This window comes from Oryza brachyantha, chromosome 2 (genome assembly GCF_000231095.2).
Source record: "Oryza brachyantha chromosome 2, ObraRS2, whole genome shotgun sequence".
NCBI classification, from domain to species: domain Eukaryota; kingdom Viridiplantae; phylum Streptophyta; class Magnoliopsida; order Poales; family Poaceae; genus Oryza; species Oryza brachyantha.
In genome coordinates, this window is record NC_023164.2 from 12,978,515 (window position 1) to 13,103,830 (window position 125,316).

Consider the following 125,316-nt stretch of genomic DNA (forward strand, 5'->3'; position numbering starts at 1 on the left):
TTTTCCACACGCACGCTTTCCGAGCTGCTAACCGGTGTATTTTTTGAGAAAAATCCCTATAAGAAAGTTGTTTTAAAAAATCATATTAATATATTTTATATTTTTTAATAATTAATTAATCATATACTAATCTATTACTACGTTTTACGCACCGGATAAGTTAACTTACACCCCTCCCTTACCAAACTCATATATATATACTAATACGTGCACCCCCTTAGTATAGTATAAGCTATTCTACACCCCCACCCTCTCTCCCAAGGCTCAAAAACTATCCCCACCTCATTTAAAGGCTGGTCAAAGGGTTAACCCCGTGGGTCAACCTCTTTATGAGCTTCCCCTCATATCTATCTAAGCTTACCTCTCGTCGCACAGGAATTGTGCAGTAACACGACGACTAATTTGCAGTAACAACGTCAAAACATATCCATGAGGGACCTACTTTTTTAGAACAATTTTTTTCAAACAATATGGTATAAAAGTTCTTAAAAAAATAATATATGAGGTGAGAGATAAAATTGTTTAAAGTTCAAAATCTTAAGAAATATCTATAAGTGCAGTAATGATGCGTCTTCTATGTCGTAATACGGCTATGTTGCTACAAAATACGTGTATTGTTACTGCTTAATTATAGTAACGCCGTGATAGAAGTACTGTAATATCGCGATATACGTGCAGTAACGTGTGTGTTGTACAGTTGCAGTAACGTTGTGATAGAAATACAGTAACATCAAGATAGAAGTACAGTAACATCATGACTGTATATTGTTGCTACAGTACTGCTAATGCATATGAGAGAGCTAAAAATATTGTATTTCCAATCTTTAGAGAGCAATATATCATGTGTTTTATATTATTTTTCAAAACCGTTTTCACCACATTGGTTAAAAAATATGATTTAGAAAACTAGATCCGTCATGACTATATTTTGACGTTGTTACTATATTTTATAAGGCATGTTACTGTATTTTTCCTTCGTGTTACTGCGTTTTAGATAGACGGGAGTTGGCAAAGGTAGGGTGTGGAGAATGGTCAAATGACGGCTTTGACCGGTGGGATTTAGCTTAGACCAGGCTAGAAGAGGGGTTTTGGGCATTTGGAAGGGGTGGAAGAGGGTTTGGGCCTTATGAGGGGAGGGGGCAAAAATAGCATATGTGTATATATATATATATATATAAGAAATGAATCAGAGTCATTCTCCTGGTGTTTTCTAAAACTTCGAAATCCGCACAGAACGCTTAGATCAAATGATTGTGTTCCTTGGGATGAAACCATTATAGATGGATTCAAATTCTAGATTTAATATGAGAGCTCGCATTTACTTACCAATTAGATGATATATAACAAGATCTCAAGACTTCAGGGATAACTTCACCAATCTCAAAATAGTGTTTATAGGTGTCTCTTTCTATATTGTGTTTAAGAAAATGAAAAAAGAAAACCTCATAAACTTCCGAGGGCTTTACCTTGACGTCCAACCTTTATTATTGGTCAAGAGACTACGGATTGGCAGAACTTTATAGAATAAGGTATCGAACGAAAATCAGTTGTACTAAGGATATCCCACCAGAATTTGTCATTCGTCAAGAGAGTGCACAGTGAACGTGTGTGCATGCTACAAGTAACCCCGAGTGCACTAGCGGTGTGCAAAATCTCGTCTGCTGCTTGATTGGCCCTGGTCTAATCCAATTTAGGTTTTGAATTCACTTATTAAACCCGTAAATGGTATGTTTTATTAAAAAATCTATATAAAAAATACTTATAACAGCTTCAAGAACAAGATTTATATTAGTTAATTTAGTAATTTATAATCCTAAGTAACTATAAAAAATTAATTAATTCTTGAACCCTAAAATCGTGGATAGAGTAGTGCTTGGAAAAATTTGCTCGGTGGGCAAGAAAAGTGGAGCGAGACGGAGGAGATCGGGAAATTTAACTATTTGTCACCGTTACAAACACCTACTCCTGAGATGCTATTATTAGCTTTTATCATAATTTTTGCAAGAGAAGGTGTGTTAATTTTTTTGCCAACTCTGCACACGTGGCAGCTAGAACACATGTAAGCTTGAAAAGCATGGGCGAAATGTCTCTTTTGCCCCTAGCACTATCTTATGTTTCATATATACAAAACCAATTACTTGGATACTTTATAGCAATATATACATGACAAAATAAACATATATGCATACAGTAGCAACTCTTTAATCCATGAATAAATAACAATCACCAATTTTCTTGATTCAAAAGTTTACCATACACATATATATACATAATAACTAGGGCCGTGTTTGGCCATGCTGAGTTAGATATCTAACTCTCTTTTTTCATCGTGTGCACGTTTCCCAAACTACTAAACAGTGTATTTTTTTACGAAAATTTTTTATAGGAAAGTTGTTTTAAAAAATCATATTAATCTATTTTATTTTTTTAATAATTAATAATTAATTAATCATGTAATTATCTATTACTACGTTTTCCGCGCCGGATAACTAACCCATCTTTCCCTCCAAACGAACGCAGCCTAGGTCTCAACCCATATTTAAAAAATAAAAAAATAGTGATTGTTAATTATTTATGGATTAAAGAGTTGCTACTGTACACATATATATGTTCATTTTATCAGGTATGTATTACTGTAAAAATATCCAAATAATTAGTTTTATATCTTATGAAATCCAAGATAGTGCTAGGGGCAAAAGAGACATTACGCGTCATCCCAAGCTGCCACATATGCATAATTGGCATAAAATCTCTTACTCGTGGCAAATAATGAGAATGAAATCTTATAGTGCCAACTCAGGAGGAGGTGTTTTTAACGGTGGCAAATACTTAAATTTTCCGAGGAGAAAAGAAGGCGGGAGGCGAGAGTTTTGAAGAGGGGAGGCGCATTCCCCAGCCGTGTCGCCACGCGTCGTGGGGCCCCGAGACTAAATGCGGACCCCCTGACTGACACCGCGGGGCCCATGCGGCAGGCACCGCGGGATGGGCTGCGCGTCCTCGGTACTGCGACCGCGAGGCCTGTTCCAACAACTTACCTCGTCCCGAATCTTTTAAACACTTAAATAAAATATTAAATATGTATGAACATTAAAACTAATTACACGGTCATGGGAGCACTGTTCCAAAAACTTCTCTAAAAACCTCACCTTGAATCTTTAAACACTTAAATAAAACATTAAATATGTATAAACATTAAAACTAATTACACGATTATAGAAGAAATCGTTAGACGAATCTTTTAAGCCTAATTAGAATGTGATTAGCCATAAGTGCTACAGTAACCAACATGTGCTAATGACGAATTAACTAGACTCAAAAGATTCGTCTCACGGTTTTCACACGAAATCTAAAATTTGTTATATAATTAGAATATGTTTAATACTTAAAATGTATATCAAAAACTTAATATGATGATTTTGCAAACTAAACAAGGCTCTTTCACTGACTTTGGCTCGTCGGGTTCTTTTTTTTAAGAAAGAGATAAAAGATTTAGTTGTAAAAAAGGTGAGTTGCAAATAATATATATTTCTGTGTTTATGGTTTCCAAAAAATACTGCAAAATAAAGTAAATTAAAAATCAAATTTTGTCTTGGAAGAAAGCCTTTGCCCGTGAGAAGCGAACCAGATACGTCCTCAAATATTACACACGGGCAGTCATGTTACACGGAACAGGGCACACCGAACGTGTGACAGTAGACATAGCATACGTGTTGCCCTCACGTACGTACGGGAGTGCGAGTAGTGTTTCCTTCGCGTGTTGTATTCTATTGAAGATTGTTTTTATGAAAGATTATATATTTTATAGTATCTATTTAATGGTGTAAAAGGAGAAATTTCCTACTACAAAGATAAGAATTTATTTCAGAAAGGTAAGATAATGAACTTTCACATATAAATCTTTTATAAAACTAAAGAACGCAGTAATAATGTTACTATTCTCTTCATATTTTATTTTTAACCTATATGGCATATATCTATACAAAGCCACAAGAAAACGAAAAGGATCTTATTTTTAAAACCTAATTTATTTGCTTCTAAAAAAATGTTCTACATTAATCTCTTACCTTACTAAAACTTAATACAATAATTAATAAAAAAATAAGATCTTTATAAAGCAAACAACACGAGAAAAAATAATAAAGTCTCAGTAAGGACGGGTACTATGCATTTTGCGTATAGCGCTAAAGCGGCGCGATACGTGCCCATACTCTGGTGCTAGCTAGGACTGTGATCGAATAAATGACCGGTCAGAATTAGAACGGGGTTAGTTGGAACACTCCATATTCTGAGCCGGGCAACGCACATAAATGGTACTGGTACAGTAACCACCGTGTTCTTTTTGCGAGAGATCGGCTGGTGAAATTGCACTGTTCATCGTTACTGGACGAAGCGGACAAATTGTCCATCGTGATCTACTGTTGGATGTGGTACGCGTCAACTGTTCGCTTTCTCCCCTCTCCCCTGCCCGATGATGGATGGATACATGCTCGCCATCGTCGCCGATCTCCATCGCGTAAATTAATGTTTCTTTTCTCTTCTCAACTTTTACTTTCTTGTTGGTCTAAAAAAAAAGAAACTTTCACTTTCTTGTTTTATTCACGTACAACTTATATTTAATTAATAATGTGTTACAAAACTAACTCACTGGTACCCAACAGCTTATTTATCACGGGTCAAAACCTTATCTATAACGGATATTAGTTCGGTTACATACAGAAGTTTACTCCGATGAACACCGCTACATATGACATATCTATAATGAGCCGTTACGGAAATGCCTACAACAGGTCATAAGTATGGTCATATATAATTACAAACGTTACGAAAATATCATTCATAACGTGTCATAATTACAAATAGTTATGGATAAAGTTTTACAATTTTTATTTTTAAAATACTAAATGCCCCATTTTACAATTTTTATTTTTATAAATATTAAAATGTCCCAAAATAATATTTTAAATTTTAGCCTATATAACCATGGTTAGCACCATCTATCTATATATATATATGTGTGTGTGTCTTAAAAAATATTCATATATATACGCAATTGAGTATTCAAACCTACGACCTCCACCTCAACATAAACAACACCCTAACCATCGCACTAATGTCATGCATTGTACTCATTGTACACCTTTCCTACGGTGTGGACAAACAATCGATCTACAAACAAAAGTAGCGTATTTTCTATGGTTTAAACAATCAATCTATAAACAATTTTTATTTACGAATAAAGTTTTACAATTTTTATTTTTAAAATACTAAATGCCCCATTTTACAATTTTTTATTTTTATAAATATTAAAATGTCCCAAAATAATATTTTAAATTTTAGCCTATATAACCATGGTTAGCACCACATATATATATATATATATATATATATATATATATATATATATATATATATATATATATATATATATATATATATATATATATATATATATATACTAACCATGGTTATATAGGTTAAAAAAATATTCATATATATACGCAATTGAGTATTCAAACCCACGACCTCCACCTCAACATAAACAACACCCTAACCATCGCACTAATGTCATGCATTGTACTCATTATACACCTTTCCTACGGTTATACACCTTTCCTACGGTGTGGACAAACAATCGATCTACAAACAAAAGTAGCGTATTTTATGTGGTTTAAACAATCAATCTATAAACAAATATAAATAGGGTGTTATCTCATCTTTGGTAGCCTAAACCTGGGTAACACGTGTTTCTTAGATACAATCGATATTTGCTTCCCACTTACCATCCATATACTTACTACTGATATATAACGTCGACAATATATATCTGGATTGTTTAGCCCATATGTAACACTTCAGATATCCATATACCCAGTCTACTAAACAAGGCACACAACAAAAATCAACTCGTTTAAAATCTAACAGAGCCTCGTACATGACAGAAAGTTCATAAATATAATTGATGACACATGTATTTAAAATGTGGTATCATAAACAAGTTCAAAAAAATAACTCAAATAACCATGATAATCTAATCATAAATAATCATATCGTTAGAAAACTACGTACAAGTCAGCGGTGTCCATCAACGAAACCATTGGCCCGAACCGTTGAAATGAAGGCCGTGGCAACGAACGTACGTTTGAGTGGTCCAGGAGCCCTTTGTGTGGCCGTATGTCGAACACGTATGTACGCACACCATGGTACATGCATTTCTTGATCACTGTTGCATCGAAATATAACACGTGCTTTCTCCGTCCCATAAAATCCAATCTAATATTGAACATGACATTTTAGTATTATGAATCTAGATATATCTCTATCCAGATTCGTCATTCTGGCATGTGTCATATTTAATACTAAATGGATATCCTGCTCGCGTGTTGCTGAGGAAGAACTGTGTGATAATATAGTCGGGGGCGGAACCAGAAAAGTTTAAAGAGTAGGGCTAAGCTAACGTAGCATTAGCTGTTTTTAAAATTTATATGTTAATTTTGTATAATTTTAAAAAAATTATGCACCTAGGCCTAGGGCTCCAGCCATGATTGCTCTAGACCTAATACCGCTCGTGAAGATAGTAGATATGAATTCTAACAAAATTCTTACCTACTATACAATTTTTTTCATGTGTTTATATATTTTCGTGCTTTTATCAATTATCCATAGGTTATAAACGGTTGGTTTGTATGGTGTGCTTTTTGGGGGAAGAGTGCAATTTGCACTCTTGATGAATTATCCAAAGGCTAAAAACAATTGAGGTGATATGGAGAGATGCAATTTACACCCTTGATGTATCATCCTAAAGCTAAAAACAATTGAGATGATGTGACTTAATTTACACCATTGATGTGTCTGAAAACAATTGAGGTGATATGGCTTAATGATTGAAGAGAGAAAGCGATTAGACTTATTTTTTTATGTGTCATATCTAATATTATATATTTTTTTAAGATAGAGAGCACCTGCTATTACGGCATGTTCAATGGATCTATCTCAAGCCATGTCAATAGAAAAATTTCTCATATAATGGTTAGTCTTTCAAGCTGACTTTTCATAATTATAGGCTAATTAATTCTTCATTCATATTTCATTTGATGAGCATCTTTGATTAGAGTCAGCACACGTACAAAGCAGATTTTCTGATTGTCTCCTCGTTTTATGCGCCAAGAGTCGATGTTTTGCTGACTCTATACAAACAATCACTTTTCACTTTTCTATCCACTCTCTTTCATGTCATCGAGCATACGGATAGCAACGAGAACTATTTGTACGTGCCCTTAGACCCACACATACATTTCGGCCTTTGCATATCTCGTATATAGCTAGGTAGGAAGTTAATACAAAACCTGCATTAAAACAAGGGAATTTCAGGACATGCATGCATACGGGTCAAGTGCCCCGCGGTTTTGAAGCTCCATCAAACCTCGATCTGATCTGCGGCCGATATCAAAAGACGCATGGGCAGCAGCCACGTGACGTGCTAGCTGCGGAATACAGCGCTGATCATGCCACGTGTCACGCTCTAAGCAAAGGACGTTGTGATGTGCATAGGACCCAGACTGGCAGGCATGTGCATGTCCGGGGACCGGCCGGCCGTCACGCATGCCTGCCTGCCTGCCTGTGTGTCTTCATGAATTGACATCAGTGGCCCGTAGTCATTTTAGAAGTAATTTGTACTTTCTCTCTCAATTTCGGAGTATGTGTTTTTCGATCTTTTACTAGCATTGGACGATACAATTTTAGTTAGTTCTTGATAGATCATTTACTTACTTCTAAAATGACTAGTTAATAAGGTTGCAGCAATTTCGTCCATGGCCGGGTTGATCACCAGCTAGCGGTTAGTGCGTCACTTCTGCAGCTCCAGCACTAATCCATGCCATGCATTCATGTTTGCCACTCCACCGTAGGACTGGACGGCTAATTACTCACTTGTACATGCATGCCTACACTACATGGTGACACGCCACTAACCGGCCACTTAATTAAGATTGATGCATGATTACCTTCTGTATCATTAGGAACACGTACGCGAATCTAGACCCGCTTTATCCATTGTCCCCGTTGCATTATGCCCATCCATGCATAATATAAATTTGAAGGGGTAATATCATCATTTTTATTTGATTTTTATTATAAAAAACAAAATTACAAATACTGCGAATCAAGTAATTAATAAAGCAAAAATACATTTTTTCTACTGGTATTATAATACTATCAGTAAAATGCACCGGAGAGTTGCCCCATCCATCTACATCTACATGATCAGGGAGTTTTCTTCACTTTCTTCCCACTAATTGTGATTTTGAATTTTGTATACTTATAGTTTCTTTAAGTAATTAGATCCATGCATATTCCAATTTTCAATTAGGATAATGCTGCCATGCATCTCAGCATGCATGTAACTAAGATAAACACGAATATACGCAGATCCATCTAATCGTTTTTATAATAATATAGTTTAATCAAATCCATTAATTATGTCCTTTTCCGTAATCCAAATCCATCTCTTGCCATTGCATGATATCATGCAAATTAATCCACGCATGCATGGAGGACTATACGCATTATATTAAAGCTTCGATCGTATCGATCTATTCCCCCAAACCAAACAAGAAAAAAAAAAACATCCCTAATACCCTATTTTTGTACAGTAGTCAAGTCATACAAGAATTCCGACACAAAAGTTGTCAAATGTTTTGCTTAACAACCAAGTGACCTCAAAACCTTTTCACAAGTACAAAAGCCACACTCACATATACACATTTGTACCAACCTAGTTGGCAATGACTTGGACAGGAAAGGTCCCATGTGCCGTATACCTAATTAATTACCCTAAAAAAAACAAACGTAGGATCATTAATTTATCTTCTTCAAAGAGCCTTACCTAATGATGCTATAGCTTTAGAGCAAGTACAATAGTTTAGCCAACTACTAGCTCCAATTCATCTATAGTCAATCTAATAGTCAATGCATACAATAGTTAGCTACAAAACATCAATACATGGCCCCACATGTCATGCATACATTTTGTCTTGAAGCCCGTGTGCAGCTGGCTACAAATTAGTAGCCCACCTCTCTTTTCTCTCCCCTCTTATCTCTTTAAAATATGCTTATAGTTGGCTTATAGCTTACTATTATACCTGCTCTTAGAGCAAGTTTAATACTATAGCTAACTACTAGCTCCAAATCATCTTTAATCAATATAATAGTCAATTCGTAGAGTAGTTACCTATAAAACAACTACAAAACATATACTACGCTATTAATGTCTGGTTCCACTTATCATGCATATATTGTGTCTCAGAGTCCGTGCTGTAGCTGGCTACATATATATGTCATACTCTGGTAGTACAGTATATCGCTACTTAAAAAAAGTGCCGTACGTCTTGATAAGAGGGACGTGACAAAAGGCGATCAGGGGAAACCCAATAATGCTTGTCTCTCTCTCTCTCTCTCTCTGATTAATCTGAAGCTACCTTAATTACTCTCGTAACCACTACTTCACTGACTCCTCTCCCTATATATTAGATATTCAGCTCCCTTGACCGGTTGATCGTTTGGTTAATTTGGTCCCATGTCACTTTCGCAATGCAAGTGCCACAAGTAACAGCAACGTACGTGAAGATCAGCTAGAGCTTCGGAAGAATTAAGTACAGTTAAGTTGTCAGTTAATTGAGTTGCAATAGCTAATGCTCGATTAGTGCTAACTTGTTTTAGTTTTTTCTCTTCTGCAGGTACTGTACATGGTTTGTGAAGATAATATATAAGTGTAGAATTGTGTTGCATCTTTTGATTCAATCGGGAGCCATTTTACGTGGTTCTCCTGGTATTATTTATATTATTTTTCTATTATCGGTAGAAATTAATGTTATGACTTATGAGCCGTCCAACTAATTAATATATATGACTGTAAATAAATCCCAGAGTTAAATTAAGCAGGGTATATATAGCATTAATTTGCACGGTACGCCGTACTTCCTCGATCCTGAAGAGATATGATGATTGATGAACTATATCATACCGAATGATTTTTATCCATCGTACAACGTACTACCTCACTTTTTTATTAAACATAGTTGACTTTTCACTTAATATTTTATTATTTGTTTCATTTAAAAATGTATATAATTGTTAATTATTTTATTATGATACTTTTTAACCTGACTTATTATTTTACATATTTGCAGGAGCAGATCTAATGTGGGGGCTGTGGAAGCTCTAACACCCTACACACTAGATCCCTTTAGAAAATAGGGGAGAGAGGAGGGGAAAGAAAAGAGAAGACTGGAGGGAAAAGATAGTAACCAGTCTTAATCTTTAAATTCTAAATCCGCCTCTGCATATTTGTATATTCTACTGTCAGTGGCGTTAAATATTAAAACCGGAGAGTATAGTTGATTAATTAGCTTCTGGCTAATCACTCATGTGATCAATCAGTGACCAGAACAAGTTGCTCGATCGATCGCACACAGCAGTTGGAGATGGGAGTTGTTTAAACAAACAGGGTTAAGGCAAAGTGGTGGTTGCATGCTGATGAGGCATATATATTGCATCACATGATCCGTATATCCAATTGAATTAAGTACAAGACTTGAACGAGAGCTACTTGGAATTGCACACACGTGGGAGCTACAGACATATCCAAACCGACGGCCTAGCTAGCTTACGCTAATCCTACTGTTTGCTTCAACTAGTAGCATATATATAGGCCACGTTCGGCTAAGGAGGTAGGTTAGTTATCCGACACCAAAAATATAGTAATAGATTAGTACATGATTAATTAATTATTAATTATTAAAAATATAAAAATAGATTAATATGTTTTTTAAACCAACTTTTCAATAGAAAATTTTCACAAAAATACACCGTTTAGTAGTTCGGAAAGTACGTGCGCAAAAAACGAAAGGGTTTAGATAACTTGTATGTTGGGTCTGCCGAACGCGACCATAGTGATGTAATCAGCCTCAGGGCCAGGGTTGCCATGTCAGATGTACGCTGAGTTGGAGGTCTGACAAGAAAATAGGCTAAAAATCTATAACTAGCAACATCACGAGTCCTAAAAGGTTTTGAGGAAGAGTGAGGTGAGCCACGTATTGATAATATAGTATGTATATATGATTAATAGACTACATATTATATGAATGAGCTATTTGATTGGTTTTTGGTGATATGGCTATAAATGGAGTCAAATTGGCTCTATATTAGCTTTGCTCTAAAAATAACTAGGTGGTGTTTAAGATATCTAAGATTTTAGGATTTTTGTGGTGTCTGGTTGAGGTATAAATGACTAAACTAATATAGATTAAAAATCAACAGGTTAAGAAAGTTTTACATAGAAACTATTAGTACGAAATAAATCGTTCAGTAGTTTGAAAAACTAACAAAAGAACATTAATCCCTCGTGGGTAAAGAGAGGCAGTGTAGCTGGCTTTAAATTTTAACCAAACTATACCACACAAATATAATTATACAATATTTTCTGGGGTTTTCATTGACTACGGAGATAGATTGTGGTGGGTCTAGAAAAATTATAAGTGATGATTATTGTGCAAACTAGCTATCGTGTTAGCTATGGACAATGACTGTAGCTAGCAATTAGTTTTAATCCTGTGCTTGCTCTAATTCAAATATAATAGAACGACTTTTTAGTTTTAGAATGTCAATTTTTACAGTTTATTTTATTGATGCTAAATTAAATTGCAAGTAAACTGTGATATATACAATCCTGTTTTTTAATGCGTTGAGATTGTCTGAAGGAATGCGTAAAGAGTGCTGGACAAAATTAAATGGACGACCTAATTAAATTAATAAGTGGCCATATTAGTTTGGAGAAATGCCCTGATCAGTGGGAACTGCACTGAAGATGAACAATTAGTGCCAACCAAATTAAGTCGTTGTCTAGCTCCAATATTATGCATCCATGGTTGGAAGCTTTTTGTCGTCCATCGATCACGCACCGATCGAAGATGCTTCTCGATCGTCTTGCATATGCATATACTCCCTCCTAAATGTTTGACGCCATTGATTTTTTATATGTATTTATCTTACTCAAATTATTTTTAAAATATATAAAGTTATATATACACAAAAGTATATTTAACAATAAATAAAATGATATAAAAATAATTAGTAATTATGTAATTTTTTTAAATAAGATAGATGGTCAAACATGTATTAAAATGTTAATAACGTAAAATATTTAGAGATGGAGGGAGTATATGTTTAATTTGATTACGACAAACAAAGGTAGCTTGCCAGTGATATCAAAGTGCCAACCACCTCTCCGATCGTTCTGATCTCATGCTGTTGCTATATTATATATCCATGCAAATTAATTAATTAGTGCTGCATGACATGGCAATCCTATAATTCGTCTCGATCAAGTGTTCGATCGATGTGGGGAATATGCTATCAAACGCCGAGCGGAAATTCGCCTCATGTTTTTTTTTAAATTTAATTCTAGATTTTGGATTTTCGTTGACACGTTTTTTGAGCTCGTAATGATGGTGCCATGAATTAGACAACGGCAGATCATTAATTTGTTGGTTGTGTAGAAAATTTCTCTATATAAAATTCTCTTGGAATAATTTCTCAACACAAAATTTTAAAATCTAGATTAGTTAATTAATTTATTTATATCCCAAATAACTTTCACAAATCATATAGTAATTCAGAAAAAAAATCGTAAATCACATGCATGGATAGGATGGAGTTGGGTGCATGATGAGGTGATCATCTCCATTACTGATCAAGTCTTCTACCTTTGTTAGCCAGTGCATGCAAGGTCCAGGCTACCGCTGAGCTGATAGATGTGGCACTCTAGCCAAACACAAGAGATCATTATCTGCGTGCCAATTGCCACATGCATCAAGTGACAACGTGTGGCACGTTGGTGCTCTTTTGCGTCATCCTAAGTTAATTTTGACATTTAATTTCGCCATCTACGGATATTAGGAGTAAATTTTATAAAACTAATTTTGTTCTTATTTACCGTTAAACTACATGTGTAGATATTTATCTATACTACTTTAAATGTCTCTAGTGATGGTAGTAGTAAATCTGCCACCCTATTATTTTCTACGATTCTTTTGCAAATTAGTCTATAATATTTCTTGATATTATAGAATAGTCCATATTTGGTTCTAACAAAGTGATATTAATATAGTATAACATTTTGTGATATAATATATATAAATATAGTAAAGCATGGATATTTTGCTAGTATCACAAAATAATATATTCACTGTAACTATTAACGAAAAAGTAGCTGTCGGTTAGCAACCGAAATCAGAAGACCATGTATATGGAGAGCTATAGCTAGCAAAAATAGTAATGGAGTTCAAAAGCTGCTAACTACTGCATCCATTCTAAAATATAAGCATATATAAATTGATTAGTATGGATTAAGATTGAGAATAAAATATTATCATGTCTTTTAATAAATAAGGAATAGATGATGGTGAAACGGTTGATGGAGGTTAAATAGGAAGAAATCTTAAAAGAAAATTATCCCTCTGATAAAAAAATATTTATCGCTTAGGATTATATTTGGTCAAACTTATAAAATTCCGATAAACAGTTTTGGGTTAAAAATAAATTTATAAAATATAATATATTTATGATATAATGATACTATTTTTTTTAGAATCTATGTATATCATTTATTTTGTATTTAAACTAAGTATTTAAGAAATAATTGCTTGTTGAATTTTTATAAGTTTAATCAAATCTTGCCGTAAACAATAAATATTTTTGACTGGAGGGAGCCATCGATAGACAAGTAGTCCTATGAATACTACCAAAAATATTTATATTTCAGTATAAAATTTAAGTAACAAAAATACTTATTTGAAACGGAGGAAATACTACACTCGCTTATTTCTTCAATATTCAAATCAATGCCCAAATTATTTACACGTCGATATAACTCCAGCCTTAGTTAATTTGTGACCAGATCAAATTATCAAAAGGTGGGGGTGTTTTGGACGATGCCCTACTGGAGGCGTCGAGAGCGACGCTGCAGCTGGTAACAGGAAGGTATGCCGTCGCCGCGGCGAGCGAGGTTCCAAAAGCAAGCGGCGGCTGATTGGTTGGTGCATGAATGATATAAACCAAATCAAACATCAAGGGCCCTGCACTTGTCTAGCTACGTCCTACCCCGGCACCACACTTGCTCATGTAAATTAAGGTGCCACACTTTATTATGCTCACAGCCATGAAAACTGGCCTAATTAAAGTTTATCACCCTATTTTTTCTGTTTCTATTTTTGTTTATAAACCACAATTTAAACTTTTAATCTTAAATTTTAGGGTTATTACTTATAGTTTTTTTATCGCTAAGAACATATATATAAAATTTTATTCACAAACTATTTTTCGTTTGTAAATATATTGTTTTTTCTTTCAGAAAAGCCAAATGACCACCTCATGTATATATCAGGAAAAACTACATATCATGTTGATCAAAACCATAATAGAATATTGTTTAAATGTTGTTTGTTCGGGCTTTTTTTATTTGGAGATGAAAATAACCGACTCAATAACCATATATATTAGGATGTGGCTGCCCAGTGCATATGGACTAAGGCTGCGTTCCTCTCCAGGGAGGAGGGCTAGTTATTCAACAAGGAAAAAATAGTAACGGAGGGGGAAGATGTTAGTTATCTAGCACGGAAAAATAGTAATAGATTAGTACATGATTAATTAATTATTTAAAAAATATCAATTAGATTAATATGATTTTTAAACAAATTTTCTATAGTTTTTTTAAAAAACACACCATTTAGCAGTTCTAAAAGTGGGTACGTGGTACCAGTGAGGGTTAAGGTAGCTAATCCATGGGTCAAACGCGGCCTAATCAGTCTTAATTAGCTACCATGCCAACAAAAGTGTAACCTTTTTCTCCCGCGGCCACGCGTTTTCCTGCTAGCCTTGCTAACCTAGCCACATGGCCCACATCTTGTATCCGAATATAAGTAGTATTTTCAAGTAACAATTACACATAGTTACATCTAATTCATCTGTAGATTACATCTAGGGCATAGATAAGTTATATCTAGAATCATGAAAAAAAAGATCCCCTCCCCTCTAAATATATTCCAAATCATGCAAAAAGACATAAGAATAAAACAAAACATGTGGTGCCGTAAAATTATCGAATCTATATCCATCACTTTGCATCCAAGGGTTATATCTTCTATCTATAGATTTAGTACATCCATCAAATTATTTAAATTTCTTTTGGTTCTTAAGATCCTCTAGCAACGCAATTACTTCCAACACCATGAAGAGTTACTTTTTTTCCTTTGTTGTTATTGAACTTTAATAGTACTCTGAAAAATTACTTCATATAGAGTTACTTCATGTTAACTAATTTGACTTTTTTTAAGCAATGGTTCCATATGCATATCAGTTATATATCAACATACGCAGCCATGCATTCCATAGATCAACTATTGCCTGTTAATTAACTAATTTGATTGTTGTTTGTAGCATTAATGGTTCCATCGGAGGAACAGCTTCTAATTAATCCCCTCACCATTTTCAATTTGCGATTACCTATCATACGTTCATGCATTATCGGAGCAGAATCACCTGCTAGCTAGGGTTTGCTACAAAGAGCATTCACAATACAACTCCATATAATTAAATAAGTTATCATATATGATAAAAGATATGTGTAAGTGAGTTAATGAATAAAGAGAAGTAAATCATATCTTACATAAGATATGGTTTCTACACCACACTTAAGACATGATAAGAGATTATTAACATTAAATTTAATTTACATGTGAATTAGAACGTACTGTTTGTATTGTAAGAGTTGTATCTAGTACTAATTTTTTATGCCGTGGATGGTATAGAAACCATAACTAGTTTTTTTACAGGAGGATTGCTCTAATCCATAAGGGCACGTACGAAGAGCTCTCATTGTCGTCTCTATCGTTGCATACTCGCTGATATGGAAAAGAGAGAAGATAGAGAGAGAAAAGTGGTTGTTTTGTATGAAGTCAGCAAGACATCGACTCTTGACACATAAAACGAGGAGACAACTAGAAAATCTGCTTTGTACGTGTGCTGACTCTAATGAGAGACGCTGATCAGATGGAATATGAACGGAGAATTAATTAGTCTGTAATTATAAAGAGTCGGCTTGAAAGACTGTCCTTTGTACGAGGAGTTTTTTCTGCTGACGTGACTTGGGATAGAGTTCATAATAGACTCTACCATTGAACATGCCCTAAAAGCTAGATTAATTGAGTCATTTATTGCTACTCTTCTCTTTACACATGGAATGCTCGCAATGTGTCGATGACCACAGATACATACCGCGTGCTGGCCGGGCAAGCTACAACGAGAGGCTATGTTATGCTTGCCAAATGCGATATGATATATGTGGACTTATTTACCGGTGAATTGGGCCAGCAAGACACATTTATTTTGTTGATCCTTTATGGTGCAAATGGTAGGAATTCTTTCAAAATGGCCGGGGCAATATAATTGTTTGCTTTCTAATTTTTCTGTATTTTTCTGTGAAGTTTCGGTTTTAATTAATTCTTCACCTATATATATATATATATATATATATATATATATATATATATATATATATATGATATATGTGTATTCTAGATTTTTATGTCGCCATCGCCGTCCTTAGCCGCAGCTTCCGCTCGCTCAGGCGGCAGCGAGACGGAGATGGCGAAGCTAGGATCACCCAGCCTTAGTAAAACTTTCTAGGCTAAGCTATTCTACACCCTATCTTTCCAAGGTCTTTTATAGCCCATCCCACCTCTCATCCTTCTCCCAAAGCCTAAAGAACACCCCTATCTTATTTAAAGATTGGTCAAATGGTTAACCTCATAGATTAACCCTTTATGGGCTTGACCCTTATGTCTATCTAAGCTCATCTCTTGTCTCACAGGAATTATGCAGTAACACGACAATAAAAATGCAATAACACGACGACTAATTTGCAGTAACAACGTCGAAACATACCTATAAGGGATCTAATTTTTTAAAACAATTTTTTTCAAATAATATGGTATAAAAGTTCTTAAAAAATAATATATGAGGTGAGATAAAGTTGTTTAAAGTTCGAAATCTTAAGAAATATCTATAAGTGCAGTAACGATACACCTTCTATACAGTAATAACGCTATGTTGCTATAAAATATGTGTATCGTTACTGTACGACTGTAATAACGTCGTGATAGAAGTGCAGTAACATCACGATATACATGCAGTAATATGTGTGTGGCACAATTAAAGTAACGTTGTGATAGAAATACAGTAACATCCCAGTAGAAGTACAGTAACATCATGACAGTATATTGTTGCTGGAATACAACTAATGCATGTGGGAAAGCTAAAATATTGTATTTCTAATCTTTAGAGAGCAATATCTCATGTGTTTTATATTATTTTCTAAAACTGTTTTCACCACGTTGGTTAAAAAAATATGATTTAGAAAACTAGATCCGTCATGACTATATTTTGACGTTGTTACTGCATTTTATAAGACATGTTACTGTATTTTTACCTTCGTGTTACTGTACTTTTCAGATAAGGGAGTTAATAAAGGTGGGGTATGGAGAAAGGTCAAAGGATGGGTTTGACTGACAGGAGAGTGCTTTGACCAGCTTAGAAGAGGGGTTTGGGCCATTTGGAAGAGGGTGGGGGAGGGTTTGGGCCATTTGGAAGAGGGTGGGGGAGGGTTTGGGCCTTATGAGAAAAGGGGCATAAAATAGCTTATTCTAGAGTATACATATTAGTTACACTATATATATATACATCGATCAATTGATAAATTTAGATATGGGTAAAAGTTTTATATTAAAACGGAGAGGTAGCAGCTTTGTTCAACTATTGTTGGCTTGTTGAACCAATTGGCGTGCGGTTTGAGAAGATGGTGGCTTGGATTAGGCTGGCAAGCAAGCTACATGATGCATATGTACATTGTTACATGTGCGTTTCCAAGGGGGAAAAAAGAATCTATACGTATAATACTAAGCAAGGAGACTGCAAGATATAACCGCTTTTCTAATACAGATAATCTTGGTAATTATTCAAGCCTTAAATTTACCCATCGAAGTTCTGATTGCGAGGATATTCTGCTTAATTTTCAAGGGATAAAAAAAATGGACAGTTGTTAGTACACGTGAGAAGAGATCTGCCACTGCCAAACTTTTTTTGGGCCGAATAGGCTAAAATCGGCACAAGATGGGCCGGGCCGATAACCAAGCCCGGCCCAACAGCACTAAAACCCTAGCCCGTGGAGGGACCTATATAAGCCGCGACTAACGGGAGAGACGGCAGAGCAGCCGGCGGCGCCGCAGCAGGTAGGTCAGGAGGAGAAGGAGAGGGGAGCCGCCGCCGCCGCCGCCGCCGCCATGGGTAAGCCGCCTCCTTCCTCGGCCACCGTCTCCTCGAGCGCGTCTTCCCCCGTCTCCTCGTCGGCCGCTGACTGGCTCGTGGTGCGTTCCTCGCAGGTATCTCGCGTGACTCCATGCACAAGCGCCGCTCCACGGGCGGCAAGCAGAAGGCCTGGCGCAAGAAGCGAAAGTGAGTGGCCGATCCCATCCCTTCTCTCTCGTTCGTCTAGGGCTTCTGGTGGCGGCGGGTGGTTTTAGATTAGATCGAGTCGCTTTGTTCGAGTATATGATCTGGTGGACTCGAGGGCACAGCTTTCGTTAGGTTTGGATCTTAATGCGTTCTGGTAGAAAACCATCGACCTGTATAGATGATTGTAGTAGTATCATAAAAACATAGAATTTTCTAGTTTGGATTATTGTAGTGCGCTTTGAGTTTCTTGAACCTTTCCTAGTTTGCTGAATCTGAATCTGGAGCATTATCTGACATCTTGGTACTGTTTTATGTTATTTTATTGGCCATGTTACTTCAAGACTTGATGCTGGCTGTGTGATTGGAGGATGTAGCTAAACTTCCTTTCGATCTGTTAGTTTTGAATTCCTTCTCGTTTTTGCCATGAAGGTATGAGCTAGGTAGGCAGCCTGCCAACACCAAGCTGTCAAGCAACAAGACAGTGAGGAGGGTGCGTGTTCGTGGAGGTAATGTGAAGTGGAGGGCCCTCCGTTTGGATACCGGCAACTACTCGTGGGGAAGTGAGGCCGTCACCCGCAAGACCCGTGTCCTTGATGTGGTCTACAATGCATCAAACAATGAGCTTGTCAGGACGCAGACCCTTGTAAAGAGCGCTATTGTGCAAGTTGATGCTGCCCCCTTCAAGCAGTGGTACCTTACCCACTATGGAGTTGATATTGGTAGAAAGAAGAAGGCTCCTGCAGCCAAGAAGGATGCTGAGGTATTGTTTTTATTCAGTTCTATATATATTGATGTAAATGGTATCATAGATTCTTATACACACTTAAGCATAGTATAACTTTCTTGTGCATAACGAAGGTTATATGTAGTTCTTGAATTGGGATATTTATGCTTTTGACTGTGCACTTGTATCTGTTGTATTATGGTTCCTTGTGTATTACAAGAATGTATTTTCTACTAACTCTATAGTAGCATATTATCTTACTTAAATATTCTTCCACATTCACTTGGTAAAAAACGTAAAATCTGATGCTTAAGGGTAAGTAATTCGTGGGCTAGATGTTGCATTTGTTTTTGCCCCGAAATAGGTAATTTTTAATTTGTTTGCTTGATGTATTGCAGGTCGCAAAGAATTTGTTAATGTTAAAAGGAATTAACATCACCAAAACTTTGCATTCCTATATGTTATGTAACTCTGGGAGTAGCTCTTAGATTTACCAAAGTGTTTCAGACTTGTGGTTGTTCCTGTTTAACAGATTGACTCAATGTAGATTGCCTATGTGCTATCATATCATTTGATCATTTATTGTTGAATTTACAGGGCCAAGATGCTGAAGCTACCACAGAGGAAGCCAAGAAAAGCAACCATGTTATCAGGAAGATTGAGAAGCGCCAAGAGGGACGCACACTTGACCCACACATTGAAGAACAATTTAGCAGTGGGAGGTTGCTGGCCTGCATTTCTTCCCGCCCTGGGCAGTGCGGCCGAGCAGATGGGTAAGATTCCAACATGTCATCTTCATTTGCCGCCCACAAAATTGCAGACTTATCAATCTGAATGAACATAAAAAAAACTTTTAAGGGCATGGTCCTTCCATTTGTGCGTGGAAGCTTTATTGTTTTCGAAGAATTTTTTCCTAGATGTCATAACTCAAAAAAAAAGATATTGTAGTTCTGTTGTTGGCTCTTACCGTATTTCCTGGTATGCAGGGGCTTATGCACTTATGTGAGCTTATTATTGTAGATTTCCTGGTTTGCAGGGACACTATTGCTGATCTATTTTTGATTTTTATGATTCCTTGTCACAGCTATATCCTTGAGGGCAAGGAGCTGGAGTTCTACATGAAGAAGCTCCAGAGGAAAAAGGGCAAGGGTGCCGCGGCTTAGATCAACAAGTCTTTCTTTGTTGCTGGTTCTACACTGAAAGAACTACCTTTTTTGTTCCCAGAGAGCTACTATGTTATCTTTGCAGACGCATAGCTGTTTTTTTCTGTTTATTAATCAACTTTAGCATGATGACATGAGAATGGCTTATGTGCTCGGGATGTTATTAAGTTAAAAATGTACTTCTGCCTCGTTCATAATTTTGGTATTATCGCATTAACGTGGTCTACTTATTATGTTTGATTGGATTACTTTCTGTCGCCCGGGAGTTGCCCCTACTTCACAAATTACGTGTTTAAGGGTTCTGGAAGTTCTGGTTGACTAACGTACTATCTAATGTGTAAAAACGTTCCATTATTATACTTGGAAAACCTGCAGGAAACCGCTGGTGGAATTGGAATTGCTGGGGGTGATTGTATGGCTTTTTGGGAAAAGCCATATTTATTACAAATGAATAATAATTGTTAATAAAACTTTTCTACGTGTATTTTTAGCGATAGAAGAAAATAAACTTTGGTAAAAAATAAAAAAAGTAAGGGTCCTTTCAATCATAAGAATGAAAAAAACAGAGTAATAGAGAAAACATATCAGGAGGAAATACATAATAGGATTCAGAAAAAAAACGTTAACCGAAACTTGTATGGGAAGAGATATTCTTTTGGGCTTTGCAGGAAATATTTCTATAGGAATGAAATTCTTTAAAATTCCTACAAATTTTCTTTTGAATCAAAGGGGCCTAAATTTATAAGCATAACATAGGGTAACATAGGGTGATTGAATACACTGGTGACTGCTTCCCTTGTAAGCTATATTTAGAGTTAGGGTTGTCCACACTAGGCCCTGTTTAGTTTGTAAAAAGTTTTTTAAAAACCATATCGAAGTATTTTTGAATATCTAAATAGAGCATTAAATATATATAAACATTAAAATTAATTACACAGCTATTAGGAAAATTGAGTCGAATCTTTTGAGCTTTAATTAGTACGTAATTAGCCATAAGTGCTACCGTAACTCATATGTGCTAATAACAGATTAATTAGGCTCAAAAGATTCGTCTCGCAATTTTTTGGTAGAATATATAATTTGTTTTGTAATTAGACTATGTTAATACTTCAAATATGTGATGTTTTTTATAAAAATTTTTTTTGCAAACTAAACGGGCCTTAAGATGATTGAAAATTGCAAAGATTTCGGTCACCTCAACTGAAATCTGGTTGAATATATATGTGAAATCTAGAGCTTGGATACAACAATAAAATCACTATTAGTCATAATTTCTATATTCTACTATTGGATACAATATTTAATTCTACTACTAGCGTGGATGCGGAAAAAAAGTGATCTAAATCATTCCACTACCATTAGAAACCACCTTAAAATAGCACTTCTATTTAGGGGGTCTTACCCACCCACATCTTTTAAGTTAGTGACGCTTTCTGCCTTCGGCTATTTTGATTTTCAATATATACACGCATTAATCAAAAACAAAATTCGTCCTCTCGCTGCGGTGCTTTAATTGATTTCAACAAAATGAAACAGGCTTCTGTAACGTTTCCCCGTGTACTGGTGAGTTGTGACAGGTCGCTTGAGTTTCTCTGTTTTGTGAGAACTGTGCGTTTATGTACCATCAGTTGCCAATGCTCTTTTCAACAAGAGCAGCAGCACCACCACCACCACCAACAACAACAACAACAACAACAACAATAATAATAATAATGCACTGTTTATCTTTGGCATCGCGGCAACACCCTCAAAGACGGTAAATAGTATACTACAAGGCAAAGCGAACCACCCAGGGCCAACAATGACTCCGACTAAACTGGTACAAACAATTATGACAACACAGACTAGCCCTAGAATCCTTTTGGTAAGTAGTGTACACGGATAACTCGCCTCCGAAGAAGAGGCGGATGGATGTGCACAGCACGACAGGCTTGCATCAAACTCTCATTGAGCTACATATGCTACATATGCTACAAACTCTCACCTTATTTACACAGCCGGTGGTGTAAGCGTGTCAGCGGTCGAACGGGAACTCAGTGTCGTCCTCCCTCACCTTGAACGGCTCTCGGTGGCGACTGGAGCAGTACAGGTTCCACATCTTGTAGTAAGCACGTTCGAGGTTGCGTACCTGCAATCAAGATTCAGGACTTTCAATCCAGACACAAGAAATGTAATGCGTGACTGACATTTGAGGCAAGAACTTACCCATCTGGCCGTATCAAATAGTGGGCAAGTCATACGAACTTCCTTCAGCTTATTAGTCAAAGCTTGAAGCTTTCCCGGATTTACAGCGAGGTCTACCGCCCTATCTTCGTACTCTTTCATACTAAAAGAACCAAAAGGAAAAGGGCAGAGTTTAGTATGACATAGTCAACTGAAATTTTAGTGGTTGTTTAGTTCCCAAAATTTTTTTCCAAAAACATCACATCAAATATTTAGACATCTAAATAAAGCATTAAATATATATAAATATTAAAACTAATTATACAGTTATGGAGAAAATAGTAAGACGAATCTTTTGAGTCTAATTAGGACGTGATTAGCCATAAGTGCTACAGTAACCAACATGTGGTAATGCCGGATTAATTAGACTCAAAAGATTCGTCTCGTGGTTTCCAGGCGAAATCTGAAATTTGTTTTATAATTAGACTAAGTTTAATACTTTAAATGTGTGTTTAAAGTTTTAATGTGATGTTTTTGCAAAATTTTTTTGCAAACTAAACAACTCTTTAGTAGTAGTTGGTTTTTTTTCATCTGTACTTGCCTGCTGACAACCATCTCTTCCCCTAGCCCAGTGGCTAAGCATAGGGAACCAGCTACTCTGGTTGCCATTTTCTCAAGTGGAAGTGTGATCATTGGTAAGCCAGCCCACAATATGTCAGTCCCAGTAGTGTGCGCATTGCAGAGAGGGCTATAACCCAAAATAAATCACACAAGAGCATGCAATAAGAACATTATATGTTTTGTTTATGCAATGAACGAAAAATGAAATTATTGGTAGAAAATGCATACGTGTCCAGGAAAAGGTCTGCCAATGAGCTGCGCCTAATATGCTCATTTTTCATAGCAACATCAGTGAAGATGATCTGGTCTGGTCTGACTCCTCTCGCAGCGGCATCTGCAAAGTCATTTCTCCATAGGATTCAGCACCATAAACCAAAACTCTAGCCTTTCTTTTTCAGGTGGAATTAGCAGTCGAAAAGTGAAAAGTAAAGAGTTCAAGTATATACACTTACGTGCTCTTATTCTAGTTTCACCTGCTGCTGGGAACCTTAAAAGCCATAAGGCGCTGTTCGGAACACGTTTGAGAACATTGCACCTTCATAATTAGGAATAAGGGATACAGATTAGTCAGATGACCATAGTACTGGTTCGTGGGAGCTTCTGCAGGAATCATATAGAGAGCAGAAAAAAGAAAGGTATGATGTACACAGTGAACAGTTACCATGTATCAAATATTTCTGGATCCATCTTATAAAGCTGATTAAAGCATGCAAAGATGAACTTATCCTCAGGTAACCCATAATCTGTTCTTTTATGTGGGCATATAGGGTCAAGACAATCACGATTTTTCTGGCAGAAAGATGCAAGAGTCAGAAAATCAAAGATGATATGAATGAGAAGGGTAAAAGATATTATAACATGGCATAGGAACCTGTTTGTAGTCATTGACAAAATAACAATGAGGCAGATGGACGAGCTTCTCAGAATATATATGTGCATAGCAAGTTGGTGAAACAAACTGCAGGGTCATTTATAACTTGTAAGAAACCACATCCAATCTAAAACCACTTAACAATGTCTAGTCAGTAGTCACTCCTATCATACCTCGTCTGTAACTAGGTAGTCTATGTATGCAGCACCTGTTGTGCCAGGGAACCCCATGTATGAAACCTGGACAGGGGCCGGTTGCAGTGCAAAAATTTCATTCCTAGCACCCTGTTTAAATCATGAGCATAAATTTAAGTAGTAAATAGCAATGCAAAAGATCCTAGTATAATTTGATGCAAGTCGGCTTTCAGAAAACAAACCAAACTAATTCATACTCCTTTCTAAGGATACAACAAAATGATGCTTATATTTGTTGGCACAAGTCCTTACTTTACAAATAATTATATAGAAAGGCTGTTAAAGCCTATGTGATGTGTAATTTTCCACCACAATACTTAGTTAAATATTCAAAGGGGCCCATTATGGTAAAGGAATACCCAAAAAGAATCAAAGTGTGTGCAATAAGAAGAGATATATGTTCATAAAAGCATAAGTATTGTGTATTACCTTTGTGTAACCATTGAGGTTTATTAATATTTGTATTTTGTCCTGATTAATGATTCTGGCAATCATATCAGAGGTCATGGCAGACACATCCACAAAATGCTCGGCCTCAGACTGAATACGCTGCCTCCACTCAGTACCATCATTTTGGCTCAGCGCATAGCAAAAGACCTGTCACACCCAAACATGAGTTGTACATGAGATTGCAGCAGAAACATATCAACAACATGCTAGAAAGAGAGAAGGTGAAACAACCTCAATATTGTCACGATCATGCATTCCAAAGACTGAACCCATGAGATGGGAGAGGGGATGATTCCCAAAATCACTACTCACATATCTGAAATATTAACAAGGGAATCCCAATTACTGCACTGCTCAGGAATCTTCCTGAAGCAAGACAATCGAGAATTTCAATACATACCCAACCCTTAGTCGACAGTGTTTACCCTCTGCTTTGACTGGAACAGGAGGTGGATGCACAAAGGGTGGCAATCCAAAACGCGAAGCAATCAAGGAACAATGAGCAGCATATTTACGGCTGGCAAGTAAAAATATAATTAATAAGAATAATTAACAAGAATATTTATTAATGATGTAAAGAACAGAACGGTATAGGCCCACACCTTATCTCTAATGCAAGCATGGGATCAATGGGATATGCGATGGCATGGAAAGGTTGCACACTTGGAAGTACTGACATCTACAGGTAAACACATGAAATATGTAAGTTGTGGGAAAAGGTAACTAACTCGGCTTAAAAATTGAACCTGATTGTTATTTCTAAAAGTTCACCTTTATTTGCTTTCTGATAATTTCTTCAACATCACAAAACATGGAATTCCTGTTTTCCCAATCACACACGCACTGTAGCAACAAAAAAAAAAGGTTACAGACAACAGCAATGGAAGTCATTGACATTAAACAACATTGAGACTACGGCCGAATTAATAGCAGATGGAAAGCTGAGCAGAAATTCCAGATAAGAACTTAAAAATCTCTTATGAATGGTCTGCAATGTGATTGTCAAGAGAACATGTTCTTTGCATCAATAAATTTTATCGAGCATAACTTATAACTGCTGAACGACAATCAACAAGTTTGTACTAATTTGCACATTATACCATGTTCCAAACTTAGTGCAGTGAAAAACTAGTCCTGTTAAGACAAGGTACTTCGTGCTTTTTCTGTCCATTTATTACGAAACAACAAAATTACTAGGTTTAAGATAAGTGATGAATGTTCCCATACAATCCCTCTGGTCACAGGTGAGTGATGTTTTGTTTTGGACATCAACAAGGTGATATGCACCCGACTCTGCAGTTATTACTCTACAAATGTTTCTTTTTTGTATGGGTGCATTCGGTTGGGGGGAGTACAGTCAACGATACGCACATATATATTTCTGGCCAGTTTTCCCTTTATACAAGATCAAATCTTTTATCACATATGGGTAAGTATAATAAAACTTTCAATTATGATGATTACACCACCACAACATAGAAGTGATTACCTGTAAAGTATGCAAAAGGTTGCAGGTTGCTTCAGGAAAATCAGGACGCAAACGAAGAGCCTGTTTGTAGCTAACTATAGCTGTTTCAACATGTCCACTGCAGAAAAGGTACACCCCACAGTTTATGATTGTATACTAATACCAAACAGAAATGAGGAAACTAAAAGAGGTACAGTTCACATTGTTGGATAAGTCTCTACAGTTTGTACCTGTCTTTATAAGCTGAGGCTAAGTTGGCATGGGCTTCTGCCATGGTTGGCCTGATTGTTGCAGCTTGAATGTAATCCTGAATTGCTTCGTTAACTCTACCGATCTCCTTGAATGTATTCCCTCTATTAACTAGTGCATCAGCTGCTGTAGGATCTACCCGAAGTACTTCAGTATAGCATGTGATAGCATCAGCATAGTTTCCCTGGTGCACGTACAAAGTGAACATTTAGGATCGACATGTGGATACGGATTGCTGTTCAAGAAGCTATTCAATTTGTTTCTTGAAAGATTTTATCACAAGTGAGGTGGAGGAAAAGGAAACAGCAAGCTAGAACCTGTTGCTTGTATATCACAGCCAAGTTGTTAAGAGGAGAAGATAACCCAGATGTCACAGATATTGCTGCTTTGTAAAATGAAGCAGCCGCACTTATCAGGTTCCTGCAGGATATTTTGGTATTAATTAGCCTACTAACATCATTTATCAGTTAAATAAAAGATTTCCCTTAAACCTTATTATTGGATACAAGGAATTGAAGATTCTCACCACTCCATATAAATATTTCCTAGGTTAGTAAGAGCTTGTGGATGGTTTGCTTGCAGTGCAAGGCATGACTGCATAAAGAAAAGTAAGTCACAGACTGCGGTGGAAACAACAAGTACAAAAAAGGCAAGAAATCATACTCTGTAGCAGCTAATTGCTTCTTCCACTCTTCCAGCATCTTTAAGTGCATTACCCTAGAGAGAAAAAGGCTTGCCATTCAACTATTTATTATTTACAAACAATTATCAACAGCTTGTGGTCAGGTGGCTTACCATGTTATTGTATGCTTCAACAAACTGTGGATCGTAGACTATAGCTTGATTGTAACAACGAATTGCCATATCAAGCTGGCCTTGCTCATAGTAAATGGTAGCAAGATTACCTGCATGAAAATGTCCCCCCTACCTTTGTATTACGAGGTATACTAAGGCTCTACTTTGAAGGTAAAGAAACGACCATTCTCTTGTAAGCTTGTTGGTATCTCACCCATGATGAATATCTAAATAAATGGACTCGAAGGGGTAATATTCAATTAGTACTTACATGTCTTTCGAAGAACTTAAGAGGTCTACAATTGTTTTATAAAAAGAAAACAATGGTACACAGAAAAGATTAAAGAAGGTTCAGTAAACTACAAAGATAAGAATTATGAATCTCACCGTAAGCCATTGCATAGTCAGGACGTGCCTGCACTGCACGCTGATATGATATAATGGCTTCTTGAGACATTCCCATGGCCTGGAAAAGCAAATTTATATATATAAAGATCCATATTTGCTTTAAATCCCCCCAAACTATTGCAGGCTATCTGGCAAGATGCTTGTACCCTAACTCACGATATAAACTTTACCTTATAAACATTCCCTTGATTGAGATATGCATCAGCAAAAGATGGCTTAAGTTTAACAGCTTCCTGAAAATCCAAGGTAAGCATGGCCTCAGGGAAATCAAACACTTGTCATTTGCCGCCATCTTGGCAGATGATATATAAGGTATAAAACAAAGAAGGCTTTGTATAAACTTCAATACCATAATAGCCTAGCACCATGTCATGATACTTCATCCAAAAACATAGGTGACTCTTACTTTTCACAGATTATAATATTCCGTGCAAGACTATTTTATCAGATTCAGTAAGGCAAATAATCAAACTTGTGTGAGTAATTTATTTGGAACATACATAATTAGCTCACTTATGTGCAGTAACTCATTAAGAGGCCACAAAATACATATTTAGATGTGTCACATTCACACCGTTCCTGTTATCGTTATCCATGGGAAATCATTAAAGAACCTCCAGCCAACATATGTATTACTTGTTTTATTAAAATAAAAGAAAAGGGGCATGGGCTGAGCTGAGACACATGGGGGCCACTGGCCATGCATGACTAGCAGGGCAGCCAGCAATCAATGTGGCATTCAAAGGAGAAATCTAGGTGTTTCACTATATGTGACCACGCGACAGAAGTGGGGTGGAAAGAAGGCAAAATTAGCAAAAGGATCTTTCTCCTTTGGTTGTGATGCTGAGTTAAAATGCTTTAACTATGAAATTGTGCTAGTTATGGTGTTCAACCAGTAGCAGGGAAGAAGATTATTCATGGATAATGGACAGGTGGGAGGTTAATGAAGAGGAAGGGTTTCCTCAAAATACTCCACTCATATGTGTTCGAAGACTCCAAGAGCTAACAAGGCACTGCAATGTGCGCTAAGACAGACCAGACGAATATCAATGAATAAGAAACTAGAAAAAGAAAAGCACAGCAACAAAAAAATATGTAGTTCCACAATGGCACAATCTGACAAATCATACCAAAAGTACATCTTGTATAAAGCAACAAAGTAAGAGATTAGCTCGAGTTGTTTGATCTAGAAAATTTTAGATAATCGCATCATTTTGATCATGTGAAAAACCAACAGCCTAAATGCATAGAGCAATTCTGGTTACAGAATGTACAGACTATTGGGTATTGCATATCAAAAAAACTCCTAGCTATTTAAACAGAAAAATCCTTTGGGATCTAAGAAGCATTTTGCAAAATGGTGTCATCAAGCTTGAATGCTGCAAAAAAAAAGCGTGAGAATTCAAACATATCCAGTAATGGCATTTACCTTATAATATAGTAAAGCTTTATCCAGATCGCCTGCCTCCATGAATAGGCCAGCAAGATTCGACCATGCAATTGCAAACTGTGGATCTATACGTAGTGCTTCAATATAACAATTGTATGCCTACAAGTACAATGAATTAATATGTCAAATAACAGCATATTCGAGCAATGCATGCATGAGGGCAAGATTCTTGCTAGAAGTTATCAATCATACAAATAAAAAGCCTAAGTAGAATATAAAAATGTTCAGCGTCATCCTTGTGACAGTTTGAAACATATGTATTTGGCCAATCAACATAAAAGGAAACATGTTTATATACAATACTCAATTGATAAGATAGTATGGTAACAAAATTTATGTACATACGGGGTGAAAAAGCAGAATGGAAAAGAGCATATCAGTGCATACAAATAATGGGGGATAGTGTAAAGTCAAAATACAAAGAGTGTACACGAAATTAATAGCTAAAAGTATCCAGAACTAAATCCCACCTCCTGAATAAAACCTTGGGCCTTCATCAGATTACCAAGATTGCTGTGCGCATCAACCTAAATCAATGACAAATAGGCATCAGTTTAAAGAAGAAAAAAAATCCTACCAAAAATTTTAGAAATACACACCAATCGAGGGTTGATTGCAAGTGCTTGTCTACAGCATTGAGCTGCCTCATTCAATCTCCCTTTCCGTGTATATGCACTAGCAAGATTTGACCAAGCATCGCAGAAGTTTGGCCTCAGCTAAAACATTCAACCAAAAAATAGGTGAAAAGTTCAGATACATATCAAGACAAGAAAAGATAAACAAGACAAACCACATGGACTAAATAAAACATGTTTTTCAAGTACTTATTTCCAATGGGACCAAGGATAAGACCACAGTCCTGGATGTTTCGTCAGAATATATAAGATCTCACAAGAAAATGGCAACAATTACCAAAAATACAGGTACGGAAACCACAATCCTGAAACTATATGAGCAGAAAATGAAGAGTTGGTCGTTGTTGCAAATTAAATTGATGAAGTTTGAAATAATTAAGGTGGCAATTTCAAACCAAAATTTACAGGTTAAGTTTTTAAAAAATGTAAGTTTTACACATTGCAATGGACACTGGAATCATATCAACAGAAGGTGCCAACTCAATTCTCTATCAATCATTTTAATATATGGTATTGCAAGACCATGCCCAACAATTTGACAATGGTGTGACAGACATCAAAGCAACGAAAAGCAATTTATAAAAACACACTTGAACCAGATTCTGTGAATTTCAATAATAACTTAGGATGAAAAAAGAAACAAATAACAAGAACAAAATAAGGAAATGTAATGCACAGCAGAAGCAACCTGAATGGCCGTTAGATAGTAACGGATTGCAAGATCAACATCACCTTTCTCCTGCATAGCAAAAAATACCGCGTCTATTTTAGAATTCAGTATGGACTTTAAAACAATAATACTCATTGGCAAATGAGATTTTTTTCCATGATTTGTGTCACCAACTACCTTCCATGCATTGGCCATGTTGCCATAGCACTCTGCAAAGTTTGGATCAATTGCAAGAGCCTCCTCATTCTTTGCAATACACATATCATAATTGCGTATCTGCAAAAGACAATGAATAGCAAGTTTGTAATAAAATATGTGCGAAAGGCAAAAATATATGCATCAAATGGCATCGAGTATTCAAGTCAATATTTACCTGATAATAAATAGCTCCAAGAAGAAGCAAGTTATCAGTCCGTCGTGGACTCTTCTCATAAACGATGTTACCATGCTCTAATGCCTCTCTATACTTTCCAGACCGGTAATTCTGATGAGCAAGTGCCAAATGGCGTTCTACATCAACAGCTGAAATAACCCGATGAAAACTTGATTAGACCTAGCATGTGATATCAATATAAATAAAGCCAGAGAAAATGAAATTCCTTAAGATTTTTCATTGCACAATTATATTTCATTCCAACAAAGGATTTTTCATGTATACTTCTACTGTAAAAAACTTTCGGCTTTGGAAAACATTAGGCTGTGAACAGATGATGAAAGTCGACTCATCTAGCAGAAGGAGAAAACCATATTGTAGGCCAGAAGGCAATTTCAGGGATGAGTACACGACATGTGAAACACATTTGTAATAGGATAATGCAAGAACCAACAGGCATTGACTGAGATACTATTTACACATTTATATATCTTCACATGCAATTCCAAGTGATGATTTTTAGTCTTTACCAATTTAAACCAGTTAGAATGGATTTTTCTCAATATGGATAAAGAAAATAAGTTAAGGTATAGCTTTCTAACATTACAGACAGTAGTGGCAGGGATGCCACAGAGACCAAAGGAGACAGAGTCACAGCGCTGCATTCAGTGGAGGTGGGGTAAAGCCATATGGGAGAAGATGGAGTTGATGGAGTATTAGGAGATGGGCTAGATTGTTCATTTCAAACAAAAACTGACAGCATTCTTCTTTCTAACAGTAACAATCTCATGAACCAATGGCATGGGTGGCATAAGAAGCCAAGACAATTTCATCCAGTGACACATTGACACTTAAGGAATCGAAAGTTTTCAATACCATATAAGGGAACTTTGAATCACATATAAAGAAATTTCTCTTTCAGAAAAAGCATAAGATAATTCACTTCAAGTAACCATTGGACGTTCTTCAAGTACCATGTCTCTGCATGCCACACCCTTGATCAAACTGTTTGCAGCTTGTAAATGTCAAACATACACCATCTTAGTAACTATCAAATATACTAAGTTGCACCCAAACAAGTTGCTAGCAGTGGACTACTGGACTAATTCAAAATTGCTAGCAGTGGACTAATTCAAAATTGCTAGCAGTGGACTAATTCAACCAGAGTTAGCAACGAAGATGGGACTTCTTCGCTTCTTGATTATGTACAACTCCTAAACTCATTAATACCACAAAATGGGTAAAGCTGTCAATAGATAAGATGGAGTTTGTCAACAAAACACTCCACTTATTGTGTGAGATGTGTTTTATCTTCAGACAGCCAAACTGAACTTTGAACATTTCTCATGCAATAAATGAAAACAACAACAAGACGATAGATGTTTTGAAGTCCTTCGACTTAAAAAGTATAAAGGAAACTTCTAAATAAATTTGTTTATATGCATCCTAATGTGAGGACAAAATCCTCTGCAAAAAATTATGAAATATGAACCTTTAGGTATGCTCATAGTGCATTAAAATGAACCACTAAACCACCGTTCACTTGGAAAGGAAAGAAACGAAAAGAAAGAAAACTCCTCTTGTTTCCCATGAGTGCACTTCCCAAACCGCTAAAACAGTATTTTTTTATTTTTTATTTTTTTGCAAAATTTTATATGTTGCTTTAAAAACTCATATTAATCCATTTTCAAGTTTGCTTAATTTATCATTCAATAATGAGATACCTCGTCTTCTTCACTCACCCTAAATCAAGTACTCAGAGATCACTGAATAATCCCATGTATCAATTCAATAAATCTTACCACCCAGTAACTTGATCTGATTATGCCATGTGTAACAAAAATCCAAATGTTCAAACAGACATAGAAGCTTAGCAACCCAAACAGTAATAATCAGAATCTGGGGCACTTTTGCTTGTCTTACTTAGGCACATCGCCCGTACAGATCAAGACATCACTACCTTATAGTAAGTAGTAATTCAACTGCTCACTGCTCATCCATATCCAGAACCAGAAAAAGATCACATCCACGTCCATTTCCCAACAGGTATTAGGCTGACGCAGAACACCATCGAGAATAGAAGGTTCACCAAAGGGCTGAAACATACAAAAAGGTGTACCATTTCTAACCTAGAATAAACCACCTAGAACCCATTTTTGTCCACTTGTTACAGCCGAAAATAGATGGTCTGCAAGTTGCAATATTTAATCTAAAAAAGCCAAAACTACATATGCTTCCACTAATTAACAGATCACGGAAGTAAAGAATCCCCCCAACTCCATCGGGATCCATTTTTCCCCAAAAAAGGAGTAGACGCCTCTCCCAAATCTAATCACATACTACGTAGTACTATTCGCAGCCCACTCACAGAAATAAAAGAAAAAATAATTATATTAGTAGAAAAAACCAAGAACATAAGCTTAATAGAAAGGAATAAAATTTTTAACAAAAAAAAATCCCCTTACCCCCAAGCTGCTTTGGCTTGGGCTCGGGCTGGGCCTGGGCCCTGGCGTCGATCGGCGCGGGCGGCAGCAGGAACGAGGCGGGCGACGGGGCCCCCGTCGGCTCCTCGAGCTCGGCGGCGCGGACGAACCCTAGCCAGTCGGCGGCGCCCCCGAGCACCACCGGCGCCGCCGCGGCGCCCGGCTGCTGCGGCCGCGGTTGGCCGGGCTGCAGCGAGAGCATCTCCGCCTCCCTAGGGAGCCGCCGGTCGGCCGGCCAGATCGCCGGGCGGGAGCAGATCGCGGGGGGGGGGGGGGGGGGGAGAGGAGGGGGATTGCTTCCAGCGCCTTCGAGAGGTTGGGGAAGAGAGAGAGAGAGCGCAGTAATTGCCGCCGCGTTGGGAATCGGGAATGGAAAAGAAAAAACGGAAGCTGCTCTGCGGGACGGAGAGCGCAGGTGTGTGTGTATATAATAATAAATTAATAATCATATACGGAGGCCGCTACGGATATATATACTCCTCTGCAGTCCCGCGACGGAAAAGAAATCCCCTTTCAAAGAAATTTGTCAGTTTCCAGCTTTTTTAAGTAAGGGCATGACTGCATGAGCAAGGCTTCATCGTGGAGCCCGGTTTGACGGAGCTGGACGAGTCTTCTCTCGCTTACTGTTCAAGGTAACGATAACTGATATATATAAATCCATAAACTCTTTGGTGCGGGTAACTAATATTAAGTTAGAGTTATGTGGAACAGAGAGAAGAAAAAACGTAAGTATCTTTTATAGTATGATGGATGATTTGTAGAGGATGTAGGTGGTTAAAGAAAACAAAAGTGGTCAACGGTGATGGTGAAATAATGTTGCCCCAACTAAAGAAGGGAAAAGAGGAGGTGAAAGAAGACATTAAGCCGCTATGGAGATGGTGTAGGTGATGGTTATGCACCTTACTTGGCATTGTATCTTTTCTAGCTCTGGTGATTGCTGACTAGCGAACGACGTTGCCTCAAGCCAAATCTAGAGAACGAAGAGGTGACAGAGGCTACATCTAGAGCAACGAGACGTCATGGGAAAGAACAACCGACCAGTGGGTGTTGCCGAAGCAGCCTCACTACCGCCATCAATAGATTCAACGACCACTTGGTCGTCGTCGTCACTATTGTGATGGTGCTGGGATGAATAGTGTCTCTGGGGTATTACTAGTATTTCTTGATCAGATTGGAGAAAAGAGAGATGATGTGTCACTCGATCAAATAGGAGAGATAGGAAATGGGGAGAGTGTTTTTTTTGGTGGTGTGCGCGCCTAGGTTACAAGAGATGGTGAAAGTATTTTTTTTAATGAGCCCGCCTAGGTTATTTGCGAGATAAACTCAGGAGCTTTGTAGATGGCTTCACGTACTTTTGACTATGTGGTTAGAACCAAAAATCATTATGCATTGATTATACCCTAATAGGTCTAGGGATGTTTTCAAATCTAACTTGCCACTTAACCGTGGAAGACAGATCAGGAAAACTCACAGCACATGATTAATTACACATGAGCTACTTAAACTTTAAAAAATGGATTTATTTAATTTTTAGAGAAAGATTGTATAGGAAGCATTACTAAAATACGTGTGGTTTAGCAGGCTGGGAAATGTGCTCCCATAATGCGAGAAAGTAGCTAAGCCAATAAGGTCATCCATACGGGGCCTTAGATACATCATTATTTATATTTTATGGGAGCAATTGCAAATCTGACTCTACTTTGAACACGAACTGCAGATTTGATCCTACCTTTTTAGCTTTGTAGATTTGACCTTCTTATTTAAAAACGAAGCAGTTGAGTGACCATGCTCCGTGAAAGCCATTTAACACCATTAAATAAAGGACGACATGACCGATTTGTCCTTGCTTTTTTGACCCTATTGTATATTAACTTATAGGAAATAAGTGTAAATATTTATTAAGAAAGATTGGAATAAACTTAGAACTATATTTGATAGATTGATGCTAGTTTGATATATATAATTTCAAATTTGATAAATTTGAATTTAAATTTATATAATTCGAAATTTGATATTTATTTGATAGATTTGAGGTTAGTTTGAGATATATAATTCTAAATTCAATAAATTTGACATGTAAGTTAATATACTTCAAAAATTTGAATTTTTTTTGATACATTTGAGGTTAATTTGATATATATAATTTCAAATTCGATAATTTCAACTTAAATTAATAAAATTCGAAATTATTGATTTGAAATAGCTGAATGTAATAGGTACGTCGCTCGTGTAAGCTAGCACGGTGGCTGGCGATCACCGATTCACCGGCCATACATTTCGTTTTGCAGAATCGCAGCTGCTGTTGATGAGGGAATTTGATTAAACGCTACACGATCGATCGATCGATCGAGCGATCGATGGATCTCATGCAGGTTCTTCGTCACCGCCAATGCCGCCGTGAGCGCTTGCAGCGTCGTCGTCATCCTCGTGCCGACGGCTGCTCGCCGCGAGGTTCAAACCGGCCGGCGATGAGAGCCGACCTGACACGGTCGCAGAAGACCGACACCTGCTCGTAGATCGCCATCCAACCGGCGTGGCTGTTCCCGTTCTTCCCCAGCTCCGCTATGGCGCCCGCCGCCGTGACGACGTCAGTGAGCACCATGCCGAGCACTTGCATGCATCTCTCCCGCACTGCCCGTTATGGCCGGGCCGGCCACTGCGGTGCCGCCTCCTCCCTGCCCGCTGTGGCCGGTGTCGCTTCCCCCACTGCCGACGGCCGCCGGCGCCGTCGCCTCCCTCCACAGCGTCACCTCCACTGCCCGACGATACCGCCGGCTCCCCCACGCGCCGCCTCCATCCACGCGTCGGCTCCCCCACACTGCGCCCGCCGACGCCCACCCGACGACGCCACCGGGTTGGCTCGGTGCCGCTCCTCCCTCGGGCCCGCTCGGCGCCGCCTCCTCAGTCCTCCCTCGGGCTCGCTCCTCTCAGATCTGAGACTGAGGCAGTGTGTTGAGAGATAGATGAAAAATATGTCTTGAGGGCATAATAGTCCATTCATATTTCGAATTTATTTTTTTAATTCATTTACCCTGGCTGGTTCGCTTGCCAAATTTGCAAAATTGAAAAAGAAAGGTCAGATCCATAATTAGCCTCAAATTAGGTCAGATATGCAATTGTCTCTTATTTATATTATAACAAAGATTGTATTGGAGTAAATTCGAAGGAATTTTGACGTATTTCAAATCTTAGGGTCCGTTCCTATATGCGTTTTTGGAACATAGGATTTGGGCATATTCAAATTCTATGGATTGATATATATACCAATTCCATAGGAATTTTTACCATGAGTTCAAACCTCATTTTATTTTACATCATGTAACAGGTCTAATACATGTTCTCTCTCTTTTGCCATAACTCCATCAAATTCCTATGAACCGACCAAACATAGCATGTGTTTAAATTACTTTTTTTTCAAATTCCTATGGAATTTGTCATGCATGACATTCCAGCCATGTGCTTTTTATATTATTGTATTTTTTTTCCAAACCTTGCATTCAAAGAAGTCCTAAGTTTATGATGATGTGTGGGTAGTATTGTGATTGATTTTTTAAAAAAATTGTTGTATAAATGCATTTTTAGATAAATATGATATTTTGCTTTGTTACTAAAATAAGGTTAGACGGTATATGCTATCCAACTATCATAACTCTCTCAATATTTTATACTTCCACTGTACAACAATATACAATATAGTGGTTGCAAAAAATATTTGATGCTTTGAGGAATATTTAGTAAAGTTTTGAAACTTTGACCATTGGTTTTTAATAAGGTAATAACATCCTTTACGTTTGAGATATTATGATAGTACTTTCCTAAGTAAATGTACACATACCACTTTTTAAAAAACTACAGATTTAAGAAACTATTGCTGATCAAACTTTTAGAAACTTGTCCAATCCTTAAACTAAACATAAATATTTATTATTAGGAGTAGCTAAAAACGGCCGCAACAAAACAACATTATCAAAATGCACTATCCATAGATAATTCCGATGAAAACTTTAGCCACAAACATTAAAGTGGGGTCTTAACGGCCGGTGTATGCTCATATTCTCATAGTTTACTTATGGGTTTATTAGTACTGACGCCACATCTGTCCGATCTAACATATTGAATAGACACGAAGGTCTGAGAGTCTCTGTGTCGCTCTAGGACATAAATTCTTAGAAGGGGTGCAGACGTGCCAGTCAATTTGATCCTATAACTACTAAGATGAGTAAAACAAGTCGATCGGCTATCGAGCCGATGGGTATTTTAGGACCTAGCCGACCCAATGTTGATGTAACATCGCTTAGCTGATAGGTTGAACAATCGGTTGTTGAAGGCTTGGATCGGCTGAACGTCCAATACGAATAGACTTGAATAATTAAATAAACAATGCATTCTTTGCTATGATCGGCTATATCCAACTTACATGTAATCCTTATAAGTTGATGCAACAACTAAGTATTTGCGAACTTAAATTAAGTCGATTGGTGTAGAAGCAATATAGTAAGGCAATCGACTACTCTTTTGATATAAATACAATGAGTATGTAGGCTGACAAGGATCATTGGTTATAACCAACTAATGATCGATCAAGATCTATAAAATATCTAACTTAGCTTAATGGGAACAATCTTAGAAGATCGGATCGAACATAGATAGTTCAAGATTACACTAGCAATGTCAGGCAAGATACTAAACATATCGAGATCACTTATTAAGCCCATGAGCCGATGACTGATAAATTATCGGCTGGAACTCCCTTTAAACAGTAAGCACGATACATCGACCTGATATAAGTTATTCGATAAACGCAATCTAATAGATCGGACCGAACCGAGACATTACTAGATTGAAGATGTTAAACAACAAATATCAAGCCAACATAAATTACTCAAAGTGATCAACCATATTAACATTAAGTTGAAATCGATACGGTAACTAACAACCGTACAACCAGATCAGAAATTGGACCAAACCGAGAGTCCGAGATAGTTCTAATCTAGCCGATACGATTGTCGGGGTCAGAGATGAAGTCCTAGAGAGAGCCTAGAGGGGGGTGAATAGGTGTCCTGAAAAATCTTTCAAATCACAGCGGTCAGTACAGGGGCCAGACCGTCCGGTCGGCACTCTCGGGTTGGGTCGAGAGCTCTGGCCGGACCGTCCTGGTTAGAACACCGGACCGTCCGGTAGTGAAAAAATGCAGACTTGATAGTCTACCTTTTCGGTGATATTCCTGGGAACGTGATGTGATTATGTGTGTAATAAAATAGCAGAAAGATCGCAGAAACAAACAGAACACAAAATCATAAGAACAAAGACACGAGAGATTTATCCCGAAGTTCGGATCTTTCAATCCTACTCTCCGTTGAGGCGCTCCTGCGAGCGGGATCTCTCTCGATCCTTTCCCTTTCTTGGCTTCCTCCCACAAGGCCAACACGGGTCTCCGAATTCACAACTAGGGACTAGCAACCACTTCGTCGACCACCAAGGTCAAGATCAAGGCGGCTTGCCTAGCCCTAGATTGCAATTCGCTCTACCCTACAGCCTTCTATGAGAAAGCACAAGAATCCACTATCAATCTTACCTATTCCCTTACGGAAGTTAGGCACCAACCTTCACAACTTGCTCCCGGGAGATCCACACGAATCAGAGGCTCGCGGGCGACGCCTATCCATCTAGGAGATGGATCTCCAAGAGTAATAGGCCACCTTGACTCCACATGCATCCATCAACGCCCGAGAATGAACACTCTATCACTCACTAACCTTAACACTCTCTCTAAGACATGATCCAACGATTAATTTCTCTAGGAGGTGTATTGGGTTAGTGGGGAGGCTTGAGAGGTGATAAACTTGCCCTAGCCACCAGAAAACTCGAATAGAAAGTCTCACCAATGGCTAGATCTCAAGAGCTCCTTTTATAGGCTGGCAGACGTCACTTAGCCGTTGGAAAAAAAACCTAACCGAACTGTCCGGCTAGGGGGGCCGGACCGTCCGGCCGACACTTAACTCACTCACTCAGAGCAGGGGCCAGACCAAGGTCCGGACCGTCCTGCCACCAGACTGTCCGGCTTGGGGCCGGACCGTCCACACACTCGACTTGAGCAGGGGCCGGACCAAGGACCGGATCGTCCTGTCACCGGACCAAGGACCGGACCGTCCTGTCCCTGCTTCAGGAAAAACAGCATAGGCTACAACTGGACATAAACTTACTCCACTCAGCTTAGGCTTACTCCAGGATGCATGTAGAGATTCCAGTGACCCTTCTTAGTAGTACGGAGTTCCTACGACTCAAAAAGAAAAAAATAAAATACGCCTTCGAGCGCCTTCGTCTTCATAGAGCCATCGCTTCAAGTCACACATGCTCTAAGTTTGATCAAGTAATCCTTCAATCAAAATGATCTCTCATCTTCTCTGCAATCATAACTCATTAACGCACATATGCTTGGCTAGCATTGTCATTAATCATCCAAAACTTCGTTTAGGGGCTAGATGCACTTTCAATCTCCCCCTTTTTGGTGATTGATAACAATACTAGTCAACACATGACAATAAAACATCATACATGCAGAGATGCAATAAATCTAGCTCCCCCTAGATGTGTGCTACCTTCAACAAGCAATTATGCATGAAACTTGAATTTTTCTAACGTAAGGCATACGAGTTCATGCAACGAACACATAACACATAGCAAGGAAATTAAATGCGAGCTAGCCTACAGTCAATACATCCCAACAACACAAAAGTTCAGAACATAGGATAAAAGAGGGCCGGACTGTCCGGCTTCAGGGCGGACGGTCTGGCCGACATAGACTCAGAATCATTTTGACCCCTCTCAATTCTGCAACTTCTCCTCCTTTGGCATCAATACACCAGAAAAGGGAGCAAGCAGGGGAATGAGATGGTCAATCCTCATCTGACGGGACAATCTCAGTGGCGCCAGAGGCGATGCTCGCAGTGTTGTCCTGTCTGAATCCCATCACTCTCAGTGGCCTCCGCCTCTACATCTACTTCTGGCTGAGCTGTTTCTTCCATCTGAGGTGCACCGAACACAAACTCCTGCTGAGTAGAGTGGCCACCTAAAACCTGAGGCTCTGGGGCCGCCTGCTCTGGCAGCTGTTCTGCATGCTGCTCTGGCTCCCCCTCTGCATGTGCGTCTCCCTCCTCATCGTCTGCTGCCTCGCCCTCATCAGACTCGGCCTCCTCTGAGGACTCCGCTGCAGGCACCTCGGACTCCTCGTCGTCCTCCTCAACATACTCCTCCTCCTCGGTGTCGACATCACTATCAACAGGAGCAGGGCGAGAAGAGGATGCGCCGACATCACGGACGATGGTACGGGCAGCCTCATAGGCAGCAAAGGGATCCTCGTAGGCCTCATCCTCGGACTCAGAGGGAATCTCATGCCCAGACTCACGCAGAAGCTAATTGATTTTTCTTTCGTTAGATTTTACTTTCACTGCTGTCTTCTTGCAGATCCCAAAGATAACAGAGAGCGTTTTCTTGAAAGGAGAAAGCGATCCTGAAGATGAGCGCTCAGGGATCTGCGAAGAGGAGGGGCGAGCTGAGGTACTGGACTTTCCTTTCGCTTTGTTGGCTTTGGAGAGAATGGGCTTGTAACTACGGTGAGCACAGTCAGCTACAAAACGCAGACTCAACATGTATTTTCTAAACACAAAAGGAAAATTATTAAATCTCGCATAATAAATAGAATTAATCTGTCATCTCATAGTCTATACGATTTCTTCTTGAACTCAGATTCTCCTGGATAAACTTTTGATTGGCTGATTGCACTATTTCATTAACCAAATCCACTAAGAAATCTTACAAATTTTGGTGTTAACAATTAACCACAATTAAAATTTAAATTATGAGTTTAATTTGAGTTTTGGGGGGTTATGGGGTTATCTTAGTCTATTTTCCATCATTTAGCTTTTTAATCATGAAACAGTACATATAAAAAAGGTTTTATCCATATTTTTTTTACTTTGCTCAATTTCTACACCTTATCATAGCTATTTGGGCAGTGTATACACATAGTCATTATAGCATTGGCTGTTGTTGCAAATCATTACTAGTTGGACATGTATAGTTAGGATAGTAGTAATGCCACATTTTTTTTCAATAATGGAATTTGGCATTTGCTTTATAAAAACTATAGCAAATTATTACAGTGAATGAAAGACAAATGATCATAAATTACAAATTGAAAGCTTGGTTGAACGAGAAAACTAATTGTCTCTATATTCCTCTAACTAGTAATTAGAGCTCCAAAACGAAAGGTTGATACTACGTCGATTGAATTCTGCTCCCATCACCGCTAGCAAATGACGTCGAATAAAAGCAAAAGATTCCATTGGAGACTAGCCAAGTTGTACATCAGTCATATGTCAAGATAAGTCACCACTATTTCCATTAAATCCAATCCATGGGTACATCGCCATGATCCCTCCAACATGACGACTATAAGAAGGTCGTAACATTTAAAAGTGTCATTGTCACTAGGTTTTCACCTAGAGAGGGGAGATTTTGCGACATCGTCTTACAGACGATGTGTGCCACGAACAGGCATCACCAATGTCCCTCCTAAAATTGTGACGATGTCTCCAATCAGCGGTGACCAAGAACGGAAATCGTTGAACACATCTGGGAGCAACAACTGACCGTGATTACAAAACAACACCACCACTAACGCTCCAAAGCCCCCAGGTCCTTCTCCGAGCAATCGTGCCCTGAGTCAAAGGAAAATAGAAGAAGCCAACACCTATTACCACGACTGGGGATCATGTCACTCTCGATGAAGCAATGGCCACTCCACATCGTGGAATGACACTGACAACCATCGTTGGGCGCACGGCCATAGCCAGTGGGCTTGGGTGACACAGGCAATATGCTTGCTGATGTCCTTGCCTGGGCGTTCATGGCGTCGCTGCATGCAGCCACTTCGTAGCCCCCCGCAGTCACGTGACCTTTTTGATGGGGTCGAGGAACTCCAACGCCTAGTTGCCTGGCGTTTTGTGTGATGGCAACTGAGACCGACACTGTCCTCGGTTGCGAACACCCCACCGCCATCGTTCTCGGTCACCACTCGTGGCGGCAAGACTAAGATTGTTGTGCCGCCTCAGAGTAAAGTGGTTTAGTGGTCCCCATCGATGAATCTAGAGCACACCACGCCAATGCCGCAATCTCAACCTCGCACAAGAACTAATATGTTCATTTGGTCTTTAAGATGTTCTTAATAGTTTTGTACTTTTGGTTGACCCCGCAAAGGGGCCCTTGTGATCCACCTCACATTGCTAAGGTAGGTTTTCTTATTTCTACGAACAATGTGAATAGGTCCAAAGGCAGGTTTCATTGGATGATGGTTAGTGAGAGGTGGGCAAGTTTGCTTTAGGGGCAAAACGGTTTTACTATCAACAAGCAAAATGTATTACACGAGCGGTGTTGGCTCTAGATGTCTTCTCTAACTTATTTTAGGACAAATAAGATTGGACAAAAATAATCTTATGTTAGGATTGGCGTGAGTAATTAGCACTACACACCGCTAGATACTCGACGTCTCGACGATCGTTTGACACGCAGGAGTTCCAAAAAGACATTCATGCGAATTTAATAGGAGCTCATTCATTTTAGGTGGGAATAGAAAATATCGTGCGTTCCAAATTAAGTAGGGTCTTGCTGTAAACTATGTCAGTGCAATTATAATATCTTAACTATTGACTCCATTTCATAACATAAAACTTTCTAACATTGTAATATATGCTAATGAATATATAAAATATATGTTGATTAATAAATAAATCTAGGCAGAATGTTTTGCAATATGAAACAAAAGGAGTACTGTAATTCATAAATACAACTATACACCAATAACAGGACTGCGCGTACGTGGAAGGTGACAGTAACTCTTCGTAAGTAAGAAGGCATTCCTTCATCCCTACATAGCTATAAATCACAGCTCAAATAACAACAATTTCAAAGATCAAAGGTGATATGCATATCTGCAGCACCAAACGTGGTCGACATCATTAGAACCTTATCCCTTGGAAATAAAGGCTCAGTGCCATGCATCTTTTTCTTCTTGTTATTATTATTCTGATCATGAAGTATCAAAATAGTTTTAATTGGTTAGGCGGTTGAGCACTACAACCCACGCTCCATCGTTTCGTTTTTTATTATACTTAGAAGCCAAAATTTAAATTTTTAAATTTAAATTTAGAGTTAATTTTGTTTTTTTTATCATAGCTTTTTTTAGTCTTGGTTTTTATAAAAAAGTTTTACTCGTAAACTATTTTTCGTTTACAAATATACCGTTTGACTTTTTCCTTCGACAAACGAAAAGATACCTGTTAACCTCTTTTCCTACGAGAGTGAGACACATTACAAATGGAGAAAGCGACAGAGAGTTAAGTAGATCCGTTAAGCACTGCTCCAGCCATCAATGGAGTCTCCTGGATGTACTTTGGAGCCGACAATTCAAGAGCCAGCCAGCCAAGTAGCCAACCGTGAATCTGTCTGTGATCGATGGAATGGAAGAAGAATTAATGAATCATCATCCTCCAAGTCTAGTCTAGCCAGACACACCAAACCTGAGGTTAGCTTGATCGGATCCAATGTGCATGTAGACGCCTGCTGCCGCTGTATGGCTTTTGCAACCACATGAACTGACAAGATAACTTATAATACTCCATCCGTTTTATAAAGTAAGATGTTTGATTTTTTTTCTGGTAATATTTGACCATGTCTTATTTAAAAATTATGAAAATTTTATTTATTTTGCTGGTGACTTATTTTATTATCAAAGGAACTTTAAGCACGACTTGTCATTTTTTATATTTTTTATATTTGTATTAAATTTTTGAATAAGACGAATGATTAAACATTGTTAAAAAAAGTCAAGCATCTTATATTACGAAACAAAGAGATATTATTGTTTTTTCTTTACATAGGATTGAGATATTACGTTGTTAGTTTAGCTTAACAGTAAAAAATTGTCGGGGCAAAATCCATATTGCAGGTGAGATAGCATCTTTGTAAAATCTTTGTAAATGGGTGAGATCATACGGCTATATTTTTACGGAATTCCTTATATTGTGTTTGTACCACTTGCCTCATTGAAACTTTGGAGTTTTATGTGGTTCGTTTATAAATTAAGTTGCATCCTTACGAAACCTTGCAAAAACTTCAACCGTAGATGTTTTCTTTGATTTAAATTGTTCAACTTTTTTAACGTATCAAATATCTCTTAAACTTAAATATTTCTCAGGATAATCAAGTTACAGCAGAAGCGCCGCAGAAGATCTTTGGTAGCTCCAGTAAAGACAGCTGGAGCGACGACTATGAGCCCTGCATTCCTTGCCGTCTTCAGTCAACTCCACCACATGTATGTCTCCACGTTTATTATTCTACTAGAGACAATTTTTCTCTCGCCAAAATTAATTATACCGAATCGTCTAATTTCGAGTAAATCAGTGTGATCTAATTCGACGACTAGATTGCTAAGAATGTGTTCATTCCTTCAGAAAAAGCAAGTGCCGCTCTCTTGCATGAAAGAATAGCATTTTTTTTTCTTTCTTTTTTACATGAGAACGAGGGTGCACTCGCTGCAAATCTACGGAGCTGTGGGTGTATCATAGGTGTCATATCTTATGAGCGTGTTGAGAAGTAATGAAAAACAAAATTATGCAAATATTGCCCATTCATTGGTTAGTGTTTAACGGATAATAAAGTGGTGTTTGAGATAGCTGGGTCCTGATTCTCTTATAGTAAACGACTCCGGCCGCGTTCTTCACCCCTGCTGTTAACCCAGATTCCCTCGTTTTCTACGCGCACGCTTCCCGAACTGTTAAACAACGTGTGTTTTTTAAAAATTTTCTATAGAAAAGTTACTTTAAAAATCATATTAATCTATTTTATATTTTTATAACTAATAATTAATTAGTCAAGTATTAATCTATTACTATATTTTTCACAACGAATAACTTATCCTCAACCGAACGCAACCTTCCACCTTCATCAAAAAAAACTCCCTCCTTTTAATACAGCCTAAGAATGGAACCAAACGAAACAGAAATCTTGAAGACCTTTCTTTTTTATTTCTTTATTCTAAAATAATTTTATCCAAAAAGAAGATAAAATTATTCGGAGAGTAGCTGCTAGCTGACAAGGTGATCCACATAATCATATCCTAACGGAGCCAGACCTACGATAGTTATGGCTGGAGTCCTGGACATAGGTCCATAATCCATTTAAAATTATATAAAATTATCATATAAAGTTTAAAATTAGTTAATACTCCGTTTGTTCAGCCTGACTCTTTAAACTCTTTTCCGCCTGTCATACACCAACACCAGCCATGCCCGGCCCAAAAGCAAGTTTGCTGAAAGCCAGACACGTGCATGCAACTTCGCTGGACGCAGGGCCCCGTGCACCATTCGCTACTGGGCATGCAATGCAATTGCCACCCCACATGGCTTGATACGTACACAATGGACCGATGGACCTCATCATCGCGTATTTAGGCTGTGTCGAAGGACGAGAGGTTTTGCGAATTTTTTTTATAGCTCGATAACTGTAGGAGCGATGAAATTAATTATTACAAAGTTGAAAAAAACTATTTTGAAAATATGAAAAGAACTTTATATATGAATATCTTTTTTTAAAACGTATTGGTTAGAAATATGTGTACGTAAAAATCGAGTAAAACATTCAAAATAAACGGGCTCCAACAACAGCCTTATTAGCTTGTTTGTGTCTTGTCAAACACATAGATAGCTATTGGTACCATGCAATGCACAATTGATTTTAAAAAATCAGCACTACAAAAACCATCATAGTTGATGGCCCTATAGGCTATAGGTGTCAATTTCTATAGAATCGGTATATATGGAGTATTTTTCTCTTATATGGGATAAATAAAATAAAAACCGACATCAATGATATACATGCATCTTTTTTATTAAAAAAACACACACATAGAAATGGTTTTTAAAGCCAACATTTTTCTCTCAGCAGTCATGCACTCCATCACCCTTTTCTCCTCTTATCGTCTTCACCGTCGTCTCATTTACCTTTCCTCCATTATCCTCTCCCGATGCACGTAATGCAGCTGCCACCATCGCCCCATGCCTTCTCCTTGCTCCTCACCAGTAGGGCTATAGTTGCCCCCACACTCTCTTCTTTCTCGTTCTTTCCCTTGACCGGCTCCTCCCCGTCGCTCCCTATTTTCCAATAGGATGAGGTGGTTGGATCGGTGGTAGTGACAACCGCTTGTTTCCCTAGTGCGGCCATGCAAGGGTTGATGGCGAGTACAACGGCGATAATGATGGCCATTGGTTCCCTACGTGCGGCCACAGAAATGACCCGGCTAGTTAGGGGGTTCCTCCAGTGCTAGTGCTATCAGGGGTAGTGTATGACTACCACACCACTCTCATCTTTTTGGGATTTTCATTTGTGTCTATGTTAATTGTGATCTAGTATTAACTTATGGATAAACAATCAAAATTTTATGTGTTTCAAATTCATGCAAATAACATAATCCCATGACCCATAAACCCTACATCAGTTCAACTTGAGCCGGCTATTTTTATTGATGGTGAATATCACTATAGGTGCCGGTTGCAGAATTGGCACCAATGACTTGGATCATTGTGACACTTGCTGGATTGGGAAACTGACACTTATGATAGATTTCTAACTGGTAAGTAACTAAGTGAGTTTCTACACTAGTGAAATTTAATTATAACTTACTTTCTAATACTATGTATGTTTTATTCATAAATTACATTTGGTTTGCTTAGTTTTTTTAAACTATGTCTTTCATGATTTCTCAGCGTCTTGAACATGCATTTACGTCTTTATGCATGTACACATGCATGCCTAAAAGTTGTTAACACGCTGAGCATAATTCCAAAAGCGTATCAAACTAAACTGTCCATCGGCCATCAGCTGTATGATATGAAGAAAAGAGACGTGAGAAAGTAGAAAAACCGTTATTATCCGTGCCAACTACTCATAGTAAATTCTTTAATATTTATTTAAGAAAATTTTATTGTATACGTGAAAAAACTAAAAATAATAAATATTTTATTTTATTTATTAACGAACAAATCACATTTAAGTACGACGTATCGTATAGAAAGACCTCGATTTATAATGGGAGGATAAGAAACTTAAATCAAAGGGAGAAAAAGGTGAGCAGTAGGCATCGTCAAAGATATCGTAGGCCCACCTGATATATGGCCCCGTCCGTATCACGCAACTGCACAAGCGTTGAACGGTGGACACCTGTGCATAGCTCGCTTCTCTGTTGCAGGATCAGGCCACCTCACAATAGAGATACCGTACTATCTCTAAACATTTTAAAAAATAACTTTATTAATGATGTAGCTCTTAGCAAGTAGTTCATAATACAAATAATCATACAAATTATTCTCACTTAATATTAAAATATATGTAAGAGACCATCTCTTGATTAAGAGATAGCGTTTATCCCTTCAATTAAAAAATTGTATAGTACATTTATAGATACCCATGGAAGATGGTCTCAGGATTCGGATCAGGTGCGGTCCTTATATTGACTGCAAGTTTAGCAGTAGCCAATCTAGATGGTTCCTAAGAGATTAAACGGATGGCTCTCACCAGACCCCAATGAACTATTAATGTTGTCTTGTTCCTTTAACCCTCTTTTTTCTTCATGTTAAGTGAACAATTTTATTTTTTTAACTTATGTATTTTATTTAGTAAATAAAAATATACATATCATGAGTATTCCTCGACATCGAAGATCAAACTGCATGCACCAGCAGTTTTATAAAGAGGGTCATTGAAGATGACCAAATTAACCTAAGCTCAACACTTTTGCACAACACTTTTGCAACAAAGGATTTTAGAAGATAAAAAAAAGCAATCAGGTCCTTTGCTGCTTCTCCGCCTGGACTAAGATACCTATGGCGATGACGAGTCGTAACAAGTTTAATATGAGTTATACCACTTCATAAATATACAAGTTTAATTAAACCTTGTATAAAGTTGAAATTCAACCTTGTATATTTATGAAGTGGTATAACTCATATTAAACTTGTTACGACTCGTCATCGCCATAGGTATCTTAGTCCAGGCGGAGAAGCAGCAAAGAACCTGATTGCTTTTTTTTTGGATCTTCTAAAATCATTTGTTGCAAAAGTCTCGAGCTTAGGTTAATTTGGTCATCTTCAATGGACCTCTTTGCAAAACTGCTGGTGCATGCAGTTTAATCCTCGGTGTCGAGGGATACTCATGACATGTGTATTTTTGTTTACTAAATAAAATGCATGAGTTTTAAAAAAAATGTTCCCTTAACATGAAGAAGAAAGAGGGTTAAAGGAACAAGACAACATTAATAGCTCGTTCGGGTCTGGTGTGAGCCAGCCGTTTGATCTCTTAGGAACCATTCAGATTGGCTACTGCTAAACTTGCAGTCAATATAGGACAACACCTGATCCGAATTCGTGGTCTCAGGTCTGGTAGGATGATCAGATAGAAAATGCGATGGAATGGTGAGAGGGACACTTGTCGCTCGCGGGCAGTGGCAAGCCGGCAAGGGCCTTCTTCCGTTACCAGGACTGAAAATTATAAGAGCATCCTCACCGGTGACGGATTTAGTCAACGAAATTAGAAGGTTTGAGCAAGTTAGATAGAGTTTTACCCCCTTTTCTATTGATATTTGCTATAAAATTTTAAGAGGTTTTTATAGAGGCTCTAAATACTTTAACTGGAGCAGTGAGGGCTCAAACCCCATCGCCCCTACGTTAAATTTGCCTGATCACCACTTCATCCGTGGAAGTACGGAACATGATTAAATCCTATTGTTCTATTTTTTAACATTCTTTTGTTTAATCATTCTTCCTATCTATGATTTTTATGGAAATATAAACTAATATAAGTCATACTTAAAGTTTATTTAAGTTTTTATTATGGAAATATGCAAAATCATTTAGTCATATTTAAAGTCTCCTTAGCAATAAATCAAATCACAATAAAATAGTATATCTGTTTCACAACGAAAGAATTTATAACATTGACTAGATTTAAATAGACACTAATGAATATAGACATGCATACAAATAATATATCTTAATTAATAGATAAATCTAGACATAGCTAAAAAGTCTTACTTATGAAACGAGAGTAATCAATAATTATATAAAACTTTTGAATAAAATAAATGGTCAATCGTACCCTTAAAAGTTGTAGATGTCAAATAAAAAAGACGAAGAAACTCATGCTATGATACTAGATTGAATATAGGTCGCGTTCGTTGCCCCCTCTAAGTTAACTTATCCTCTCATTTTCCACGCGCATGTTTACCGAGCTGCTAAACGGTGTATTTGTTGCAAAAAAATTCTATAGGAAGTTGTTTTAAAAAATCATATTAATCTACTTTATACTTTTTTAATAATTAATTAATCATGTACTAATCTATTACTATTTTTTCCATGGTAAGGATAAGTTAACTTACACCTCCATTCCGAACGCGGCCATAGTCATATAGATGATTCGAATTTGTTTTGTCATAACACCATAATGCCTTTCTTTTAAAAGGTAATGCTTGAACTCCAACTATTAAATGTTACCTCGTCCCATAATATTAAAAAATGGCATATAAATACATAGAAAAATACTTTATAATTTGGCACTGAGATAGGAATTAAGTAGGTGTGGCACCTAGGTTTGAACACGGATAGGTAGGTTGTTCAATGACTTAGGCCGTGTCCGGTAGAAGGGGTGGGGTGGGTTAGTTATTCGGCGAGAAAATATGTAGTAATAGATTACTACATGATTAATTATTTATTAATTATTAAAAAAAATATAAAATAGATTAATATGATTTTTTAAAACAACTTTCGTATAGAAATTTTTTTTAAAAAATACATCGTTTAGCGGTTCGGGAAGCGTACGGGCGAAAAACGAGGGTGGTTAGATAATTTGTTCTCCTAGCCAAACGCGGTCTTACTGTGGGCCTGTTTGGGGGAGCTTCTCCTAATTACAGTTTTTTTTCCAAAAATTGCTTCTCTTAGAAGCTGCCACCAAACGATCCACAACCTCTAAGAATTTATAGTTACAGATTCTGAAAAATGAACTAAGAATCCAGAATCTGGAGAAGCTTAAGTTTCAGAGCTTTTCCACATTCTTAGAAGCTGGGTACCAAACAGCTGCTTCTTAGAATTTATAAGCTCCCTAAACAGGCCCTTTGTCTACTAAGACTAAGTTTGAGATGAACATATAGAGAGAACGGTCATAGTTTCTCATGAGCACAGTTTCTGAACTACTAATGGTATATTTTTCTTAAAAAATATAGAAAAGTTGTTTTAAAAATTTATATTAATTTTTTATGTTTAAAATAATTAATACTAATTAATATTATGCTAATGGCTTATCTTGTTTTGCTACTTAGTTTGAAAAAAATTCCTAAGGGTGAGTTTGAGAGTAAGGGAAGAAAAAGAAGTACTACTGTAATGTTACGCAAAATGATCTATTCTATTAGTGAATCTGTGAATCAAAGATTAAGTATTAGTTATTACAAACTTGAAAGTGGACCAATATGATTTTTAACGCACCTTTTATATATAATTTCTCAAAAACACACCATTTAATGGTTTAATGGTTTGAGAAACATGCTCACAGCAAATGAGAAGATCCATCACCAAAGAATGGCGTCTAAGCAAACGCTTGGCTGCATAACACCATGATGTCAACGGGATAAGCATTTCTAGCACTTTTCATATATTTATAGGACTACTTATAATATCAATTCTTTCTATTTTTTTAATGTTATCCCAACGCACCCTTCCACCATCGTACATTCATCATTTATTAAGTAGTCCTATAGTCTTTTTTCTCATCAATTTTAATCCATACTAAACAAACAAAAAATGCTTATATTTAAAACGGATGGAGTAGTTCTATAGGTTCTGCTGGTTGATCCAGGTTACTGTTGATGCGGTGGAAAAACGACCAAAATAGTTACGACATCCTTTTACGAATACACTGATAGATGAACTATACAAATTATATATAGAGAGATATAATAAATATTCCATGAACCAGGGAAAACACTAATGGTCAGAAGTTATGGGCGCATGAGTTCACGCATGAGAGTTTAAATTCTCAGTGCCCATGATTCCACGAATATTGTACACACGAGTGAAATTTCAACAGCGCTTTGCTGCTAGCCTACATCTCATTGGACATGATTTACCTTCAGAATTCAACCACACCAAATTTTGATAATGTAACAAACAAATACTTGAAAACACTGTCAAAATTAGTCAAAATTTAGTTAAGACTTTACACCGAACGTATCGAATATTATCAGATTTGGATAACATTAAAGATTAAAGTTTTTGTCCTCTTCATTGGTGTAAAAAAGTATTCCGTACTCCTCAAATCTCTAATGAATTTAAAAGCACAGTAATTGTCCGTCCATACTACTGTAACCTATCATGCAGAGGAGTAGTGCTGAAAATTGTAAACTCCTATCCGTCTGATATAAAAAGCTAAACTTCCAATAAAACCAACCATCACCCCCCTGTTAGAGCATCCGTAACAGCTTTGAAATTTTGATATTTTGGTCCTTTTGAAAAACTTATTTTATAAATAGACCCCTGAAAAAATTTATTGCACAAATGGACCGCCATCGTTGTATAGGACGACGCCAACGTCATTGGTGCCGTTCTCCTAACACACGAATTTTCATTTGGCGCCGTCGTTGTATGCAATAAGTTTTTATGGGTCTATTTGTAAAATAAGTTTTTCAAAAGAACCAAAATGTGAAAATTGCAGCCTAACAGCTCATCTAAATTTGGTCATCTATATCTTCATTTGGATGATCATCTAGATCAGTTTCATCATTCATATCTCTTTGTACTCCATCAGATCATCCATATATCACATCCTCTATATCTATTTGGAGGATGAAGAGAGATCATCCAAATATAAATGTTATCTCTCCTAATATGGATGACATACAAAAATAGATGATAGAATAGCCGTTCCGTTGGAGCTCAATTTGTAGTCTTCATCTTTTATTTTTAAGATAGAGGATAGGATAGATGAGCCGCTAGGGATGCTCTTAGTGATTAGTTGTGGCTAATCTTGATTCTTCCCAAAATTAAGCTATTTTGCACATGCTGTATTTGGAGTTGCATATTACATGCTTTCATCAGTTCGCCATTACATGAATGAAAACAGTTGCATCCCATATCTTGCTACAACGACATTCAAAGGGACTTTCTTCAGTTTGTGTAGTTGTTAATTAGCTTGCTACTTGCTATATGACTTGTGTGTGGAATATTAGTATAAACTTATTTTTCTATCAAATGATTGATTGGAATTGTGAGGTTATTGGCTTATTGCACCGTCCTTACTTGTGGCAAATGTAACTGAAGCTCTTTCTGGCCCGGTGTGGGTAAATAAAGTTCGGTTACCACCTACAACCAGCTTATTATATCCTGCGTCTTAAAAATACTTCATTGTAAACATTTTGATATTAGCAAATTAATCCAATCCAAGTTTCCCTAATCCATTGTCTCCTAATTTATAATGTTAGCGTCCAATTACAAACTTCCAAAATTCAGATTCAAATACCAATTCCCATATCACAAATTCCAGAGTCCAAATTTCAGGTTTGAATTCAAAATTTCAAACTCAAACCGATTTCCTTTTTCCTCTCCTTTCTTTTCTTTTTCTCTTTTCTTTTCTCTCTTTCTTCTCGTTTCCTCTCTATCGGCAGCTCTCTCTGGTTCTTCTTCTTCCTCTCTCTCTCCACACCGAGGCACAGACGCCGGCGCTGCATGGACGCCACCACGCCACAGCTGCTGCTACCGCACGTCGCTGCCGCCGCACGACGCCTTAACTCCCCCGCGCCAGCCGCTGCCGTCGCTGCCGCCGCACGTCGCGCCGGCTGCGCCGCGCACGTCGCAATAACTCCACCATCGCGCCACCGCAGCACCGTCGACGTGCATGTCGTGTCGCCGTCGCGTCGCCGCTGCACCGCCCTCTCCACGCCGTAGCTCGCACACGCCACCGTGGACCCGGCCGGCACCTCTCGCCATCGGGAGCGCCTATAAAAAGGGGAGAGCAGCGACCTCCCGTCGCTGCGCCCTCACCTCGCCTTGCCTCTCCCTCCGCTCCGCTCTGCTGTGCCCCGCCGACCGCCGGGAGCTGGCCATCGCCAAGCCAGCTGCGCCGCCACCGGTCAGTATTTTTTTTTCCCCTTCTCTATTCTCCCGAACGCCTCCTCCCCTCTGTATCTCCTTCTCTGTCCTCCTGCCCGTGGGCTGGTAAGCCAGCCGGGGTGGGCCAGCTGGGCTGTTGCTCGCCTTACTGTTCCCGCTCCATGTGCAACCATAAAAATTAGCAAGTCTGCTTTGTCTCCCTACAAACCAAACTGCAGTAGTACGTTAGCCACTGCTTTGAGTATAGAAAAATCCAGCTAATTACTTTCTCTCTTCTAAAAATATTATTCCTGGAAATTAGCTACTCCTTGAATTAAATTAGGAATTTCCTCCCTTTTAACCCTTGTTTTAGTTCCAATCAATCTAGCAATTTTTTTCCGTGAAGCTTAGAGCTAAACTAGTTTAAATCTTTCGCCTCCGGGACCAAAACCGTATCCATAATTTCTCGGCCACATTAATTCTGGACTTGCGAGATACTTCGGCCAGCTGAAAAATTCTCATTATTCACTTGACCACCCTGAGACCTATATTTATGTCATGACTATCAACCCACCGTTTTATCAGATTTCGTAGCCGCGAACGAATCGGGCGAGGGGCCAAATTCGCAGGACTTCGAGCAAGGCAAGTCATCACCCCCATTGAACATGTTGTACCTATATTGCGAAAATGTTTTCTTTACTTAAAATTGCATACAGAACAAGTGGAGACACACTTTAATTAGATACAACATGTCATATGTTTGATTACCATAAAACCATTGTCGCCTCATGTTGCAATTATAATCTAGTCAATTGATGACATTGCTTAGCCATGCTATTAGCTGCATTTTATTCAATATTACACTTTTGAAATATTTATGATGATGTTGAGACATTACTCAGTGGGAGTAATTGCATGATGGCGGATGGAGACATGAGCGCCACCCGACTAGGTTGTGAATGAGTTGTTAAGATAAAAACTGTTTTCGATCGAGTGGAATGGTGAGAATATGGGTGGTTCTAGGAAATGGTTAGCCCGCCCTGATCAGTTAAGGACCGAGCCATGCAACTATACATGAAACGACCACCGTACAACCGTATTTCTCGAATGGATATAGACCTAGCTTAGTAAATAATCAAGCGGAGGCGGTGCTCAAGCCGTGATGGTTCTTATGAGTGTGCAAGTAGGCAGGAAGCCTATTGCACAGGGGATGACCGGGTAGGTCAGTCCCAGTGAGTTGCGATGTGTTGTGTTGTGGTTATTGGTTTACTCCTCCCTTGGGAACACCAGAACTCCCCTCACTACTAGTAAAGGACGTCTAGAGTGCAATGGGGACTAAAGTTCATGGAGCGGGCACTGCCAAAGTAAGGTTATCGAAAAGCTTTGCCATGACTGTCTCATGTGTTGGGACGAAGCTCATGTGTTGGGTAGTCGTGGAGCACGGGGAAAGTGTACAACCACTGCAGTGTGTTTAAATCTATTTGAATAGCCGCGCTCTCGGATATGAGCACCGGGACATGGCATACACATGGCTAGACTCATAAAACCCAAAAGATGAGTATGGGATGAAAATGAAAATGTTATATGTGTGTCTAGGTGATTCACTCCTTGAGTTGCAAGTGGTTGAATTACCTAGAAGATGGCATGGATGCCATGAGGGAAAACCATCAGTGGATGGCTGACAGAACCTTCATGACTATTTAATTATACTCATGGTATAGAAATTGATGCTAAAAAATAGGTCTTGTGAAAACTATTTGTGAAAACTGCTTTTATGCAAAAGAACCCTATAAGCCTCCTTATTATAACCATGCATGTGCATATTTCCGTGGTGACTTGTTGAGTACTCCATACTAACCCCTGTTTTGCTCACTATCAGTGTTTGAGGAAGACTCAGTTGCAGACCCTTACGAGTGCTTCGAGGACCTCCCTAAAGGAGAAGACGCGTAGTGGTGCCTTGCCTTCCAGTTGTCGCCTGTGGTGTATCGCCGCTTAGATGCTGCTACTTTTATCGCTTCTGTTTAATTATTGTCCTTTAGCTTCAGACTCTTTATCTGGCCAAGTGCCTGGTTGTAATAAGTCCTGTGAGGCACTGTTGTATGAACTACTGATGCTATGACTCGATATCATGTGTACCATCTACATGATTCAGGGAATAGTATAATTAAGCACGAGGTAATCCCGATACCTGAGATCGGGGTTCCACACATTTTCATATATACTTATACAAAACTAAAATAACTAGAAATCTAGAATACCTTTCACCTTTTCAAATCCCAATGTATTTGTCTCTTAACTTTTTAAATCTCAATACGTTTGTCTTCTGCTTTACTAAAATCCAATGCAATAATTGCTCAGAAATAAAGTCTACTACCTCCATCTAAAAAAAAAATTCATTTTTAGCTTTTTTTTCCTTGTAAAGACATCATTTTAAGTAATTATTGCACTAGAGTTTCGTAGAGTAGGATACGAATACATTGGGATTTCATAAAGTATAGGACATATGCATTAAGGATTTGGAAAAATATAGAACAAATGCATGGGGTTTGAAAAAAAAGAGATATTTTAGTCTTTGTAGCTTTATATATGTATATGTGAAATATGTTAAAAATAAAGTCTTTTAGATATGGGAGTAAAAGTCTATACCAGATCAAAATACCGTGGCTATCAACATTTTTTTACTTAATTTTACAACATGGCAGACACAAGCATAAGGCATGATGGTCAAACAAATAGGCGTTATGGTCCACAAACAGTAGTGGGCTGCGGGGCGGTAAGAGATATATGGGCTCTCTGCTGCATGATGCATTGCATCTGTCCATGCCTTTTGCCTTTAGGATAGTCTCGGTCCTGGTGTCATTTACATTTAATTGCATGGGCAATTTTTGAATGCTAACTTGTTTTGATGAGTACCGTTGATTCTTACGTTATTTTAATGTCAAACCAAATCCATTAGATAAATTATAAAATTATCTTTTCATGTATATGTGGATCATTAAAAATGGAGTTCATATGCATCCTGGATGTCTGTTTTACTGCAAGCTAGTACGAGAGACTGAGGAAACTCGAACTCGAGTTAATCTAGACCTCTTGCTTTACTTGGACGTCCTTGATGTCTTCCCAACTCCAGAACTCTCTTCAAGTACTTCATGATCCTCCCTAATGTTTCTAAGCATGATAACGTCATTAGGTAGTAATATATTCTCAAAACTATGAAAAAAGTACTTAGAAATGAGCTCACACATAAATTCAATTGGCAGGCGTGGGCTCTAGTGAGTGGACCTTGGATAATAACTTGAGAAGTATTATATGTATGTGTATCCAAAGGAGTAATGTCATCATCCTCCTTCCACTCTTGAAGAGGAGTCATCCTCGACTTAAGCTAGTCTTCTTCTCCTAACTATGACGTCTTTAAATCTGAAATGTTAAATGTGGGGCTAACCCCAAACTCTAGGACAAATCAAGTTTATTATCATTGATCTCAACTATAGAAATCTATCTTTTCTCAAGTGAAACCACATTAAGAATGTGTTTGGTTCGTGAACGAGGTAGGATGAGTTGGATCCATCCCTGGATTGCGAGATGGGTTGATCCCATTTTTCTGTTTGGTTAGAGGGATGTGATGTGATGTGATGAGATGGATGTGAGATGTCTAGTTGTGATTATCTTTCTATAATAAGTTGGTGATGTTACCTCTCATCTCTCAAATAAATTTATGAGGTATTAGGATTACTGTGTGAATAACCTAGAGTAACTTTTATGTATATTTATACAAGTAATATATTTAAAATAAATTTAATAAATGGAATGGATATTTCACAATTAATAAATGGAATAGACAATTACGTGTAAATCTTTTGTGTATTCCTTAAAAAAAATATATCACAACCAATCAGCCCCTAGGATGAGTTGAGGAGGGATGGGTTGGACCCGGATCTAAGAGGCCCTCTGCATGTTCCAACCCATCCCACCCATTCCCAAACCAAACGAGATTTGAAATGAGTTGACTCATTCCCAACCAATTCCATCTTTGAAACTAAACACACTCTAAATCACCGGATGAAGCTTAACTGTCTTTCCACCTTTACTACCCATGAAGTTTATACTGACTTTACTGAGCATTAGTTTCATATTAATGTACTAGTAGACAATACAATCGTTCTAATGGATATATAGGCCGTGTTTGGCGGAGAGGGTATAAGTTAACTTATCGCTCGCATGGAAAACATAGTAATCGATTAGTACATGATTAATTAATTATTAAAAAAATAAAATAGATTAATATGATTTTTTAAAACAACTTTCCATAAAATTCTTTTATAAAAAATATATTGTTTAGTAGTTTGGAAAGTGTGTGCGCCGAAAATGAGAGAGGCTTAGTTAACTTATGCCCATGGCCGCGGGCCGAACACGACCATAGTACAGTTGTGACACATTGTTTAATGAGCTCGAAAACTTTGTAAGTGACACATTGTTTAAAGAACTCAAACAAAATGCTTAGAATTCACTGTTTAAGTGCTGCAGGGAGAGTGGAAGTAATTTTTTAGCATACGGGTGTAGGTACATCTGTTGCTTGCATGACATCTAAATAGTCATAAAAAATTATGAAAAAATTTAACAAGGTAGTTTCATATGAGTTATATCACTCCACTAACATGCAAGTTTAAATTCAACTTTTACGAGTTGTATCAAAAATAACAAAAAAACAATTATGAATATGTGTATACTTAGTTTCAGTTTTGTTTGTTTCTTTTGCTATAACTTGTATAAGTTGAATTTAAACTTGCTTATTTGTGGAGTGATATAAATCATATTAATCTATCTTATCAAATTTTTTTTATATTTTTTAATGACTATTTACATGACATGTAAACATAAAAAATATACCTACACCCTTATTTTTCCACAGGAATAGTGCACTTCATTGAACTCTTCCTTTTCTTTTCCTTTTCCTTGAGCACGTGCTGAGTCGGATGCCAGCCGGCGCAGCGGCACAACCACAACGGCACGCTCCTCACCGTCACCACCTCAGAATTCAAATTCCCCCTCCTCCCTGACCCCGCTGCTCGAACCTGAACCTACCCAATCCAGCCATGAGGTCCCTCTTCTCCTCGAAGTTCTCCCGCGCGCCGGCCTCCCCTCCGCCGCACGCCGCCGCGGGCGGAGAGGCCCCCGCCCCGACGCCCTCGTCGCACGGCCGCCACCGCCGCTTCCCCAAGGAGAACGTGGACCCGTCCTCCTCCCCCTCCCCCTCCCCCGCCCCGGCGCCGTACGACCACTCCCCGTACCGCTCCCCCTCGGGCAAGCCCCTCGCCGCCAAGAACCGCAGCCTCCCGCCGCGGCCCCCACTCAAGCGCAAGCTCCTCGACGTCTCCGCCGTCCCCGCGCCCGACAGCGCGCCCGCCGCCTGCGATTCCGGCGTCCAGGTTGGTGGAGCGCTAACTAGGGTTTGGGGTTTGGGATTGGTGGCACGGAGAGTAACCCTCGCTAGATCTGGTGTGATGCTTTTTTTTTTCTTTTGTGTTGATGGCAGGTTGTGGTGAGGGTGCGTCCGCCGAGTCGGGCGGAGGAGGAGGATGAGGGCGCCGCGAAGGAGGTGTGCGTGCGGAAGACCGGTCCCGGGTCCGTCGAGATACAGGGGCAAGGGTTCACCTTCGATTCGGTCGCTGACGAGGCCTCCACGCAGGTACGAGGTTCTACGATTTTAGTTCCGAATTCCAATGTTGTGTTTGAATTGGCTGGTATGTTCCAATTTCTACGTTCGTAGTTGTTTGATTTACTGCATTTCTGCTGATTCGATTGCTTATGAAGGCCTACTGAGTTTTACTCTGTTGTGAATCATTTGATTTGGTTGTATGATTTAGGGGACAGTGTTAGTGGATCCATACATTCTATAGGATTTTCTTTATTCGGGCCTTTTGTAAATTTACCAGATTGTGATGTTTAGGTTGATTTGTTACTCATATCTCTGATTCTCTGTATAATTGTTCGTTTGCTGTGGTGCGGTGCATAGTTACCTGAGTTTGATTGTGGTATTGTATTTGCAGGAGGATATCTTCCAGCTTGTTGGTCAACCGCTAGTCGAAAATTGTTTAGCTGGCTTCAACAGCTCAATTTTTGCATATGGACAGGTAACTGAGGCTTCAGCCATATCTCATTTCTCTGCTCCATTTTTGGTTTCTGTAAAGAAAGTTGACTAACACACTCTCATTTCTATTTTGTAATTAAAAAGACTGGCAGTGGGAAAACTTACACGATGTGGGGGCCATTGTCAGCCTTGTCCGATGATACAGCCAGCAGAGAGAGGGGGCTAACTCCTCGTGTTTTTGAACTATTGTTTTCACGCATTAAAGAAGTATGCCACGATTTGCTATTTAACTTTTTTTTTTCTTATTGAATTAAAGGTTCTCATATGCTGTTCAATTTCAGGAGCAGGCTAAACACTCAAATAAGCAACTTGCGTACCATTGCTGCTGCTCTTTCCTTGAGGCAAGTGCTATTTAAGCCTCTAAAATCACAACTGTTGTGATTCTTACTTTTGATAGAAATCCTGAGTTATTTTGTCTATGTATGCAGATCTACAATGAACAAATTACTGATTTGTTGGACCCCATGCAAAGAAATCTACAGGTGAAATGAAGTTTCAGAATTTAATTAAAAGAAGCCCTAGGCTTGTTCTGATATGTCCTGTACATTTTCAGATCAGAGAAGATGTTGGTACTTCTTCTGTTTATGTTGAGTCATTGACAAAGGAATTCGTGTTCACGATAAAGGATGTTACTCAATTGCTAGAAAAGGTAAACTGTTGGTCTTGGCATCTAAAGCCTTATCATCAATGCTTATTTGCTCTTTAACGGAAGTTGTATTTACTATTCAGATGTGACTATTGATATAGATGCTCTAACCATATAAGAATAATATGCTATTTCATAGTCTATGTCATTCTAAGATTGTTTTTTTTTCAGTAGCAGTTAAGCAAAGCTGATCCTAAATATAATTTTAGACTATGAAAGGATAAGAAACAATACATATAATCTGCTTTTGCATATTTTGTTAATTTTCTGTGCCAGTATCTTTAATATTGGTTCTTCCCTATGGCCTGACAATTTCCATCTCTTTCATGGATAATTCAATTTTATTTATTAATGATGACAGGGTTTGGCAAACCGAAGAACCGAGGCTACTACTGCAAATGCAGAAAGCTCGCGCTCACACTGTGTTTTTACTTGTTTTATTAAGTCAGAATCCAAGGTATTATCTGATTCATAATTGAATTGACACTCCAAATTTGATCCCTCATCCCTAACCTTTCACTAGCCTTTCAAGGACATGCTTGCCACTTTTATTATTATATTAGTGAGAAACATGTGTTTTCTAGGAGTTTCATTGTTTCCTTTGTTTTTTACACAATAGGTTGCTTTCTTTTCTCTGTGCTAACATTTTCTCTTTGCTTATTGCCCTTGCCTCAATAGTGTTGTTGTCTTTGGTTTCTTCACAATAGGTTGCTTTCTTTTCTCCGAACTGACATATATTCTCTTTGCAGTAGCTATTTCCTTGCCTCAGTCATTCCCTTTTTCCTACAAAAGGCAAGGTTTAACTGAACTATAGGTGGCTACTTGTAGTTGTAATTTTTTGGAGGCATTACCGTGACGGCATTTCCTTGATCCCTGATAACGAAGTTGCATTGATGATGGCCACTCTAGGACGTCCCTATAAAGTTTAAGTAATCTGCTATTTCATATGTTTTGCTGGCTTGCTGGAAATACATTAGAGTTAGCTTTTTTGTATATGGTGGACGTTCCTTGAAAAAATGGTGGCATTAACTTTTGGTCATCTGCTGTTCATGTCTGCATGTTACGCTATCTCTGTAAAATGCAATGAGGCGTGATGTATATATAGGAGGATCTTCGAACACGTTCAGTGTTATATGACCATTAATTACTTTGATGCTAATTTCAATTCAGATGTTTCCAATAACCTATGTTTCATCTCGATCTTATAGTTCTTCAACTTTGTTACTGTTGACAGAACATAGAGGACGGATCAAACTTTACAAGAACAAGTAGGATCAACTTGGTTGATCTTGCTGGATCAGAACGGCAAAAACTCACAAACGCGGCTGGCGACCGCTTAAAAGAAGCCGGGAACATAAACCGTTCACTCTCACAATTGGGGTATGGTTTGTTTAACAAATAAAGAATGTGTTGAAAACTTAATTGAACTATTGACCCTTTTTATAGCATATTTGGATTTATAGTTGGCTTTACTGATTTATAAAAATTGCTATCATAATTTTATATAGCTGTTTTACGTTGCACCATTGATTTCAGTGTACCTAATAATCAACGGTCATCAGAGAATTGGTCAGGAGTGAGTCTCTAAATGCATATGAAGCATTTGTGTCTTTTAATATTTAAAATTCATATATAAATAGTACTACATAAAACTGTTAGTATCTCAATTGTTACTCTCATTGGTGAGAGGATGACACTCAAACTTAGGGCAATTTTCTGTTTACTTATCGCCAAATGTCATGCCCTCCCGTGGGAGGGTTGGATACATATTTATAGCTGCCTACTAGTCTAAAAGATGCTGTCCTAGAGCATCTCAACAACCTGTCGTAGAGCATCCTAACCACCTGTCCTAGAGCATCCTAACAACCTGTCCTAGATGCTGTCCTAGTAACTGAAAGCTGAAAAGGGTAGGACACCACAAGACCAAGACCACACAACCCAAGACTTATTCCTTCATTCTCCCCCTAAGTCTTGTGCGTCGTCTTGTGGGAAAGTTGAGCCATCCCGATCCGGGAGCAAAGCTCAAGGAACCTGATCCTCCCAAGGGGCTTGGTAAGCAGATCCGCAAGCTGGTCCTTGGTGTTGATGTAGCTCGCCTTGATGCTTCCTTCCTCCAAGCAGCCTCGGATGAAGTGGTACCTCACCCAGATGTGCTTGCTCCGTTCGTGAAAAACGGGATTCCTTGCCAGGGCCAGAGCGGACTTGCTGTCCACCCTAGGCTCCACCGCTCCAGTGTCTCTGCCGAGGAGATCACCGAGCAGTCGAGCAAGCCAGAGTGCCTGGGTCGAAGCAGTGGAGGCCGCTATGTACTCGGCCTCGCAGCTGGATAGGGCCACCACCTGCTGCTTGACCGACTGCCAGCTAACGAGGCACTTGCCGAGGAAGAAGAGAATCCCGCTCATGCTCTTGCTAGTGTCGATGTCGCTGGTGTGGTCGCTGTCGGTATACCCAATGAACTGTGCCTTTCCAGGGCACCTCAGGTAGTAGAGGCCGTGGTCGAGAGTCCCCGCAACGTAGCGGATGATCCTCTTCACAGCCTGCTGGTGCTCCGTCGTCGGCCGCTGCATGAACTGACTAACGTTGCTGATGGAGAACGCCAAGTCCGGCCGTGTGTGGGTAAGATAGCGAAGGCTCCCCACAAGACGCCGGTACTGCGTAGCGTCTACCTCCTCCGCCGTGCTGTCCCGGCTCAGCTTCAGCCTCTCCATCGGGGTGAGGGCTGGGTTGCAATCGTTGAGCCTAGCTAGCTCAACGACGCGCTTGGCGTAGGCAGTATGACGAAGTGTGATCCCGGAGTCATCTTGGTGCACCTCGATCCCCAGATAGGAGAGGGGCCCCAAGTCTCTCATCTGGAAAGTGGCCTTCATGTCTTCCTTGAACGTTGCCACCTCCGTATCCTTGGTGCCGGTGATCACCAAGTCATCAACATAAACACCCACCAGTAGGGTATTTCCTCTATTTCCCCGCCAGTAGATAGCCGGCTCGTGTGGGCTTGGCTCGAAGCCCATCCTCTTCGAGCGTGGAATCCAACTTGGCATTCCACGCCCTCGGTGCCTGCCGCAGGCCGTACAAAGCCTTGTGCAGGTGTAGCACCTTGCCCTCCTTGCCGGGGATCGCAAAACCCGGCGGCTGGTGCACGTAAACCTCCTCCTTCAAGTCGCCGTTGAGGAACGCCGACTTGACGTCCATGTGATGGACGCGCCAGCCTTCCTGAGCTGCCAGCGCAAGGAGTCGCACGGATTCCATCCGTGCCACGGGGGCGAAGGCATCGTCGAAGTCGATCCCCTCCTGCTGCACGAAACCACGTGCCACCAAGCGAGCCTTGTGCTTGACGATGGCTCCGGTTTCATCCTCTTTAGCTTGAACACCCACTTAAGGGAGATCGCACGATGACCATGAGGGAGGTCAGAAGCTCCCAGGTGCGGTTCTCCTTAACCGCGTCCAATTCCGCCTTCGTCGCGGCGCGTCATGCCGCGTGTCTCTCGGCCTCTGCGAAGGACCGAGGCTCGCCGTCGTCGCACGCAAGGTGCAACTGTTCCTCCAGGTCATGAGGCACCAGTCCCGGCACCGGCTGATCGCCGAGGAGGTCCTCCATCGTACGGTACCGCAAGGGCTCTCCATCATGGTAGGCGTCGATGCGCTCCTCATCATGTGAGAGCGGAGTAGCGAACTGCACTGGGCTGCGCTCGACGTGAGCTGGTGTTGGTGTAGACGTGCCCTGAGGGGTGGCTGTTGGCGCTGGAGTGCGTGGGGTCGCCGGCTGTGGTGGTGTCGGCGAAGAGCTCGGCGCAGCCGAAGTCATGGCTCGAGAGCGTGGCGCTGTCGAAGTGGCGGGTGCCGGAGTTGATGGAGACTCAGAGGCTGGGGTAGGCACGCTCGGTGAAGGGGAGCTGCCCACTCCCCCAGCTTCCTTGAAGTGGATGTACTCGACAGTGAAGTCGTCGTACGTCGGAGTAGAGCAGTTGTCCACCGTCTTGTCCCATGTCCATCCTCGCCCTTCGTCGAACACCACGTCGCGCACCGTGCGCACACGCTGTGTCTCCGGGTCGAGGATGTGGTAGGTCTTCGAGCCCTCCGTGTAGCCGATGAACACTCTTGGGGTGCTCCTGTCGTCGAGCTTGCCGATGTGGCCAAGCTCCTTGGCGAACGCGAGGCAGCTGAAGACTCGCAGGTGGGAGACCGATGGCTTGCGCCCATGCCAAGCCTTGTACGGCGTCCTGCCATCGAGAGCCTTGGTGGGTGAGCGGTTGAGGATGTAGATGGCTGTCACCACCGCCTCCCCCCAGAAGAGAGCCGGCATCCCTCTCTGCTTGAGGAGGGCTCGAGCCATCCCCACAACTGTCTGGTTGCACCGCTCAACGACGCCGTTCTGCTGCGGGCTGTACGGCGCGGAGTAGTGGCGGTGAATACCTTCATCGGCACAGTATGACGCGAATTCAGCCGCCGTGAATTCACCGCCATTGTCGGTGTGCAGGACGCGCAACTTGCGGCCGCACTCCGCCTCCGCAGTAGCCTGCGTGCGCCTGATGGCGTCCGCAGCCTCTCCCTTGCTACCGAGGACTGTCACCCACATGTAGCGGGAGAGGTCGTCGACGAGCAGCAAGAAGAAGCGTCGTCCTCCTGGTGTGGCTGGAGTCGCCGGGCCACACAAATCCTCGTGCACGAGCTCGAGCCGTTCCTTGGCTCGGAAGCTCGTCTGATGGGGAAAGGGGAGTCGCCTCTGCTTCGTCAATACGCAGACGTCGCAGAACTGCTCCACGTGGTCAAGGCATGGCATGCCTCGCACCATCTCCTTGGTACTGAGCCGCTTCAGGGCCTCGAAGTGGAGATGGCCGAAGCGCTCATGCCACTGCCACGCCTCGTCGTCCCGGCGGGCGGCGAGGCACACAGGTTGTGCTACCTGCACGTTGAGGATGTAGAGTCGGTTGTTGCCTCTGGTTACCTTGACAAGGAGGCGACCACGGCGCTCCTTGATCTTGCGCCGATCCCAAATCCTCATGACTCCGTTCTTGATCACCACGCATGAGCCTTCCTCTTCTTCCAGCTGTCCAATGCTGATTATGGAGTTCCTCAGCGCGGGGATGTAGTAGACTCCGGTGAGCAGCCTGTGCTCGCCGGACTTGGTGGTGAGGATGACGAAGCCGGTGCCCTTGATATCCACGCTAGAGGCATCCCCAAACGTGACGAAGCCTCGGACGCTGGGATCAAGCTCGGTGAAGAACTCCCGTCGGCCGGTCATGTGATGGGTGGCCCCGGTGTCGAGGACCCACCCATCAGTCTTGTCGTTGTTGGAGCCGTCGCCAAGAAGGGCGCGTGCCTTCGGCTCTTCTAGGTGGAGGAAAGCCGATGCGGCCGGTGCCGCTGGAGATAGCTCGATGCTTGCGTGTGCCAGGAGCAGGGCCGGTTCTTCCTCCTCCACTTGTGCGGTGTTGGCCTGGCCTTGTCGTGGTTGTCGGCAGTCCTTGGCCCCGTGGCCAGACTTGCCACAGTTGCGGCAGGCGTCGTCTTGCGTCGACCTGCGGTTGCCGGTGGTGCCGCCCTGGACGCCTCCGCGGGCTCCACCCCGGATGCGTCCTCGTAGCCTGACCTGGACGCCTCCTCACCCCTTGCGCAGATTGCCGCGCTTGCGGCCGCCTACCGAGGAGGACTCCCCTTTTTTCCCATCACCCTGGTAGGCCTCCCACTGCTCCCGAGTGAGATGGAGCTTCCCGCCAATGGTGATGGGCCCAGAGAGGGGCTGTGGCTCATCGCCGTCGACGACCTTGAGGCGACGAATCGCCTCCTCGATCGTCAACATGGAAAGGTCCAGCAGAGACTCGATGGAGCGGGCGATCTACTTGTACTTCTCTGGGATGCAGCGGAAGAGCTTCTCGACAGCTCTCTCCTCGTTGTAGGTGTCATCGCCGTACTGCACCATCTTCTGCAACAGAGTTGAGACGGAGGGCAAAATCATCGATGTCCTCACCTGGCTTTAATGCCAGGTTCTCCCACTCCTTGCGGAGTGCTTGCAACGTGCTCTTGCGGGCGCGGTCGCTGCCGATGCGTGCCGCAGCGATGGCGTCCCAGACCTCCTTGGCAGTCCGCTTTTGCGAAAGCGAGAACTGCATCTCGGACGGAACTGCAGCGATGAGGGCATCCCGTGCCCGTCGGTCTTCATCGTAGTCAACGCGCGATACCGAACTGCCTCCCATATGTGCCGCACCTGGAGCCTCACCCTCATCAACGCGGCCCACTCGATGTAGTTGGTCTTGGTGAGGGTAGACCACCCACCACTGGGACCGAAGTCCCTGACCACCGCTTGGATGCCGTGGTAGCCATGGCGCCGGTCAGGGGAGGGAGAGTCGCGCTGCCTGTGAGGGCCGCGCTCTCCGTAGACCCGGCTGCCGTCACCGAGAGTGCCGTCGCCGCGCGCGTGCTCTGAGATGCCACCGGCACGCCTGCGCCCGTCTGGGCTACCGTTGCCGCGTGCGCCCCCGCCTGGAGCGCCATCGGCGGGCGCACGGCCCCCTGGACCGACGCCGCCGTGGCGTTGGGCTGCTGCGCACCGTGCTGTCCGCTCCCGCGCCCTTCCTCTTGCCAGCTCCTCAAGGTCCCTGTCGGCGGTGATGTCGCCGGCAATGGAGCCGTTGATGCTGCCGCGCAAGGTCTCAACCTCAGCCTCCGCCGCACGTGCTGCATCTTCCGCCTCCTTTGCTTTCGCCTCCGCCCTGATCGCCGCCAACTCCGCTGCCGCCAGCCTTGCTGCCCTTGCTGCTGCTGCTGCGGTCTGTGCCGCTGCTCGCCTGCGCTCTTGCGCTGCAGCGAGCTCGGCGTCCTGCTGATGCCGTGTGCTCGAGGCGCCCGAACGCCGAGACTGTCCGTCGGACATGGCGCGCCTCCGGGGAGCTGCTGCATGGAGAAGGCAAATGGAAAGGGGAAGGAGGAGCAGCCGGTGTTGCTGCTGCTGCTGGTGGTGGCTGAGTGCTCACTCGAGCTTGGGAAGGGGAGGAGCAAGAGATGTTCAACCTACAGGAAAGTGTGGCTCTGATACCAGATGTTAGTATCTCAATTGTTACTCTCATTGGTGAGAGGATAACACTCAAACTTGGGCAATTTTCTATTTACTAATCGCCAAATGTCATGCCCTCCCGTGGGAGGGTTGGATACATATTTATAGCTGCCTACTAGTTTAAAAGATGTTGTCCTAAAACATCTCAACAACCTGTCGTAGAGCATCCTAACCACCTGTCCTAGATGTTGTCCTAATAACTGAAAGCTGAAAAAACAAGGGTAGGACACCACAAGACCAAGACCAAACAGCTCAAGACTTATTCCTTCAAAAACAAATGAAGAATATTGCATTAATTACACAAGTACAGTCAATTTCCTGTTTTATTGTGATTTTTCAGAATGTCTTTTGTACATCCTGGTATACAATGCATTTGGAAACAACAACGTATTGAATACCGAACAAATTAGTAAACTTGAGACAAATACCGAGGGATTTCTTCATGGATATATCATGCTGATTTGACATAGATTAGATGTGGGTGCATTAGATGATCCTTTATGTTTCTCATGTATGTGATTGCAAAATAAATATTTTCTTCAGAACTAACAAACACAGACATTTAGTCATCTGTATTTTTGAATTACTCCATTGTGTCATAAATATTTGATGTTTATGATATGATTCGGTCAAACTTATGAAAATTTGACATTAATTGTATTTTGAAACAAGTTTATAAAATCTGTTCATGATATTATTATAGTTTTTTTCAAGGCAAATCTGAGTATACCATTTTTTTTTGCTTTTATAAAGTAAGCATTTGAGAAGTGATTGATAGTAAAAGCTTGAACGTTTGACAACATCTTATGCTAAAAGTCAAATTTATGATTGAAAAGAGTAAGATTCACTAATTTTTTTACTACTAATTGTTGTTGCTGCAGAAACCTGATTAATATACTAGCGGGGGTATCTCAGTCTGGAAAACAAAGACATCATATTCCTTATCGAGATTCCAAGTTGACCTTTCTTTTGCAAGAATCGCTTGGTGGTAATGCTAAGCTTGCAATGATTTGTGCGATTTCACCATCACAAAAGTACTGTTTGAGACTATCACAAGATATTTTCTTTTGCCATTCTTGTTTCTTCATGTGCTAATAACTTGTTGTTTCTTCTGCAGCTGTAAGAGTGAAACACTAAGCACCCTAAGATTTGCTCACCGTGCAAAAGATATAAAAAACAATGCTGTTGTCAATGAACAAAGAGAAGATGACGTGAATGTTCTTCGTGAGCAAATCAGGCAGCTGAAGGTATTATTGAAATTCTTTACTTTTTGGTAATCATGATTTTCAATTAACGGCCTCTATCCTTATTGCAGGAGGAGCTTCACCGTGCGAGATCAAATGGGAGCGTGCCAGGAAGCAATGGCAGCCCTTCCACTGGTTGGAATGCTCAAAATAGCTTGCTTTTGAAAATGAGCTTGAGTCGTCCTACAACATTCCCCACCATCAAAGATGATAGTGATGAGGAGATGGAGATTGATGACAACGATATTGAGAAGCCTTCTAATCTAGAGAACAAGTCATTATCTTCTCATGGGGATGTCGAAGAAAACAGATGCAAGTCAGACTTGGCAGCAAGCATTCAGAAGGGCCTTCAAGTCATTGAAAGCCATCGAAATAGTGTTGCTTGGAGGAGATCATCATTAGGTTTTAACACTAGACTTATGGATGCTCATCTTTCAGTTCCAATTTGCAAAGTTGATGTGGCTATTCAAACCGACCCTGAAGAATCTGAACCAAGACAAAACACTATGGCTCTAATTCCTAGCAGTCAGGCTGAAGCAACTATGGATGAAAACAGAGGAATCTCTGGTTGCCTAGATCTACAATTAATAGCAGTTGATGGAGCAATACCCTCTAATGATCTAAAGCAACAGGAGCAAGTATTTAAAGTAAGTTACTATGCAAATGTATGTACCATTTATCTGCAATATGAGCATGAGGAACTTATGCGTAGGATTGTTTTATTTCTATAGGCCGTGGAGAAGGTCCTCGCTGGAGCCATCAGGCGAGAGATGTTACGTGATGAACAGTGTGCAAAGCAAGCCTCTGAAATTCAACAGCTAAAACGTTTGGTTGGTGCCTTTCCCTTCCTATCAGATTTCAGAATCTGTATTCATCCATCTGATGTGTTTTCTGTGCGCAGGTGCAACAATATAAACATGAACGAGAATGCAATGCTGTAATTGCACAGATACGAGATGAAAAAATTGCAAGACTTGAAACACTTGTGGATGGAATTTTGCCAACTGAAGAACTTATGCATGCAGAGTATCTCTCTCTTCAAGATGAACACAAGGTCTTCTATTTTTCTGTTTATTTTTCCTATGTTACCAAATATTCACTGGTTTCTTTTAAATTGAGCAAGCTATATTCTTAAACATGTTCCTCTTGAATCAACAAAAATAGATTCTCAATCAGAAATATGAGAACCATCCTGAAGTTTTGAGTGCTAAAATCGAGCTTGAAAGAATCCAAGAAGAATTGGAGAGGTACAGAAACTTCAAGGATGAGAAGAAAATTTTACAGGAGGAGATCCAACACTTAAAAAATTAGTTGCATTACATGCTGTCATCATCAATGGCATTGGGTAGGCCTCCGGTTAAACTGTTGCAGGCAACTAATACTGTCTCAGATCGTCCAACCATTTCAGCTTTGGAAGAAGCTGGCGAGGATAGCCACAGCATTGTTGAGGATGCTGAGAGTAGATGGCTTACTCTTACAGAAGAGCTTAGAGTTGAGCTTGAGAAAAGTAGATCTCTCACTGACCGTCTGCAGCTTGAAGTGGAATCAGAAAAGAGATGCTCAGAGGAATTAAAGGGAGCATTGGAAATGGCAATGCAGGGGCATGCTAGAATCTTAGAACAGTACTGTGAATTACAGGAAAAACATGCATCCTTGCTCTCAATGTGTCGCACAATCAATGATGGTATCGAAGATGTGAAAAAGCAAGCAGCAAAAGCTGGTGTGCGAGGGGCTGAATCTAGGTTCATCAATTCCCTTGCCAGAGAAGTATCAATCCTAAGAGCTGAGCGAGAGAAGGAGCGTCGGTTTTGGATGGATGAAAATAAAGGCCTTCAGCAACAACTAAGTGATACTGCTGAAGCTGTGCAGGCTGCTGGTGAGCTTCTTGTACGATTAAATGATGCTGAGGAAGCTGCATCACTTGCGCAGGTACCATTTTCTGCTTTGTATACCTGCATCTGCATTCAATATACATTACAGTAGGATGCTTGGAACCTGGTATGTAGTTATCGTATACATGTTCAATCCTAGAATTTACAAAGCTGTTAACGTGCTGAATTCCTTGATCCTGAATAATGGCATCACTTGATTTGAAAAGCCAATGTGATGTTTGCATTGCCACTCCAACCCAATTAAAACCGAACACCTAATTCTTCCCTTGATATGTTATTTTATGGTTCCATGCCTTCACTTTATGTGTCCAAACGGAATTATGTTCAAATCTTCTGTGAGGCTACTATCCATTTCATGCATCTTAATTTCCAAGTAGGAAGTAGTATAAGACTGTTTTTCTTTTGCATTTTGTGAATTGCACTGTTTTTATTTTAAATCTGAACCTTTTTACGTAACTTAAACTAAGAACATAATTTTCCTTTGCTGCAGAAGCGGGCCGAGTTGGCAGAGCAGGAGATGAATAAGGCCTTTGAAGAAATCAACAACTTGAAAAGGAATCATGACCAAGAAGTTCTTGTGCTAAACCAGCAGCTCGTTGAATCAAAACTGCCCACCAACGTTGTACAGTCACCTGAGCCTAGTGAAAGCGGCCCTGCTAGATACGACACCGGTGGGAGCTTCGGCGATGAGCAATGGCGAGAGGAGTTCAAACCCTTCCAGTCGGTTGAGGTCTCCAAAAGCAGTGATCCCAGCTCATGGTTCTATGGGTACGATAAATGCAACATTTGACAAGGCATTCTGGAACCATTTGTATTTATTTGTTTTAGATTCTTTCACCTTGAAAGGTAATATGTTGTACACCGTGCCATTATTAGAGGAAAAGAATTTTCCCAACATTGGCTTACCATATACCAAAACGCAGCTCCCCTCGCTGCCTAATGCTGTCATTCAGCAGCACTCTCATAAGTTGTATGTTGTGTCGAAAACTCAAACTCAAGGTGTATGTGTTTAGATGGACTGACGGAGCATGTAAAAAGGGCATCCTTATTTTTGGCAGCTGGTTTGTTTTGCGTGTCTCTTTGTTACTCCTCTGGTCATAAATATTTGATGCTTAAGACAAGATTTAATCAAAGTTTGGAAGCTCTAACCATTGGTTTTACATTAGAGCAAGTATCTAAAATTTGTTAGGGTTATGATATTATGACATCACTCTTCAAGACAACTTTCATATCATTTTTCTAAGCTTTTCTGAAATTATTGATGAAATGTTTTAAAAAATAACTAAATATTTTCCTAAGTGCCAATTATTTATGACCAGGAATAGAGCAATTTATCGTTACTCATTAGAACAAATTTTTCATATGGCCTTGCAATTATGTGACCCAAATCTTGTGAAATGTATATGTAGCCGGTACTTACTGCGTGGTGCGTCATCAAATGCAGAAAAAACATTATTGTGCTATTTTCTCATGGATTATTTTGGGCATGATTTCGAACCTCTTAAACGGCATGTTTCATGAAAAAAAATCTATACAAAAGTTCCTTATTTGACCTTTTAAAAATATTTTTTAAAATTTTTTGTAGCAATTAATTCAATAGTTTCTATCCCCAATTTAGATAATCTAAGGCCGCGTTCGGCTAGAGGCGGGAAGAGGATAAGTTATACAGCATCAAAAACGTAGTAATAGATTAGTACATGATTAATTAATTATTAATTATTAAAAAAATATAAAATAGATTAATATATATTTTAAAACAACTTTCCTATAGAAAATTTTCACATAAACTATACCGTTTAGCAGTTCGGGAAACGTACGCGCAAAAAACAAGAGCGGTTAGATATCTAAGCTGGGATGCCGAACGAGGCCTAAGTCTGTTTTGTTATCTTAGCTAGCGATGTCGTTAAACTTTAGAGCTTTTACAAATTTATCACTAGTTTTTTTTCTATATTATAATGATATCACTACAACAACAGTTTTGGTGCTATTTTTATAACTTTCTAGTGACGGTTTTGTAATAACGATGCAAACCAATAACAAATTTGCAGTAGTATATTTAACTCTCCCTTAATAGAGATTGAAAAAAGAAAACTACCTAAGTTCGATTTGTCAACTATGTTGCTCAAGTTCTGTACGTTGTATATCTGTAACTGCAGTTAACTTGGAAAGTCCAGCCCAAGATTTATTGGGCTTTGACTGACCTAGAATCCTAGTAGATGGGTAGATGACTAGACGTGTTGAAACATTTGGGTACCTTAACTATTGGAAGAATCCAAATGACATCCCTCGACCGTAGAAGTACAGAACATTTCCTAACTTTTAGGCCCCGTTTAGTCTTCAGAAATTTTCACCCAAAAACATCACATCAAATCTTTAGACACCTAAATAGAGTATTAAACATAGATAAATCGAAAAACTAATTGCACAGTTATGTGAGAAATCGTGAGACGAATCTTTTGAGCCTAATTAGTACATGATTAGCCATAAGTGCTACAGTAACCCACATGTGTTAATGACGGATTAATTAGGCTCAACAGATTCATCTCGCGGTTTCCATGCCAACCGTGAAATTCGTTTTTTCATTCTTGTCCAAAAACTCCTTTCAACATCTGATCAAACATCTGATGTGACACGCGAAAAATTTTATTTCACCACTAAACACCCCCTTAATACTGGTGCAAATCAAGTCCCTATCCTACACGACATCCACATGATGATTACATGGCATTCTGGCCAGCAAAAGATAAAAATAAATTAAATACATATAATTCCCACATGTAAGAGGATCTGTAGAGTATTTAGAAGGGTTGAAGGAAGAAAGAGAGCCAGTTTGTCCTGTCTTTACACACTGAGCACTCTTTCTCTTATCGAAAAGGCTAATTAGCGAACGTTCGCGTGAACGGCTCCACGTGCGAACAGACCCAAAACATGTATTTTTTACTTTATATGTATAAAGTTTTTTACTTTATGGTATAAAGTTTATAGGTATAAATTTATATGTATAAAGATTTTTCTATATTAAGTTTATATCAATAATATTTATATCCTTTTGTGTTTATACGTATGTATATGTATATGTGTATAAATATATATATAAATAAGTTTGCATGTATAAAGTTTACATGTCTAAAGTTTATAGGTATACAGTTTATATGTCAAAAATGTGTGTGTATATATATAACACCCTGCCTCCAAAATCCGCATTAGTCCGCTATAACTTTCGTTCTCGCTTCGTGTAAGCTCTGACTTTCGTCCTCGCTGAGACAAAATCCGCATTAGTCCGCTATGACTTTCGTCCTCGCTTCATGTAAGCTCTGACTTTCGTTCTCGTTTTGTCAAAATCCGCATTAGTCCGCTATGACTTTTGTCCTCGCTTCGTGTAAGCTCTGACTTTCGTCCATGTTTCGTGTAAAAGAGTTAACCCGGGGATACCATGTCGCTTCGTGTAAAAGGGTTAACCCAGCGAGACAAAATCCGTATTAGTCCACTCTGACTTTCATCCTTGCTTCGTGTTGGTTAACCTAGGGATACCATGTCACTTCGTGTAAAAGGGTTAACCCGGGATACTAAACCACCACTACACTTCTGGGCCACATTCGCATGGTATGCTGGGCCACGACTACACTTCTGGGCATCCTCGCTTCATGTTGGTTAACCCGGGGATACCATGTCACTTTGTGTAAAAGGTTTAACCCGGGAATACTAAACCACCACTACACTTCTGGGCCACGTTCGCATGATATCCTGAGCCACGACTACACTTCTGGGCCGTTCGCATGGTATCTCGCTTACACTTTTGTCCTCGCTTCGTGTAAAAGGGTTAATCTGAGAATATCATGGTTAGAGCACCAAGACTTATAAACAGTTTCTCACCCTCCTAAACTTTCAAGGTGATACTAAACCATCACTACACTAAACTTTCAAGATGATACTAAACCATCACTACACTTTCACTTCTAGGCCATATGGGTCAAACACACACTACTAACAGGCTTCAAACGGTTTGAAGTGTTACATTATATATATAAAGTTACATGGTGATACTAAACCATCACTACACTTTCACTTCTAGATCATATGGATCAAACACACACTATTAACATGCTTCAAACGGTTTGAAGTGTTACCAAATATATATATAAAGTTTACATGTATAAATTTTATATCTAAAGTTTGTATGCTAAAGATATATACGTGGATCCAAACGGGATATACCACCAGTCACCACCCTTGCCCTGCCGTCGCGCGGGCGCGAAGATGCAGACGCAGGAGCCGACCGTCCACCCGCCCACCGGCGAGGCGGTGGGAGGAGGCGGCGTCTCTTCGGCTACCGGCGATTGGCGAGCGAGTGATACTGCCGCGGGCGCTCGGTGCCGCGAGGAAGAGAGGAGGAGAGGGGGCTTGCGGGGCAAGGCTGGTGCAGCTCAGGTGCTCGACGGAATGCCGGACACGGGTGCAGGCGCGCGCTCTGTGCCGCTTGGATTCGCGAGCGCGTACATACGGTGATGTGGGTTCGCGATACTCGGTTTGACTGGCTCGCTGCTGCGATGGCATGGCCGCATGACAAAGGCAGAAGCAGAGCACTGTGGCTGCCATGGGGATGATTTGCTCCAGATAGGCACCTTCCGCTTTCGCGTGTCACAGGAGCAGACGGCCATGCACGAAGCCAGGCAAATGGGTAGCTGCAGCCAGTGAGCCAGTGATCGAGTGGATGACTCGATGTGCCAAACCGTGCAGGTTGTCTTAGCATGGTTATTGGTCCTGTGCATTGCACTCAGGGAGCTCAGCTACACGGTTTATACTGCTGACAAAGTGGCACACGGATGGATCACAAGGGCTGTTTTACTTTTCATCTTCTGATGCCAAATGGATACGACTATCCCTCCATTCCATCGTCTGCATCTTCCTGTCGAGACCTCAGATGGGAAATTCATCGATTGTTGCCTGTCTTCTCTTCCAAATGTGCCTACTTACCTGAGCCAGTGTTCATCAGTTCATGAATCAGATCGCTTGTGTTTTTTCGCAGAAATGTGCCTACTTACCTGGGTGTTCATCAGTTTACGAATCAGTCTGACAAGTGACAACCCCATCAAATCAAATGGTATGATGCAGAAGCACATATTTCATCAAGGCAGATCAGGAATCCTGTCACAAGTTTCACACCCCATATCTGCACAGCAAGCAAGCCTTGTTCTGGCCCATGAACTCATCAAGTCTTCAACCAAAGGCTATATAAATACAAGGTCCCAAGGTACCCAAACACCTGTGAAAATCCACCTTTTTTTTTCCTCCCAAAATCAAAAACGACAAGGCACGGCAAGAAACCAAGAACTCCTCCGTCCGCACGCGTACGTACGGGCTCAGCTCGGAGGCCCCGACCATGGCAGACCGGCTTCGCCTCGACATGGAGATAAGGGAGAAGATCAAGGTCAGGCGTGAAGCGGGACGCTTCAGCGTGGGGAGCTCCAACTCCAACTCCTCCACCTGCTCCTCCAATCAAGCCGCCGCCGCCGACGTTGCAAGAAACCAAGAACCCCTCTGCCCGCCGGCTCTGCGAAGCGAGGAATTCTTCCACCACGGATGGGAGGGCACCGCCGTCGACGCCGCCATGGAGCCTGAAGAGCTAGCGGAGAGGATGGAGTCCAGGCGTCACTTGCAACGCGGCTACAGTGGCTTGTTGGGTTCGCCGTCCTCCTCACCGCTGCCATTGCCGCCAAGATTGTGGAGTTCCGCGCCCACCTCTCCCCGGACGACGCCATGGAGCTCGCTCCATGACCCGCCGGCCGCTCGTGCTGCCGGAACGTCGAGCTCGTCGCCCAGGGACAATGGCCCATCAAGAACTGCAGCCGCCGATGAAGCCAGGTCGAAGCAGCACCCTGCGAAGGGCCCTACGAGGTCTGACTACGTCGCGATGATGCGGACGGCATTGGCCAAGTTCCAAGACGATGCTTCCGCCGAAGATGGCGAGGCGACGGCGGCGGCGTCGGCGGTGATGGAGCAGGCCATGACCGGCCTCATGGACCTCACGTACCGTAAAGCGAAGCCCCCGGAGCTGCCTTACGAGTTCGCTACGAGATGGCCTATTCCTGTTGATGATGTAAGTCTCTGAATTGTTGGGATCTTTTTTGTTGAAAAAGAAAATCTTGATCGAGGCTTCCAACCCTGTTCATGTTCTTGTCTTATATGGGGTTTGGACCTGTTTCATTGTTCTGTTTCCTGTTTATTGTTCCTTCTATTAGTAGGATGAGAAATTTTCCAAGGAAATCAATTGCATTTCTTTTTTGCATGCATTTTGTTTGTTTCTGTGCAAGTACTGCCTGCTGATTGATTCTTTCCCCGTGGTGTGTTGTGTAGCGTGGCTGCCTTCAACACAGTTCTGCATCGTGATCACCAGTGGAAAAAGTTTCGTGCTATTTATGACTAATGAAAAATCCCCTTTACTTGAGTTGAGCATTGTTAGTATCTGAGTGAATTTCCTTGCATGTTCTTGAGTTCAGTTGTATGTGCAAGTTCAATGGCAACTCGCGTGGCTGTTGCATTCAATCAAATCGATCGACCCATTTCTGCTTCTTCATCATGGACGATAGTCGCATGAAATTAAAATCTTTGATCCAACTCTTACCCACCTTACTAATCCTACAATTTTGTGTTCCTAGGATGAGGTGCTTCAAGCACGAATAATGAGTGATCCTGTTATCTTGGCTTCTGGATATGTAAGTGACAAGTTCACCCCTTTTCTGTTCTTACCCAAATGGTTTTCTGTATAATTATCTGCTAGGTGTTTTCAGTTTTGTTTTTTTTATAGCTAATGTTTTTTCTGAAAAGGTAAGTTTGTTAGAAACCAGCAAATGATGGATCATGAATTGACCAAACATTGATTGCTTGTACTAGTACAGTTGATGCACTGGATGGCAGTAACTTGAGTCCTTGTTTAAATATTGTTATTAGTATACAAATCAGTGATGAGCCATAACACTTGCCAAACACTAAAATGTAAAAGGCATCATCTTATAGATTTTTCTTGAGTTGCATCATCCGATATACTTTTCTGATCTTTCAAAGTATACAAAAATATTGACTGCTGCAAATAAATGCTAAAGTTAACCTTCTACTGGTTCTGTTAAAATTAGCATCCACTTCCTCTGCATAGTAGTTTGAATTTTCCTTGCAGCTTAGGTCTGTGTGATGAGCCGTAAGTCCATCTTATGATATGACTAGAATGGATTGTGATCCTCAAGGGTAGAACACAGGACAAATCAAGAATTTTTCCCTTCTTTTATTTCATTTCAATTTATGCTGTGCCCTTTTTCACCTTTTCCCTTTGTCTTAATGCCATATCTTATATTCATCAAATAGCGTTCAAGTGTAGCTTCTATATTACTCTGTACAAAATTACGAGTATTTTGTAATTTAGCCTTGTATTATTTTATATGTTGATTGGTACAAACTATAAATCAGCATGTGCTGTTTTTCTGAAGTTAACTATTGTGATTATGTTATGGGAATCCACCATCATTTAGATTAACCCAGTAACCATATTTTGATCGTTTGGTTGCAGTCTGTTGATCAATCATACCACAACTACCAAAAACAGCACAGTCCACGGACAAACACAATTACTGATCACTCCTCGCCTCACACTCTCTCTATTCCAAACCATCTTCTCCACGACATGATTTCTGCATGGTGCCTTGACCACTGGGATCTTTCTCCACCTATCACCCCTGATGAAGGCTCCGTTCCAATGGACTCTACAGAGAAACACATTGAACGCATCCTGGAGAAGTTCTCAGGAAATTATGCATCACAAATAGAGGCTCTGAATCAGATCCAGGAACTGTCCAAAACCACCAAAGGAGTGCAACCTTGCCTTGCCAAATTTCCGGACCTGATCCCAGTGCTGATAAATCTTAGGAAGAAATATAAATCGAGTTGGACACGAGATCTTGAGGAAGCGAGGCTCACAGTAATCCTTAATCTGACATTGCACAGGCAAAACAGGGAGATCCTAGCTGGACGGAGTGAATTACCAGGTGCTCTAAAGATAATCGCTCAGAAGGCATACAGTCTTGGTAGGCCAGCATCATCCCTGGCGAAGGTAGCTTCTGTTGTTGCTATCCTGTCAGAATTTTGCGTGTTCAGGAAAAGAATGCTTGATACTGGTGGAATGAAAATGCTTCGAGATATGCTCAAGATGAAGGATACTGTAGTGATAACGGAGGTTGCCACTGCGATCCTTGCACTCTGCACAGACTATGAAAGCAAGCTATCAGCCCAAGTTTATAATGTGCCTGAGATGCTGCTGAAATGCCACTTGTTCACTGATGAGATCCTGCGTCTGCTTGATTGTGTCCCGAGATCCCCTTATGTCTTCAAGAAAATCTGTAATCAGGCTTTGCAATTGGTGAATATCATCATGGCTGATCATGCATTTGGGCCGGTGACCTCTAAGGGCATCCACTCAGCAATTTCCTTGGTCTACGACATTGTTGAGAGGGATGTGGGTAAGATGAAGGTGCTGAAGAACATGGAGGATTTCAAGGAGCGGTTGCGTCAGCTGTCATCAGATAGAATGCCGATGCAGACAATGTTCCAGGTGGAGAGCATAATCAGTACTCTGTCAGAGGTGTTCCCTGCTACTACGGTGTAAAGGCAAAGCCAAGAACCCAGTGGAAGCTACCTTTATTCTCATGGATAGCTTGAATCTTATGCGCTTCTTCTGTAGATATGTCAGAAGGCTCAAGATTTTTGTTCTGCTCGCTCAATTTTTCAGAGAAGTTTGAATTTATTGATTGTGTAGTAATGTGATGAATCACACAAACAGTTCAAGGCACAGATAGATGACTTGGTTTCAGTGCCTGTTGGAGATTGTAAGAATTGATTGGTATTAGTAATTGACCGAATATTCTTGTGATTCTGTGCAGTATCATATTAGTCCTGTATGAAGAGAAAAAATCTTTTATCTTTTCTCTAATGTTACAGTTGGTATATAATCTTTTTCTTTGCGGGGACAATTGGTATATAATCAGTTGCTAATTACATTGTTTGGAACAAAGTTTCTTATGAAACATCTTCTATGTGCATCAAACTTGGGAGTTCAATGCAACAGCAGAGGACCCGGAGAAGGTGGTAAATCATTTGTAGTCCTGTAAAAGATTTTGTACAAGACGCAGCGAAAGTCAAGAAGGCAGAGCATGATTGCAGGATGATAGGACTTGGAGCCCAGATGGAGCAGGATGAACCCTATCCAACTTCAATCCCATCCATCGCCCTACCTTGCCCGTCTCTCCCGTAGAGGATGATTGTGGCATAGCTATGGGGTACACATAACACATACAACAGTTTGATCGTTTGTTTGTATCTGTTTAGCCAAGTGTTTGGTAGCTTGAACGAGAGATACAGTCGATGAGATATTTTATTTGGTTTGTTGCATATGCTATATGCATGGTACCTATATTTTTCGGGCAACGCTTCGGCGTATATTATACTTGTAGTATAATACTACCAATAGAATTAATCTTGTCCATTGATTTAAAAGAGTATTTTCGTACTTTGATTAATATTATATTTGTATTTATTATTTTTTATTACATTATGCACTGATAAAAAAAGCCCAGCAAGACCCACTTACTATAAAAAAAAGACGATATTGTTCTCTCAGAATTCTACTACACCTAGAATTATTGGTAGTATAATTTAATCACAACCGTTCAATAAAATTAGATCAGTGGTTTAGATTAAATTATATTACAAGTAATATGCACCGGGTCGGCTTCATATTTTTTTGGTGGTGATGAAGAATTTACGAAGAAAAATTACTACAATACCGACGAGTTATATTTTTCCACTCCCTACATTCATAAAAACCAAATAGAAAACTGTATCCTAAGTAAAACAAGTTTTTTTTTGTTCAGAAAATTAGTGGAACAGAAAAAGATGAAGGGGAAAAATTGAGAGCCGACAACTGAGCGCGGGTCTAGCGCCGCCCATGCCGTTGACAAAGATAAAGATCAGGCTGAGTTTGCTAGTAGGGAGGCCTAACACTGTTGTGATCGATGCAGCTGGAAAAAATGAAAAAGAAAAAATCGCATGTCACCACCGCTCGTATTTCTGCATCGATATATCTCCCATTGCATCATCAAGCTCTGGCGCCGCCTCCCTCGATTCACCACCGCTCGACTCGGTTCGTACCCAAGAGACAAGACAAGAAAGGCCAATCCAGGAAATAGACAGGAGGAGGAAAGGGATAGGTAGACCTCTTGTACGTCAGATGCGGCTCCGCTAATCACACACTGCTGCTGCCGCTAATCACATACCCATCATTAATTAATTATTTACAACAATAATATAATTTTTTTCTAATAATAACATTCTACTACACTACTACACGTTTTAACAATGTACACTACTACACATTCTAACAATTTACAGTATTAACTTGTCTGAACTATTAGATCAGGGGCATTGGACGCTAACATACATGTTTAAGGTACACTAATAGCTAGACTACGTGTGTGTCTATTTATAAGCCAGTGCAATCGCTCCTAAGGACATACACAACAGTGAGACAATGACTGTCTATATATATTCACGTCAGATTAATCATCATGTAGGCATCAATAACTCAAGAAAAACTTGGACGCTGTCTCTTCGTTCGTCCATTGCTCGGGCACGTGCTCCCAATCTGCATGCAATCATTGTTAGAGAAAAAAATTCATACACTCGTTGCATGCAACAAATACAAAACAAAAAAAATATGATGTAGTAAATATGGTTGAGACAGCTAAATGGATATGACAACCCATTATATAACTTATCTATTTAGCTGTCTATATATATATGGGCTATTGCATAACTGATCCTATTTTGAAAGCCAACTACGTATTTGACCTTATTTTTTTCACTTTATAAATTTAACCCCTTTTTCAAAAATGAAGACGCCGACTGACCCTAGTCCGTTAAACTCACTTAACGGTGTTAAATGAGACATGAATAGATATTTTTATCCTTGCATATTTGACCCTACTTGTAAATGGTTATTTCACATATGGCCCAATTTTGTACATATATACTTTGTAACAATTAATGTATTTGTAATATTTGATTTATTTATGTTTACTGTTTGAGACAAATTTATTTGATATTTAGTGAAGTTTGATTAAATTGAGAAATGTACTAAAATTTGAACTAAATTCACTTCAAATCTAAATTAATTTAAATAAAATTTTGATATGGTTTTGACTACTTTTTAACAAAATTTTGATGGCACATTGCCCAAAATTACCAAACTGCATACAGTGATATAAATATATAAAAATGTTTACGTAAAAATAGCACATAATCATCTACAAAATACACAAGGCCACAGTGCGCCGGCGGGCGTGTGCGTATCAGTGGAAGCGCCCAGTGCGCCAGACCGCCGACGTCCCATTGCTGGCCGGTCAGGAGCTGGAGCAGCACCGCGCCGAACATGTAGACGTCGTTCTCCGTGCGGGCGTCGAGGCGGTCGTCGTCGTCGCCATCGTGGAGGAAGGTCGACGAGCACGTTGCGTGGACGCACGCGGCCGTGCGCGTGCAGGTGCGCCAGCTCGCGAGCCGCGCCGGCGGCGACCGCGGCGCGCTCTGGCCACGATGGCAGCGGCTTGTGCGGTGGCCCAGCGCCGTACATTGGTGCATCGATTTTTATTTTATATATATATATATATATATAATAATAATAAATAACAGTTGTCTACACGGCTGGACATGTCCTGATAAATCGACACTTGGTTTTTCCGTCGTTGATCAGGATTTAACGATGCTTATTGAAGTTGCTACATAGATAGTGCCGCTGGTTAGGATTAGCTGGTATTACCTCTATTTCCACATCGTAAGGTATAGTAGTATTTCTTACATTCGTATTAATGCTAATATATATATATATATATATAATATTTATTATCTATAAATAAATATATGTATGGCTTACTGGAGTATAATATAGAACAAAAAAATATTTAATAGAGTAATGTATAGATAGGATGAAATACTACGTAATCTATAAGTATATTGGTGTATCGACCCACGTGCTAGAGGAGCCCTTATTGTCTTTTTCGGGCCCGTTTGACACAGCTCTAGCTCCCAACTCTTACTTAACTGGAGCCGGAGTTGTGTCAAACGGTATAGATTCTAATTTTTTTGGAACGGAGTTGACGGAGCTGCTCCTAAAAAATGAACTACAGGGGTAGAGCTGAGTTTTTGCTGCTCCACAGCTCCACTCCATGCCAAAAGACCCACTACCCTTTATTATTTTATTGTAATTACTTGAATCTGCCTCTCATGCTACTATATATTATTAGTAAATATTTATATTGTGTGTTAACTATCATATAGTATTTTATAACCATATAGTTATGTTGTTGAAGTTCAAAAGAAAAATAATCAGTATTTAATTACATTAAAGAAACATAATTCAATCATGGTTTAATCATGACTACACATAACCCGTAAAGTTATTATTGTCAATTTACTTCGTATTCTCTTTTAGGAGTTCTGGAGCAGACCAAGCTAACCAAACAGTTTTGAACTGTTCTCCGGCTCCCACAAGAACAGCTCTCACTGGAGTTAGAGTTTAGAGCTACGATCTGGAGTTTAGAGCTCTACCAAACGGGCCCTTCCTCTGTCGAAAAATTTATAACCGTGCCATTATAATTTTACAAAGTTAGAAATATACCACTGGTATCTCAGTGACACGTAGAGCCTACATAAGTCAATGCCACGTGGGCCAGGATGACATATCTACGATTTCGCAAAATTATAATGGCATCTTTGCAATTTCCCTTTTTATTTATTTTTCATTGTTCTCTTTAGAAATCCACCATGGCAGGGGGCTAAAAAATAGCGCCACGGCGGATCCACCCTTAAGTATAACGGTATTTTAGATTGGATTGATGAAAGAATTAATGCAAGAGCCAAGAGGTCTGAGTTCTAATTAGCATGGAGTCTTAGCTAGAATTTTAGTTTGGCCCACAATGCTAAATACACATCTAAGGTCATGATAATATACTGATTAATCAACAGTAAAGATACTTCTTGTTAACGTGTAAGTTCCGGTAATTGTCCAATTAATATAGGTATAGATAGATTGATCGAACGAACGTGTGCGAAAGAGTATTTTCGTTTTGCTACTAAATTCCTTGTTTCTCAACTTAGGTACGTCACTTTGATTTGTTTCTATTTTTGAATTTAAAACTAAACTTCAACTGACTTTATTTATATATCTAAACCTTTTAGCCACGCCATACTAAGCATTATGGAAAAATAGTGCTACCATGCTAAGTTCTCTTGGCATGTTAGTGTTTACCTTTTAGCCACGCCATACTAAGCATTATGAAAAAATAATGCTACCATGATAAGTCCTCTTGGCATGTTAGTGTTTGTGACCATGTCAATTAAACTGGTGTGGCAAGGATGGTACTAGTTTGGCTCATTATTACCGTGACAACCGTCTACTTCTTCACATTCACCAAGCAACATATGCAGTTATTTATAGATAGAAAAATCATGGTATGCATTTTCATGTATTAAGCTAAGGCATTGCACATGGCTAAATAATGTTGTCACGCCAATTTCTCATGGCTTGGGAGTATTATCCAGTTATACCAAACATGGTAATTTGACTAAATGGTTCATATATAAAAATAAAATTTAATGTAATTTAGTTTTAAAATTAAAAATAAAAAAATAAAAATCGGTTACTATATAGGTCGATTACTCAGGGGTGATTGTTTGGCTTATTAGAGAAAAACCAAACGACATATTTGCAAATAAAAAATAAGTTATGAGTAAAACTTTTATAAATATGTTCTTAACGATTTAAAAATAAAGACAAAAAAAACTACAATAAAAAAGCCTAAAATCTACTGCAAATCTAAAGTTAAAAATTCAGCATTTTGCTTATAAGTATAAAAGCGAAAAGACATGGCGGGGAATTTGATTGGGACCAATGGCTGTACTAGACATCCATGACCTGTCAATGTACTGAAAATAGCGTATTACCTCACTGTGGTTGTGCCTAATTTAGAAGTGTGGCCAGATTACCATATATGAACCTGCATCAATGTTTGTGGTTAGGTGGGCTATCAGTCAAGTCAAGCCTAACACGGTGGTCACTTATTTGGTTGGGTGCATGCGGGCAACACTGCACAGGTGGTTGTACAGTAACATCGATATGATCCCACACGACTAAATTTGTGGACACCGGTGTGTGGGCTACAAATTATGATGATTATTTGCCATCCTATATGTGGAGTAAGAAAGATAATTTAATTAGCGCGTACCTCTCCTCCTATCATTGTTGAGGTGACAATTACTTACTCTATTAGGGGTTGCGGCATAATTTCTTTTCTTAAAATGATTGAAACTGATCAAGCCAACAGTACGTCTGTACCGACCGATGTGATACTCGTACATAAGTGTAGCTAACTTTCTTTTTCTATTTCATAAGATAAAACATGCATGCAAGTATATACTAAGTACTCCTTCCGTTTCAGAATATAAGACTTTCTAGCCTTATCTAGATTTATATATATGTTAATTAATCTAAACACACACAAGTCTCTATCCTACTACCAAGTGTAGCTACTTCCTTTACGTCTAAGGTGCAGAAACACCTTTATACATATTTCTTTTCTCTTCTAACAGAAAGTACAAACTCTATACATGTAGTTGTATCATTCACATAAGATTTAATAATATCTATACTTTCTGTTGGGTGAGAGCAGAAACAGTTATGAAAATGTTTTTTATCATACACGTGCAGGGAGTAGCTACACCTAGTAGTAGAATCTAAATTTTCTTTTAATAGTGTCTATACTTTCTGTTGGGTGGGAGCAAATGTTTTTTACCTTAGACGTGAAGGGAGTAGCTACACCTGGTGATAGGATAGAGGCTTCATATATATATATATATATATATGTAATCATCAATTGATAAATTTAGGCAAGACTAGAAAGTCTCACAATATGAAACGGAGGTAGTAGCATATTTTTTTATAAATTTATTTTATTTTAAATTCTTTATCAAAATGTTATACATAGTATGTACTAAGATAATTTAAATGAAAAAGTGGTTATAATTCTTTATGTGTCCGTGGTAATTTTGAAAGGAGGAAGTAGTATTGTATATCTCACATTCAGTGCCTCGCATGTCAATCGTGAGCAGCATAAAATGGCATGACAGCGTGCAGTCGATCATAGAGGTGAGTTGTCACCTCGCCTGCTTCTTGTGGCCGTGCTGCCTCCGTCGATCAGCTTCTATATAACGAGACGCGATGCCACGCGACGTGCCGCGTGGATTAGCGGAATAGATAAAATGAAAGCTCAGCCAACCCTCCTATAGCACCTCCATCGCAGGGTGCTTAGTGAGATTACCCGTGTTTACTCTAGCTTGGTTCGTATCAAGCAGCCAGGCCTAGCTAGTCCTGACTGGCACATGCAAGATGTTGTTTGGTTTAGGTATGTGTGAAGACAGGCTCGTTGAAGCAGGTGTTTGGTTAACTGCACACGTACATGACTTGTTCTAGCTGCCATCAACTAACTCAAAGAGAAGGTGTTCCATTTCATGGATACAATAATAGTCAGATCCTGCAATGCTTGGATGAGGTTACCACAAATCTGCATAAAAACATTTTTATGCCATTGTCAAACCAACAATATTTGCATCCGAGTAAGAAACCAAACCAAAAAATTGATCAGATAACTTGAGATTAACTTTAAGACGTGAACACCATAATACACAATGCGCATTCTTTTATTTTCACAAGATCCAACCCTCAAACCATCCAAACTTTTTACTAGATTAAGATCCGAACCAATAATAACTGAATCACAAACAAGACAAAAGAGATAACCACATAGAGAGGGAGCGAAGAGGAATAAATCCATGAATACCACTTGACGAGGGGAAATCACCAAGTCAAAGAGAAGAGAGGGAGATGAGCGCAGGAGCCAGGTGAGAGAAAATGGAGGGAAAGCTGCTTTCTCCTCAGCCAGGCGCGACGTCTTTTTTATATACTTTTTTGCACACGTCTAGCTATACCCGTTGGACTAGACAGACAACCAAATACTGGTGAGCTGTATTTGATAAGCCTGGCTAAGGCTATAGCACCCTACCAAATACGCCCTTAGTTTCTAGGATTACAACACACAGCACATGGCAGCTAACTGCAACCACGTGCTGTCTGGCCAGCTTGTGTTGGGTCATGTGCCGTGTGCTCCATAATTTAAAACCAAAACTGAAACAGGTCCTGCGAATTAATTTAATATGTAATGATCGATGATGATGTCTCACTTTGAGCTGCCATCGGCCCCGTTTACTCCGAAAATTCTTTCCAAAATATATTAGGTCGAATTTTTAGAACATAGATGATACATTAAATATAGATAAAATAAAAAAAATTAATTATACAGTTATGAGAGAAATTGTGAGACAAATCTTTAAGCCTAATTAGTCCATAATTAACTATATTACGGTAACCCATATATGCTAATGACGAATTAATTAGACTTAAAAGATTTATCTCGCGGTTTTTAGGTGAGCCATAAAACTTTTTTCTTTCATGTGTTTAAACATCTTCCAACATAATTTTTTTTTTATTTTTCGGACTAAACACCTCCTAAAATGATGCTTCACAAATGGTGTCAGAATTGCATGGATAAGTACAAGATAGCTCCATAGCGCTCTACGACGGCGTCGCTTCTTCCTTCCGGCCGGCCGGCCACCATGTCGTCGTCGTCGGCGGCGGCGGCGCCAGCGCCAGCCCACGCCGTGTTCTTCCCGTTCCCGGTGCAGGGCCACGTCGCTCTGGCGCTGCACCTGGCTAAGCTCCTCCACGCCAGGGACGGCGTCCGCGTCACCTTCGTCCACTCCGAGCGCAACCGCCGCCGCGTGCTCCGCTCGCGCGGCGCCACCGCGCTCGACGGCGCCCCGGGGTTCCGCTTCGCCGCCGTTCCCGACGGCCTGCCGTTAGACGGGGACGCCGACGCTCCCCCCGGCATGCTCCCCCTGCTCGTCGCCATAAGGTCAACCGTGCCGCACTTCAAGAACGTGCTCGACGACGCCGCCGCCTCCGGTGACCCGGCCACCTGCGTCGTCTCCGACATGGACCACATCTTGCTCGCCGCCAGGGACATGGGCCTTCCGACGGTGGTGCCCTGGGTGCCCAGCGCCTGCGGCCTCCTGTCGTCCCTGCACTACCAGCAGCTCATCGACCGAGGCCTTCTTCCTCTCAAAGGTGTGGCAAGAAAGTAGAAACACGATTTTTCTCTGTCCATTGATGCATCTTGCTAAGTGTTCGTCCGTTGTCCATGACCATGAGCAGATGCTGAGCAGCTGAGCAATGGCCACCTCGACAGCACGGTGGTCGACTGGGTGCCGGGGTTGCCGGCGGACATGCGCCTGCGCGACTTCGGCAGCTTCATCCGCACGACGGACCCCGACGACGCCGTGCTTGCCATGTACGTGTCCTACATGGAGTGCCTCCGGACCACGCCGTCCGCCGTCGTCCTCAACACGTTCGACGAGCTGGAAGGCGAGGTCGTCGCCGCCCTGTCGCGCCTCCTGCCGCCGGTCTACACGGTCGGGCCGATCCCGCGGCTCGCCGCCGCGCACGTCGCCGGACGCGGCCCGGTCGACGCGCTGGGGGCGAGCCTCTGGCCGGAGGACAGCCGCTGCCTCGAGTGGCTCCGGGGCAAGCCGCCTCGCTCCGTCCTGTACGTCAACTTCGGCAGCATCGTCGTCGTGACGAGGGAGCAGCTAGTGGAGCTCGCGTGGGGCCTCGCCGCAAGCGGCCACCAGTTTCTCTGGGTGATTCGAGACGACCAAGCCAAGAACGGCGGCGGCGGCGACCCAGCCGACATGTTCCCGCCGGAGTTCGCGGAGGCGGCCGCCAAGGGCCGGTGCTACCTGACGAGGTGGTGCCCCCAGGAGGCGGTGCTCCAGCACGACGCCATCGGGGCGTTCCTGACGCACTGCGGGTGGAACTCCATGCTCGACGGCATCTGCAACGGCGTGCCGATGCTGTGCTACCCGCTCGGCGCGGACCAGGAGACGAACTGCCGGTACGCTCGCACGGAGTGGCGCATCGGCGCGGAGGTCGGCGAGAGCATAGAGCGGGAAGCGGTGGCGAGGATGGTGAGGGAGGTGATGGGAGAAGATCGTGGGAAGGAGATGAGGCGGCGCGCCATGGAGTGGAAGGAGAAGGTGGCCATGGCGGTAGCACCTGGTGGTAGTTCATGGGTCAACTTGGAAAAGTTGGTCAAGGAGATGTTTCTCTCCACAGATTAATATTAATATATGCATCATATGTGTTTAGTACTACATTGTTGCGAGATTTATAAGCCCTCACCACTTCTATGTCATTGGATTGATCGGGGCGAGTGTTTTACGAGAAAAGACGAATGCTATATTTATAAACAAAAAATAATTTATGAATAAAAAGAAAATCTTGATCGAGGCTTGTTCTGGCCCATATCTGCACAGCAAGCAACTAGCAAGCAAGCCTTGTTCTGGCCCATGAACTCATCAAGTCTTCAACCAAAGGCTATATAAATACAAGGTCCCAAGGTACCCAAACACCTGTGAAAATCCACCTTTTTTTTTCCTCCCAAAATCAAAAACGACAAGGCACGGCAAGAAACCAAGAACTCCTCCGTCCGCACGCGTACGTACGGGCTCAGCTCGGAGGCCCCGACCATGGCAGACCGGCTTCGCCTCGACATGGAGATAAGGGAGAAGATCAAGGTCAGGCGTGAAGCGGGACGCTTCAGCGTGGGGAGCTCCAACTCCAACTCCTCCACCTGCTCCTCCAATCAAGCCGCCGCCGCCGACGTTGCAAGAAACCAAGAACCCCTCTGCCCGCCGGCTCTGCGAAGCGAGGAATTCTTCCACCACGGATGGGAGGGCACCGCCGTCGACGCCGCCATGGAGCCTGAAGAGCTAGCGGAGAGGATGGAGTCCAGGCGTCACTTGCAACGCGGCTACAGTGGCTTGTTGGGTTCGCCGTCCTCCTCACCGCTGCCATTGCCGCCAAGATTGTGGAGTTCCGCGCCCACCTCTCCCCGGACGACGCCATGGAGCTCGCTCCATGACCCGCCGGCCGCTCGTGCTGCCGGAACGTCGAGCTCGTCGCCCAGGGACAATGGCCCATCAAGAACTGCAGCCGCCGATGAAGCCAGGTCGAAGCAGCACCCTGCGAAGGGCCCTACGAGGTCTGACTACGTCGCGATGATGCGGACGGCATTGGCCAAGTTCCAAGACGATGCTTCCGCCGAAGATGGCGAGGCGACGGCGGCGGCGTCGGCGGTGATGGAGCAGGCCATGACCGGCCTCATGGACCTCACGTACCGTAAAGCGAAGCCCCCGGAGCTGCCTTACGAGTTCGCTACGAGATGGCCTATTCCTGTTGATGATGTAAGTCTCTGAATTGTTGGGATCTTTTTTGTTGAAAAAGAAAATCTTGATCGAGGCTTCCAACCCTGTTCATGTTCTTGTCTTATATGGGGTTTGGACCTGTTTCATTGTTCTGTTTCCTGTTTATTGTTCCTTCTATTAGTAGGATGAGAAATTTTCCAAGGAAATCAATTGCATTTCTTTTTTGCATGCATTTTGTTTGTTTCTGTGCAAGTACTGCCTGCTGATTGATTCTTTCCCCGTGGTGTGTTGTGTAGCGTGGCTGCCTTCAACACAGTTCTGCATCGTGATCACCAGTGGAAAAAGTTTCGTGCTATTTATGACTAATGAAAAATCCCCTTTACTTGAGTTGAGCATTGTTAGTATCTGAGTGAATTTCCTTGCATGTTCTTGAGTTCAGTTGTATGTGCAAGTTCAATGGCAACTCGCGTGGCTGTTGCATTCAATCAAATCGATCGACCCATTTCTGCTTCTTCATCATGGACGATAGTCGCATGAAATTAAAATCTTTGATCCAACTCTTACCCACCTTACTAATCCTACAATTTTGTGTTCCTAGGATGAGGTGCTTCAAGCACGAATAATGAGTGATCCTGTTATCTTGGCTTCTGGATATGTAAGTGACAAGTTCACCCCTTTTCTGTTCTTACCCAAATGGTTTTCTGTATAATTATCTGCTAGGTGTTTTCAGTTTTGTTTTTTTTATAGCTAATGTTTTTTCTGAAAAGGTAAGTTTGTTAGAAACCAGCAAATGATGGATCATGAATTGACCAAACATTGATTGCTTGTACTAGTACAGTTGATGCACTGGATGGCAGTAACTTGAGTCCTTGTTTAAATATTGTTATTAGTATACAAATCAGTGATGAGCCATAACACTTGCCAAACACTAAAATGTAAAAGGCATCATCTTATAGATTTTTCTTGAGTTGCATCATCCGATATACTTTTCTGATCTTTCAAAGTATACAAAAATATTGACTGCTGCAAATAAATGCTAAAGTTAACCTTCTACTGGTTCTGTTAAAATTAGCATCCACTTCCTCTGCATAGTAGTTTGAATTTTCCTTGCAGCTTAGGTCTGTGTGATGAGCCGTAAGTCCATCTTATGATATGACTAGAATGGATTGTGATCCTCAAGGGTAGAACACAGGACAAATCAAGAATTTTTCCCTTCTTTTATTTCATTTCAATTTATGCTGTGCCCTTTTTCACCTTTTCCCTTTGTCTTAATGCCATATCTTATATTCATCAAATAGCGTTCAAGTGTAGCTTCTATATTACTCTGTACAAAATTACGAGTATTTTGTAATTTAGCCTTGTATTATTTTATATGTTGATTGGTACAAACTATAAATCAGCATGTGCTGTTTTTCTGAAGTTAACTATTGTGATTATGTTATGGGAATCCACCATCATTTAGATTAACCCAGTAACCATATTTTGATCGTTTGGTTGCAGTCTGTTGATCAATCATACCACAACTACCAAAAACAGCACAGTCCACGGACAAACACAATTACTGATCACTCCTCGCCTCACACTCTCTCTATTCCAAACCATCTTCTCCACGACATGATTTCTGCATGGTGCCTTGACCACTGGGATCTTTCTCCACCTATCACCCCTGATGAAGGCTCCGTTCCAATGGACTCTACAGAGAAACACATTGAACGCATCCTGGAGAAGTTCTCAGGAAATTATGCATCACAAATAGAGGCTCTGAATCAGATCCAGGAACTGTCCAAAACCACCAAAGGAGTGCAACCTTGCCTTGCCAAATTTCCGGACCTGATCCCAGTGCTGATAAATCTTAGGAAGAAATATAAATCGAGTTGGACACGAGATCTTGAGGAAGCGAGGCTCACAGTAATCCTTAATCTGACATTGCACAGGCAAAACAGGGAGATCCTAGCTGGACGGAGTGAATTACCAGGTGCTCTAAAGATAATCGCTCAGAAGGCATACAGTCTTGGTAGGCCAGCATCATCCCTGGCGAAGGTAGCTTCTGTTGTTGCTATCCTGTCAGAATTTTGCGTGTTCAGGAAAAGAATGCTTGATACTGGTGGAATGAAAATGCTTCGAGATATGCTCAAGATGAAGGATACTGTAGTGATAACGGAGGCTGCCACTGCGATCCTTGCACTCTGCACAGACTATGAAAGCAAGCTATCAGCCCAAGTTTATAATGTGCCTGAGATGCTGCTGAAATGCCACTTGTTCACTGATGAGATCCTGCGTCTGCTTGATTGTGTCCCGAGATCCCCTTATGTCTTCAAGAAAATCTGTAATCAGGCTTTGCAATTGGTGAATATCATCATGGCTGATCATGCATTTGGGCCGGTGACCTCTAAGGGCATCCACTCAGCAATTTCCTTGGTCTACGACATTGTTGAGAGGGATGTGGGTAAGATGAAGGTGCTGAAGAACATGGAGGATTTCAAGGAGCGGTTGCGTCAGCTGTCATCAGATAGAATGCTGATGCAGACAATGTTCCAGGTGGAGAGCATAATCAGTACTCTGTCAGAGGTGTTCCCTGCTACTACGGTGTAAAGGCAAAGCCAAGAACCCAGTGGAAGCTACCTTTATTCTCATGGATAGCTTGAATCTTATGCGCTTCTTCTGTAGATATGTCAGAAGGCTCAAGATTTTTGTTCTGCTCGCTCAATTTTTCAGAGAAGTTTGAATTTATTGATTGTGTAGTAATGTGATGAATCACACAAACAGTTCAAGGCACAGATAGATGACTTGGTTTCAGTGCCTGTTGGAGATTGTAAGAATTGATTGGTATTAGTAATTGACCGAATATTCTTGTGATTCTGTGCAGTATCATATTAGTCCTGTATGAAGAGAAAAAATCTTTTATCTTTTCTCTAATGTTACAGTTGGTATATAATCTTTTTCTTTGCGGGGACAATTGGTATATAATCAGTTGCTAATTACATTGTTTGGAACAAAGTTTCTTATGAAACATCTTCTATGTGCATCAAACTTGGGAGTTCAATGCAACAGCAGAGGACCCGGAGAAGGTGGTAAATCATTTGTAGTCCTGTAAAAGATTTTGTACAAGACGCAGCGAAAGTCAAGAAGGCAGAGCATGATTGCAGGATGATAGGACTTGGAGCCCAGATGGAGCAGGATGAACCCTATCCAACTTCAATCCCATCCATCGCCCTACCTTGCCCGTCTCTCCCGTAGAGGATGATTGTGGCATAGCTATGGGGTACACATAACACATACAACAGTTTGATCGTTTGTTTGTATCTGTTTAGCCAAGTGTTTGGTAGCTTGAACGAGAGATACAGTCGATGAGATATTTTATTTGGTTTGTTGCATATGCTATATGCATGGTACCTATATTTTTCGGGCAACGCTTCGGCGTATATTATACTTGTAGTATAATACTACCAATAGAATTAATCTTGTCCATTGATTTAAAAGAGTATTTTCGTACTTTGATTAATATTATATTTGTATTTATTATTTTTTATTACATTATGCACTGATAAAAAAAGCCCAGCAAGACCCACTTACTATAAAAAAAAGACGATATTGTTCTCTCAGAATTCTACTACACCTAGAATTATTGGTAGTATAATTTAATCACAACCGTTCAATAAAATTAGATCAGTGGTTTAGATTAAATTATATTACAAGTAATATGCACCGGGTCGGCTTCATATTTTTTTGGTGGTGATGAAGAATTTACGAAGAAAAATTACTACAATACCGACGAGTTATATTTTTCCACTCCCTACATTCATAAAAACCAAATAGAAAACTGTATCCTAAGTAAAACAAGTTTTTTTTTGTTCAGAAAATTAGTGGAACAGAAAAAGATGAAGGGGAAAAATTGAGAGCCGACAACTGAGCGCGGGTCTAGCGCCGCCCATGCCGTCGACAAAGATAAAGATCAGGCTGAGTTTGCTAGTAGGGAGGCCTAACACTGTTGTGATCGATGCAGCTGGAAAAAATGAAAAAGAAAAAATCGCATGTCACCACCGCTCGTATTTCTGCATCGATATATCTCCCATTGCATCATCAAGCTCTGGCGCCGCCTCCCTCGATTCACCACCGCTCGACTCGGTTCGTACCCAAGAGACAAGACAAGAAAGGCCAATCCAGGAAATAGACAGGAGGAGGAAAGGGATAGGTAGACCTCTTGTACGTCAGATGCGGCTCCGCTAATCACACACTGCTGCTGCCGCTAATCACATACCCATCATTAATTAATTATTTACAACAATAATATAATTTTTTTCTAATAATAACATTCTACTACACTACTACACGTTTTAACAATGTACACTACTACACATTCTAACAATTTACAGTATTAACTTGTCTGAACTATTAGATCAGGGGCATTGGACGCTAACATACATGTTTAAGGTACACTAATAGCTAGACTACGTGTGTGTCTATTTATAAGCCAGTGCAATCGCTCCTAAGGACATACACAACAGTGAGACAATGACTGTCTATATATATTCACGTCAGATTAATCATCATGTAGGCATCAATAACTCAAGAAAAACTTGGACGCTGTCTCTTCGTTCGTCCATTGCTCGGGCACGTGCTCCCAATCTGCATGCAATCATTGTTAGAGAAAAAAATTCATACACTCGTTGCATGCAACAAATACAAAACAAAAAAAATATGATGTAGTAAATATGGTTGAGACAGCTAAATGGATATGACAACCCATTATATAACTTATCTATTTAGCTGTCTATATATATATGGGCTATTGCATAACTGATCCTATTTTGAAAGCCAACTACGTATTTGACCTTATTTTTTTCACTTTATAAATTTAACCCCTTTTTCAAAAATGAAGACGCCGACTGACCCTAGTCCGTTAAACTCACTTAACGGTGTTAAATGAGACATGAATAGATATTTTTATCCTTGCATATTTGACCCTACTTGTAAATGGTTATTTCACATATGGCCCAATTTTGTACATATATACTTTGTAACAATTAATGTATTTGTAATATTTGATTTATTTATGTTTACTGTTTGAGACAAATTTATTTGATATTTAGTGAAGTTTGATTAAATTGAGAAATGTACTAAAATTTGAACTAAATTCACTTCAAATCTAAATTAATTTAAATAAAATTTTGATATGGTTTTGACTACTTTTTAACAAAATTTTGATGGCACATTGCCCAAAATTACCAAACTGCATACAGTGATATAAATATATAAAAATGTTTACGTAAAAATAGCACATAATCATCTACAAAATACACAAGGCCACAGTGCGCCGGCGGGCGTGTGCGTATCAGTGGAAGCGCCCAGTGCGCCAGACCGCCGACGTCCCATTGCTGGCCGGTCAGGAGCTGGAGCAGCACCGCGCCGAACATGTAGACGTCGTTCTCCGTGCGGGCGTCGAGGCGGTCGTCGTCGTCGCCATCGTGGAGGAAGGTCGACGAGCACGTTGCGTGGACGCACGCGGCCGTGCGCGTGCAGGTGCGCCAGCTCGCGAGCCGCGCCGGCGGCGACCGCGGCGCGCTCTGGCCACGATGGCAGCGGCTTGTGCGGTGGCCCAGCGCCGTACATTGGTGCATCGATTTTTATTTTATATATATATATATATAATAATAATAAATAACAGTTGTCTACACGGCTGGACATGTCCTGATAAATCGACACTTGGTTTTTCCGTCGTTGATCAGGATTTAACGATGCTTATTGAAGTTGCTACATAGATAGTGCCGCTGGTTAGGATTAGCTGGTATTACCTCTATTTCCACATCGTAAGGTATAGTAGTATTTCTTACATTCGTATTAATGCTAATATATATATATATATATATAATATTTATTATCTATAAATAAATATATGTATGGCTTACTGGAGTATAATATAGAACAAAAAAATATTTAATAGAGTAATGTATAGATAGGATGAAATACTACGTAATCTATAAGTATATTGGTGTATCGACCCACGTGCTAGAGGAGCCCTTATTGTCTTTTTCGGGCCCGTTTGACACAGCTCTAGCTCCCAACTCTTACTTAACTGGAGCCGGAGTTGTGTCAAACGGTATAGATTCTAATTTTTTTGGAACGGAGTTGACGGAGCTGCTCCTGAAAAATGAACTACAGGGGTAGAGCTGAGTTTTTGCTGCTCCACAGCTCCACTCCATGCCAAAAGACCCACTACCCTTTATTATTTTATTGTAATTACTTGAATCTGCCTCTCATGCTACTATATATTATTAGTAAATATTTATATTGTGTGTTAACTATCATATAGTATTTTATAACCATATAGTTATGTTGTTGAAGTTCAAAAGAAAAATAATCAGTATTTAATTACATTAAAGAAACATAATTCAATCATGGTTTAATCATGACTACACATAACCCGTAAAGTTATTATTGTCAATTTACTTCGTATTCTCTTTTAGAAGTTCTGGAGCAGACCAAGCTAACCAAACAGTTTTGAACTGTTCTCCGGCTCCCACAAGAACAGCTCTCACTGGAGTTAGAGTTTAGAGCTACGATCTGGAGTTTAGAGCTCTACCAAACGGGCCCTTCCTCCGTCGAAAAATTTGTAACCGTGCCATTATAATTTTACAAAGTTAGAAATATACCACTGGTATCTCAGTGACACGTAGAGCCTACATAAGTCAATGCCACGTGGGCCAGGATGACATATCTACGATTTCGCAAAATTATAATGGCATCTTTGCAATTTCCCTTTTTATTTATTTTTCATTGTTCTCTTTAGAAATCCACCATGGCAGGGGGCTAAAAAATAGCGCCACGGCGGATCCACCCTTAAGTATAACGGTATTTTAGATTGGATTGATGAAAGAATTAATGCAAGAGCCAAGAGGTCTGAGTTCTAATTAGCATGGAGTCTTAGCTAGAATTTTAGTTTGGCCCACAATGCTAAATACACATCTAAGGTCATGATAATATACTGATTAATCAACAGTAAAGATACTTCTTGTTAACGTGTAAGTTCCGGTAATTGTCCAATTAATATAGGTATAGATAGATTGATCGAACGAACGTGTGCGAAAGAGTATTTTCGTTTTGCTACTAAATTCCTTGTTTCTCAACTTAGGTACGTCACTGTGATTTGTTTCTATTTTTGAATTTAAAACTAAACTTCAACTGACTTTATTTATATATCTAAACCTTTTAGCCACGCCATACTAAGCATTATGGAAAAATAGTGCTACCATGCTAAGTTCTCTTGGCATGTTAGTGTTTACCTTTTAGCCACGCCATACTAAGCATTATGAAAAAATAATGCTACCATGATAAGTCCTCTTGGCATGTTAGTGTTTGTGACCATGTCAATTAAACTGGTGTGGCAAGGATGGTACTAGTTTGGCTCATTATTACCGTGACAACCGTCTACTTCTTCACATTCACCAAGCAACATATGCAGTTATTTATAGATAGAAAAATCATGGTATGCATTTTCATGTATTAAGCTAAGGCATTGCACATGGCTAAATAATGTTGTCACGCCAATTTCTCATGGCTTGGGAGTATTATCCAGTTATACCAAACATGGTAATTTGACTAAATGGTTCATATATAAAAATAAAATTTAATGTAATTTAGTTTTAAAATTAAAAATAAAAAAATAAAAATCGGTTACTATATAGGTCGATTACTCAGGGGTGATTGTTTGGCTTATTAGAGAAAAACCAAACGACATATTTGCAAATAAAAAATAAGTTATGAGTAAAACTTTTATAAATATGTTCTTAACGATTTAAAAATAAAGACAAAAAAAACTACAATAAAAAAGCCTAAAATCTACTGCAAATCTAAAGTTAAAAATTCAGCATTTTGCTTATAAGTATAAAAGCGAAAAGACATGGCGGGGAATTTGATTGGGACCAATGGCTGTACTAGACATCCATGACCTGTCAATGTACTGAAAATAGCGTATTACCTCACTGTGGTTGTGCCTAATTTAGAAGTGTGGCCAGATTACCATATATGAACCTGCATCAATGTTTGTGGTTAGGTGGGCTATCAGTCAAGTCAAGCCTAACACGGTGGTCACTTATTTGGTTGGGTGCATGCGGGCAACACTGCACAGGTGGTTGTACAGTAACATCGATATGATCCCACACGACTAAATTTGTGGACACCGGTGTGTGGGCTACAAATTATGATGATTATTTGCCATCCTATATGTGGAGTAAGAAAGATAATTTAATTAGCGCGTACCTCTCCTCCTATCATTGTTGAGGTGACAATTACTTACTCTATTAGGGGTTGCGGCATAATTTCTTTTCTTAAAATGATTGAAACTGATCAAGCCAACAGTACGTCTGTTCCGACCGATGTGATACTCGTACATAAGTGTAGCTAACTTTCTTTTTCTATTTCATAAGATAAAACATGCATGCAAGTATATACTAAGTACTCCTTCCGTTTCAGAATATAAGACTTTCTAGCCTTATCTAGATTTATATATATGTTAATTAATCTAAACACACACAAGTCTCTATCCTACTACCAAGTGTAGCTACTTCCTTTACGTCTAAGGTGCAGAAACACCTTTATACATATTTCTTTTCTCTTCTAACAGAAAGTACAAGTTGTATCATTCACATAAGATTTAATAATATCTATACTTTCTGTTGGGTGAGAGCAGAAACAGTTATGAAAATGTTTTTTATCATACACGTGCAGGGAGTAGCTACACCTAGTAGTAGAATCTAAATTTTCTTTTAATAGTGTCTATACTTTCTATTGGGTGGGAGCAAATTTTTTTTACCTTAGACGTGAAGGGAGTAGCTACACCTGGTGATAGGATAGAGGCTTCATATATATATATATATATATATATATATATATATATATATATATATATATATATATATATATATATGTAATCATCAATTGATAAATTTAGGCAAGACTAGAAAGTCTCACAATATGAAACGGAGGTAGTAGCATATTTTTTATAAATTTATTTTATTTTAAATTCTTTATCAAAATGTTATACATAGTATGTACTAAGATAATTTAAATGAAAAAGTGGTTATAATTCTTTATGTGTCCGTGGTAATTTTGAAAGGAGGAAGTAGTATTGTATATCTCACATTCAGTGCCTCGCATGTCAATCGTGAGCAGCATAAAATGGCATGACAGCGTGCAGTCGATCATAGAGGTGAGTTGTCACCTCGCCTGCTTCTTGTGGCCGTGCTGCCTCCGTCGATCAGCTTCTATATAACGAGACGCGATGCCACGCGACGTGCCGCGTGGATTAGCGGAATAGATAAAATGAAAGCTCAGCCAACCCTCCTATAGCACCTCCATCGCAGGGTGCTTAGTGAGATTACCCGTGTTTACTCTAGCTTGGTTCGTATCAAGCAGCCAGGCCTAGCTAGTCCTGACTGGCACATGCAAGATGTTGTTTGGTTTAGGTATGTGTGAAGACAGGCTCGTTGAAGCAGGTGTTTGGTTAACTGCACACGTACATGACTTGTTCTAGCTGCCATCAACTAACTCAAAGAGAAGGTGTTCCATTTCATGGATACAATAATAGTCAGATCCTGCAATGCTTGGATGAGGTTACCACAAATCTGCATAAAAACATTTTTATGCCATTGTCAAACCAACAATATTTGCATCCGAGTAAGAAACCAAACCAAAAAATTGATCAGATAACTTGAGATTAACTTTAAGACGTGAACACCATAATACACAATGCGCATTCTTTTATTTTCACAAGATCCAACCCTCAAACCATCCAAACTTTTTACTAGATTAAGATCCGAACCAATAATAACTGAATCACAAACAAGACAAAAGAGATAACCACATAGAGAGGGAGCGAAGAGGAATAAATCCATGAATACCACTTGACGAGGGGAAATCACCAAGTCAAAGAGAAGAGAGGGAGATGAGCGCAGGAGCCAGGTGAGAGAAAATGGAGGGAAAGCTGCTTTCTCCTCAGCCAGGCGCGACGTCTTTTTTATATACTTTTTTGCACACGTCTAGCTATACCCGTTGGACTAGACAGACAACCAAATACTGGTGAGCTGTATTTGATAAGCCTGGCTAAGGCTATAGCACCCTACCAAATACGCCCTTAGTTTCTAGAATTACAACACACAGCACATGGCAGCTAACTGCAACCACGTGCTGTCTGGCCAGCTTGTGTTGGGTCATGTGCCGTGTGCTCCATAATTTAAAACCAAAACTGAAACAGGTCCTGCGAATTAATTTAATATGTAATGATCGATGATGATGTCTCACTTTGAGCTGCCATCGGCCCCGTTTACTCCGAAAATTCTTTCCAAAATATATTAGGTCGAATTTTTAGAACATAGATGATACATTAAATATAGATAAAATAAAAAAAATTAATTATACAGTTATGAGAGAAATTGTGAGACAAATCTTTAAGCCTAATTAGTCCATAATTAACTATATTACGGTAACCCATATATGCTAATGACGAATTAATTAGACTTAAAAGATTTATCTCGCGGTTTTTAGGTGAGCCATAAAACTTTTTTCTTTCATGTGTTTAAACATCTTCCAACATAATTTTTTTTTTATTTTTCGGACTAAACACCTCCTAAAATGATGCTTCACAAATGGTGTCAGAATTGCATGGATAAGTACAAGATAGCTCCATAGCGCTCTACGACGGCGTCGCTTCTTCCTTCCGGCCGGCCGGCCACCATGTCGTCGTCGTCGGCGGCGGCGGCGCCAGCGCCAGCCCACGCCGTGTTCTTCCCGTTCCCGGTGCAGGGCCACGTCGCTCTGGCGCTGCACCTGGCTAAGCTCCTCCACGCCAGGGACGGCGTCCGCGTCACCTTCGTCCACTCCGAGCGCAACCGCCGCCGCGTGCTCCGCTCGCGCGGCGCCACCGCGCTCGACGGCGCCCCGGGGTTCCGCTTCGCCGCCGTTCCCGACGGCCTGCCGTTAGACGGGGACGCCGACGCTCCCCCCGGCATGCTCCCCCTGCTCGTCGCCATAAGGTCAACCGTGCCGCACTTCAAGAACGTGCTCGACGACGCCGCCGCCTCCGGTGACCCGGCCACCTGCGTCGTCTCCGACATGGACCACATCTTGCTCGCCGCCAGGGACATGGGCCTTCCGACGGTGGTGCCCTGGGTGCCCAGCGCCTGCGGCCTCCTGTCGTCCCTGCACTACCAGCAGCTCATCGACCGAGGCCTTCTTCCTCTCAAAGGTGTGGCAAGAAAGTAGAAACACGATTTTTCTCTGTCCATTGATGCATCTTGCTAAGTGTTCGTCCGTTGTCCATGACCATGAGCAGATGCTGAGCAGCTGAGCAATGGCCACCTCGACAGCACGGTGGTCGACTGGGTGCCGGGGTTGCCGGCGGACATGCGCCTGCGCGACTTCGGCAGCTTCATCCGCACGACGGACCCCGACGACGCCGTGCTTGCCATGTACGTGTCCTACATGGAGTGCCTCCGGACCACGCCGTCCGCCGTCGTCCTCAACACGTTCGACGAGCTGGAAGGCGAGGTCGTCGCCGCCCTGTCGCGCCTCCTGCCGCCGGTCTACACGGTCGGGCCGATCCCGCGGCTCGCCGCCGCGCACGTCGCCGGACGCGGCCCGGTCGACGCGCTGGGGGCGAGCCTCTGGCCGGAGGACAGCCGCTGCCTCGAGTGGCTCCGGGGCAAGCTGCCTCGCTCCGTCCTGTACGTCAACTTCGGCAGCATCGTCGTCGTGACGAGGGAGCAGCTAGTGGAGCTCGCGTGGGGCCTCGCCGCAAGCGGCCACCAGTTTCTCTGGGTGATTCGAGACGACCAAGCCAAGAACGGCGGCGGCGGCGACCCAGCCGACATGTTCCCGCCGGAGGTCGGCGAGAGCATAGAGCATAGAGCGGAGGTCGGCGAGAGCATAGAGCGGGAAGCGGTGGCGAGGATGGTGAGGGAGGTGATGGGAGAAGATCGTGGGAAGGAGATGAGGCGGCGCGCCATGGAGTGGAAGGAGAAGGCGGCCATGGCGGTAGCACCTGGTGGTAGTTCATGGGTCAACTTGGAAAAGTTGGTCAAGGAGATGTTTCTCTCCACAGATTAATATTAATATATGCATCATATGTGTTTAGTACTACATTGTTGCGAGATTTATAAGCCCTCACCACTTCTATGTCATTGGATTGATCGGGGCGAGTGTTTTACGAGAAAAGACGAATGCTATATTTATAAACAAAAAATAATTTATGAATAAAAAGAAAATCTTGATCGAGGCTTGTTCTGGCCCATATCTGCACAGCAAGCAACTAGCAAGCAAGCCTTGTTCTGGCCCATGAACTCATCAAGTCTTCAACCAAAGGCTATATAAATACAAGGTCCCAAGGTACCCAAACACCTGTGAAAATCCACCTTTTTTTTTCCTCCCAAAATCAAAAACGACAAGGCACGGCAAGAAACCAAGAACTCCTCCGTCCGCACGCGTACGTACGGGCTCAGCTCGGAGGCCCCGACCATGGCAGACCGGCTTCGCCTCGACATGGAGATAAGGGAGAAGATCAAGGTCAGGCGTGAAGCGGGACGCTTCAGCGTGGGGAGCTCCAACTCCAACTCCTCCACCTGCTCCTCCAATCAAGCCGCCGCCGCCGACGTTGCAAGAAACCAAGAACCCCTCTGCCCGCCGGCTCTGCGAAGCGAGGAATTCTTCCACCACGGATGGGAGGGCACCGCCGTCGACGCCGCCATGGAGCCTGAAGAGCTAGCGGAGAGGATGGAGTCCAGGCGTCACTTGCAACGCGGCTACAGTGGCTTGTTGGGTTCGCCGTCCTCCTCACCGCTGCCATTGCCGCCAAGATTGTGGAGTTCCGCGCCCACCTCTCCCCGGACGACGCCATGGAGCTCGCTCCATGACCCGCCGGCCGCTCGTGCTGCCGGAACGTCGAGCTCGTCGCCCAGGGACAATGGCCCATCAAGAACTGCAGCCGCCGATGAAGCCAGGTCGAAGCAGCACCCTGCGAAGGGCCCTACGAGGTCTGACTACGTCGCGATGATGCGGACGGCATTGGCCAAGTTCCAAGACGATGCTTCCGCCGAAGATGGCGAGGCGACGGCGGCGGCGTCGGCGGTGATGGAGCAGGCCATGACCGGCCTCATGGACCTCACGTACCGTAAAGCGAAGCCCCCGGAGCTGCCTTACGAGTTCGCTACGAGATGGCCTATTCCTGTTGATGATGTAAGTCTCTGAATTGTTGGGATCTTTTTTGTTGAAAAAGAAAATCTTGATCGAGGCTTCCAACCCTGTTCATGTTCTTGTCTTATATGGGGTTTGGACCTGTTTCATTGTTCTGTTTCCTGTTTATTGTTCCTTCTATTAGTAGGATGAGAAATTTTCCAAGGAAATCAATTGCATTTCTTTTTTGCATGCATTTTGTTTGTTTCTGTGCAAGTACTGCCTGCTGATTGATTCTTTCCCCGTGGTGTGTTGTGTAGCGTGGCTGCCTTCAACACAGTTCTGCATCGTGATCACCAGTGGAAAAAGTTTCGTGCTATTTATGACTAATGAAAAATCCCCTTTACTTGAGTTGAGCATTGTTAGTATCTGAGTGAATTTCCTTGCATGTTCTTGAGTTCAGTTGTATGTGCAAGTTCAATGGCAACTCGCGTGGCTGTTGCATTCAATCAAATCGATCGACCCATTTCTGCTTCTTCATCATGGACGATAGTCGCATGAAATTAAAATCTTTGATCCAACTCTTACCCACCTTACTAATCCTACAATTTTGTGTTCCTAGGATGAGGTGCTTCAAGCACGAATAATGAGTGATCCTGTTATCTTGGCTTCTGGATATGTAAGTGACAAGTTCACCCCTTTTCTGTTCTTACCCAAATGGTTTTCTGTATAATTATCTGCTAGGTGTTTTCAGTTTTGTTTTTTTTATAGCTAATGTTTTTTCTGAAAAGGTAAGTTTGTTAGAAACCAGCAAATGATGGATCATGAATTGACCAAACATTGATTGCTTGTACTAGTACAGTTGATGCACTGGATGGCAGTAACTTGAGTCCTTGTTTAAATATTGTTATTAGTATACAAATCAGTGATGAGCCATAACACTTGCCAAACACTAAAATGTAAAAGGCATCATCTTATAGATTTTTCTTGAGTTGCATCATCCGATATACTTTTCTGATCTTTCAAAGTATACAAAAATATTGACTGCTGCAAATAAATGCTAAAGTTAACCTTCTACTGGTTCTGTTAAAATTAGCATCCACTTCCTCTGCATAGTAGTTTGAATTTTCCTTGCAGCTTAGGTCTGTGTGATGAGCCGTAAGTCCATCTTATGATATGACTAGAATGGATTGTGATCCTCAAGGGTAGAACACAGGACAAATCAAGAATTTTTCCCTTCTTTTATTTCATTTCAATTTATGCTGTGCCCTTTTTCACCTTTTCCCTTTGTCTTAATGCCATATCTTATATTCATCAAATAGCGTTCAAGTGTAGCTTCTATATTACTCTGTACAAAATTACGAGTATTTTGTAATTTAGCCTTGTATTATTTTATATGTTGATTGGTACAAACTATAAATCAGCATGTGCTGTTTTTCTGAAGTTAACTATTGTGATTATGTTATGGGAATCCACCATCATTTAGATTAACCCAGTAACCATATTTTGATCGTTTGGTTGCAGTCTGTTGATCAATCATACCACAACTACCAAAAACAGCACAGTCCACGGACAAACACAATTACTGATCACTCCTCGCCTCACACTCTCTCTATTCCAAACCATCTTCTCCACGACATGATTTCTGCATGGTGCCTTGACCACTGGGATCTTTCTCCACCTATCACCCCTGATGAAGGCTCCGTTCCAATGGACTCTACAGAGAAACACATTGAACGCATCCTGGAGAAGTTCTCAGGAAATTATGCATCACAAATAGAGGCTCTGAATCAGATCCAGGAACTGTCCAAAACCACCAAAGGAGTGCAACCTTGCCTTGCCAAATTTCCGGACCTGATCCCAGTGCTGATAAATCTTAGGAAGAAATATAAATCGAGTTGGACACGAGATCTTGAGGAAGCGAGGCTCACAGTAATCCTTAATCTGACATTGCACAGGCAAAACAGGGAGATCCTAGCTGGACGGAGTGAATTACCAGGTGCTCTAAAGATAATCGCTCAGAAGGCATACAGTCTTGGTAGGCCAGCATCATCCCTGGCGAAGGTAGCTTCTGTTGTTGCTATCCTGTCAGAATTTTGCGTGTTCAGGAAAAGAATGCTTGATACTGGTGGAATGAAAATGCTTCGAGATATGCTCAAGATGAAGGATACTGTAGTGATAACGGAGGCTGCCACTGCGATCCTTGCACTCTGCACAGACTATGAAAGCAAGCTATCAGCCCAAGTTTATAATGTGCCTGAGATGCTGCTGAAATGCCACTTGTTCACTGATGAGATCCTGCGTCTGCTTGATTGTGTCCCGAGATCCCCTTATGTCTTCAAGAAAATCTGTAATCAGGCTTTGCAATTGGTGAATATCATCATGGCTGATCATGCATTTGGGCCGGTGACCTCTAAGGGCATCCACTCAGCAATTTCCTTGGTCTACGACATTGTTGAGAGGGATGTGGGTAAGATGAAGGTGCTGAAGAACATGGAGGATTTCAAGGAGCGGTTGCGTCAGCTGTCATCAGATAGAATGCCGATGCAGACAATGTTCCAGGTGGAGAGCATAATCAGTACTCTGTCAGAGGTGTTCCCTGCTACTACGGTGTAAAGGCAAAGCCAAGAACCCAGTGGAAGCTACCTTTATTCTCATGGATAGCTTGAATCTTATGCGCTTCTTCTGTAGATATGTCAGAAGGCTCAAGATTTTTGTTCTGCTCGCTCAATTTTTCAGAGAAGTTTGAATTTATTGATTGTGTAGTAATGTGATGAATCACACAAACAGTTCAAGGCACAGATAGATGACTTGGTTTCAGTGCCTGTTGGAGATTGTAAGAATTGATTGGTATTAGTAATTGACCGAATATTCTTGTGATTCTGTGCAGTATCATATTAGTCCTGTATGAAGAGAAAAAATCTTTTATCTTTTCTCTAATGTTACAGTTGGTATATAATCTTTTTCTTTGCGGGGACAATTGGTATATAATCAGTTGCTAATTACATTGTTTGGAACAAAGTTTCTTATGAAACATCTTCTATGTGCATCAAACTTGGGAGTTCAATGCAACAGCAGAGGACCCGGAGAAGGTGGTAAATCATTTGTAGTCCTGTAAAAGATTTTGTACAAGACGCAGCGAAAGTCAAGAAGGCAGAGCATGATTGCAGGATGATAGGACTTGGAGCCCAGATGGAGCAGGATGAACCCTATCCAACTTCAATCCCATCCATCGCCCTACCTTGCCCGTCTCTCCCGTAGAGGATGATTGTGGCATAGCTATGGGGTACACATAACACATACAACAGTTTGATCGTTTGTTTGTATCTGTTTAGCCAAGTGTTTGGTAGCTTGAACGAGAGATACAGTCGATGAGATATTTTATTTGGTTTGTTGCATATGCTATATGCATGGTACCTATATTTTTCGGGCAACGCTTCGGCGTATATTATACTTGTAGTATAATACTACCAATAGAATTAATCTTGTCCATTGATTTAAAAGAGTATTTTCGTACTTTGATTAATATTATATTTGTATTTATTATTTTTTATTACATTATGCACTGATAAAAAAAGCCCAGCAAGACCCACTTACTATAAAAAAAAGACGATATTGTTCTCTCAGAATTCTACTACACCTAGAATTATTGGTAGTATAATTTAATCACAACCGTTCAATAAAATTAGATCAGTGGTTTAGATTAAATTATATTACAAGTAATATGCACCGGGTCGGCTTCATATTTTTTTGGTGGTGATGAAGAATTTACGAAGAAAAATTACTACAATACCGACGAGTTATATTTTTCCACTCCCTACATTCATAAAAACCAAATAGAAAACTGTATCCTAAGTAAAACAAGTTTTTTTTTGTTCAGAAAATTAGTGGAACAGAAAAAGATGAAGGGGAAAAATTGAGAGCCGACAACTGAGCGCGGGTCTAGCGCCGCCCATGCCGTCGACAAAGATAAAGATCAGGCTGAGTTTGCTAGTAGGGAGGCCTAACACTGTTGTGATCGATGCAGCTGGAAAAAATGAAAAAGAAAAAATCGCATGTCACCACCGCTCGTATTTCTGCATCGATATATCTCCCATTGCATCATCAAGCTCTGGCGCCGCCTCCCTCGATTCACCACCGCTCGACTCGGTTCGTACCCAAGAGACAAGACAAGAAAGGCCAATCCAGGAAATAGACAGGAGGAGGAAAGGGATAGGTAGACCTCTTGTACGTCAGATGCGGCTCCGCTAATCACACACTGCTGCTGCCGCTAATCACATACCCATCATTAATTAATTATTTACAACAATAATATAATTTTTTTCTAATAATAACATTCTACTACACTACTACACGTTTTAACAATGTACACTACTACACATTCTAACAATTTACAGTATTAACTTGTCTGAACTATTAGATCAGGGGCATTGGACGCTAACATACATGTTTAAGGTACACTAATAGCTAGACTACGTGTGTGTCTATTTATAAGCCAGTGCAATCGCTCCTAAGGACATACACAACAGTGAGACAATGACTGTCTATATATATTCACGTCAGATTAATCATCATGTAGGCATCAATAACTCAAGAAAAACTTGGACGCTGTCTCTTCGTTCGTCCATTGCTCGGGCACGTGCTCCCAATCTGCATGCAATCATTGTTAGAGAAAAAAATTCATACACTCGTTGCATGCAACAAATACAAAACAAAAAAAATATGATGTAGTAAATATGGTTGAGACAGCTAAATGGATATGACAACCCATTATATAACTTATCTATTTAGCTGTCTATATATATATGGGCTATTGCATAACTGATCCTATTTTGAAAGCCAACTACGTATTTGACCTTATTTTTTTCACTTTATAAATTTAACCCCTTTTTCAAAAATGAAGACGCCGACTGACCCTAGTCCGTTAAACTCACTTAACGGTGTTAAATGAGACATGAATAGATATTTTTATCCTTGCATATTTGACCCTACTTGTAAATGGTTATTTCACATATGGCCCAATTTTGTACATATATACTTTGTAACAATTAATGTATTTGTAATATTTGATTTATTTATGTTTACTGTTTGAGACAAATTTATTTGATATTTAGTGAAGTTTGATTAAATTGAGAAATGTACTAAAATTTGAACTAAATTCACTTCAAATCTAAATTAATTTAAATAAAATTTTGATATGGTTTTGACTACTTTTTAACAAAATTTTGATGGCACATTGCCCAAAATTACCAAACTGCATACAGTGATATAAATATATAAAAATGTTTACGTAAAAATAGCACATAATCATCTACAAAATACACAAGGCCACAGTGCGCCGGCGGGCGTGTGCGTATCAGTGGAAGCGCCCAGTGCGCCAGACCGCCGACGTCCCATTGCTGGCCGGTCAGGAGCTGGAGCAGCACCGCGCCGAACATGTAGACGTCGTTCTCCGTGCGGGCGTCGAGGCGGTCGTCGTCGTCGCCATCGTGGAGGAAGGTCGACGAGCACGTTGCGTGGACGCACGCGGCCGTGCGCGTGCAGGTGCGCCAGCTCGCGAGCCGCGCCGGCGGCGACCGCGGCGCGCTCTGGCCACGATGGCAGCGGCTTGTGCGGTGGCCCAGCGCCGTACATTGGTGCATCGATTTTTATTTTATATATATATATATATATAATAATAATAAATAACAGTTGTCTACACGGCTGGACATGTCCTGATAAATCGACACTTGGTTTTTCCGTCGTTGATCAGGATTTAACGATGCTTATTGAAGTTGCTACATAGATAGTGCCGCTGGTTAGGATTAGCTGGTATTACCTCTATTTCCACATCGTAAGGTATAGTAGTATTTCTTACATTCGTATTAATGCTAATATATATATATATATATATATAAAATATTTATTATCTATAAATAAATATATGTATGGCTTACTGGAGTATAATATAGAACAAAAAAATATTTAATAGAGTAATGTATAGATAGGATGAAATACTACGTAATCTATAAGTATATTGGTGTATCGACCCACGTGCTAGAGGAGCCCTTATTGTCTTTTTCGGGCCCGTTTGACACAGCTCTAGCTCCCAACTCTTACTTAACTGGAGCCGGAGTTGTGTCAAACTTTATAGATTCTAATTTTTTTGGAACGGAGTTGACGGAGCTGCTCCTGAAAAATGAACTACAGGGGTAGAGCTGAGTTTTTGCTGCTCCACAGCTCCACTCCATGCCAAAAGACCCACTACCCTTTATTATTTTATTGTAATTACTTGAATCTGCCTCTCATGCTACTATATATTATTAGTAAATATTTATATTGTGTGTTAACTATCATATAGTATTTTATAACCATATAGTTATGTTGTTGAAGTTCAAAAGAAAAATAATCAGTATTTAATTACATTAAAGAAACATAATTCAATCATGGTTTAATCATGACTACACATAACCCGTAAAGTTATTATTGTCAATTTACTTCGTATTCTCTTTTAGAAGTTCTGGAGCAGACCAAGCTAACCAAACAGTTTTGAACTGTTCTCCGGCTCCCACAAGAACAGCTCTCACTGGAGTTAGAGTTTAGAGCTACGATCTGGAGTTTAGAGCTCTACCAAACGGGCCCTTCCTCCGTCGAAAAATTTGTAACCGTGCCATTATAATTTTACAAAGTTAGAAATATACCACTGGTATCTCAGTGACACGTAGAGCCTACATAAGTCAATGCCACGTGGGCCAGGATGACATATCTACGATTTCGCAAAATTATAATGGCATCTTTGCAATTTCCCTTTTTATTTATTTTTCATTGTTCTCTTTAGAAATCCACCATGGCAGGGGGCTAAAAAATAGCGCCACGGCGGATCCACCCTTAAGTATAACGGTATTTTAGATTGGATTGATGAAAGAATTAATGCAAGAGCCAAGAGGTCTGAGTTCTAATTAGCATGGAGTCTTAGCTAGAATTTTAGTTTGGCCCACAATGCTAAATACACATCTAAGGTCATGATAATATACTGATTAATCAACAGTAAAGATACTTCTTGTTAACGTGTAAGTTCCGGTAATTGTCCAATTAATATAGGTATAGATAGATTGATCGAACGAACGTGTGCGAAAGAGTATTTTCGTTTTGCTACTAAATTCCTTGTTTCTCAACTTAGGTACGTCACTGTGATTTGTTTCTATTTTTGAATTTAAAACTAAACTTCAACTGACTTTATTTATATATCTAAACCTTTTAGCCACGCCATACTAAGCATTATGGAAAAATAGTGCTACCATGCTAAGTTCTCTTGGCATGTTAGTGTTTACCTTTTAGCCACGCCATACTAAGCATTATGAAAAAATAATGCTACCATGATAAGTCCTCTTGGCATGTTAGTGTTTGTGACCATGTCAATTAAACTGGTGTGGCAAGGATGGTACTAGTTTGGCTCATTATTACCGTGACAACCGTCTACTTCTTCACATTCACCAAGCAACATATGCAGTTATTTATAGATAGAAAAATCATGGTATGCATTTTCATGTATTAAGCTAAGGCATTGCACATGGCTAAATAATGTTGTCACGCCAATTTCTCATGGCTTGGGAGTATTATCCAGTTATACCAAACATGGTAATTTGACTAAATGGTTCATATATAAAAATAAAATTTAATGTAATTTAGTTTTAAAATTAAAAATAAAAAAATAAAAATCGGTTACTATATAGGTCGATTACTCAGGGGTGATTGTTTGGCTTATTAGAGAAAAACCAAACGACATATTTGCAAATAAAAAATAAGTTATGAGTAAAACTTTTATAAATATGTTCTTAACGATTTAAAAATAAAGACAAAAAAAACTACAATAAAAAAGCCTAAAATCTACTGCAAATCTAAAGTTGAAAATTCAGCATTTTGCTTATAAGTATAAAAGCGAAAAGACATGGCGGGGAATTTGATTGGGACCAATGGCTGTACTAGACATCCATGACCTGTCAATGTACTGAAAATAGCGTATTACCTCACTGTGGTTGTGCCTAATTTAGAAGTGTGGCCAGATTACCATATATGAACCTGCATCAATGTTTGTGGTTAGGTGGGCTATCAGTCAAGTCAAGCCTAACACGGTGGTCACTTATTTGGTTGGGTGCATGCGGGCAACACTGCACAGGTGGTTGTACAGTAACATCGATATGATCCCACACGACTAAATTTGTGGACACCGGTGTGTGGGCTACAAATTATGATGATTATTTGCCATCCTAAATGTGGAGTAAGAAAGATAATTTAATTAGCGCGTACCTCTCCTCCTATCATTGTTGAGGTGACAATTACTTACTCTATTAGGGGTTGCGGCATAATTTCTTTTCTTAAAATGATTGAAACTGATCAAGCCAACAGTACGTCTGTACCGACCGATGTGATACTCGTACATAAGTGTAGCTAACTTTCTTTTTCTATTTCATAAGATAAAACATGCATGCAAGTATATACTAAGTACTCCTTCCGTTTCAGAATATAAGACTTTCTAGCCTTATCTAGATTTATATATATGTTAATTAATCTAAACACACACAAGTCTCTATCCTACTACCAAGTGTAGCTACTTCCTTTACGTCTAAGGTGCAGAAACACCTTTATACATATTTCTTTTCTCTTCTAACAGAAAGTACAAACTCTATACATGTAGTTGTATCATTCACATAAGATTTAATAATATCTATACTTTCTGTTGGGTGAGAGCAGAAACAGTTATGAAAATGTTTTTTATCATACACGTGCAGGGAGTAGCTACACCTAGTAGTAGAATCTAAATTTTCTTTTAATAGTGTCTATACTTTCTGTTGGGTGGGAGCAAATGTTTTTTACCTTAGACGTGAAGGGAGTAGCTACACCTGGTGATAGGATAGAGGCTTCATATATATATATATATATATATATATGTAATCATCAATTGATAAATTTAGGCAAGACTAGAAAGTCTCACAATATGAAACGGAGGTAGTAGCATATTTTTTTATAAATTTATTTTATTTTAAATTCTTTATCAAAATGTTATACATAGTATGTACTAAGATAATTTAAATGAAAAAGTGGTTATAATTCTTTATGTGTCCGTGGTAATTTTGAAAGGAGGAAGTAGTATTGTATATCTCACATTCAGTGCCTCGCATGTCAATCGTGAGCAGCATAAAATGGCATGACAGCGTGCAGTCGATCATAGAGGTGAGTTGTCACCTCGCCTGCTTCTTGTGGCCGTGCTGCCTCCGTCGATCAGCTTCTATATAACGAGACGCGATGCCACGCGACGTGCCGCGTGGATTAGCGGAATAGATAAAATGAAAGCTCAGCCAACCCTCCTATAGCACCTCCATCGCAGGGTGCTTAGTGAGATTACCCGTGTTTACTCTAGCTTGGTTCGTATCAAGCAGCCAGGCCTAGCTAGTCCTGACTGGCACATGCAAGATGTTGTTTGGTTTAGGTATGTGTGAAGACAGGCTCGTTGAAGCAGGTGTTTGGTTAACTGCACACGTACATGACTTGTTCTAGCTGCCATCAACTAACTCAAAGAGAAGGTGTTCCATTTCATGGATACAATAATAGTCAGATCCTGCAATGCTTGGATGAGGTTACCACAAATCTGCATAAAAACATTTTTATGCCATTGTCAAACCAACAATATTTGCATCCGAGTAAGAAACCAAACCAAAAAATTGATCAGATAACTTGAGATTAACTTTAAGACGTGAACACCATAATACACAATGCGCATTCTTTTATTTTCACAAGATCCAACCCTCAAACCATCCAAACTTTTTACTAGATTAAGATCCGAACCAATAATAACTGAATCACAAACAAGACAAAAGAGATAACCACATAGAGAGGGAGCGAAGAGGAATAAATCCATGAATACCACTTGACGAGGGGAAATCACCAAGTCAAAGAGAAGAGAGGGAGATGAGCGCAGGAGCCAGGTGAGAGAAAATGGAGGGAAAGCTGCTTTCTCCTCAGCCAGGCGCGACGTCTTTTTTATATACTTTTTTGCACACGTCTAGCTATACCCGTTGGACTAGACAGACAACCAAATACTGGTGAGCTGTATTTGATAAGCCTGGCTAAGGCTATAGCACCCTACCAAATACGCCCTTAGTTTCTAGGATTACAACACACAGCACATGGCAGCTAACTGCAACCACGTGCTGTCTGGCCAGCTTGTGTTGGGTCATGTGCCGTGTGCTCCATAATTTAAAACCAAAACTGAAACGGGTCCTGCGAATTAATTTAATATGTAATGATCGATGATGATGTCTCACTTTGAGCTGCCATCGGCCCCGTTTACTCCGAAAATTCTTTCCAAAATATATTAGGTCGAATTTTTAGAACATAGATGATACATTAAATATAGATAAAATAAAAAAAATTAATTATACAGTTATGAGAGAAATTGTGAGACAAATCTTTAAGCCTAATTAGTCCATAATTAACTATATTACGGTAACCCATATATGCTAATGACGAATTAATTAGACTTAAAAGATTTATCTCGCGGTTTTTAGGTGAGCCATAAAACTTTTTTCTTTCATGTGTTTAAACATCTTCCAACATAATTTTTTTTTTATTTTTCGGACTAAACACCTCCTAAAATGATGCTTCACAAATGGTGTCAGAATTGCATGGATAAGTACAAGATAGCTCCATAGCGCTCTACGACGGCGTCGCTTCTTCCTTCCGGCCGGCCGGCCACCATGTCGTCGTCGTCGGCGGCGGCGGCGCCAGCGCCAGCCCACGCCGTGTTCTTCCCGTTCCCGGTGCAGGGCCACGTCGCTCTGGCGCTGCACCTGGCTAAGCTCCTCCACGCCAGGGACGGCGTCCGCGTCACCTTCGTCCACTCCGAGCGCAACCGCCGCCGCGTGCTCCGCTCGCGCGGCGCCACCGCGCTCGACGGCGCCCCGGGGTTCCGCTTCGCCGCCGTTCCCGACGGCCTGCCGTTAGACGGGGACGCCGACGCTCCCCCCGGCATGCTCCCCCTGCTCGTCGCCATAAGGTCAACCGTGCCGCACTTCAAGAACGTGCTCGACGACGCCGCCGCCTCCGGTGACCCGGCCACCTGCGTCGTCTCCGACATGGACCACATCTTGCTCGCCGCCAGGGACATGGGCCTTCCGACGGTGGTGCCCTGGGTGCCCAGCGCCTGCGGCCTCCTGTCGTCCCTGCACTACCAGCAGCTCATCGACCGAGGCCTTGTTCCTCTCAAAGGTGTGGCAAGAAAGTAGAAACACGATTTTTCTCTGTCCATTGATGCATCTTGCTAAGTGTTCGTCCGTTGTCCATGACCATGAGCAGATGCTGAGCAGCTGAGCAATGGCCACCTCGACAGCACGGTGGTTGTTTGAATAAGTCCTGAGCAGTTAAATGTAGGAGGTAGCAGGCGATTAGCGCCATTAGAGGCAGGCCACGGATTGCGGCATGGCCCAGGTGGTTGGGATGGCAACCATTGATCACGAGTATGCCGGGATTAGCTTGTCCATTTGTTTCCTTGTAACCATACATGTAATCCATATATAGTGAATACAATCAAAAGGAAAAGCTGTCGCTTACAGCACCAAACTCATCGTGTCCTCTGTGTTCTTCGTGTGTGTCGTCCTCCTCGCCGGAGTTCTAACAATTGGTATCAGAGCCGAGTCTCTCGCCGGAGCCATGGCATCGCAGTCGCCTTCCAAGAAGCCGCAGACTGCTGATGGTTCCAGCGAGAAGGAGGTCAAGCCCTCACGATCGCCGCCGCGACGCCGTGGCCGCTCTCATGGCCGCCACCGCTCCGGCTCGCGCGTCGTCGAGCGCGTCATCGAGCGCCCGTCCGCGAACGTCGCATGGCCGATGCTCACGCGGACGAACTACCCGGAGTGGGCGCTTGTGATGCAGGTTAACTTCCAGACACTTCGGGTCTGGGATGTCGTCGAGGACGGGATCGACGAAGACGCCGACGAAGATGAGTACCAGCAAGACCGCCAGGCCATGGCGGGTCTCCTACGCTCGGTCCCATCCGAGATGTGGGCGACGCTCGGCCGTAAGCAGACCGTCAGGGAGGCGTGGGACGCCGTCAAGGTGCTCCGGATCGGCGACGAACGCGCGCGCGACGCGACCGCGCAGCAGCTCCGCCGCGAGTTCGGCGCGCTCGTCTTCAAGGAGGGCGAGACCGTCTCCGAGTTCGGCATCCACATTTCGACGCTCGCCACCAACCTCCGCGTCCTCGGTGACAACATCACCGACGCCGAAGTGGTAAAGAAGCTGCTGCAGGTTGTCCCCGAACGCCTGTCGCAAGCAGCCGTCTCCCTCGAGATGTTCCTCGATCTGAACAAAGTATCAATCGAGGAAGTCATCGGGCGGCTGCGCGTCTTCGAGGAACGCGGCAAGCCCAAGGAGATCACCGACTCCATGGGGCGCCTCATGCTCTGTGAAGAGGATTGGGAGGCGCGCCGCAAAGCCCGCCGGGAGCAGGAGAGCTCTGGCGGCGGATCGTCTTCAGGCAACCGCGGCAAGGGCCGTGGACGCGGCCGCGGTCGCAATGGTGATGGATCCACGCCGCGGGATGGCCACAATGGCCAGACCGCGGGCGCTGGTGGCGGGAGGCCACCGCGAGGCACCCGCTGCGACAACTGTGGCAAGAGAGGCCATTGGGCCAAGGACTGCCGCGGCAAGAAGAAGGCAGCGGCCCACGTCGCTCAAGCCGAGGAGGATGATCGTGATCACGCGCTGATGTACATCACCGCGGATCAGGAGGTGATCGCACTGCCCGCTGAGGAGACGCAGCGGCATGTGCACATCTCCGAGCCCAAGGTTCTCCTCCACCTGAGCCGGGAACAGGAGGAAGATGCCGTGGTACCTCGCCGCTGGGTACTTGACACCGGGGCGACGAATCACATGACGGGAACACGCAACATCTTCGCCGAGCTCGACACCGCCGTCACTGGATCCGTCCGGTTCGGCGACGGGTCCGTGGTCGCCATTGAGGGAAAGGGGACAGTCCTCTTTACCTGCAAATCCGGGGAACATCGCCGGCTGGAGGGTGTGTACTACATCCCGCGCCTCACCACCAACATCGTGAGTCTCGGCCAGATGGACGAGGATGGCTACAAGATCAACATCGAAGAAGGAGTGCTGCGCCTCTATGATCTACAGCGGCAGCTGTTGGCGAAGGTGCAACGCACGCCCAGTCGTCTGTACCTCCTCGACATGACCATCGCCGCCCCGGTGTGTCTCACGGCGCGGGTAGGCGACGTGGCGTGGCGCTGGCATGAGCGCTATGGCCACCTCAACTTCCAGGCGTTGCGCAAGCTGGGACGCGAGGAGATGGTGAGAGGACTGCCGACCATCGATCACGTCGAGCAGGTATGCGAAGATTGTGTCCTCGCCAAACAGAAGCGCGCGTCGTTCCCAAAGGCGGCCAAGTACCGGGCGCAAGAGCAGCTGGAGCTGGTGCACGGTGACCTCTGCGGCCCCGTCTCGCCACCGACGCCTGGCGGGAACGCCTACTTCTTGCTGCTCGTCGACGACATGAGCCGCTATATGTGGCTCACCCTCCTGCGTTCCAAGGCGGATGCACCGGCAGCGATCATGGCGTTCCAAGCCAAGGTCGAACGCGAAACTGGGAAGAAGCTGAAGGTGCTCCGAACTGATAACGGAGGTGAATTCACTTCCGTGCAATTTGGCGAGTATTGTGCAGGAGAGGGCGTGCAGCGACACTTCTCGGCGCCTGGCACGCCACAGCAAAACGGCGTCGTCGAACGGCGGAACCAGATGGTCGTGGGGACAGCGCGGAGCATCCTGCGTGCCCGCGGCATGCCGGGACGCTTCTGGGGAGAGGCGGTGCACACCGCTGTCTTCCTGCTGAACAGGGCGCCCACCAGTGCACTCAACGGCATGACGCCGTTTGAAGCTTGGCACGCAAAGAAGCCGCCCGTGCACTTCCTGAAGGTGTTCGGGTGTGTGGCCTACGTCAAGAAAGTGCGCCCGCACCTGAGCAAACTCGATGATCGCGGCGTCAAGGTCGTCTTCATCGGCTACCAGGACGGCTCCAAAGCGTACCGCTTCTACGACCCCGTCGCCGAGCGAGTACACGTCTCCCGCGACGCCATCTTCGCCGAGGACGAGCGCTGGGACTGGGGGGCCTCCTCGGACATGGGCTCCGAGCACCCCTTCACCATCTCGGACCACTACATGCCGGAGCGCCAGCACCAGGCAGATCGGGAGCTGCCGATGCCTGATCCCCAGGGCTCGCCGGCGCGCTCCCCGTCCCCAGACGGTGGGAGCCCCCAGGACGCGCCACCGCGCCATGCGTCACGGGCAACACCTCCAGCAGCATCAAGCCCGCAGCAAGCCGAGCAGCTGCCTTCGACACCACCTCACGCTGGAACGGGCATCGAGTTCGCGACGCCACTTACCACCGACCTGAGCTTCGACGCCGGTGATGTGGGGGAGCTCCGGTACCGGACACTGGACAACATCCTCGGATCGGATGCGGTGCCCGGGCTGGAGCACCGCGACGACGTGGAGGCTGAGATCCACAACGTCAACCACGCAGTGACCGTGGAGGAGCCCAGATCGGTGAAAGAGGCGGAGGGCGATCCAAGCTGGGTCGCAGCGATGGAGGAGGAGATGCAATCGATCCGCGACAACAAGACTTGGTCACTTGTCGAGCTCCCACGCGGACACCGCGCCATCGGCTTGAAGTGGGTGTACAAAGTCAAGCGCGACGAGAATGGCGGCATCGTCAAGTACAAAGCGCGCCTCGTCGCCAAAGGGTACGTGCAGCGCCCCGGCGTCGACTTCGAAGAGGTGTATGCTCCAGTTGCACGACTGGAGTCTGTGCGGCTGGTGCTCGCCATTGCAGCTCACTACGGCTGGGGCGTCCACCACATGGACGTCAAGTCGGCGTTCTTGAATGGCGAGCTACAAGAGGAGGTATACGTCCAGCAGCCTCCCGGCTTCGTCGACGGCAAGCACAAGCACAAGGTGCTGCGCCTCCACAAGGCGCTCTATGGACTCCGCCAAGCACCACGAGCATGGAACCACAAGCTGGACGCCGAGCTGCTGGCTCTCGGGTTCAAGCGCTGCGTCGACGAACACGGCATGTACACGCGCGGGAGCGGAGCACAGCGCCTGATCGTGGGCGTCTACGTGGACGACCTCATCATCACTGGTGGAGATGACGACGCCGTGGCGAGGTTCAAAGGGCAGATGCTGCGCACATTCCGCATGAGCGACCTCGGACTCCTCTCGTACTACTTGGGGCTCGAGGTCACTCAAGGCGCACACGGCATCACGCTGCGTCAGAGCGCCTATGCCATCAAGATACTTGAGAAGGCCGGGCTGGCTGGTTGCAATGCTAGCACCACGCCCATGGAGATGAAGCTGAAGCTCCAGAAGGAGGGAACGACGCCGAGCGTCAATGCCACGGAGTACCGCAGCCTCATCGGGAGCCTGAGGTACCTGTGCAACTCTAGGCCCGATTTGGCCTACTCCGTGGGATACCTCAGCAGGTTCATGGAGGCGCCTCGGCAAGAACACCTTGCTGCCGTGAAGCGTGTGCTTCGCTACGTGGCTGGCACGGTGCATTGGGGCGTGCACTACCACCCGGCTGAGAGGAAGGGAGCGCCGCCCGTCTTGGTGGGGTACTCCGACAGTGATCTCGCAGGCGACATCAACGACCGCAAGAGCACAAGTGGGCTCATCTTCTTCCTCGCCGGTGGACCGGTTGCCTGGCAATCGGCAAAGCAGAAAGTGGTCGCCCTGTCGTCCTGCGAGGCCGAGTACATCGCGGCCGCGGCAGCCGCGTGTGAAGCAGTCTGGTTGGCACGCTTGCTAGCTGAGCTCATTGGAGGAACAGCACAAGCGCCTAGGTTGAAGGTGGACAACAAGTCCGCCATTGCTTTGATGAAGAACCCTGTGCATCACGACCGGAGTAAACACATCGACGTGAAGTTTCACTTCATCCGGGAGTGCTGTGACAGGAAGCTGATCAACGTCGAGTTCGTGGGCACCGAGCTGCAACTAGGTGATCTACTCACAAAGGCACTTGGGCGCACCCGGTTTCAGGAGCTTCGCGGCTTGATTGGTATGAAAAAGCTACTCTAATCGCTCGGACTTAGGAGGAGAATGTTTGAATAAGTCCTGAGCAGTTAAATGTAGGAGGTAGCAGGCGATTAGCGCCATTAGAGGCAGGCCACGGATTGCGGCATGGCCCAGGTGGTTGGGATGGCAACCATTGATCACGAGTATGCCGGGATTAGCTTGTCCATTTGTTTCCTTGTAACCATACATGTAATCCATATATAGTGAATACAATCAAAAGGAAAAGCTGTCGCTTACAGCACCAAACTCATCGTGTCCTCTGTGTTCTTCGTGTGTGTCGTCCTCCTCGCCGGAGTTCTAACAGTGGTCGACTGGGTGCCGGGGTTGCCGGCGGACATGCGCCTGCGCGACTTCGGCAGCTTCATCCGCACGACGGACCCCGACGACGCCGTGCTTGCCATGTACGTGTCCTACATGGAGTGCCTCCGGACCACGCCGTCCGCCGTCGTCCTCAACACGTTCGACGAGCTGGAAGGCGAGGTCGTCGCCGCCCTGTCGCGCCTCCTGCCGCCGGTCTACACGGTCGGGCCGATCCCGCGGCTCGCCGCCGCGCACGTCGCCGGACGCGGCCCGGTCGACGCGCTGGGGGCGAGCCTCTGGCCGGAGGACAGCCGCTGCCTCGAGTGGCTCCGGGGCAAGCCGCCTCGCTCCGTCCTGTACGTCAACTTCGGCAGCATCGTCGTCGTGACGAGGGAGCAGCTAGTGGAGCTCGCGTGGGGCCTCGCCGCAAGCGGCCACCAGTTTCTCTGGGTGATTCGAGACGACCAAGCCAAGAACGGCGGCGGCGGCGACCCAGCCGACATGTTCCCGCCGGAGTTCGCGGAGGCGGCCGCCAAGGGCCGGTGCTACCTGACGAGGTGGTGCCCCCAGGAGGCGGTGCTCCAGCACGACGCCATCGGGGCGTTCCTGACGCACTGCGGGTGGAACTCCATGCTCGACGGCATCTGCAACGGCGTGCCGATGCTGTGCTACCCGCTCGGCGCGGACCAGGAGACGAACTGCCGGTACGCTCGCACGGAGTGGCGCATCGGCGCGGAGGTCGGCGAGAGCATAGAGCGGGAAGCGGTGGCGAGGATGGTGAGGGAGGTGATGGGAGAAGATCGTGGGAAGGAGATGAGGCGGCGCGCCATGGAGTGGAAGGAGAAGGCGGCCATGGCGGTAGCACCTGGTGGTAGTTCATGGGTCAACTTGGAAAAGTTGGTCAAGGAGATGTTTCTCTCCACAGATTAATATTAATATATGCATCATATGTGTTTAGTACTACATTGTTGCGAGATTTATAAGCCTTCACCACTTCTGTGTCATTGGATTGATCGGGGCGAGTGTTTTACGAGAAAAGACGAATGCTATATTTATAAACAAAAAATAATTTATGAATAAAAATTTTAGATCCATCAATCGAGCAGGTTACTGGTTTTTTAGAATTCGTCGCTTCGTTCATCCCGTGCCGTGAGATATACATGTGATGCCATTCACCCCATGGCGTTTTGAACTGCACCTAGCCACCTACTCTACTTGGGCTTTCCAATCTAGGCGGTGGACCAATAATTATGTTTACATATTTAGAATTATTACTGGGTTGGCTTCTTGTTGGACTTGGTACTGCATCTTTTGTACATAAAACTTTTGAGCTCAAAATTTCGATATATTAAACTGCTTCAATTATTCCCCACAAAAAGAAAACTGCTTCAATTATTATATTTTTTAGGTTACACTGCATATGTGCTATACATGTTTGTTTGGTTGTTTGTATCAATCTAGCATGAACCATACGAGTTATTCAGGCTGACATGTATGATCGCATAAAATATCGACATATCGTACCTCCATGCCGTATCCACCTATTAGATAATGCATTTAGTTCATATCAAAATTATGATCTACAGAGAAAATAGGAAAAACCGACATGTTGTGTTCTATAAAATGGTGTGATCGTGTGAATACCTTGTCCTGTTGTGCAAAACTGTGTGGTTTATGTGAAAAAATCTTTTGTTTCTACAAAACGATGTTTCTCATCCAAAACGGTGGGTTTTGTGTGATACAATTTGTTGTAATGCGAACTGGTGTGATCATGCAGAATCTCTTGTTTCTCCTCGTGGAAAAAACATTGTGTTTTGTCGCGCGATTCTTCAAATTGAAAACTAGTCTCGTCTCTAAAGTATGTTTATGTTTGCCATGCATCAAAATAAAGACTAAAAAACATTTCACTAATAGGTATCAACTACATATTAAGTACATTGTACTAATAAAACTACTTTAACCATGCTAAGATATCACATTACATCTCATACCCACGTCCACCATACATAGTTAACTTCTCTGAATCGGACCAACGAAATTAAAAAAATGTTGACTATGGAGGAGAAATACATTTCTCACCTTGTATAGCAATTTGAACCAAAGAATTTAACTTTAATATTCCCCCCTATATGTTGCTACTATATGGAGAGAGATAAGGTGAAAATAACATGGCTCGGCCTTGGAGACCTAGATAACTGACCGTCCAATCATCACAGGCGGTCACTTAAGAGGATCGTCCATGACAAAAGATTTATTGTAGGCAACTCACTTAAGATTACTACCTGCGATGATGTTGCTTCTTCTTAGATGGTCGTGTTAATTAAGTGGTCAATCTATGATAAGTTTTTTCCCTACCATAGTGCCTGGTGTCGTCCATCTGGGATGTTTAGGGGGTCGTCTGCGATAATCATTTATGTAATAGTGGCATAAATAATTAAGCAATCAAATGGACAAAGAAACACATAGATAACACACTTTCATTGTAGTTAACTAGGTTACATTTTATTACATGGGTGGTATATTACAATTGCTAAGAAAATTTAGTAAAAAGTCCCATTATTATAATGTATAATATATATTAATGTAATATTGTCCATGTAAAACATGAATAACTCAAATGAAAAATAAAAAATATATCTTTTACTTTACAAGATTAAATTAAAAATAATCTACTGTAGGTTACAACTATTGTGTTATCCATCAGAACTCATTATCTAATTGATAATCCAAAAAATATTACAAATTTAATATGCCCGACAATAAAGAAGCGTCCACCACTGGTATGCAATATACCCATGTTTGATATAAGTGGAAGAATGTCATCACTTAGGCATGTTCAACAGTAGAGCCCATTGCGGGCTTTATCTCAAGCCACGTTAGTAACAAGAGTCTATTTTAAAATGATACGTACAAAGGTAGAGTCAGATGTGTCCTTTTCATTAATGCAATAAAATATTTTTATTAAGCTAGTTTTCTTTTTATACATTCCCATGCAAAAAAAGTTTCCTTTAATAAATACTAAGAGTCGACTCTAAGCCGTTGTCATGCATGACAACAACTTTTCTCTCTCCTTCCCTCTCTTTCCTCCACGTCATCAAATTTGCTTACGGGGCAATTGAGAGAGTCTGCGAATAGACACCTCTGTATGTGTCCTTATGGTGAGATAATTCCAATATTAGTTTGAAGATAGAAGAAAGGAAAGAAACGTATATACCATATATTTTTTTTATATTTGACCTACTGGTGACAATGCGCGTGCTTCGCTACGGATAAAATGTATTATTACATATTAAAGAAGTCATTAAAACTTATATGGAACTCAATATTAATTAGTTATGTAAACAAAATGATAACTATCTACATGTTTACACAATTTAATGGACAATCAAGCCCGTTAAGAGCATAAATTAATCATCGCATGTTTTCAACATACATGATCAAATTACACGCATGTGAATGTGAAATTGTCTAGCTAAGAGTTCATAACTTGCAAAATCATTTTGCATTTAGTTTAATAAATATAATCTGGATATTGTTTCTTACGGAGAAAAATGAATCTAGAGATGATGACTAAGAAAAACACATGAGTAGACTCAAACACCAGCAAAAGCTTTGGGAGAGGAGTGGAGACTTATAAATGGCTAGAATATGTCGATATTGTGCTCAAGAATTTCGTGAATAGGTCATCCAAGAATCCTAGCTACTAATTTAATTATATAAATTATCAACATACCAAAATAGCATCTTGTATTGGATTGAGTGTCATTATGCATCATCAGGTACCTATAATTAATTGATTTAAAAAAAATTAACTCCACAAATAATTTAGCTAATTAACTATTTGCATCTGTTTTGTTTCACTTGTATAGTTCTATTAGTTTTATTCTGATAGCAGGCAGAACATCCCTCAAATTCTATTTGCACCAAAGTACTTATGCATTCAATGCATTATTTTGGTATTTTAGAGTAACAAGCATATCTTTTTATTCTCCATGGCCTCTGACCTTTCATTTAGCTAACAACGATATCAAACCTCACAAATATAATAACTGTTAAGCTTGATTGAACCAGACAGTTATATAACACAATTAGGGGCGATAATGGGTCTAACTTTTTGCCAATTAAATTTAGGGATTGGGTTTAAAATGGGTTCAAAATTAAATTATATAGAGTTTTGAGCTAAAATTTCTTAAAAATTAAATAGGTTGTGAAAGAACCAAGGATCTTGGCCCATTATCACTTCTAAACACAATCACAATGAGTGCTTTAAGATTGAGTTGCTTTGCATATGAATTTTGATTTTTGATATTGCTTCCTAACGCACTCCTCTGGTTCTGCAAACTATCTAATCTTGCATGCACGTACCTATTCTGATCGAGCTTGTGAATTGTGGCTCCAACGACTCCTTCCTAAGCAAAATACAGATGAAGGCGGAGAGACGTGCTCCGACCAGTGGCGGATCTAGCTAACGAGATTAGAGGGGTTTGAATAAGTTAGATAAAATTTCAGCCCCTGTCTTCCATTGATCTTTTGCCACAAAATTTTAGCAAGAGATCTTTGTGCAGACTTTAATGACTTTAACGAGATAGCCGTGGCTCGATCGCTCGTCGTCATCCCCACGTTAAATCCGCCACTGGCTCCGGCAAATACGCAGTTGCATCGTTTCCAAAGAAGACCCATCATGTGAAGTCACTGACGCCACCACAGCAGCCCATTTGCCGTGAGGATGAGTAACACCACACCTCCATTAGTTATTCCACTGTCTTCGCAATTAAGCTCAAAATTAATCCATTAGTATTTCCGAACCGTGAACGGAGAGGAGAGATCGATCGCGCTGAGGCAAATTAAGCTGAGACGTGCGTGGAGGCGACGCATCACGGCCCAGCTTGAGAAACCCAAGGGCCGTGGTGGCGAGGCTTAGCAGAGAGAGGCGCGTCGCACGCGCGCGCAGGAGCGAGGCCCAGCTGACGGACGCAAGGCTCGCGCACGCTGACTGCCGTTCGCGGACCGTCACGTAGCAAAACAGAAATATCATATTTACTAGATGATACCCCGTCCATTGCTGCGTGTATATTAGAATTTTCAAAAATTTAAACATTAGTATGACCGATTAGCATGCGTGCAGATTTAGATTTGTAATAAAAACCATAACATCAGCTAAGAATTTGAATTTGTAATGGACTGTACGCATGATGAACAAATACATATCATACCAAATGAAGGACGTATAAAAGACAATGTAAATATATAATCTCATAGTAACATGCAAAAATATAAGGTGTATTAGGCAAACCTGCGATGTTGGTGGAGATCCTCTGCGGCTTCTTGCCCTACAACATCATCCGCCGCGTCTTCTTCGCGCACTCCGACGACCCCTGCCCACCTCGCTGACCTTGACTCTGCCCACTCTGACCTCTGCTTCGCCCTCTCCGCCAGGTCCCCTTCCCCCTTCATTTTGACCCCTCGGATCCCCCTAAACCCCATCTCCATCCCTTCCCCAGGCTTGAGAAGCTCTACTCTGGCCGCTGCTTCGTCGGCCTCCACATCCCCGAGTAAGCTGTGGGGAGAGGGGAGGAGGTGAGGCGATGGGGAGAGATCACGCAGGCGGTGGGCGGCACAGGGCGGTGGATCTCTGGCGGATTGAGCTTCTACTCCTAGAAGCGGCTCTTGAGACCGACGCAGGGCGAAGGGGTGGGAGGCGCGCCGGCGGCCGCCGAGGAGAGGAGAGCATGCCGTGGGGTGGGGAAGGAGGGGAGGCGGCGCGCCGGCGAGCGGTGCAGGGCGACGGGGAGAGGATAGTTAAGCGAAGATATAAGCTTATAGTAAAGAGAATACTTGTAAACTATAAAAATGATCGCTTAGGTTTCATAACAGGTATAGCCTGGCACCA

The 125,316-nt window shown here is 41.6% G+C and overlaps 8 protein-coding genes and 2 pseudogenes across 9 annotated transcripts; 9 read left to right on the forward strand and 1 right to left on the reverse strand.

Moving 5' to 3' along the window:
* The first annotated feature begins 18,358 nt into the window (after positions 1–18,358).
* On the forward strand, positions 18,359–20,674 carry LOC102714073 (40S ribosomal protein S8). The gene is made up of 5 exons (XM_006648581.2): positions 18,359–18,393; positions 18,489–18,561; positions 18,991–19,321; positions 19,883–20,058; positions 20,370–20,674. The coding sequence occupies exons 1-5, from the start codon at positions 18,390–18,392 to the stop codon at positions 20,446–20,448; spliced, it is 663 nt and encodes a 220-aa protein (XP_006648644.2). The 5' UTR covers positions 18,359–18,389; the 3' UTR covers positions 20,449–20,674.
* A 1,494-nt stretch (positions 20,675–22,168) lies between these two features.
* On the reverse strand, positions 22,169–33,502 carry LOC102717126 (probable UDP-N-acetylglucosamine--peptide N-acetylglucosaminyltransferase SEC). Its single transcript, XM_006647231.3, has 28 exons — positions 33,261–33,502; positions 30,796–30,944; positions 30,600–30,698; positions 30,441–30,491; positions 29,717–29,833; positions 29,588–29,644; positions 29,097–29,216; positions 27,838–27,900; positions 27,647–27,725; positions 27,260–27,369; positions 27,128–27,181; positions 26,991–27,058; positions 26,782–26,884; positions 26,446–26,648; positions 26,237–26,333; positions 25,519–25,590; positions 25,350–25,426; positions 25,148–25,264; positions 24,979–25,063; positions 24,727–24,894; positions 24,277–24,387; positions 24,104–24,190; positions 23,894–24,021; positions 23,685–23,767; positions 23,461–23,566; positions 23,213–23,359; positions 22,654–22,774; positions 22,169–22,576 (listed from the first exon to the last, which is right to left on the reverse strand). Exons 1-28 carry the CDS (start codon positions 33,478–33,480, stop codon positions 22,463–22,465), a joined length of 3,006 nt encoding a protein of 1,001 aa, XP_006647294.3. The 5' UTR covers positions 33,481–33,502; the 3' UTR covers positions 22,169–22,462.
* A 25,042-nt stretch (positions 33,503–58,544) lies between these two features.
* Positions 58,545–71,495, forward strand: LOC102714350 (kinesin-like protein KIN-12B). 2 transcript variants are annotated; one of them, XM_040520272.1, is made up of 17 exons: positions 58,545–58,887; positions 58,995–59,147; positions 59,509–59,592; positions 59,694–59,816; positions 59,891–59,950; positions 60,038–60,091; positions 60,163–60,258; positions 60,617–60,712; positions 61,490–61,635; positions 68,185–68,337; positions 68,421–68,550; positions 68,619–69,194; positions 69,279–69,377; positions 69,449–69,601; positions 69,712–69,794; positions 69,938–70,476; positions 70,930–71,495. In XM_040520272.1, the coding sequence occupies exons 1-16, from the start codon at positions 58,555–58,557 to the stop codon at positions 69,978–69,980; spliced, it is 2,382 nt and encodes a 793-aa protein (XP_040376206.1). In that variant the 5' UTR covers positions 58,545–58,554; the 3' UTR covers positions 69,981–70,476; positions 70,930–71,495. The 2 variants fall into 2 exon arrangements, with proteins under 2 accessions (XP_040376206.1, XP_040376205.1); XM_040520271.1 differs by having other exon boundaries at positions 69,712–70,476.
* Positions 71,496–75,746: 4,251 nt separating this feature from the next.
* LOC102714622 lies at positions 75,747–79,552 on the forward strand (annotated as a pseudogene).
* Positions 79,553–87,081: 7,529 nt separating this feature from the next.
* Positions 87,082–88,928, forward strand: LOC102714895 ((R)-mandelonitrile beta-glucosyltransferase-like). The gene is made up of 2 exons (XM_040521393.1): positions 87,082–87,711; positions 87,799–88,928. Exons 1-2 carry the CDS (start codon positions 87,201–87,203, stop codon positions 88,761–88,763), a joined length of 1,476 nt encoding a protein of 491 aa, XP_040377327.1. The 5' UTR covers positions 87,082–87,200; the 3' UTR covers positions 88,764–88,928.
* A 170-nt stretch (positions 88,929–89,098) lies between these two features.
* Positions 89,099–92,904, forward strand: LOC121053647 (annotated as a pseudogene).
* Positions 92,905–100,458: 7,554 nt separating this feature from the next.
* Positions 100,459–101,948, forward strand: LOC121053507 ((R)-mandelonitrile beta-glucosyltransferase-like). The gene is made up of 2 exons (XM_040520605.1): positions 100,459–101,088; positions 101,176–101,948. Exons 1-2 carry the CDS (start codon positions 100,578–100,580, stop codon positions 101,946–101,948), a joined length of 1,284 nt encoding a protein of 427 aa, XP_040376539.1. The 5' UTR covers positions 100,459–100,577.
* Positions 101,949–102,283: 335 nt separating this feature from the next.
* Positions 102,284–106,089, forward strand: LOC121053597 (U-box domain-containing protein 73-like). The gene is given in 3 exon segments (XM_040521179.1): positions 102,284–103,073; positions 103,633–103,689; positions 104,535–106,089. Coding segments are annotated over 3 exon segments (1,914 nt in total). The 5' UTR covers positions 102,284–102,356; the 3' UTR covers positions 105,675–106,089.
* Positions 106,090–113,631: 7,542 nt separating this feature from the next.
* On the forward strand, positions 113,632–114,605 carry LOC107303563 (7-deoxyloganetin glucosyltransferase-like). The gene is made up of 2 exons (XM_015833339.2): positions 113,632–114,254; positions 114,342–114,605. Exons 1-2 carry the CDS (start codon positions 113,744–113,746, stop codon positions 114,389–114,391), a joined length of 561 nt encoding a protein of 186 aa, XP_015688825.2. The 5' UTR covers positions 113,632–113,743; the 3' UTR covers positions 114,392–114,605.
* A 4,626-nt stretch (positions 114,606–119,231) lies between these two features.
* Positions 119,232–121,059, forward strand: LOC121053508 (UDP-glycosyltransferase 85A2-like). Its single transcript, XM_040520606.1, has 2 exons — positions 119,232–119,283; positions 119,347–121,059. The coding sequence occupies exons 1-2, from the start codon at positions 119,232–119,234 to the stop codon at positions 120,354–120,356; spliced, it is 1,062 nt and encodes a 353-aa protein (XP_040376540.1). The 3' UTR covers positions 120,357–121,059.
* The last annotated feature ends 4,257 nt before the right edge of the window (positions 121,060–125,316 follow it).

Bases quoted from the DNA above. Each gene is read 5' to 3' on its own strand.
- LOC121053508 (XM_040520606.1), top strand. From the start codon at position 119,232: ATGGCCCAGGTGGTTGGGATGGCAACCATTGATCACGAGTATGCCGGG. The intron at 119,284-119,346 runs GCTTGTCCATTT...TACAATCAAAAG, and splicing joins TCACGAGTATGCCGGGATTA to GAAAAGCTGTCGCTTACAGC.
- LOC121053507 (XM_040520605.1), top strand. From the start codon at position 100,578: ATGTCGTCGTCGTCGGCGGCGGCGGCGCCAGCGCCAGCCCACGCCGTG. The intron at 101,089-101,175 runs GTGTGGCAAGAA...GACCATGAGCAG, and splicing joins AGGCCTTCTTCCTCTCAAAG to ATGCTGAGCAGCTGAGCAAT.
- LOC102714073 (XM_006648581.2), top strand. The intron at 18,562-18,990 runs GTGAGTGGCCGA...TTTGCCATGAAG, and splicing joins GCCTGGCGCAAGAAGCGAAA to GTATGAGCTAGGTAGGCAGC. The intron at 20,059-20,369 runs GTAAGATTCCAA...TCCTTGTCACAG, and splicing joins CAGTGCGGCCGAGCAGATGG to CTATATCCTTGAGGGCAAGG.
- LOC107303563 (XM_015833339.2), top strand. From the start codon at position 113,744: ATGTCGTCGTCGTCGGCGGCGGCGGCGCCAGCGCCAGCCCACGCCGTG. The intron at 114,255-114,341 runs GTGTGGCAAGAA...GACCATGAGCAG, and splicing joins AGGCCTTGTTCCTCTCAAAG to ATGCTGAGCAGCTGAGCAAT.
- LOC102714895 (XM_040521393.1), top strand. From the start codon at position 87,201: ATGTCGTCGTCGTCGGCGGCGGCGGCGCCAGCGCCAGCCCACGCCGTG. The intron at 87,712-87,798 runs GTGTGGCAAGAA...GACCATGAGCAG, and splicing joins AGGCCTTCTTCCTCTCAAAG to ATGCTGAGCAGCTGAGCAAT.
- LOC102717126 (XM_006647231.3), bottom strand. From the start codon at position 33,480: ATGCTCTCGCTGCAGCCCGGCCAACCGCGGCCGCAGCAGCCGGGCGCC. The intron at 27,901-29,096 runs GTAAATGCCATT...TTGGATTTTCAG, and splicing joins AAGCTTTACTATATTATAAG to GAAGCTGTTAAACTTAAGCC. The intron at 24,388-24,726 runs GTAATACACAAT...TGATTTAAACAG, and splicing joins ACCTCAATGGTTACACAAAG to GGTGCTAGGAATGAAATTTT.
- LOC102714350 (XM_040520271.1), top strand. From the start codon at position 58,555: ATGAGGTCCCTCTTCTCCTCGAAGTTCTCCCGCGCGCCGGCCTCCCCT. The intron at 61,636-68,184 runs GTATGGTTTGTT...TTGTTGCTGCAG, and splicing joins CGTTCACTCTCACAATTGGG to AAACCTGATTAATATACTAG. The intron at 69,602-69,711 runs GTCTTCTATTTT...CAACAAAAATAG, and splicing joins CTCTTCAAGATGAACACAAG to ATTCTCAATCAGAAATATGA.